At 45.3% G+C, this 144,179-nt stretch overlaps 4 protein-coding genes and 1 non-coding gene across 6 annotated transcripts; all 5 read right to left on the bottom strand.

Moving 5' to 3' along the window:
• Positions 1–52,462: 52,462 nt before the first annotated feature.
• Positions 52,463–52,569, bottom strand: LOC120677131. The gene has a single exon (XR_005676194.1). It is a non-coding gene; the product is annotated as a small nucleolar RNA R71 (small nucleolar RNA).
• Positions 52,570–64,986: 12,417 nt separating this feature from the next.
• LOC120672203 lies at positions 64,987–73,196 on the bottom strand. Of its 2 annotated transcripts, XR_005674004.1 has the most exons (10): positions 72,925–73,196; positions 71,952–72,299; positions 71,555–71,770; positions 70,417–71,063; positions 69,747–69,843; positions 69,548–69,601; positions 69,355–69,467; positions 67,094–67,284; positions 65,695–66,394; positions 64,987–65,425 (listed from the first exon to the last, which is right to left on the bottom strand). XR_005674004.1 is itself a non-coding variant. In XM_039952512.1 (9 exons), the coding sequence occupies exons 1-9, from the start codon at positions 73,108–73,110 to the stop codon at positions 65,757–65,759; spliced, it is 2,490 nt and encodes an 829-aa protein (XP_039808446.1). In that variant the 5' UTR covers positions 73,111–73,196; the 3' UTR covers positions 64,998–65,756. The 2 variants fall into 2 exon arrangements, 1 of the variants encoding a protein (XP_039808446.1); XM_039952512.1 differs by having other exon boundaries at positions 64,998–66,394.
• Positions 73,197–81,572: 8,376 nt separating this feature from the next.
• On the bottom strand, positions 81,573–83,985 carry LOC120675604 (transcription factor MYBS1-like). The gene is made up of 2 exons (XM_039956804.1): positions 82,600–83,985; positions 81,573–82,424 (listed from the first exon to the last, which is right to left on the bottom strand). The coding sequence occupies exons 1-2, from the start codon at positions 83,022–83,024 to the stop codon at positions 81,980–81,982; spliced, it is 870 nt and encodes a 289-aa protein (XP_039812738.1). The 5' UTR covers positions 83,025–83,985; the 3' UTR covers positions 81,573–81,979.
• A 3,324-nt stretch (positions 83,986–87,309) lies between these two features.
• On the bottom strand, positions 87,310–105,804 carry LOC120673227. Its single transcript, XM_039953988.1, has 11 exons — positions 105,263–105,804; positions 103,292–103,632; positions 99,488–99,562; positions 99,283–99,385; positions 98,354–98,442; positions 97,334–97,445; positions 96,735–96,788; positions 96,557–96,605; positions 95,568–95,668; positions 95,356–95,471; positions 87,310–87,944 (listed from the first exon to the last, which is right to left on the bottom strand). Exons 1-11 carry the CDS (start codon positions 105,674–105,676, stop codon positions 87,617–87,619), a joined length of 1,782 nt encoding a protein of 593 aa, XP_039809922.1. The 5' UTR covers positions 105,677–105,804; the 3' UTR covers positions 87,310–87,616.
• Positions 105,805–112,327: 6,523 nt separating this feature from the next.
• LOC120672254 lies at positions 112,328–121,384 on the bottom strand. The gene is made up of 9 exons (XM_039952572.1): positions 121,193–121,384; positions 116,860–117,033; positions 115,936–116,341; positions 115,545–115,810; positions 115,187–115,255; positions 115,054–115,110; positions 114,040–114,092; positions 113,887–113,962; positions 112,328–113,766 (listed from the first exon to the last, which is right to left on the bottom strand). The coding sequence occupies exons 1-9, from the start codon at positions 121,234–121,236 to the stop codon at positions 112,710–112,712; spliced, it is 2,202 nt and encodes a 733-aa protein (XP_039808506.1). The 5' UTR covers positions 121,237–121,384; the 3' UTR covers positions 112,328–112,709.
• Between the last annotated feature and the right edge of the window lie 22,795 nt (positions 121,385–144,179).

Below are 144,179 nucleotides of genomic sequence, written 5' to 3'. Positions count from 1 at the left end.
TCCAGGATGATGACAGGAAGATCTTTAAGGTCAATGGCCAAAGATTAAAAGTGTTCCTAGAACAGGAAATGCCGGAACTCGAAGAAGTAGACGTCTTCGAGTTATCCAAGATATATAAAAAAATCTCTTCTATGGTCTTCGCCAGACCCAAAACCGGCCTTATCATAGGGTAGAACCCTTATATACTCTATTCTTTCTTCCCTTTCTACCCCTGAAAACCACCCCAAGAATTGAGGCCTATGCATGATAAGAGAGCACCTGCCAGAAGATCGGGGCCCACACTTCAGAGTGTGGGGCTAGCCGGCCTTGTCAGGGCCGCCCGGCCTTTGTCCAGGCCGCCCGGCCTCTCCTGGACTCGTTCTGGAGAGCCATTGCACGGTAACACTCCTCATCGGGTGAACGTTCCACTTCTGAAGGAGCTGCATCAATCGGAGTTGATTTAAGCCGGGAGGCCTCTCCCTCCTTGCCACTCCACTCCTTTCCTCCAATCCCAGACTTCGCCCACAAATTCTTGAGCCAAAATCACGTCCATGGCATCGCAATCCTCGTCAAGAACTCCACAATCTGCAGCCACGGACAGCTCCACCCCATCTGCTCCCACCAAATTCGTCCAGAGCCAAAGTTCAGATTTTAGCCTGCGGATCATCGAGCCAGTCCCCATAGCTGATACCCTCACGTCACCGCCAGGCCAGCGGGCCACTTCTCAGACCGGCCGACTGGCCTAGGGGAGGCCACCTGGCCTCCCCCTCGCGTCGGTCGTCTCCAGCTCGCGTGTCGTCACCCTCCAGAAGCCCTGCATCAAGGGGCAATGGGCGGCATGGTGTGCGTACTCCTAGACAGCTAACCATCGGGGTTCTTTCCCTGCAGAAGGCCATCGGGAAGCATCTCGTGCCGTCATCTTCCGGCGGCCACGTGATGCAAGTCGCTGCCCTCTAGGCAGTGATGCCCAAGTCCCCGGAGTACTCTCCGGCCAACCCAAGTCCACTACGTACCCGTGTGGTTGGACGGAAGGTCGGCCGCGGGAAGAAGCTGTGGCAGAACCGCCATAATTAATCCAGTTAAAGTGCTTTAACTATCATCTACACGCACTTCAATGGAGTAACCTCACAGTCTGTCGGGTAAAATCCCGATAATACCACTGTATTTCGGATCGAAACAACATACCTCACTTAAAGGTGAGCCCAGAGATTACAATAACCAAAATTTTATAAGACCAACTTCAAAAGTAAATGTTATTATAACTGAGTTTGAGAATTCAGATAGATTACCTCAGAAGTTTGAAAGTAGATAAGCTCTTCAGAGTTTATAAATAGCGGAAAGATAACGATAACTAGTGTCGATATATGACATCATAATAAAGCCCGTACATGACGTCAATCTCACCAAACATTCCAAGAGTTACCTAAAAACAATGTTAAAAGTAAGACTGAGTATACTAATACTCAGCAAGGCTGACCCGTCTTAAGGGTATATAACATCCCTTTAACTAGACATGCAAGGCTTGTGAAGGCTCTGGAGTTTATTTGTTGAAAAGCAATAAAGAGTAGGTCCTTAATTTCAAGTTTTAGCTTTTAGGTTCTAGTTGGATTAGCTAGTCTAGGTTTGCACCTATCTATACAAGCATGGTAGAGAAATTATTTGCATTCAACAATATTAAGTATCACCTTTGTTTTACTTCTTACTCTATGTGGCAAAGAGATTAAGCAGTCTCAATATCAGTGAGAGGCGGAACAGTTCGAACCGAATTTCAATCCTTGCAAGGTAAAACCTAACACACACGCTTGGAGTACCGTTGAGTCACTCCCAAGCAACCGTTTGCCTTTCATTCCGGGTCATGGATCAGCGCCACTCTCCCCGACTATAGGGCACCACTCCTCGTCCCTCATAGTCATAGTTGTAGTGCTACTTAACATAATTTTTCCATCTCATTCATTTTATCCATCCTATTCCTAAGAGAGAGTGGAAGGAATGTCCACTTGTCGGGCCGATTGGTTACTAGGCTTGCCGCGTACCATATTTACGGCATGTGGCTAGTACTTTCAAATGTTTAACCAACACTACCACACACTGCGGCCTTATCAAGTTTTATCAACATAGACAGATTACCACCACGAAACTTGTATCCCAATCCGTCCATGGTCCTTATAGTGATTGCATAAAGTAAACAATCAACTCCTATAAAGCTCGCGAGTGACAAGCAATCACTCGACTTTTACCGGTCCTATTAGCATAGCATCTAGTCGAACTCTGTTTCTAGTGTTCAAACAATAGGAACCTAGAGTTATGCATCTAAGGTTTTCAATCAACTCCAATAACTTAAATGCACAAGTAAATAATAACCATAAGTTGTATAATTTAAAATAATAGGATTCTGCACCGGGGCTTGCCTTTAGTAGAGTCTATAAATTTAGTACACTTCAGCTCTTCCGAATCGAAGTTCGGGACTTCAGTTAATTCCGAATTATTGGTTGGACTTCACGTAGTTCACTCTTGGACTTCGAGTTCACGTTCAGGTCTTCGTTATCTTCCGTAATGTTGACTTGGACTTCAGAAGTATCCTTGTCTGGTTCTTGAATGAATTTGTATATTCTGTCGACTAGCGATATTATTTCTATATGCAATGCAATATTCGAAATTAGTGAAGTGCTTAAGTATAGCTTTCCTTCACTAAAAAGTTGTTATCCAATAAAGTAAACATTTAAGACCAAGCTTAAAAATGTTACTTTACTGGGCAATCATTTATAAAGTAAAAGGGGACACAAGGAATTGCATAAAATAACAGGACTAGCTATACTAAGTAGCATGGTTTGAAAACAAAAGAAAAGAAAGGATTCAGGAACATGGGGTGGGTTGAATTCAAATTTAGAATTTGAATTCGAAAGAAATCAACAACTAAGGTTCAAACATCAAACATTAACTCAAAATTCAAAAGGAAAGATCATGTATATGAATCAAGTTTAAACATGGAGCTTATTCTAGCAAACAAGCATAAATCTAAACCTAGTGCTAGACAAAGCTATTATTGCTGCAAAAATTACCATGGTTTACACATACTCAGTAAAAGCTAGGGTAACATTAGGGGAAATGGAGAGGGAGCCAGCGCGAACCTGTAGGTGGCTTCGGGGCAAGGGATGGTGGCCGGTGGCGGGCTATCCACGGCGGCCGGCGAGCGGCGGCGGCACTGTTCGCCGTCAAAGTAGTTCGGGCGAGGGGAAGTGGAGGGGGTCGGGCCGAAGAGATTCAGTGTGAGTAGAGGAAACTTTATGTGCTACCAAAAGGGAAAAGGGGAGGCCGGAGGGGCAAGCTCAGCGGTGAGCAGGAGCTCGGCGGCAATGGTGGCCGCCGTGCATGGGTTGTGTGTGTGTGAGTGAAACGTGGCTCTGCCTTTTATAGTCAAGGGAAGAGGGGATGAGTGAGCAGAAGGATAGATAGGCTTTGTCGAGGTCGAGGGCGTAATCCTACGGCGGTGGTAGTGCTCCAGTGGGTGGCCGCCAGCGTGGCGCGATATGGGCAGCGTGGCATGCGTCAAGGGTGCCAGACAGAGGCGGTTCGGTGGCGGCAGGGACTTCAGGGCGATGCGTGGGGCAGCAGGTCGGTGCTCCGAGGCGGCGTTCCCCTATTTTGGGCAGAGGCAGGAGGAGGAAGAAAGAAACCAGGGGTTGTTTTGTAATTTCTGAAATTCCAGGGGTCTAACTGAAAAATAAAATTTCCCGTTGATCTAGGGCTCAAATGAAAAAGTGTTCAACATGAAAGTTGTGTAACTTTTTAAGATCTACAACTTTCCTGTTGTGAAAATTTTCACTAGATCAAAGGAGTTTGAAATATTTTCAAATCCGTCAAATCTCTTGAATTGCAAAAGGATACAACTTAGTTTTAAAATTGCCAGAGTAGCCTTAGGCATAAATACATCCTTTTATGAGGGTAAAAGTGAAAAAGAAAATGTGCATTTTAATCCCTCACAAAATTTGAAATTTTGTCTTTTGCAAAACTATTTTATAAAAAGGACTTTGCATTTTTTTTAAAAAATACCCTTGCTCTGGAAATCAAGGTTTAAATTTTTAAATCATCACAAAAATTTTATTTTTGACCCCTAAAACCTGGAATGTCACAGAAGCTGCGCCCGCCGTTGAATCAGGAGGAGAGGGAGTCGATTGAGTCCAACCCAGGGTTGGTGCGGCGGTTCAGATTGCCACCACCAATCCGGGGTCCTCCGGAGATCCACGCCTACACGGACAGCGACGAGGAAGAGGAGGAGGAGGAGGAGGAGAAGGATGACATCACCGCACTCCGTGAGTAGCTCGCTGCTCTTAAACTCCGGCTGAACAACATGGATGAGCAGGTGGCGGAGTCCGAGATCGACCGGATGAATCTAGACAAAAAGGTGGATACACTGCGCAAGGCCATTTGTTCGAAGATCAAATGCCTTGCAAAGGCCACCGGGAATGAGGAGCTCTACCGAGCCCCCAACCAGAGGATCTAGGTCTAGTTAGGGAGGATAGAGTAAGTAAATTAGGAGTAGGTGCTGCTTTGTTTCCTTCATTTTGTTTCCTTTCTCCAGCACCTTAGTTTGATTTCATAAAAAATTTTGAATTGAATAAAAAATAGTTCCCTATGTCATGTATGTGGTTGGGACACACTTGTGTGCCAACCATACCCCTGTTCTCACATTCTACGAAGAACCGAGGAATCTACAACACACACAATGAATGGAGAGCACTAGGAAAATTTGAGCACATTTCGTTGCAAAAAAGACCGGGAGGCCAAATCGAGGCCGACCGGCATACCAATTCTGCAATTTACTACAACACCCAACGGATTTGTGGCACGCGCAGCACAACGGACACAATGCAACAGGCTGTTTGAATAACAGTGGAAGATTAGGCCACCCGGCCTAGATTTAGGTCGCCTTGTCCCACTGTCAGTGAAACGTCGAGATCTTTCTCGTGCTGGAGGTTTGCAACTCCTATAGCTCACTTCTCTAAATCAGTTCAAATGGTGCCTGGTTTAATACAAACTAAAATTTGAACAAAAAGTTAGAGAAAGATGAAATCATTTCATGAAAATCATGTGCCTAAGTTTTATTTCTCATGCAAGTATTTACATGCCTTTGGAACTTAACTTTGTTAGGATCATCAGATCTTTGATCCAAAGTCATGCTTGCTCTAATTCAAGGACTCAGAGGTATTTATTTTGAAAACAAAAACCATGGCAACTCCCTTATGCTCAAACACCACCAATGCCACATATATACATGAGAGTAGCCTCTATGGTTCCACATAGCTATCTTGTACATTTTGAGCTCGTTCAAACCTATTGCCTCTCAAGTTATGCTATGCACATTCCTTACTTTGATCATACACGTACACGACATTAATCACTGTCTGTCATGATCAATCATACAAAAGCTCGTCATCCCCCTGAAACAAAAAGAAAACAAGTAAAGTGAGTCATCATGCTCATGGATCCTTGTTCAAAAAAAAAGAAAGGGGAAGATGATAAGAGCAAGAGTATAGATGACAGACAAGTGTTGCTGTTCACACGTGCACATGATCAAAGTATTTGAACGGCATTTGCAACTTAGAAACACTTTGTTTGAGCTTGCAAAATAAATGGAAAAGCTGAGCACATACCCTTGTTATCGTACAAAAGAGAGAGGCTTTGCCTTGAGACAATCATACACCACGAGCATCCAAGAGTTCGCCTTATTTCGAAAATCTAAAAACCCTACAAGCTCAGAGAAGAAAGACCTGCATTAATTATTGGTGACAAGTTCTGAGGATCAATAGACAAAGGTGAAGATGTTAGCCACCTGGAATCCAAGGTATGCAAAAGAAAGCTAAGAAATAATTCTTATGCATAGTCTGAGTTCATAAAATTAGTCTTTGCTATTTTCTCGACCTTATTGCTCAGGGCGAGCAAAGTCTAGCTGTGGGGGTGTGTTGGCTAATTTCATGAAATATAGGCCTTAATCATGTCATAACCATTATTACTCACGAGTTCCACAAGTTTTGGTGTTTATTTGACTTCAGGAACATCATATCTAAAGTTGACCCAAAACGGACACTGTTTGGACCAAGAAGGCCTGAATCCAGCCTGCCGGCATACTTTCGGTGGAATCTTGGCATGAAACCTTACCAAAGTCACATAGAGGGAGAATTCAAGCTATTTCAATGAGTTGGATCCAGAAATACACAACTTGGACCCGGAAGGCTTGGACCCATATCCAAAAGAGAAGCCAACCTGGGCCATGGTCAAGTATGCAATATCCACCCTATCCAGGATTGATCCCTGGCCAGAGAGGAATGTGCCAGTGCAACGGAGGACCAAGAGATCGCCAGAGGCGGGCTGCTCAGCCCCAAGGAGGCCGCCCGGCCCAAGTCGAGGTCGATTGATCAAACCGCCTGAAGAACCGACGCCCAGAGGAGATCAGGACCGTCCCACGGAAAGGCGGTGTCACATGGGGGCAGGGTCAGGCCGGCCGGCCTAGGCCAGGCCGCCCGGCCCCACTCTACAGCCTCTGGTGTCCAGCTTTCACGTAAAAATCAAGCACCGTCTCCACTGTTGCTTACAACCGGCGCTACTTGAATTAACCGTCGAGAACCGACCTTGGCACACTATATATAGGACCCCCTCACCTCACTTGTAACACACACACCTTTGGAGCTTGAGTGCTTCATAATTTCAGTTTCATCCTTAGTAGAATAGGGAGAATGTGAGGTGAGAGCTTTGGCGGAAGCCAGGCTAAAGGGGCGGAGTCGAGTTCTCTCGACCTTACCCCATCTTGTACCCACCTCAGGGGAATCTTATAATCAAGTAAGTTTTCATTGTTTATCTTTAATTTCTCGCTTGTTTACTTTTTACTTAAGTTTCTTGCTTAGTTATTCTCTTTGATCTATGGGATCCCTTGTCTACGTGGATAGCAAGTTCTTTCCATTTGGGCTTTCTTCTTGCCTTAGCGCGAGGCGGAAGTCAGTAACTCGATAGTTTAGGTGTGGTGCTTAGGCTTGGTTAGTTACCTCGGGTTGTATTCCACCCCACGGTACTGCATTGGTAGGCGGCAAGTGGTGACAACCTTGTCCGTCCCTAGTAGTCCACCACGTTCGGGTGCTTTCATAGCAGTAATTGCCGAAGGAACGTTGGGCCCCCTCTCATCCCTTTCTGTGCCCTTCTCTTAGGCCGCCGAAGCAGATCAAGTTAGTAGCTTTCCAAGTTATCTTAGTAATTAGGATTCTATCTGAAGATAAGCCCTCTACTCTCGTACCTCTGCTCCTTGGTGGGTCTGGCTGAATCGCTCCAGACTACTAGTCGAAGCTTATCGTTCCTTGGATTCGATATCCCAGGCTTACTCACCTGGTGAAAGCTACAATCGGTCTCTGTGCGCTTGCATAGTAATTCGTTAGGCTAAGGAGTGCCAACACTTGTGCTCTTATTTGAAAGAAAAACTTGAAGGCTTTGAGTACCATACTGTCAATTATTTGCAAATGAAAATTTTAGGTTTAGAATTTAATCTTAAAAATACCAAAGACACTTATAAGACTCATTAGTCCGATACTCATCTTCTTGATCATGATTCTGATAGTTCAGATGATGAGGGCAGAGAGGTGTATGCCGCTGAATTTGTTTGGCCATCAAAGGCCAAACTGGGTTCGGTTCCATTTCTCAAGCAGATTCAAAATAATCGGCAAGAGGAGATGAGATTTACTTTTGATTTCTCTAAGTGTGATCGGAGTTTTGACGAATTGCTTAAAAACGAGAATTGAACATCCGATTATCACATGTTATACCATCACTCGAAGAGCTTAAATGACATGCATATTGTAAGTGGCATAATTATATATCTCATGTGACTAATGATTGTACTATTTTTCGCCGACAAGTATAATCGGCCATTAATAAATGACGATTGATACTTTCTAAGATGCAGATTGACAAGACTCCTTTCCCTATTCATACGCTGGAATTGAACAGTCCGATGGTGCTCATTCGATTAGTGATCCTAGGCCGATGGATGTCAATGACAACATTATGGCCAGAGAGGTTGTAAAGGAGAAGCCTTCTGATGGTGTACACACTCTGAAGATCACCGTTAGAGCTCCAAGGCTCGGGGGTCGTGGAAGCTCTCCATCAGGTAGTCGATCTGCTGCCCAGGCACGACCGGTCAGACCGGTTAGATCAGTCAGACCGATTCTTCCAGCCGGTCAGACCGGCCCAATGATCGTCCCCGAACTTTCAAGCCGAAGCGTCCAGAAGTGGGTACTTGGAAGATCAACGAGGCAAAGGTGCAAGGAAGAGCTACTAATCAGAAGCCCACCTTTGATCAGTTTCTGAACAAGTACACAAAGGCCGTTCAAAAAGATCGGCCGCTAAAAAAGAGACCGCGATCACCACTGCGCCAAGGCAGGCCATCATCCCCAAAGAGGGAATCCAATAGGCGCTAGGGTGAGGTTACTACACTGTTTCCTCCCCAAAAAATGTATGCTACCATGTCGTGGGCGCCTCCAGCGTCAAATGCTATAAATCCACACCTAGAGCCTTTTACTCCTGCTACATTTGTTTCCCATCATCTATCTTCTAACAAGTTGTTTGTAGGATGGCCACTCACTGTTTTGCTTAGACTGGAAGAGACAAGAGGGTACACCAAAAAAAATACTTGGAGGTTAGCCTTAATTAACTCCTATTGTGTTGTCGTCATTTGTATCATCTTGTAGCACTGACATTGTTTCAGTGGATAAACTCGATGTGTATGATGTTGAGAACATGCGCATTGGCTGGGTGAATTACGACTGTAAATAAGTCTCCATGTCTTAATTTAGCTTCCAGTTCTTCTAACTTTCGATTCCATCTTCTTGATAAATTGATTGTATGTGGGTCTTCTCTGGTTCGCAACCGGTTAACATTACAACCCCAAATCATTAGAATAAAACAAAGCCCTTTCATGAATAATGGGGAACATTGTTTCGCTACTTCTAGTAAGTTTGTTCCTTCTTTCGATCTGGAACAAAATTTTCAGCTATCTTTCTTCAAAATTTTGACTGACATACAGATACCTTTTCTTCTGTGATAGTCCTGACTTATTATTTCCATCTATTACGCTACACTCTACGGGAGGAGCTGAGATGTTGGCAGGAGCGGATCCAGCATGGTTAACATTACAACCTCAAACCATTGGAATATGACACAATGGAACAAGCATCAAGGAAATTCCGGGCACAAGTCATATGGATCATGATACGTATTGAAGTTATTCTCATGCTTACATATATTTTTGCTTTTGGTGGCCAATATACATAGCATACTAGCATATTAGGTGGTCTATAATATATATGTCCTTGACTTGCTTTGCTGCCTAGTACCTTACCAATAACTAATAAGCACATTATTAGCGATGATGTCTTGAGCTGAATTGATGAAACTCATACTTTTAAGATAAGAGAGAATCAAGAAGTAGCCTATGTATGAAACAGCCAGCATGAATAGGCATGCAAAATTTTGTGGTGCAGAAAGTCTGAGGTATTTCAGCTTGTTGTCTAAGCAAATTCCCATGGTTGGTGTGTATCAATATGTCGTACATAGGGGTGTTAATGCATCATAGCCCTAATGCTCTCTTCACAATCTAACTGGACTCTCATATATTTTTAGTTCTTATATATTTTTAGCTCAAAATATACAAGATAAGAGTCCAGGCCTTTTTTAGCCCGACCCTTAGATTATCAGAGGCTTAATTTCGAGGCCTTTACCATCCCTAGTCGTACATGAATCTGGTCACAGCACACTGGTTTTCATGTACCAATTTCCTCCAACATAGATCAACAATGAACTCCGCAGTTTTAAATTAGCTAAAACTTCCACACCATGCTTATTGAATATGTGTAACCATCATTTCACAAACTATTTTGATTATGCACTATACAACACCTAACAACCCACGCACATGGGCGTGCACCAATCACTAGTATTTTTACAGCGAGCCCCAGCCGGCCCTTACTCATCGAAAGGCGAAAACCAGATTAGGGCGTATCTGTGGGGATGCCACCATTCAATAATTACAGTCCAAAGCAGACGAACATGGTTCCATGTCTTCCATTTTCCCCTGTTCTTTTTCATCGCCAAGCACTGGGAGATGTTTGGGTTACAGTGCCTTCACAGTGAATAAGAGTGATCGTGGCAGTTTAAGTTTGTCCACGTTTACAACAATTGTGTTGTGCTCTACTAAATTTATTTATTCTTTTACAAACACACTCACATACAAGGACGTAGATTAACCCGTACAGGTACACACGCTATCGAAAATCTGTTCATAATAGTTCCAAAACAGAAAACAATTATAAAAGCAACCAAGACATGAAGTCATTTGGCCATGAGTTTATTCCAAGATGTTCTAAGCGCATTAATTCTTTTCCCATATCGATCAAGAAGTTACATTGTTTATTTCAATACATTGTTTATTTCAAGGAGCAGGGAGAATGCCTTCTTGTTGTAGCAGTATTGTTTGCATTTTTCCCTTGATGGAAATTAAAACAGTCTTTCTCGATATCCGAACAGCAGTAGATCCCAGGTTTCGTTTCCGGGCAGGGGCATAACAGGATCTCGCTGTTATCGATCTGATCAACGGTTTGACCTGCATTCGTATAGGGGCCATTAGTTGAACTCAGTTTCAGATTTGTCGCATTCTGTTTGACAATATAGCACAAGGGCATAACTGATACAAATCTAAGAAAACTCATGTAGAACTTGTCAGAGCCCAATGCAATAATGGCTTCTTCAAGACTGAATTCACCTGTTTGTCTACGATGTACGTACTTACAGTTTGAAGTAATCATGAAGCACCCGAGGTTGAGGATACAAAACACGAATTTTTTTATTTTTAATACAATTTTTAATCGAAATTACGTTTTAATACCCGGGATCTGAAGATTTACAAAACTAGGTTACAATCGTCCACTGAGTGGACAAAATATAGATTTCGTCTGCCGGTTTGACGAAATTTGGGGATATTGTCTACCTACCTGGTAGACGAAATCTATTTTTCGTCTACCCAACAGACGATTTTTGTGGAACCCTCGGTATTTCGTCGCACGTTTACAGTAAAAAATGGTAAAAAATAAATTTCGTCTACCCGATTGACAATTTCAAATTTCGTATTTTGGTTGGACGAATTTTTTAAATTTTCGTCTACCAGTTGGACGAAATCTCTTTATTAGGGCTCGTGACCTTCTTCGTCCTCCCCTGGTCGTCCTCTCTCTGTTCTCTCATCTCTCTCCCCTACTCCTGCTAATGGGGCGGGGCTTGATGGGTTTTTTGGGTGGGTTTTAATACGGGTACTATTGGATGGGTGGAAACGGGTAACACTATGAAATGGGTTGGGGCGGGTTGGGTTGACGACATAGACGGGTTGGGACGGGTTGGGGCGCTATGGTAGTAGATCGGCACGTAAGTCGCATATCATCTTCCATCGTGACTTCGGGTTGGGGCGGGTTGGGGCATTGGGCCGACGGGGTGGGTCGGGGCGGGTGGTAGTTAGAGCTCTTGAAATATGGGTAGGGGCGGATTTGGAGTGGGTTCAACCCCATTAGCAGGCGTACTCTCCCCTTCGGCGAGATCTGGGCGAGCGGCCGGCGCGGGAGTAGGCGAGTGGCCCATCCGAGCGGCAAGCAAGCTATTAGGAAGGGGGAATATCCCCGGTGCACTCAGTAAAGCACCGCGACATCAGGTAATCCCGGCAATTTACATTCCCTAAGGCATGTTAGTTTTAGATAGAACACGCGGCTACCGTGTTGCTCGTGCCACTGCACTTTGTTGTTTAAGTACCCGGTTAAGAGCAATGACCTCATGTGTCACTTACCGTAGTAGTACAGACATAATGGGGTGTTGCTTTGTAATCGTTATCTTAATGAAAACTGGGAATTTATGTTTCTTGCCTAATTTGTCGAGCTAGTTTCAACACATTGCTATACGACACATTACACATTACGTCTACACAGTTCCAAATAGAAAAAGAAATGATTTTTATATTAAATTATATATTCTAAAAATACATTCCAAATACGGAGCACACTTCAAAGGTGGTAAAAATTTTAATCTCCTAAATTTCATCCAACCAGCAAACAATATCTAAATTTCGTCCAACCAGCAGACAATATCTAAATTTCGTCCAACCAGCAGACAATATCTAGATTTTGTCATGCAAATCCATGCAAAGTTGACGAAATTTGCTGAAAATTGAATTTTTAAATTAATTTCGTCTATTGGGCAGACGAAATCTATTTTTGTCTTATGGTCAGACGAAATGAGTTTATTTCGTCTAACAGGCCGACAATATTTGCAAATTTCGTCTAACCGGCGGACGAAATATATATTTATTGTGCTCTAGTTTTGTAAATCTCCTGGGTATTAAAACATAATTTCGATTAAAAATTGTATTAAAAATAAAAAAATTGGTTTGTCTCCATCGTGTGCTTTTCTCATATTCCTGGCTTTGTATGTGCGTCTGACAACAGAGTTCGCAGGTGACTTAAGAGGTGTTGGGTTGATCATGTGAACATAAGTGTTAAAGATTATGTGAACACTAAGTGTGAAAGCATTAAGTGATTGTGAGCTTAAGGCGTCAAGACCAAGTTGTCATTGTTTCTTGACAAGACAAAGCCAAATTGGTTTAGGACCTTGATTGGAGGTCCTAGAAGCAACCCAACTTTTGGAAGGCTTATGTAAATGCACTAGAATAATTAAAGCCCGAATTTCCATTCAAAATAATCATTTTGAGCTCTCTCGCTCTATATATATAAATATATATATATATATAATAAACAGTGATTGAAATTTTACTGAAATTAACAAGCCCAAAATCTCATTTGTCTCGGCCCAGATGGTATATTAGTATGCAGTCCGTTACTTCAAAATAAAGAAATAACTTTGTTTTCCTTAATTAGGCCGCAACCACCCAAGCTGGGCCGATTTTGGCCCCGCCCGTTTTCCTTAATTAGGCGTCAAGACCAAGTTGTCATTGTTTCTTGACAAGACAAAGCCAAATTGGTTCGAAACAATGACAACGGGAAAACTTGATTAAAGAATTGCAATTACTAAAATTATTTTGATTAAATCTGAACCAATGGGAATTGAGTGCGGCTTGTATTTATCAATCTGACCAACGCGTTTGATAAATATTTGTCACAAAATTTTATTGTTCTTATCCATAATCTGAGCAATGCTTTTGTGGATGTAAATAATAAAATAAGGTTGTCTATATGAAATGATCGATGAGTCTTATCATCAAACATTTTGGTGTGCTTATTCAATGCAAAAACTAAAGTCATCTTAACTTTTGGGGTGCACCGTTCAAAGTTTCATACCCACAATAATGATCTATGACCATTTTTATGATTATTCCTTACGAGTAAGGATAAATGATATAAAGTGGGCATATTCTATTTATAAGCATCACATGATCAAGAAAGCCATGTTTTTGGAAATATATAGTTTGATGAGTCATCAAACAAATGAGGCCTCAGAAATGGGTAAAGACTTTTGATGACAATTTTCCTCGAAATTGAGCTGTGATGCATTCGTAAACGGAATGCATATTCTGTTTACTAATGGATGTGGCCTTAAATATTCAAAATCGGTCTCAATCAAAATGGAACCAACGTAAACTTTTGTATTGAGATCGGGAGTGTTAGTTGGACATTAAATAAAGGATGATTCGTGATTTTATTCTAACCAAAGGAGAGCCGCTCTTACTTTACATCGTCATAACAACACAGGTTTTGAGCGCGGCCCTGGTCGTGGAGCGTTCGGAGGAGGGACGTGTCCTGAAGGTCCAACGCCCTGTCTACTTCGTCAGCTAGGTGCTGGCCGATGAGAAAACACGTTACCCGCAGATCCAGAAGCTCCTAATTAACACTGTACTGATCGCCAAGAGGAAGTTGTGTCACTACTTCGAGTCACATCTTGTGACAGTAGTCACATCGTTCCCTCTCGGCAAGGTCGTGCAGAACCCGAATGCCACCGGGAGGATTGCGAAGTGGGCCCTTGAGTTGATGGGCCAGGGCATCACTTTCGCCACTCAAACGGTGATCAAGTCGTAATTGCTCGCTGATTTCGTTGCGGAGTGGACCGAGACGCAGATGCCGTCGGCTGCCATGGACATGGAGTATTGGACGATATACTTCGACGGCTCGGTGCTCAAGGCGGGCGCGGGTCCGGGGATCGTCTTCATCTCTCCCCTTGTCGTGCAAATGAGGTACTTAGGTCGACTCCATTTTCCCGCTTCGAATAATGTGGCCAAATACGAGGCCTTAGTTATTGGATTGCGTATCGCCATTGAGTTGGTTACACGACGCCTGGAGATCTGAGGGGACTCCCGCCTCGTCATTGATCAGGTCATGAAATAATCGAGTTGGCTCAACCACAAGATGACGGCTTATTGTCAAGAGGTGCGAAACCTCGAGCACAAGTTTGATGGTCACAAGCTCCATCACATCCCGCGGCGCCTAAACGAGGCAGCTGACAGTTTGGCAAAGATGGGCTTCCGGCTAAGAGCACGTGCCGGCCAACGTCTTTGCCAATGATCTTCACAAACCTTCGATTCGAGTCAACGAGGCGGACCAGAACAATGCCGAGCTAGCTCCGCCCGACTCGGGGGCTATCCCGTCACCGAGACAGGGTACCACACGGTAATGGAGATTGACGAGGGGTCGGGCGCTAGATCAGGACACGCACCCGACTGGCACGAGCCCTACCTCGAGTGCCTCCTCCGCGACACGCTCCCTCCCGACGAAACTGACACCTGGCGCCTAGCGCGCCGAGCCAAGTCCTTCTCCGCAATCGAAGGGGAATTGTATAAGAGGAGCCACACCAGAATCCTACAGCGCTGCATCCCCACCGAACAGGAAGGCAACTCTTGGAGGACATCCACAGCTGCATCTGCGGGCACCACGCTACCCCGAGGTCCCTGGTCGGGGATGCCTTCCGGCAAGGATTCTATTGCCCCTAGGTTGTGCGCACATGCGAGGGTTGCCAGTTCTTCGCTCGACAAACCCACCTGCCAGTGCAAGTGCTCCAGAGAATCCCCATCATGTGGCCATTCGCAGTATGGGGGCTTGACCTAGTGGGGCCGCTCAAAAGAGCACCCGATGGATACACACATTTGCTTGTTGTATTCTTCGATTCGCTTGCATGAAGATCAATCGGGCATGCTTGGTGGATCACTCGTTGGAGCAACAGGGTAACAGTTGTAAGTTTTTAATCCTCGCTGATTAGAAGTCTTGATGGTGAGTCGAGTGTTCCACAAATTGAACTTATCATACCTATTAGAAGATCGGGCCAGTGCTACATCACCCCACACAGGTGATATGTGCGATGTAATTATGAAAAAACATGTGTATCACAAATAGATCTCCTTATGCTTTGTGATACTAAGTTAGCAATTTATATAGTACATTGATAGCTAGGTAGCTAGCTAGGGAGTTTATATAGTACATCGATCAGGAAGTTAGCAAATTAGCAATTAATATACATTTATATACAAAAAACTATAGCTAGTAGAGTCTAGATAGGCTCTCGCTATGCTAGTCAAAACAAAGGAATGGAAAAAAATGGAGAAAATTCAAAGTAGTAGTCAAATGCACGCTGATGAGATGTGTTTCGATGTAGATCGAGCTTGCAATGGATTCTTTCTTCATCGTCTTCCAATAATCCACGGCCGATGGCCGATGTGCTGTCATTCAGAGAGAGGTCAAGAGGGGATGGATGAACCAGCAGTGCTGGCACTGGCAGTAGCGAGCTAGTCGTGCCAGCAGAGGAGCATGACGATGCATCTGTGGATGATGTAGAGCCTGGCCTTGTGCTCCCTCACCACCTTGCTGAGCCCTCCTCCTCCTCCTGATCCCCTCTGCTTCTTCATCATCTAGGTCTCCCTCAATCTCTCTCTGGCTCTCAATCAAGATAGAGAGAGAAAAGGTGAAAGATGTGTAGTGAGAAACTATCCCGGAGCTAGGTAGAGCAAGAGGAGCACGCTTGGGTTCCTATGGAAAAGAATTGAAGCTGGGTCTCCCCTTATATAGAGGTATAGCTTACTACTACCATCGGGCAGTGCTTGTGATATGCCCATTGTGACGGAACTATCAAATTAAAACTCCAAATTAAGCGTAATGGCCGTCATTTGAACACATCGGGCGCATTAACTTAATGGATTAATTTGGCGATCCTTTCTCAACCCACGGCCCAATCGAAACAACACCGGAAGTCCCACGCGAAGGCGGGCGCAGATGGTACAAGCACGACGAATACTTGAAAATACAACAACGCGACAATAATAGAAATAACCATCACTTTTACAAAAGAGTTCAACTACAATAGTTTTACAAACCTTGTTCAAATACAAACATAAATTACAAGTGTTACAACTATCAACTAGAATTTACACCCAAACAATGACTACACTACACCGCTGCCCACTCACAGCCTAACACCACCGGTCAGACCGGTTAGCCACACCGGTCAGACCGGCCGAGGACTACCAGCCAGACCGGTCCAGCAGACCGGTCAGACCGGTCACAACAAAACAGAGAGGCTGCACACTCAGCCCGCCAACGCCCTATTCTAGGGGTCTCACTCATCCACCTTCCACCCCTCTGCACTGCGGCAGATGAACTTGGCACAGCAGGGCAGAAGTCAACGTCCTGGGCTCCTGAAATAATTTGGGTAGCAACAAATCCTGAGCAACTAATACTCAACAAGACTTACCCGACCAGTGGGTATAACTTAGCCCACATATCTAGACATGCAAGACTTTTGGCTGGTGGTTATTTTGCAGAAAAGCGACTAAAGTAATTCCTTACTTTCAGTATTTTAGCCACAGATTCTATACAAATTAACTCTATTCTAATATTTGCATGAACCAACTATAGCAAATATGGTGGTGAAATCAACAATAATTCAAGGTGTTCATCATCATATGTATATAAATATACTCATCATAACACTACGATGCGACGCAGTGATCAAGGTGCTCATATCCGAGAGCGACTGATGACGAATCGATTCGATTTAACCTTGCAAGGTGGACCTAACCAACACGGCATGCAAAAGCCCCATCGGACCCCACGCACCAACCTTTCCCCTCCCCGCCTCGAACTACAGGAACCAGTCCAACAACATATAGTCAGCCGAGCCCTACGTGAGACCACCAAAAGTAAATATATCGACCCCTTTCTCCGCGGCCACTCGACTCTCCCTAGGAGTTGGGTGCGGGTTCCTGTACTTTCGAAGCAAAGAAGTACTCGGCTTACCGGTTTCGACTACCTCCTACTCCCGGTATGCAGTTAGTACAATTCAAACATGATCAGCAGGGCCAACAACGGTACGGTCCTTAACCGACTCAGACGGGACTAAGACACCCTGGAACCGTGTCCTGCTGCCATACCTACATATCCTCATCATTCCCGTCCGGTCTCAATTCTCCATTCATTACATATCAAATTCAACAACTCATATACTGAAATATTAATATATCTTGTATCTCGCGAGTAACCGGAAATTACTCGACTTCTAATCATCCTATTTCTCGCGAGTGGCCAGAGATCACTCGTCTTCTACCGAGAACCATTAAGCATAGCACTTCTATCGTCCTATACATACTAGTATAACTCAAGGGAACCTAGGAATCATGGAACTAGGGTTCCAAATAATTCCTAAATCTAATGCACATGTAATAGAGACATATTTAGGTGTCATAAATTTGAAATAATAGGATGTGCACCGGGGCTTGCCTTGCGTCTGCTGCTCAACACCAGGGTCCACTGGGCTCTGGGCCTGGTTCTCATGCCTCTCCTCCTGCTGGGCCTGCTCTAATGGCTCCGGGGGCTCCGCAACCACCTCGTATATCACCTCATTCGCTGCGGCTGCTACACGTATGCATATGCATATGATATGAGAGAATGCATGCATGACTTGCAAAAATTATAAGAAATCAACAACCAAATTAATTTATATCCAATTGTGCCAACTAACCCTAATTGAACCCTCTCAGCCCTGCTAGCACCGGTCAGGCCGGTCTGGCCTGTGTGCGACTCGAGACTAAAAATCCAGAGTATCTGGATGTATTCTCGGAGTATCCGGACTCCCAAGTCCGTAGAACCCGGACCTAAACCCGGAATGTCCAGACTACCACAAACCCGGAGTATCCGAACACATGGCCGGACTGTCCGGACCCCTACCGGTCAGACCGGTCCCTCCGACCGGTCAGACCGGTCCAACCCAGACCAAAAGCTGGAATCCTTGGCACGGCGAAAATCGCCCACAAATCCTTAAACCCTTCTAGGCACTAGTCCAGGTATACCTTTAGAGATTTTTGACTAGAGGAAATCACCTAAAACTATCTAGAAAAGGAGATCGGCTAACATAAGCGTTTATACTTTGAGTGAGCTTCTTTGTGCACAAGAACTTGAATCCCAGGCACCCCAGGGAGGGAATCGTGGAGAGGAACACATCCCACGCCGATTTGATCTCTTTCCCGGCCTTAATCAAGTTGGGGTGAGGATTTGGGACTCTAGGGCTTGGGGAGAGAGGTGAGCTCGGGGAAGGTGAGTGAGAGAGCTGGGGAGGATGAGTGAGTTGTTGGGAGAGAGAAAAGAGTAGTTGAAATGATGTGGGCCCAAGAAAAAAAACAGTTGGCCCAGCGTCCACCGGTCAGACCGGTCGCCCCTACCGGTCAGACCGGTCGAGCCCGACTGACAAAAAGATTGCTAATTTATGGTTTATTATTTAGGTTCAAAACTAATGACCTTAATTAGTTTAATTGCAGTGCATTAATAGCTGAGTGTTACACCCGTGCCATGCCAGCTGAGCTGAGTGAGAGGTCGCTTGTTCCAGCCAGAGCGTCAGTCGTGTGTGCACGCGACACGAGAGGAGACTCGAAAGAAGAAGAGAGAGAGGGCCGGGGGGAGAGAGAACGCGTGGTCCCCTCCACTCTCCGTCTCCCCCCAAGCAGGCGTCGGAACGTGGACGCGGGCCCACCACCCACACGGGCACCTGCAGGCCCCACAGCAACCGCGCTAGTACTCGCTTTGAGGTTTGGACGGATTGGATTCCCTCTGCCTCGGACCCGACCTCCTCTCTTGTCACTTCGTCGGCTCGCGCCAACCAACCCCGCCGGAGCCGAACCCCCACGCACCTCCCTCCGGGGCCTCTGCACGGTGGCGCACGCGGCTTGGCGTTCGGTTGGGTCGGGTGGCGCGCTGGGCGCAGATTGATTGCCTGCGCTGCGACTGCGAGCGCGGCGCAATGATCGACGAGATCGATGGATCGTCCGGCACTCCGGCGCGGTTGGTGCCCTCCTCCGGGACCCCTCCCCTCACTCACCAGCCGCTCGTGCACCCAACCAATCACATGTCTCCGCGCGCGTGCACACACACGAATGCATCTCTTGTCTGATTCGATCGGATATCACTGTTTATTTGATTTGGCAATCATATCGGGCACGGAAAGATAGGCACGCACGGGTCGACGATGCATATGCGATGAATGGACCAACCGGGCCAGGGTCGATGTTGTGCGTGACATGTGAAGCTAGATACAGAGGCTAGGCGTGCCAGTGCAAGAAAAGGTAGGCAGCAGGCATGCGTCGACGCCATTATTCAGTGTGGTGGTGGCATGGTAGGAGTCGGGAGATTCTCCCCGGCCGGCCTGTTCCGGTCTAGGTGCGCCGGTCTAGGTGGCGACGGCTCATCCATCGTCGTCACTCATCTGATCCATTCCGGCCAGCACAGCACTACATCAGCAGCCAGGTTCATTCTAATTCAAGAATGAAATTTGAAGGTTACCATGCAGAGGATTATTTACACGTACCTTAATTATCTCTACCATCATCAAAAACTCCAAGAAGCTTTGTAAAAACACTCTTCGTACTTGCACTGGCGCTCTCAGGCTTGCTCCAACAGAGCCCTGTAAAGCGCCCCCCACCCCATGTAGGGGGAGCTTTGGGGGGAAATCCGATCCAACGGTTCCTCCAAAGCTCCCCCTGTATACGGGGGGAGTTGAAACTCCCCCTATGTATAGGGTGAGTTCCAACTCCCCCTATATCTCTAATCACACCGTTTCTTCGCGATATTAATCTTGTTTGAGTCCCGTAACATGATGATAATGTGAATTATGACAGTACAAATACTGTATGATTTTTTTAAATTCAAAAACAATAAATAAATAGTTAGTTAATGAGTGATAGTATATAGAGGGAATAGATATGGGGGGAATGGTTGGAGAGAAGGAGTTATAGGGGGAGGAATCTTTTGGAGGGAGGTAGTAAAATATAGTAAATAGTATGTTTGGGGGGAGTTGGATGGGGGGAATGGTTGGAGATAGCCTCGCTGAAACAAAGTTACAAAACACAACAAGCGGGTACTTGCGCAACAGCGGGGTGATGAGGTGACGAGGCGTGCGGCCAAGCAAAACATGAGATCTCGATGGGACGCCGACGACGTACGACGATCCCCATGAGCCTGACTCGTCTACGAGATGCGTGCTGCGCGCACGCACAGTGGCCTACGAGGCTACGAGCCGAGGGGCAGCAGGCACGCATGCCATGCCCGGCCCTGTGACTGTGACTGTGAGGCCGGCCATGCAATTATTGCTTTGTTTTCGGTCGTGGTACGCGCAAGGGGACGGGCTACAGTGCGCGGGCAACGCATCAGCCGGTACGTACGCGTGCACGCACACGTGCGGCCGGTGCTCAGTACGTTGGCAGGCACCTAGCAGCTGCACATGCCAGCTGCATTCATACATGACAGACGGACCTATCTATCACATGCCCATCGTCTTGGACAAAATCGAAACTCCACTCCCATTTCCTATGTTTTCATTTGTATCGTCGATCCTGTTTGGTTTTGTATTAGGGCTAACTTGAAGGGTTAATCCTTTATCTATAAAGCGGCTAATTTAATAGATATTTTGCAGAAAGATGATTCTGAAACAATAATGCTCAACTCCCTCCGTCCTGAAAAAAAAATACAATTCTAGCTTATATACGTAGACAAACGTTTGTCTAGATACATAACTAGAATTGCATTTATTTTAGAATAGAAGTAGTATGTATATGTGTGCTCCATGAGAGGACGTAGATAGCTAGAGCAAGATTCAGCGCCAGCCAAACACAGCACCCACATGTGACTGACCCGGCCTTTTCCCGTCAATAGTGACAATACTAAGCAACATGGGAAGGGAGCTCAAAAATCGGGGCTAATAATTTTGCAAATAGTACTATCCATCCCATGTTATAACAAGTCATCATCGTCTAACCTAGATTCCAGAGGCAGGCGGATGGAGTATATATAGTAGAGTCACATGCATGGGCAACGGATGGTATTACTCTAATAAGTAATCTCGTTTGCATGTTGAACAAATACCGTGCACTACTACAGAATAGGCCTTTGTTCCAAGCCATTTGTCCCGGCAGCCTTTGGGCCCGGGACAATAGGTGGCTTTTGTCCCGGGTCCAACGGCTAACCGGGCCAGCGGGGGGACAGGGACCTTTTGTCCCGGTTGGAGGCACCAACCGGGACAAAAGGGGGGCCTTTTGTCCCGGTTGGTGGCTCCAACCGGGACAAAAGGCCCGCGCAACCTTTTGTCCCGGTTGATGACTCCACCCGAGACTAAAGGGGACTTTTTATCCCGGGTGAAGTCTCCACCCGGGACAAAAGGTGCGTCCAGCACTTATTATTATCTCCATCGCTCACCTGCTCTCTCTCATCAGTCTCTTTCTCTTCTCCCTCCAGATATCTCCGCCTAGCCTGCTTCCTCTCTGAGATCCATCCCCTTCGGCGCCCTTCCTCCCTCCCTCTCCCTCATCCCCTTCCTCCCTCCCCCCTTAGCTTTTGCGGGCACTGCCGGCCGGCGAGCCGCCGCTCGAGCGCGGGCCACTACGTCGCCGCGCGAGCGCGGGCCAGTGCATCGCCGGGCGGGCGCAGGCGGGGCTAGCGGCGCGGGCAAGTGCTCGGCGAGCCGCGGGAGAAGCGGCCAGGCCCAGCGGCCCCGGCGCGGCCGGTTCGGCCGGCTCCAGCAGGAGGCAAGGCCCGGATCTGACCGGCTCCAGCGAGAGGCGCGGCCAGCTAGCCCCGGCGACGTGGTCTGTCCCGGCGGGGGCACTCGGCGCAACTGCTTCAAGGTCCCGGTGGGGGCACTCGGCGGGCAGGAGGCGGGCAAGCACGTCCCAGGCGCCGGCGGGGGACACAGCGAACCGCCGCCGCCGCCGCGTGCTTCTTTTTTATTTTTTTTTCGTTTGTGATTTTGATGTTGAATCTATATGTGATGTGAATCAAATCAATGTCATATGTTGTGAATTAATCTCATGTATTGTGGATTAGATCTTGTGCTTTCTTACTTGTGTGAATTAGATCTTGATATGTGATGTGTAATGTATTGTGGATTAGATCTGGATTTCGATATTGTAGTTTTGGTCCAATTTTTGGATTTGTAGAAGTTGGCTCCTCGGGAGCTGGCGAGCTGAATTTTTTTTGTTTCGAAAAATTACATTTATCCCGGTTGAAAAAAGGCCGGGACAAAAGCCATAGGCACATTTGTCCCGGATGAGCAATCCCGGTTGGAAAACCGGGACTAAAAGCAATTTGCACCCGGGACAAATGTGCCTTTCTGTAGTAGTGGTGGCAAGTGAAATCTTATTATGATTCTATTCATCAAAACTTACAAAGAATAAGCTTTTATTAGCGAAATGAGTTGTCCATAAATTGATACACAATGTTAATAAGCAGAAAATTGAACGCAGCTAATTTACGTCCAGTCTAATGGTAAACCATCCATACGGCCTCGAAACAATTCGGAACATTGGCATCACACTAGGATGTGTACATGCATGTGAGGGGCAAGGAGATAGAGAAGGAAAAAAGAGGAATGATCGATGTATGTGAGGGGAGAAAACGAATGGATAGTTGTGTGCATGTGCATAATTGCAAAACAAAAATACTACAGTTTTAAAATCGAGCATCAAACTTAAAATGCGGTTACACCATTGTATTTGTTTCAATAAGAGCTTGAAAACAAGATCTCACAACACTATATTTCAATGATATATTTTTTAGCGAGAAAATACTTTTTAGTCTATTATAATTTGCATATAATTTTTGCAAAAGTTACTTGTGCCTTTACAAATTGTTGCTTCACATATCTGAGTCAGTTAAGTAGATATTGGTGTTGATATTGTAAAGATAGATTCTTTGCTTGATTATTGGGTTAAAAACTTTATTGGGTAGGTAAATATTTATTGCATAATCAATAATAGGAAACGTTTAGCAGATTAGTTGAGCATTTAACTAACTTATTTTGGTATTCCATTGCACATAAAGCAATTTATGTATCTTTGAAAATATATATACAAGCGGGTTCTTATTTTGAAGGTCTCTTCAAAAGAAATATAAGTGTGCAATCAAATTTGAATTTGATGGTTGTTTGAAAACTACAACTTTTTTAAGTTCTGAAATTGCTTGCATGTGCCATTCTAGTTGAGCGGATGCCATCAAATGAATGAAAAATGAAAGGATCCAGGATGAGCATACAGTACGCAGCAAGATCGATGAAAATGTGCATACATATGGACAAATTACGGCTGGATGCTGAGAAGTTATTACAAAAAATTATTAGCTTATATTGCCCATGTAACATTGATTGATCATTTCATCCTGATGATTAAACTCCTCTCTCTTCCTTCATAATTACCTTGCCATGTGATCACAAGTGCTGACTTGGCACTGTATTTAATGCGCATGAAACATCTATGAAACTTGCACTAGAATTAGCCTATAAAAAAATAGCAATAATGCCTACCTCCAACAGCAATACAGGACCTCTCACTACTAGAACCCCCCCTTTAGGTACGTTTTGTTTGTAACACCACTTAAAAGCGCTTCTACACTGGGTTGTACACATGCATATTGATACGGTTTTAGAAACGCAGCAACATGAGACGATATTTATTACACTTTCAATGTCACAAGGTATGTAAAGTGTTTTTTGACAAACTTTGAAAATCATCTCAATTTAACACAGTGTTACACACGCTTTTAATCGTTGCTATCATCTAGATACATTGTAAAGTGCAACAAATAATTGTCTATATGGACCTAAAGACGCTTCTTGACATGATACTTAAAATGTATCAAATTGATACATTGATAGACATGCTTTCAATTGTGTACATGGTACACATGATTTTAAGTGTATCAAAAAACATTTCATAGGCCTGTAAATATGCTATTTGGGGTGATACAAAAGATATTGTATATGACTCACAATTGAAATTACTTTATTAGCGCAGTGGTTTGGATGTTTGGTTTGGAAACTAGGGGTCACTAGTTCGATTCCCAGCCCCAACTATTTATTTTTACATTCTATTTGATTTTTCTTCTTCTTGCTAGCCTTCTACATGATAGTGTCAACTATTTATTTTTACATTCTATTTGATTTTTCTTCTTCTTGCTAGCCTTCTACATGATAGTGTCTACATTTTTTAACATGTAGTTAAGTGTTACTATACTGTGTAACAATACCAATAGACACGATTTACATATGTCTATAAAATGTATCATTGTGTGTACACATGAATCTAGTGTGTCTATGAAACATCTTTCCTTATATTGACACGCTTAATGAATTCATCTCTACGAATCCTGACACGGTGCATACGAAGACGCTTCTAACACGCTTTATGAAAAACGTGCCTACATGACTATAGATACAAAATAAAGTATGTCTAACTCTAAATATAACATAGCTATAGGGGGCTATTCTAGTAGTGTCTACAGCCTGATCATTCAAGCTTTTGCCCACATCTCCTCATGCACTCCATAGTCCATAGGTCAATATCGAAGTGTGAACCAAAGAAAACAATTAATAATAGCTACGTAGACGCTGATCTGAGCTGCCGACAGTTGTTGATCGTCAGAGATGGCAGCAAAGATCGTAGACCTGGCCAAATTTGATTTCTTATATACGCATACACGTTCAGCGCGCATGGGATAATAATTATTCACGCCACGCTTGTATATATATTGCCCATCTATGCGGTGCGTTTTATATATATACATCTTGTTTGGGAGAGAATCTAGTGTACATACCGTAGTACCCGTAGGTAATACGATTGTGAACGACGAAGCATGTTGGAGACCTGACAGCGTTGCGGTTTCGTGGTACGTTCCGCTCCTTGAATTGCATGCATGCTGCACTGGCCACAACAAAGCATGGCCACTTGCTCACTCCATCGACCTCAGCTCCTGGAAAAGCGCGCTGCTCGTACGAGGCTATACGTTTGTGTCATGTAGTGTCCAGTGTTCACTTTCACCAAAGCTATCTTTTGCTATGCAAAGCAAAGTTATCTTTTGCAAATTTTCACAAATTAAAGTTTTCGTGCGTGCGTGCGAATTTTGACAAATTAAATGTCATGCTCTCAAGAGAGAGAAAATAGAGTACAACATTAGCTACATTCTTATCATATCCTTCATGTCGGAGCAAAGCTACTTTAGAGATCGGGGGAAGCGGTGGCCGATCTATGGCCATGCTCAGTTGTCTGCCTTTGAACCCTTGGGATGATGTTATGAAACTAAAGTCGACATACACACAACTAGGATTTTTCAACTGTCCAAGCTGAGGTGAAGCAAGCTAAGCTAAAGTTCTGTTTTAGATGCTTTACTAAAGGTCATGCTACTGCAGAATTGCCAAGCGGTAGTTTTTTTGTGAGATTTGTGAGAGCTCAAAGCATGTGAAGCAAAAGTTCAGCATTTGGTGCGGTGGGTACGACATGCGCTTGATGGGAATGATATTTTTCATATTCCTCACGCTCCTGTCAAGAGCAACAATGATAAAAGGACTACAAAAAATCTATATGGATGGAGGAGTTTTGACTGTGGAACAGCTCACTAAGGCACTACAGCTCAGCATTCCGTGCCCAAGTGGGATGTCCGGAAGAACTCTTTCTTTGTGAAACTCCCAATGGTCAATGATTTGCAGCGCATCATTATTGCTGGGGTCTATTTCTCAAACAAAAAAGATACATCTTAACTTTGAGTCGTGGACTGAGGAAGATGAGGAACTGTTAATCCCCAAGGTATGGTTTTATATCTACAGGGTTCCTGAAAAGTTGAGGGAACTACCGGTGGTTTGGGCACTTGGGTCCATGATAGGTGCACCCCAGCTGGTTGATATGACAACAACAAAATAGACTGATTATGCAAGGGTTTTAGTGTCATTCCTTGAGTCAAAAAAATTGCGGGCAAAGCTGAGTATTGTTGTTGGTGACTGCTAGTTCGAATTCCCGGTTCAGGTCGACTCCATAATCCCAGGGGTGGAATCTCTTGTTGAGACAGCTAAAGAGCCCGGGGATAAGGATGGCAATACAGGTGATGATGATATGATGAGTGGAGATGAGGTGGGGATCATGAAGATCACAAGGAAGGGAATGGAGCAGTTGATAATGTGACCTTTGAATCCATGGCAGATGATATCTTGGATAGGGTGGTGTTGGCGGTCGATTTCGATGAATTTTACCACCAACATTCCTTCGGATTTCATACTTTTAGGACCATTTTGTTATGATTTTCACTAACATTAACAAGTTCCATGAGTTTTGGTGAGTATTTGAATTCAGAAGCAACATGTATGAAAATGAGCCGAAATGGAGAGATTCCCAGGCCGGCCGGCCTACCCCTGTGGAATTCCATCGTGTAGCTTTGTGAAACATGACCCTGAGCACATGATCAAGCCTATCCAAAGGTGCTTCAGGAAAAATTCACAAGTTAAGATCGAAAGGCTTGAACCAAGTCAAGATGGGCCCAATTCCAGTGACAAACCAAAGAATCAAGACCCAAACCGACTTGAGGAACAATGTGCATCTCGTGTCCGACGTGCCAGAGCAACGGAGGCCCGAAACGAGCCAGAGCCAGGCCGGCCGGCCTAGGTGAGGCCGGCCGGCCTCTAACTATCAGCATTGAAGCCAAGCAACTGTCACCGACTTCAGGAGGGAATCAGGAGCGTCCATGATAAGGCGGTGGGAGATCAGAGGCACCCCAGGCCGGCCAGTCTAGGGGAGGCCGGCCGGCCCCACTTGTCGGCCTCTGACGCTCCCCCTTGGTGTGGAAGTTAAGCGTAACTGTCCTACCTGCGTGCAACTGATGCTAAGCCCAATACCGACCCTGAAGCAATATAAATAGAGCTCAAACCCCTCTCTTGTAACACACACCATCCATTAGAGAAGAGAGTTCCCTTGTTACACTCTTGTGTTAGAATAGAAAGAGAGTGAGGTGAGGGCTCTGGTGAAAGCCGAGATAAAGGAGCGGACTCGAGTTTTCTCGGTCTTACTCCACCTTTTGTATCCACCTTGGAGGAATATACTTTGAGTAAGTTTCTTGTCTCAACTTCAGTTTCTCTCTAGCTTTATTTTCTGTCTTAGTTACTTGTGTAGTTACTTTCTTTGATCTGCGGGATCCTGACTCTGCGTAAGTAGCAAGTTCTACTTATTTGAGGTTGATTTCTATCTAAGTACATGGTAGGAGCAAGTAGCTCGAGAGCTGTGGGCATGGTGCCCAGGGTTGGTAGTTATCTCAGGTTGTGTTCCACCCCACGGAACCGTTGTGGTAGGCGGTAGGTGGTAACAGCCCTATCCGTCCCTCGTAGTCCACCACGTTTGGGTGTTCTCATAGCAGTAGTTGCAGGTTGCCATTGGACTCCCCTCTTATCCCTTTCTGAAGTCCTTCCTCTTCCAGCCGCCGAAGCAGATCAAGTCAGTAGTTAGCTTGTCAACTAGACAGAGTAGTAGGTTATCTGGAGTTAGGCCCTCTTTCCTTTTGCCTTCTCGCTGGTTGTGTCCAGTTGAAGATCTCTAAGTTTGGTCGAAGCTTTACCGTTCCTTGGATTCGATATCCCAGGTATACTTCCTGGTGAAAGCTACAATCAGTCTCTGTGTGCTTGCGGAGTAATTCGTTAGGCTAAGGAGTGCCAACAAACTTTCTGGCGCCGTTGCCGGGGAACTGTAGCAACACTAGACTTAGAGTTAATCAGCCGTACGACTTTCCGTTCATCCACATGGAGTTTTCTCCTAGTTATCTGGCAGTTCCATCTCGCAAGTATTTGGAATCGCCACCAACTTGCCACCCCATCTTATCCGATGGATACGAGATCCATCCCAGTCTCGTAGCCATGGTTTGCACACAGTCCTTCTTTGGCAGAAAGGACGAGTGTCCCTATGCTCACTTGCAAATCCTCGAAGAGAATTGCTCTCTTCTGATTATACCCGGTATGACCCAGCACACCTTACGGTGGAAGCTATTCCCATTCTCTCTGACAGGGGAAGCCAGGATTTGGTACAACCAGATGGCAAGGAGAGTCGGAGGAGACTGGAACAGTTGAAGGATGAATTCTGCTTGTTCTTCTATCTTTTCTCCAAAGTGATTCCTCATCGAAAATAACTGCTATCATTCGAGCAAGGCGATGAATCACTTGGAGTATCCTAGGCTAGATTCATGCATTTAGTAGAATCCGGGCCACCACATCAGATGCCGGAGGAGATACTTATGCAACACTTCATCTATGGCCTTAAACCGGAAAGTGCACATTTCATGAATGTGGCTTCCGAGGGATCCGTCATGTACAAGACAATGGATGAAGTCAGGACTCTCCTAGAGAAAGTTCTGAATAGCACTGACTATACCGGTATCTACGATGATTCACCAGAGCCGATAGAGCAGCCCAACGAGATACAACAGCTTCAAATCCTTTCAGCTGCATCCTCTCCACCTCCACCATACATAGAGGAAATCACCAAACCACCAAAGTCCCCAGATCATGAGCCCCTCATTGAATTCATGCCTAAGTTCATACCCGATCTCTTTACCGAGGAAGAGTACTTGGAACTCGGTAATGTTGCAAGCATGCCGAAGGAGCATAAGTGTATATGCTCAAGATCTGAGGCATTCATCCCCAAAGCTTCATCGCAGATAGATGGTCTTTCTGCGATCATAAGCAAGGAGTAGACAGAGTAAGATGAGGCCAGCAGTAGCATCATCCAGATCTACTGCAATCCTAGAGTGCTCCTTTGCACTATTGGGGACGCTGAACCACAAGAAACTTATTACGACCCGAAGGTCATGGTGAACGTGATGTCCAAGACCTTGGCAGATCACGTCTCATATGAGCCCCTGACCTTCTCGCGTAAGCAGCTGAAGTGGATCGACGACTAGATAGTGGAAAGTAAGGGAATACTTCATGCTATGTCCCTGAAAATGAGGCGTAACAAGATCTTCCTAGACTTCCACATCTTCTATGTCCCGAAAGGTGAAGAGTTTGTCCTGATAGGTCAGCCAATAGAGCCCCTTGTCAACCCGAATGGAGATCGAGCAACGCTCAAGGTCAAGGTTGGCAAAGAAAGAGTTTCGGTCAGTCTAGTCCGTTCATGCAACACCATTGCTGAGGCTAGACTGGAGCAAGACCCATTGGAGGAAGCAGTGAACATCAGCCAAGAAGAGCAAACTCCGCCCACTCTTGAGGAAGATGTTTCACACTTCACCCAGGGAACAGATCCGGATGGAAAGAGTCAGCTCAATGAAGAGGAGATACCGCAACCTCCTCTCCCTGAGCTAAAGCTGCTACAACAACAGAGCCACGCCGGTTGTCATCAGTGACAAGCTGACAGAGAGTGAAACTCGATGGCTCATTGCAGTCTTATAGAAATATCGGTCCGTCATTGGATATTCTCTCCAAGACTTGAAGGGGATTAGCCCCAACTTATGCACCCATCGTATCCCAATGGAGCCAAAACATAAACCATCACGAGAGCATCAACGACGGCTTAACGATGCGATGAGGGAGGTAGTCAAGAAAGAGGTTCTTAAGCTACTACACGCGAGTATCATATACCCCTTGAAAGACAGTGAGTAGGTCAGCCCAGTTCATGTAGTCCCAAAGAAGGGAGGTAGGACGGTTGTCCGAAATGAGAGAAACGAGCTTATACCTCAGCGGACAGTGACCGGATGGAGGATGTGTATCGACTACCGGATGCTCAACAAGGCTACTCGGAAGGATCACTTCCCTCTTCCATTCATCGATGAGATGCTTGAACGGTTGGCAAAACTCTCATACTTTTACTACCTCGATGGTTACTCTGGTTATCATCAGATCCCTATTCATCCTAATGACCAGAGAAAGACTACCTTCACCTGCCCCAATGGTACGTTCGCCTACAGGCGAATGTCATTTGGTCTATGCAACGCACTAGCTTCATTCCAGAGGTACATGATGGCGATCTTCTCAGACCTGATTGAGCACATTATGGAAGTATTCATGGATGATTTCTCAGTCTATGGCAAAGACTTCGATCAATGCCTTGAGAATCTAGAAAAAGTTCTCAAGAGGTGCCAAGAGACACATTTAGTTCTCAACTGGGAAAAGTGTCACTTCATGGTTAGGGAAAGAATTGTTCTCGGGCATAGAGTGTCTGAGTGAGGGATAGAAGTGGATCGGGCAAAAATCGATGTTATCGAATAGTTACCACCCCCGACAAATGTCAACGGAGTCCGAAGTTTCTTGGGTCATGCTGGCTTCTACAGGAGGTTCATTAAGGACTTCTCCCGTATAGCTAGGCCCTTGACGAACTTGTTGGCAAAAGATGCCCTGTTCAACTTCAACGATGAATGCCTCGTAGCGTTCTACACCCTAAAGAAGGCACTCGTGTCCACGCCCATCATTCAGCCTCCCGATTGGAAACTTCCTTTCGAGATTATGTGCGATGCAAGCGACTATGCTGTAGGCGCAGTGCTTGGTCAATGTAGAGATAAGCAACACTATGCTATATCCTACGCCAGTAAGACATTTACCGGACCTCAACTCAACTATGCCACAACAGAAAAGGAACTCCTGGCTGCAGTATTCGCCATGGATAAGTTCAGATCCTACTTGGTTAGTGCAAAGGTGATTGTATAGATGGACCATGCAGCACTAAAGTACCTCTTAACCAAGAAGGATGCCAAGCCACGACTCATCCGTTGGATTGTGCTCCTCCAAGAGTTTGATTTGGAAATAAGAGATAAGAAAGGAGCAGATAATTGCATGGTAGATCATCTCTCAAGGATGCAAGTACAAGGATCGGATCTGCCGATCAATGATTGTTTGAGAGATGACACTCTCCTGAAGGTCACTTCATCCAGTCCATGGTATAACTTGGTGAATTTCATGGTGACTGGATATATACCTCTAGGGGAAGACAAGAAGAAAGTGATACACCTCAGCAGATTCCATTTATGGGATGACCCATATCTATTCAAGGTCTGCGCTGATGGTTTACTCCACCGTTGCATTCCGTTATGTGAGACCCGCAAGATGCTGGAGCGTTGTCACTCCTCACCTTATAGAGGACATTACAGAGCCTTCCGAACCCACGCGAAAGTTTAGCAAAGTGGATTCTTTTGGCCAAACATGTACGGAGACGCGAAAGAATTCGTGCAGTGTTGCCCAAAATGCCAAAAGCATGGGAATATCAATTCCCGAGATGCAATGCCACTAAAGAGCAATCTGCAAGTGGACATTTTCGATGTTTGTGGAGTCGACTTCATGGGTCATTTCTCAATGTCGGAATAGTGCGAGTACATCTTGGTGGTAGTGGACTATGTGTCCAAGTGGGTTGAAGCACTTCCTTGTGTTGCGGTCGATTCAAAGAGCTCCAAGAAAATGTTTCAGGAAACCATATTTCCTCGTTTTGGAGTTCCAAGAGTCGTGATCAGCGATGGAGGCTCACACTTCATCGACAAAACCTTCAGCAAGTGCCTCAGCGATCTTGGAGTAGACCACCAGGTTGTCACACAATACCATCCCCAAACAAGTGGTCAGGTAGAGACGTCCAATAAACAAATCAAGAACATATTGTAGAAGACAGTCAACACCATAGGGAAATGGTGGAAAAGCAAGTTGCTCGAGGCACTATGGGCTTATCGGATGGCTTTTAAAACGCCGATAGGTATGACACCGTCTCAACTGGTTTACGGCAAGACCTGCCATTTGCCAGTTGAACTCGAATATAAGTCCCATTAGGCAATCAAGAGGTGGAACATGGATCTCCAATCAACCGAAATCAAATGACAAATCCAACTCGCTGAATAGGATGAATGGAGGGAGAAGACCTACCACAGCTCCAAACTCTACAAGGAACGTACAAAAAGATGGCATGACAAGCGTATCAAGATCAAACATTTCAAAGCGGGAGATAAGGTACTCATTTTCAACTCTCGCGTACGTTTGTTTGGTCATGGTAAGCTTAGAAGCAAGTGGGAAGGCCCCTTTTTAGTGCTTAACGCCGCTGACCACGGCGCTATAACCCTCCAGGACGATGACCGGAATGTTTTTGTTGGAAATATACCCTAGAGGCAATCATATTTTCTTGTATTCATGATTAATAAAGTATTCCTTGAATATTCATGGATGAAAACTTGTATTGATTAATGCTTATGTGAAGTATTTGTGAAACTCTTTACTTGTATGAATATTCTAAAGTGTTCCTAGTCGGAGTTCATGTCAGGACACGCATGAATATTAGACTAGCACATGTATTAGTTGATTGACTACGTTTCACAAGTCATGGACATGGGGATGTCAAACTAGTAATGTGGGCGCATGTGAGACATGAGATTGAACTGACCCAACATGAGATGATGACTTCTCATTACACAATATGTACGCTGTGTCCTAAGACCTGAGATCATCGTATGTACTCAAGATGTGAACCGACTTACTTAGGAGCCATCAAACGCTGCACCGTAACTGGGTAGTTATAAAGGTGGCTTTCGGGTCTGTCAAGAAGCATGCTGTGAGACATAGTCGGTCAAGACGGGATTTGCCCCTCTCTACAAGAGAGAGATATCTCTGGGCCCCTCGAGTAATTCAGATCAGAAAATGCAAGGCCATGCTAGGGTTAAGAGTTAACCAAGGATTCCGAATCACAGGATCGAGAAAGAGTGGTCGGCTTCAAGCTAGACCAAATATCATGAGGCAAAGGGAACAGCATGTATAAGATTGTGACGGCTCGATAGATATGATTTGCACATGCTTAGGAGTTGACACGTCTTGCTAGAGACCGCTATCAACTATTAACCAGTAGGAGTACTGGGCCATGTCTATTCACGCGTGAGCCCATAGGGTCACACACTTAAGGGCCAGAAGCCTAATGAGGATGAGATCCAAATTAGACTGGGCTTTGATGCACCAATGGGCCTAGAGAGGCCCATAGGGTTAGACTTGTGGTGGGGGCTTAGAGCAGCCCCCCTGAAGGGGGCGCCCAAGGTGGGGCCCACTAGGGCCCATCTAGGGGCACCCACCAGGGCTATAAAAGGAGGGGAGGAGGGGGCGCCTCATCCAGTGCAGCCCTAGCCGCCGCTCAGTTGGCGCCCTCCTCCCTATCTCTATTGTTCTTCCTCCCACGCATCAAGCTGTAGTTTGTTCTCGTAGATCTATAAATCCGGAGTGCGATGCTTCTTCCCGTACGTGTGGACTTCGTGGAGGTACTGCGCTTGCTGCACAAGGACGAGCCATTCGTAAAGAGCTTCATGCAACTGCACTGCCGGCTTCCATCTGCACTACACCGACGAACTACAGAAGTTCTGCAACTGCGCGTCTAGTGGTAATCCCGTGATCTAAAACTGCAGTAATCCTGGTTTATGCGGTAGAAATTTTTTTATTTTTGCTATGTGACACCCTAGGTGTCTGTACAGTAGTTGTGTAGCTATTTTATGCATCATGTGCTTGTTTTGCTTGAAAAAGGATCTTTTGTAATTATAAAGGTTATATGTGTGATTATGATTTTATGCAAGGTCCTTTCTACAGTTATATTTGAATAGGTTGTGGAATTATAGCTTTTGTGGAGGGTGTTTTTGCAAAATTCAGTGCATTTATTGCTTGGCAGCAAATTTTGCTTTTAAGTCTAAATTTAAAGTGAAATTACCTTGAAAAAGACAAAATGCCTGGAATTCAAAATCCCTCTTATGTTTTAAAAATTAGCTCTTAAATCTTTGATCAAATAAATTTTTGCACAACATCAAAGTTGTAGATCTTGAAAAATGGAACAACTTTCATGTTGGGCACTTTTTCATTTGAGCTTTAGTTTAAAAGTTATCGCTGGTTTACATTCAGGTCCTTGTATTTTCGGAAATTGCAAACAAGTCCCCTTTCTCCTTTCTCATGCCTGCTCCCCTGCTTCCCGCGCCGCTGAACCGCGCCGCGCCGCCCACCGCGCTGGGTCGCCCCCGGCCAAATCCAACTTCGCCTCCGCTTCACGTGGCGGCCTCACGAGCTCCTGGACCCACCTCCCCACGCGCTGGAGCCCCCCCCCCCCCCCGCCGTGCCACGCGCGCCGCCGAGCCCAGAAGCGTCCGCGCCGCCGCCACCTCGCCGTCGCGGTGGAGAGCCCGCTGCAGAAGCTGCCGCCCTCTTCTAGCGAGCGCCCGAGCCCTACAATTACCCCAGAAACCGATTCTTCTCGCTCCTTTGCTCTCTCCTCGCTCCCACGCCTCGGAACGCCGCCGCCGCTCCACCCCGAACGCCGGCAAGCTTGACGCCGCCACGGAGCCGCCTCACCGCCGCTCCTCTGCCCGCGCTAACCCCCTAGCAAGCTTCGCTGTGAGCCCGCGCAACTCCCAGACCACTTCCCCTCGCCCAACCCTCACCGGAGCACCCCACCGACGAGTTTCCTCCGCCGCCGATCCGCCTGCTCCGTCAAGCCGCCGCCTCCGAGCCCCTCCCCGCACCCCTAGACCACCCAGAGGTGCGCCTTGAACCCGTGAAACTCCCACACCCCTTCACCCTCGCCGCCGGTGAGCCCCTCACCGGGAAATGGCCGGTCAAACCTCACGCTCCCCCTCTGACCCGACCAAGGGACTTCGGTTTTGAATTCGAGAAAACCCAGGGGGTTCTTTGAATAGCCATAGACTCAGTTGAATAGTGCTCTAAGGACTTCTTTGTCATTTCTAGCTGCAAACTTTGAAATTCAATAGAAATTCATAGAAAATTCGTAAATTAGCAAATCTTAATGTTTTGGAATCCTCTTGCATAGATCTATGCAGTAGAATCATAATATGTTCGGCTTTTGTTGAAAGTTTTTGCTGTATAAATGGTTTTGTGTCACTAGGTAAATAATTACTAAATATTTTATCTTTTTCTTATCTGATGATTGAAAGCTTGTATTGCTCTGAAATTCTTAGGATAGTTTACACATGTGACACTAGTTTTGTTATAAAAATTTCGTGATCAGTTCTTATGTGTAGCTATTTCTTTATTTTTAATACTTGTTTAATAAACTTTATTTATGGTAAATAGTTTCTATTCCTAATAAATCATGAAAATATTTCTTCATGTTCTTGTTGAGTATCTTAGCTTGTCCAGGAAGTTTGAGCCTAAGTTCATGACTAGATCAGGAGCTAAAAATAAATCTTTCTAATCTGTTGTCTATTTTGTTTATTTTCTCATAATTATTTCTCTATAGATAAAATCATGAAAAATTCACAGTAGCTAAATAACCCTGTATAGGTCTTCTGTTAAATTTTGAGCTTCTGTTTTGCTACGGTTTAGCCTATGTAATCAATCTTGTTCTAGGTGTGATCTGAATGATTGATTTGTTATGAATAAATGGATACATATTTTGGCATGATTTTTACAGGGTAGCTTAATCTGTTCATGTTCTGTTTAGGGTATTTTTTTCTAAATTTATTACTGTTTTTGCTCTGAGTTGTTTATTTATTAGCAAACCATAGTTTACTTACTTTAGGAAACAACTCCCACTATTTTATGAAGTTAGTAAACTTCATTTGTGCTGTTGATCATGATGCCTTGTGTAGTTAGAAATGTTGAGTTACTACTCTATAAACGATTGCCCATGTGTGTATTTGTTTTGTTTGCTTAGCTTCACCACATCGTAAGTGTGTTTTAATTTCATCTCTTGCATTACATATAGATACGTCTGCTTTATCGGACGAGACGTACGAGCTGATCCCGGAGTCTGACAGAGGTGATCTCGAAGCTCAAGCGAACACTGCCATACTAACTGAAGCCCCGGACCAAAGTTCGGAAGAGCCTAGAGCTGAAATAGTTAGCGACTACCGAGAAGGCAAGCCCCGGACATAACCTATATTTCAAATTATTATCACTTATTGTTTTATTTACTTGTGCATTTACAGTTCTTAGGATTTGAATTTAAACCCTAGATGCATGATCCTAGGAACCTATGTACTGAACACTAGACTTGAGTTCGACTACTTGCTAAGCTTATAGGACCGGTAAAAGTCGAGTGATTGCCTGTCACTCGCGAGCTTTATAGGAATTGTTTGTTTACTTTCTGTTATCAATGTAAGGATGACAGATGGGGATTGTGTTTGATATCATGACCTTATGTGAGACCCCGTCTGTGTCAATGAACTTGTTAAGGTCGCGGTGTGTGGTAGCGGTGGTTAAGTTTTTGAAAGTACTAGCCACATGCCGTAAATATGGTACGCGGCAAGCCTAGTAGCTGATTGGACTGGGGAGTGGATGTACTCCCACTCTCTCTTAGGGATAGGTTTTATTTTATGTTGCGCAACACTACGACTTCTAGGGACAAGGTTCGGCCTTGGAACCCTATAGTCGGGGAGAGTGGCACTATCCACAAGCCGGAAAGAAAGGTCAACGGTTGTTTGGAAACGACCCGACGGTGTTCCAAACATGTGTGTTAGGTTTGTCTGGCCAGGTTGAATTTCGATTCAAAATCGTCCGCCTCTCACGATGAAATGAGACTGCTTGATCCATTTGCCACACAGAGTAATAAGAGCAACAATATTATTTATCAATCTTGATGTTTGCTTAGTTTTCTACCATGATTGAATAGTAGTTGCTTACATAGAATGGTTAATCAACTAGAATCTTGAAAGCTAAAATATGAAGTAAGGACCTACTCTTTATTGCTTTTCAGCAAAAGGAAACCAGAGCCTCACAAACCCTGCATAGTCTAGCTACAGTGGGTTTAGTATACCCGTTCGCGGTTAAGTCTTGCTGAGTATTAGAGTACTCAGCCTTGCTGTTGAAACCCTTTTTCAGGTATGAGTTTCGAGGAACAGATCGCTAGCTTGACCTATCCTTGCTCATTGCCTCCTGGCTGGTCCGTAGAGTGGGATACGTCTTCGGCCGGCAATGACTTTGACGAGTGATACCATGCTTGGGATAGCCTGGTATACTTTTGCGACGTGTTGTAGCCGTCGTGTTGTATCTTCCGCTGTTTAAACCCTGAAGCTTTAGACTTGTGGCTTGTATAACTGTTTTACCAAAGTTGGTTTTGTAATAATGGTTTGAACTAGTTTGTAATCATTATTATGCCTGTGTTGTAAAATTTGTGGTTGTAACATCTCTGGACTCGCCTTCGTGCGGGGTATGCTTGTTCGATCCGAAAACCAGTGGTTGTATCGGGACGTTACCCGACAGACCAAGAATTGTTCTATTTGAAGTGCGTTTGAGCTAGTGTTGCCTTTTTGGTGATGCCCTGCGCACTTGAGCCGGGATAATTCAGGTGGTTCTGCCACATGCTACCCCATATTCCTACAGTTTTCAAGGCCAATGGCCAGAGATTAAAAATATTCCTCGAGCCCGAAATACCGGAGCTCGAAGAAGTAGATGTCTACGAGCTTTCTGAGCTAGAATAATCATCTACGGTCGTCGCCGTACCTAAAACGTGCCTTATCTTAGGTTAGATCTCTCTCTTTTCTCCTCCCCCTATTCTTTCTTTCCTTTTCTGGACCAATGCACCCAGATACCTGAAAGAGGAAAGAATGAGGAGGAACTTCCAGAAGACCGGAGCCCACACCTGACAAGGTGGGGCCGGCCGGCCTCTCCTAGGCCGGCCAGCCTGGCTCCAAGCCCATTCGGCCTCATCCTCTCGTGCAACGTTCGTCTCAGTGCAAACGTCCCGCTGCTGGCTGTTTGGAGCACGATGAGTTGATTTAAATCAAAAGGCTCCCCTTCCTCCATCAATCCAAAGCCTTCCACCAGATTCCGTCCTGGTCATCTTCCTCCTCTCTGAGATCTTTGCCATGGCCTCGCAATCTTCCCCAAAAACACCCAAGTCCGAGACCATGGACACATTCACTCAAAGAGCACCCTCCAAGTCCAATCAAACCCACGCATCGTCAAGTAGTGTTAGGATCCTGGAGCCCGTAGAGATTGCCACATTCTTGCCATCGCTGCCGGCTGGCCAGGGGCGCCAACCCCAGGCCGGCCGGCCGGCCTATGGGAGGCGGGCCGGCCGGTCGTCCCCCGGTTCAGTGGAGAGCTCCGTTCAGGGCCATGGATCAGGGGCCATTGTGCGCTCTTACGTGCACAGCCTGACACGACCTACCACAGGGGTTATTTCCCCTAGGAAGGTTGTGACAAAGTGCACGGGAATGTCGTCGGAAGGGGCACGTATCGTGCAAGTTGCTGCACTCCAGATGGTGCAGCAGGACTTGTCCATGTACTCCCCGGAGTACTCTCCCGCCAGTCCTAGCCCACCACGCCACCGCGTGGCTGGAGCGAAGGTTGGCAGGGGGAAGGTACTCACCCCTCCACTGGATCGTAGCTGGACAGATCTCCCTCCAGGTTCGGTGCGCCGCCACATCCGGCCGCCACCAATACGTGGACCGCCAGAGATCCACGCCTAGATTGACTTCGACGACGATGACGAAGACAAGGAGGAGCCTAATGTTGGCGGTCGATATCGGTGATTTTCGCCACCAACGCTCCGCCTGATTTTATGAATCAAAGGTCATATTCATGCCAAAATCACTTATATTAATAAGTTCCATGAGTTTTGGTGAGTATTTGAATGCAAGAACAACATGTACAAAATTTGGCAAAAATGGGAGAAAACCCAGGCCGGCCGGCCTATCCACCTGGCACTTCAGGCTCATCTTTGGCCAGAGTGCTCATGAGTACAAATATGAGCAAACCCAATGAGGTTTTATACAAAATGCACAAACAAAGACCGAAAGGCTTGAGCCATGACAAGTTGGGTCCACCTGCAGTGACCAAACTCAGAACCAAGTCCAAAAACGACTTGAGGAGGAAAATACAAGCGTTGATTGACACGTCGGTGGAACAGAGGGCTGAGAGGGGGGCCGGCCGGCCTGATCTTGTTGCGCCACGCGTGCAACCTTTGAGAAGAGGTTACCACTGACATGTGTGCAGCCCTCAAGTGGAGGTTACAACCACCATGCATGTGTGGACAGCATTGCTTACAAGTCAAGCCAACCATAGCTTAGCTTACAAGCTAAGCAACCTTGGCCTTGCTTACAAGCTAAGAAACCCACCTTGGAGGCCTATAAAAGGGAGCCCCACTCCTCATTTCAACACACACCATTTGGAGAAGAGAAGAGTCCAAGCAAGATGTAGTCCACTTAGTAGAATAGGGACAGTGTGAGGTGAGAGTCTTGGCAAAAGCCAATGTAAAGGAGCGGTGCCGAGTTCTCTCGTTCTTACTCCACTTTGTAAGCCACCTCGGAGGAATGGAATATCTTCGGAGTGAAGTTCCTCGTCTCTCGTCGGTATCTCGCTAGTCTTTCTCTTTACTTCAGTTACTTGTTTACTTTCTATCTTTGATCTGCGGGATCCCTAGTCTGCGTAAGTAGCAAGTTCTACTTATTTGAGAGTGCTTTCTGTCTTGCCGGTAGGCATGAGTACGTAACTCGATAGTGTTAGGTGTGGTGCGTAGATTTGGTTAGTTACATAGGGTTGTGTTCTACCCCACGGAACCGTTGTCGTAGTTGGCAGGTGGTGACAGCCCTGTCCGTCCTTTGTAGTCCACCACGTTCGGGTGTTTTCATAGTAGTAGTGCAGGTTGCCGTTGGACTCCCCTCTCACCCTTTTTTAAAGTCCTTCCTTTTCCAGCCGCCGAAGCAGATCAAGATAGTTTAGTTGCAAGTCTTCTGGGTAATGAGTTGGCTAACCGATGTTAGACCCTCTACCCACTTACCTCTCTTCCCCTGGTGGGTCCGGTTGAACTAGTTCTAGGTTTGGTCGAAGCTTTACCATTCCTTGGATTCGATATCCCAGGTATACTCCCTGGTGAAAGCTACATCAGTCTCTGTGCGCTTGCGGAGTAATTCGTATAGGCTAAGGAGTGCCAACAAGCTTTCTGGCGCCGTTGCCGGGGAATGGTAGCAACACAAGTCTAGAATTCGTTCAGCTGTACACCTTTCTGCCCATCCACATGGAGTTATTCTCCTAGTTATCCGGCAATTCCATCCCGCGAGTATTTGAAACGGCCACCATCTTACCATCCCCCCTTTATCTGATGGTTACGAGATCAGTCCCAGTCTCGTAATTCATGGTTCGTGCAAAGTCCTTCTCTATGAGAAACGACAAGAATACCTGTTGGAATTCAACCATACCCGGTTCAAACCAAAACACCTTACGGTGAAGCTCTCCCCGTTCTCTCTGATGGGCGAAGCAAAAATTTGGTACGACCAGATGGCAGGGAGAGTTGGAGGAGATTGGATCAAGTTGAAGGATGAATTTTGCTTCCCTACTACCAAAGAGTTCGCACTTGGAATAGCATGGGAAAAATCTTTGCTAACGGCAAAATCCGGGAAGATGCTAAAGCAACACCTCGTTGGTTTTCGGAGCCCCTTTTTCCACTCAAACCAACTGATCACCCTATTAGCTGCATCCTCTCACCTCCACCACATATTGTGGAAACTACCGAACCAACCAAGTCCACAGATTATGAGCAATTCATTGATGATATGCCAATGCTCATCATGACCTCGATCATATTTCAAACATGCCGAAGGAGCATAAGTGCATATGCTCAAGATCTGAGGCATTCATTCCAGATGCTACATCACAGATTGAGGGTCTTACTATGATCACTAGCAAGGAATGGATAGAGGAGCGGAATTCAATTCCTGAAAACTCCTCTGCACTATTGGGGACGCTGCGCCACAAGAGAACTTCTACGATCCGAAGGAAATCGTGTCCTTCTCCCGTAAGCACCCGAAGTGGATCGATGGCCAGATGATGGAGAGTAAGGAGATTTTCCATGTTATGTCCTTGGAGATGGGATGTAACAAGATCTTTTTGGATTTCCACATCTTTGATATCCCCGAAGGTGATAAGTTCTCTTGATCGGTCAGCCAATAGAGTCACTTGTCAACCCCAATACCGAGCTACTCTTCACAGCTTGAGTTTGACAAAGATAAGATCCCAGTCAGTCTAGTCTGTTCAGGCAATACAAAATACTAGACCGGAGAAAGACCCAATGGAGAAGCCAATAAACATCTCTGAAGAAGATGCCGTTCAATTCACCTAGGAAACAGATCCGGGCGGCCACTTCAAGCTCAACGAAGAAGAAAAACCGCAACATCTTCTTCTTGAGCTGAAACTGCTGCCTCCTAGGCTGAAGAACACCTTCCTCCAACAACAACAGTAGCATGCCAGTCTTCATCAGCGATAAGCTGACAGAGGGTGAGACTTGGCTGCTCGTTGCAGTTCTAGAGAAGTACCGGTCCGTCATCGGGTATTCTCTCCAGGACTAGAAAGGGGATCAGCCCCGACTTGTGCACCCATCGCATTTTTATGGAACCGAACCATAAGTCATCCTGAGAGCACCAGTGATGGCTGAACAATGCGATGAGGAAGGTAGTGAACCAAGAGGTATTGATACTACTGCACGCGGGGGTCATCAACCCCGTGTAAGATAGTGTTTTGGTCAGCCTAGTTCAAGTGGTCCCAAAGAAGGGAGCAATCACCTCTGCGAGTAGAGTGCTCATATGCCAGAGGAAAGTCATCAAGGACGTGAATCGATAGTCAACAAGACTATCCGAAATGACCACTATCCTCTCCCCTTCTTTGACGAGATGCTTGAACGGCTGGCTAAGCACTCATTCTTCCAATACCTTGACGGATATTCTGGTCATCACCAAATTTGTATGACCAAGTAAGACTACCTTCACCTGCCCTATGGCACATTCGCCTACCGGTGAATGTCGTTGGTTTTTGCAACGCACCTGTTTTACTTCAGAGGTGTAAGATGGCGACTTTCTCTGACCAAATCGAGAGCATCATGAAGGGTTTCATGGATGACTTCTCAGTCCTTGGCAAAGATTACCTTGACAATTCAGACAAAGTTCTCAAGAATTGCCAAGAAACACACTTCGACCTTAATTGGGAGAAGTGTCTTTTTATGGTCAGAGAAAAGGTTGTCCTCGGACATTGAGTGCCATGAGGCACTCGTTTCTTCACCCATCATGCATCCTCCCGATTGGAAATTTCCTTTCGAGACCACGTGCGATGTAAATGACTACGCCGTCGGAGCAGTGCCGGGTCAATGCATGGATAATCAGCGTTATGCCAAATCTTATGCAAGTAAGACATTGACTGGATCTTAGTTATGTAACAACGGAGAAGGAACTTCGGGCATTGGTATTTGCCTTAAGTTCAGCTCCTACTTGGTTGGTGCTATGGTGATAGTATACACGAATCATGCTACACTAAAGTACCTGTTGATCAAGAAGGAAGCCAAGCCACGACTCATCCGTTGGATTCTGCTCCTACAAGAATTCGATCTAGAAATCAGAGATAAGGAAGGAGCAGAAAATTGTGTGGCTACTCATCTCTCAAGAATTCAAGAAACCGATTGACTTCTCGAGAGATGATACTCTTTTGGAGATCACTATATCCAGTCCAAGGTATTAGAACTAGGTGAATTTTATGGAGACTGAATATATATCTCTAGATGAAGACAAGAAAAAGTTATATTCACCTCAGCAAATACCACCCTTGGGAGAAACCCTATCCATTCAAAGTCTGTGCTATTGGTTTACTCCAACCGCTGCATCCCGCAATGTGAGACCCACGAGATTCTTGAGCGTGCTACTCCTTACCATAAGGATGACACTATGAAGTATTCTGTATCTATGCTTAGGTTTGGTAGAATGCATAATTCTAGCCAACCAAGTTTTGAGATGCTAAAGAATCTGTGCGGTGCCCAAGATGTCAGATGCTACGCCACTGAAGAGCAACCTTCAGTTGGAAGTAATCGACATATGGGGAGTTCACTTTGTGTGTCTTCCCCTATGTCAGAGGAAGTGCATCTTGGAGGCCATGGACTATTTGTCCAAATGGATGAAGCACTTCCTATGTTGCGGCCGACTCGAAGAATTCAAAGAAGATGATTCAGGAAATCACATTTCCTTGCTTTGAATTTCCAAGAGTCATGTTTGGTAGTGAAGGCTCACACTTCACAAGACAAGACCTACAGTAAGTGTCTCAGCGAATTAAGAGTAAAACCACTGGGCTGCTACTCCATACCATCCCTATACCAATGGCTAGGCAGAAACATCTAACAAGAAGATTAGAAACATTCTGCAAAAGATAGTTAATATTCCATGGGGAAAGGATGGAATAGCATGATACCCGAGGTACTCTGGGCATATTGAACAACCATCAAGACAACGATAGGACAGACACCGCACCAACTGATCTATGGCAAAACTTGCCATATACCAGTTGACCTTGAGTTCAGATCCCACGGGGCAATTAAGATGTGAAAAATGAATCTCCAATCAGCAGGGGTTAAAAGGGAAATCCAATGGGCTGAATTGGATGAATGGAGGAAGAAGGTTTACCACAGCTCCAAGCTCAACAAGGAGTGGATGAAAAGATGACACGATAAGCGGATCAAGATCAAGCACTTTGAAATGGGAAAATAAGGTATTCTTCTCTATTTCCCGCCTTCGTTTGCTCGGTCTGGTAAGCTTAGAAGTAAGTGGAAAGGGCCTTGTCTAGTGAACCCTCCAGGACAATGATGGGAATATCTTCCATCATTGAAAGATGTTCCTCGAGCCCGAACTACCGGAACTCAAAGAAATAGACGTCTATGAGTTATCCAATCTAGAGCCCCCATCAATGGTCATCGCCAAACCTTAAATGTGCCTTACCCTAGTCTAGGATAATTGGCGCCAGTTTATTTGTGTGCCAACCGACCCCCCCTATTCTAATATCTTCATCAAGTGTGCAGATGAACATCATGAACAATATTGAGACGAACTCCATGGCAAAGTTGAGCAAAATTTGATGCAACTCAACATCAGGTAGCCAGCCCAAACCTGTGCCTAACCAAAACATCGACATAACAACTCGTCACGGAGGTTTACGACCCCATCCTTCTTTTCCTTCTAGATTTCATTCAAATTAGTTCTAAATGAAATAAAATTAAAATTTGAATGAAACTCTTGGAAGAGAACTCATGACTTCCAAAGGTGCCTAAGATTTATTGACCCTTATGATAGGATCACTTGAACTTTTGTTTATTGACCCTCATGATATAATGAAATGAGAGACATGTTCTTTCTAATTCAAAGTCTTGGAGTGTTTTTTTTAAATAGCTAAAAAAAGAGGCAACTCTCATTCACTTTCAACAATACAAAGTCCTATCTAGAGCCATACATGAATAGAATTAAACCCACACAGCTATCTTTTGACATTTTGAGCTTGATCGAACATCGTTGCCTTTCAAGAAATGTCATGATCATCGAGTACTTTAGTCATACACTGTGCACATTCATTAATAAAGTCTATCAAAAGTGGTTCACCAAAAGCTCTCCATCCCCCTGAAAAAAAGAGTGAGCAACAATCTTACTCGAGCAAAAAAAAAAAAAGAGGACAAAGGGGAAAGATGGAGAAGCCAAAGCCAAACACCACTCAAAGGGGCATTCATCCCTCACATGCACATGCACAAGACCAAGTTCTAAAGATGACATGATCTCTCAAAGACAAGATCTTTGATCTTGCAAAATAAATGAGGAAGATATGCAAGTTTATCCCTATCTTGAGCCACACAAAAGCCTATTTAAATGTAGGAGAGGTTTCCTCTAAAAACCTTAGTAAGATTCAAACACAAAATGAGAGACTAAGAGTGAGTTAAAAGAGATGAGAGCATGCCTCCTGTTTTGAAAATCTTGCAAAACCTCCAAGTACAAAGAAAAGGAAGTGAATCATGTTCTCCATCGAGTTGTTCTGGGGATCAATATTCGAAGGAGAAGGTGTTAGCCACCCGGAATCCAAGGTATGAGGAAAGTTTAGAAATAAATCTTATGCATTATTTGAGTTCATGAAACCAGGTTCGCTCTTTTTCAACCTTATTGCTCGGGGCGAGCAAAGTCTGGCTGTGGGGGTCTGTTGGCGGTCGATATCGGTGATTTTCACCGCCAATGCTCCGCCTGATTTCATGAAACAAAGGTCATATTCATGCCAAATTCACTTATATTAACAAGTTCCATGAGTTTTTGTGAGTATTTGAACGCAGGAACAACATGTACAAAATTTAGCCAAAATGGGAGAAAACCCAGGCTGGCCGGCCTAGGCTAGGCCGGCCGGCCTATCCACCTGGCACTTCAGGCTCATCTTTGGCCAGAGAGCTCATGAGTGCAAATACGAGCAAACCCAATGAGGTTTTATACAAAATGCACAAACCAAGACCGAAAAGCTTGAGCCATGACAAGTTGGGTCCACCTGCAGTGACCAAACTCAGAACCGAGTCCTAAACCGACTTGAGGAGGAAAATACAAGCATTGATTGACACGTCGGTGGAACGGAGGGCTGAGAGGGGAGGCCGGCCGGCCTGATCTTGTTGCGCCATGCGTGCAGCCTTCGAGAAAAGGTTACCACTGACATGCGTGCAGCCCTCAAGTGGAGGTTACAACTGCCATGCATGCGTGGACAGCTTTGCTTACAAGTCAAGCCAACCATAGCTTAGCTTACAAGCTAAGCAACCTTGGCCTTGCTTACAAGCTAAGAAACCCACCTTGGAGGCCTATAAAAGGGAGCCCCCACCCCTCATTTCAACACACACCATTTGGAGAAGAGAAGAGTCCAAGCAAGATGTAGTCCACTTAGTAGAATAGGGAGAATGTGAGGTGAGAGTCTTGGCGAAAACCAAAGTAAAGGAGCGGTGCCGAGTTCTCTTGGCCTTACTCCACTTTGTAAGCCACCTCGGAGGAATGGAATATGTTCTGAGTGAATTTACTCGTCTCTCGTCGGTATCTCACTAGTCTTTCTCTTTACTTCAGTTACATGTTTACTTTCTGTCTTTGATCTGCGGGATCCCTAGTCTGCGTAAGTAGCAAGTTCTACTTATTTGAGAGTTCTTTCTGTCTTGCCGGTAGGCAGGAGTACGTAACTTGATAGTGTTAGGCGTGGTGCCTAGACTTGGTTAGTTACATAGGGTTGTGTTCCACCCCACGGAACCGTTGTGGTAGTTGGCAGGTGGTGACAGCCCTGTCCGTCCTTTGTAGTCCACCACGTTCGGGTGTTTTCATAACAGTAGTTCAGATTGCCGTTGGACTCCCCTCTCACCCTTTTCTAAAGTCCTTCCTCTTCCAGCCGCCGAAGCAGATCAAGATAGTTTAGTTGCAAGTCTTCTTGGTAATGAGTTGGCTAACCGATGTTAGACCCTCTACCCACTTACCTCTCTTCCCCTGGTGGGTCCGGTTGAACTAGTTCTAGGTTTGGTCGAAGCTTTACCATTCCTTGGATTCGATATCCCAGGTATACTCCCTGGTGAAAGCTACATCGATCTCTGTACGCTCGCGGAGTAATTTGTATAGGCTAAGGAGTGCCAACACCTAACGACATCGTTTCGCTCCACGAGCAGCTCGCCGCTCTTCGGCTACGCCTCAATAATATGGATGAGCATGTGGCCGAAACGGAGATCGATAGGATGGAATTAGGGGATAAGGTCGACACCCTCCGCAAGGCTGTTTGTTCCAAGATCAAACACCTTGCGAAGGCGACCGGGAATGAGGATCTCTACAGATCCCCGGATCCGAAGTAGGTTCTAGGTCTAGATTAGTCCTAGGTCTAGGTTGGGTGCTTTATTTCCTCTTCTTTGATTTGTTTAGTTTGTAATCGGTAGCATCCCCATCTTTTAATTTGAATAAAATAAAAACCAAGTTTATTCATCCTTGTGTTTATGTGGTTGGTGCACATGTGTGTGCCAACCACACCCCTACTCTGATGTTTTGTCTAGTGCGCAGCAAATTCGAATGAGAAAGGTGAATCCAACATTCCAGAGAAATTCGAACAAGATCCAAAAGAAAATCAAGCCGGGCGGCCTAAACCAGGCCGGCCGTCCTGTGATTTTCGCAAATTCACCGAGGCAACGTCCCTAGAGCAGCACATACTGAGCCTGCACCACTGCAAAAAGATCACGGAGAATGGCCATAGGTGTAGGCCGGCCAGCCTCTCCTATGCCGGCCGGTCCCACCTGTCGGCCACTCTCCGATTCCCTTCGCGTGCTGACGGTTTGGTACTTCTACTCCCTGATCCTTCCTGGTTCCATTCAAATTCAATCAAAATCATCATGATTAAATTCAAATAAAACCCTTGAATGAAATGGTTAGGAAGAGTTGAAGTCTTTTCACGATAATGGTTCTGCTAAGTTTTATTTCTTATGCAAGTACCGAAGTACCTCTGGAACTCATGTTTAGGATCGCTTGATCGCTTGCTTATTGCTCTCTATGATAAAATAACATGAAGACAAGCTAGCTCTTGACTCAAAGTCTTGGAAGTTTTTATTTCAAAAACACGAAACTAGGCAAGATCTTATGCTCAACTTTGCCAATACCCATTCCAGAGCCATACATACAAATTCAAACCCATAGCTATCTTCCGCATTGTGAGCTTGCTCAAACTTAGTGCCTCCAAGGATGTTTAGATTGATTCATCTTCTTGGGTTGTTCATGTACATGTCCATCATTCCAAAGTCCTTGTGATAATGGTTGCAAAACAGTGCTGCATCCCCCTGAAAAAGAAAGAAAAACATGAATGGCATTCATGCCCATCAAAAAAAGAGAGAGAAAGAAGGAAGGAGAATGTGTACCATTGAGGACATATATCTTCACTCTCACTTGCACTTGACCCACGTGATGAGCATCTGGACTACTAGGAGACACTAGGTTTGATCTAGCAATATAAATGTTGTAGGTATGCGACACCCTTTACCAAGCTCCACATATTTCGATACACTTCTAAAGAGCCGATGAGGTTTTGAACAAAAATCGAGTGAATGAGCGAATTGAGCAAAAGAGTATACCTTGAATTTAATTAAAAACAAAAATCTTCTAAGTACTACAAAGAAGGGGCTGGTCATGATCCTCATTAATTTATTCTGGAGATCAATAGGTGAACGTAAAGGTGATAGCCACCCAGAATCCGAGGTATGAAAGGAAAGCTCCAAAATAACTCTTATGCATACCCGAGTTCGTGAACCCTGGACTTTGCTTGATTCTCAGGATCTATATCGACTCCTTTTGCTCGGGACGAGCAAAGTCTAGGTGTGGGGGTGTGTTGGTGGTCGATTTCGATGAATTTTACCACCAACATTCCTTTGGATTTCATACTTTTAGGACCATTTTGTTATGATTTTCACTAACATTAACAAGTTCCATGAGTTTTGGTGAGTATTTGAATTCAGGAACAACATGTATGAAAATGAGCTGAAATGGGGAGATTCCCAGGCCGGCCGGCCTACCCCTGTGGAATTCCATCGTGTAGCTTTGTAAACATGACCCTGAGCACATGATCAAGCCTACCCAAAGGTGCTTCAGGCAAAATTCACAAGTTAAGATCGAAAGGCTTGAACCAAGTCAAGATGGGCCCAATTCCAGTGACAAACCAAAGAATCAAGACCCAAACCAACTTGAGGAACAATGTGCATCTCGTGTCCAATGTGCCAGAGCAACGGAGGCTCGAAACGAGCCAGAGCCAGGTCGACCAGCCAAGGTGAGGCCGTTCGGCCTCTAACTATCAGCGTTGAAGCCAAGCAACTGTCATCGACTTCAGGAGGGAATCAGGAGCGTCCACAAGAAACGGTGGGAGATCAGAGGCACCCCCAGGCTAGCCGGCCTAGGGGAGGCCTGCCAGCCCCACTTGTCGGCCTCTGACGCTCCCCCTTGGCGTGGAAGTTAAGCGTAACCATCCTACCTGCGTGCAACTGACGCCAAGCCCAATACCAACCCTGAAGCAATATAAATAGAGCTCAAACCCCTCTCTTGTAACACACACCATCCATTAGAGAAGAGAGTTCCCTTGTTACACTCTTGTGTTAGAATAGGAAGAGAGTGAGGTGAGGGCTCTGGTGAAAGCCGAACTAAAGGAGCGGACTCGAGTTTTCTCGGTCTTACTCCACCTTTTGTATCCACCTCGAAGGAATATATTTTGAGTAAGTTCCTTGTCTCAACTTTAGTTTCTCTCTAGCTTTACTTTCTGTCTTAGTTACTTGTCTAGTTACTTTCTTTGATCTACGGGGTCCTGAGTCTACGTAAGTAGCAAGTTCTACTTATTTGAGGTCGATTTCTATTTAAGTACACAGTAGGAGCAAGTAGCTTGAGAGCTGTGGGCGTGCTGCCCAGGCTTGGTAGTTATCTCAGGTTGTGTTCCACCCCACAGAACCGTTATGGTAGGCGGTAGGTGGTGACAGCCCTATCCGTCCCTCGTAGTCCACCACGTTTGGGTGTTTTCATAGCAGTAGTTGCAGGTTGCCGATGGATTCCCATCTCATCCCTTTCTGAAGTCCTTCCTCTTCCAACCGCCGAAGCAGATCAAGTCAGTAGTTAGCTCGTCAACTAGATAGAGTAGTAGGTTATCTGGAGTTAGGCCCTCTTTCCTTTTGCCTTCTTCTCGCTGGTTGTGTCCGGTTGAAGATCTCTAAGTTTGGTCGAAGCTTTACCATTCCTTGGATTCGATATCCTAGGTATACTCCCTGGTGAAAGCTACAATCGGTCTCTGTGCGCTTGCGAAGTAATTCGTTATGCTAAGAAGTGCCAACAGGTGGCCGGGCAGCTCTTTGATGAGATAGCAGAAAAAGTCTTAGTGGAAGCCAACGTGCCCCTTGTTCGGGTCACCCTCGAAGCCTTCATCGCACCGGACACATTTGCACTGGCGATGATGGAAGTGGGGGTGGCCGAGGATGCTGGTGATGCTAGTGCACTGCTGGTGATGCTGTGGAAGACTCTATGTCCGGTGTCGCGGTGTCAGCCAAGCATGCGGCCGCGGGTAGTCTATCGGTGGCCTCGGGTGTTACTCAGCTGCCTGGAGTTGGCTCGGCTTGTCTTGCCCCGAAGACGAAGGCAACGCCAGTGCTGAGATCACCGGTGGTTTCGTCTCTGGATGCAGCAGCAACCCCCTCACGACGCTCCAGAAAGAGGAGGGCCAGTGCGCTGGATGAGTGTTGACGGTCGTTAAGTGCGAAATATGACCGTCAAATATACCCATTTAAGAAGAAAAACTATACCTCTTACTCGCATATTTGTATCACTAACCTAGCTCCACAGTTATTTTCGAGAATTTATGATTTCAGGAGAACAAGTCCAGAATAAGAAGAAAACACGAAGAATACGCAGACGAAGTCACAGAAGATCGCGTTCTGCATCACTCATACAAAAGAGGCCCACCTGACAGACCAAACCGACCAACTGGACCCCGGCACCGACATACCACATCAGGACCCACAGGGCAGACACACGAAGAAAGACGGTGGCCACGGGCGCCAAGGTTGGGCCGGCCGAACCCATGGTTCCGCCGAACCTGCCCTGGCTCCCGTCCAGGTGCATTTTGGCGGGAAGTCTGATCTGATCCTCCTGAAGGCGGTTATGAATGTTTCCATGTATAAACTTGGCGTGAACCGACCTCAAGGGGCTATAAAAGGGGCCTCCCTCCACACACTCAACACACGCCACTTGGAAGCCTCTCTCTCTCTCTCTCTCTACACTCCTTTGTGACTTGTACTCCTTAGGGTAGTGGAGCTAGGCTAGTACTTCATCTCTTTAGCGAATCCAGTCGTCCTCGGGGTCGGCAAGCAATCCTCGGCCTCTGGTATGGCTTTGTATTCCGACTTTCTTTATGCTATTCATTCAGAGTTTGTTCTTGGTTATCTTGCTATGTTCGTAGCTTGCTTAGCCTTGATTTGTGCTTTATCAAGTTATAGTAGTTGCATGCTTAGACTCGATGATCTGGGTAAGGATATCGGTTTGTTGTGCTTTCGGGCTTGCCTTAGCATCTTACCTGTCCATCCGAAGGGTGGGGGACCCGGGGGTGCTAGGGTAGTGACCTCATATGCGGGCATGGTGCCCGGGTATGCGGGATCCTTCAGATATGACAGTGCTCCACGGTGTGACTGGGGTAGACCGCAGGTGGTGACAGCCCTGTCGGTCCGCCGGGAAGCTGCTTCTCGGTTAGCGTACTCCCCGACGTTCGGGTACGGTGTAGGAGTTCATGCAAAGATGAAACAGGACTGGATGTTCTCCAGTGTGGGTCATTCTCCCCCATGTCCCTAATTTCCCGGTACCTGTAGTTCTAAACAATGTGACTAACATAACTAATCTACTAACATGAATAGTATACTAGGAATCTTTGCCTATGCTCCCACTAACCTTAGGATTGCTTGTTTATTCTTTATTCATGAGAGTTGGCTGTTCTGTGTGTGTCACATTACCCGTGATTATCCTTTATTTATCACTTACCCCTGTATAGTTAGTGGTCTTCATCTTTCTCATACGTGTCATGGTTATGCAACTAAGTAAATACACTTTACACAACCTAGCCATCCCTTGGGAAAATATAAATAACGATACCCTGAATATTTCCTGGTGAAATGCTACAACGGTATATCCGTGCGCTTGCGAATCCTTCTGTAAACGTTAAGACATACCACATGGCTTCTTCGAGGCGCCGTTGCTAGGAACTAACCACTCCTAGTGGCGACGCTAAGAAATGCCAACAAGCATTTCTGGCGTCGTTGCCGGGGATGGCACTAGGTGTAAAGTTATTTACTAAAGTACATAAACATGGCAATATAAGTAAGAGGTAGCTACTGCTTATACAGGCTAATGTGTTTATCTTTTTATTTTCTCCTAATTGGATGAAAATAGGGTAGTGTATGTCTGGTTTCTCCTTGCCGACAAATTTTGTTGAAAATCCCAAGAAGCTCATGAGAAGGGTCCGACCTCGCATCGTTCCTCCTCCGGTCTCGTAGTCGACAAGCGAACCAGCTTTCCAAACACCATCAACTGAACTCAAGGCTGAGAAGACTCTCCGCGACTTCTCCGCCCCCTCAGCTGCCAATGTGGCAACTAGACCCAACGTTGATGTTGGGGACGTGAACTTTGATATGAAGTCCAGCCTCATAAACATGGTGCAGGCTAGCCCATTCTGTGGCAAGCCGAATGAGGACGCTAACGCCCATCTCCAGAATTTTCTGGAGTTATGCAAGACCATACCTATACATGGCGTTACGGCTGACGCCATCAGGCTCCGTCTGTTTCCTTTCTCCCTCCTGGGGCAAGCAAAACAATGGTTTTATCAGAATAAGGAAACCGTTAGCATGTGGGACAAGTGTTCCACGGCATTCCTCGCTAAGTTCTTCCCGTTGGGCAAAACCAATACCCTGCGTGGAAGAATTTCAAGTTTCCAGCAAACAGGGATGGAATCTATTCCAGAAGCTTGGGAAAGATTGCAAGAGTACATACTCGACTGTCCTCATCATGGGATGGATGAGTGGCACGTGCTCCAAAGCTTCTACAACGGGCTAACAACAACATCCAGAGCCCATCTCGATGCTGCTGCTGGAGGAGCCTATCTCGATCTCACCATCGCCAAAGGCCACGGCCTTAATTGAGAAGATGGTCTCCAACCAAGGCTGGAACGAGGAGCGTTCCCAGCCCAGAACCAAGGGCGGAATGCATACCGTCAAGGAGATGGATATGCTCGCCGCTAAGCGGGGCCTCCTACTGAAGAAATTTGATGAAGGGAGCCGACCACAGATGCCTGTTCTCGTCCGTGCTACAAACTCGTACTTTACGTGCGAGGTTTGTGGTGACAGTAGACACTCGGGGAATGACTGCCCCGAGACCCGAGAAGACGCAGCCTACATCAACAACAACAACACCGGGTTCCGTCCACAAGGAGGCCAGGGGTGGGGTCAGACACGCCCACCATTCCAAGGAGGAGGTAACAACTTTAACTCAAATGTCAATTCAAATTTCAACTCGAACCAACCCTCCTTGAGAGACATAGTTTTTGGACAAGCTAAAATAAATGAATATTTAAACAAAAAGCTTGCTGCCAACGATAAAATTCTGGAAAGCATACATGCTAAAGTTGAAACTCTTTCTTCTGCTCATAAAAATCAACTAAGTTTCAACAAAATGATAGAAACTCAACTGGCTCAATTAGCTGCTGTTGCTCCTGTCTCTGAGAACAGGAAGATCCCGGGGCAACCCGAATCTCCCGTTGAAACTGCAAATATGGTGTCTACCGGGTGGGGCAACCCTCCCCGGCAAACTTCTCGGACTAACCATGCAGGCAGGTACAATCCCCTAAGAAATGACACTTGGGATGGCCTAGTGGCAGCAATTCAAGAAGATCCAAGGGTCCCCATGATCAGCTGCTCAATCTTTGATTAATACTATGAGCATGCACTCTGCGACCTAGGGGCCTGTGTCAACATTATGCCCATGGTAATTTACGAGAAACTCTTATACCCTGCTCTCTCCCCAACATACATATGTGTGCAGCTCGCAGACTCTACAATCTGGTATCCTGAAGGGATAGCCAAGAATGTTTTGGTCCGCGTAGGAGACTCCTTCGTCCTTGCAGACTTTGTAGTAATGGACATAGAAGGTGACCTAGGAATCAAGCTCATCCTTGGGCTACCATTCCTAAGGGCCGCCAGAGTAAGGATTGACGTGGGAAGAGGAGAAATCCACTTCCGCGCTGGGAAGGAGGACATGTTCTTCAAAATCAAACAGAGGGAAGTGCAGTGCATCCTGAACCGACAGGATGACGAAGGGCAGGCAATTTGGGATGCACCAGAATCCCCACTACCAGGACCTACGACCACACGATCAAAGAAAAGACGTGCAAAGAAGGTGTGGCGTAAGGTCGCAAGCTCATCCTCGTCCAATTCTCCAGGACGAGCCGAGCAGTGGTAATCACAGCAGGAGAAAGGTCCCGCTCATCAGACACTAAACGACGAGCCCTTGCCGAAGGTAAATCGGTAAGTATCTCACATTCACCCTCCATCATTTTGCTTTTCTCGACTTTTTCGATTTTTCCCACTACATATTTGAATTGTCAAAACATCATTGCATGCTAGAAACATTTCTAGCACTTTTCTATTTTTCACAAAAATCCAAAAATATTTCCGAGCATGAAAATCCCTTGAAAAATAAATTTGAACATCTTTTCGAAGCAAAGTTTGGCCGGCACCAAAGTTTTAAAAGTTTTTGACCGTTAGAAGGGCAGTGGGCCCTGGCTATCAGCAGGGTGGCCCACCTAGGGTTCGGCCGAACCCTAAGGTCGGCCGGCCCCCTGCCAACGGCTAGTGGGTCCAGCCTTTTCCAATGGTCACTAGCCGTTATGCCTGGCTTCTCCCAACAGTGCCTGGCCATTCTCTCTTTAAATAGAGTCCGAGGGGTGAGTTTTGAGCTCTCACACTCAACTCTCATTCACTCACTCCCTCTCAAACTCTCTCATACTTTGCTCTCAGGTTTTCATTGGATTTTTGCTCAAGATTTGATTTCAAGAGACCTCTCTCTCTCATTTCTTTGCTGGAAGAAAGAAAGAACAACTCGCGGGAAAGAACTTTCATTTTGGTTTCAATAACGTAACCCGTTTCGAGTTGCACTTCTTTTCGTTCCATCATGAAAGGCATAGGGCGGAAGGTTTCCGGCGCATTCAAGAAGATGACGGGTGGGAGTTCATCCCATTCTCAGGGTGGCTCAAGCTCGTATACACCCGAACCTACACCTACACCAAGCACGATGTACTACGAAGAAGAAGAACAATATGAAGAGATGCAAGCCGATCCGCAAGCCGAGGTCATAGAGATTGATGCGGAAGATGCACCATACCTTGACTTGCGAGATGATCGTGAACGACAAGGCTATGCCATCCTCAAGAACAGAAGCATCGTCCACACCCGAGCATTCGATCCGGACCTCCTCATCAAAATAGGTATGTACGAAGACTTCTCTAACGTTTGGCATGAAATTGGATGGGATAACTTCGTTCCCGTTGAGGAGTATGGTTCTCGACTCCTCACCATCCAATTTCTTTGCACTCTTCGGGAGGTGGAAAATGGGGTTTATTTTTGACTTTTCGAAAGAATATTTACTTTCTTGGAAAACTTTTGCCGGCCACCTCAATTTCAACAAACGCTGGCCGATTTCTCTCGACCAAGCTTGCCGAGATTTTAATCATCATGAGTTTTGGGGCCGGATTTCGGGTCAAGTTGTCCATGGCAAGTTTGCACCTTGGTGCAGCGATATTCATAATCCAACTCTTCAGTTGATGCACAAGTGGTTGACCATCACTCTCTTTCCAAGAGATGATGTCCGACCCGTGCGCAACGATGAGTTGCTCATTCTTTATGCCATGGTCAACAAGATCAACATCTCCCCCGTGCAAGCTTTGGTTAAGCAATGGCTTTCGAATTTCAAGATGACGGGTCCTATTGAGTGCACTTATTTAATTACTCGTATCGCTACACGCATCGGTGCCTTAGAGGGGAATTTTATTCCTTTCATTGAGGGCGACCGTGCATATATCGACGAGGACTATTTGATCCAAGGTCACACAGTTAAGAAAGACCCGAATGACTCTTTGATTTTCTTTTACATGGGCTATACAAATGAGATTCTGCTGCCCAATGCAGAATTCCATTTGTATAATTGTCATTCGCTAACCATCCCTCTCGTTCCCCGAGAAGGGGGTCGTAGGCATAGATCTTCTGGTTTGCCTGGCAGGATGACAAGAAGCAGGACTAGAAGGGAAGCAGAGCCGACACCACCGCCTCAGCAGCCACATCACTCATATCAGCATGAGGCCGGTGGTTCGTCATGGCACAGTGCTAGCACTGAGGAGTGGACACGGCAGGCACCAGGCCGCCGGTCCACCAGTTCCAGCTCCGGTGGAGCCCCAAACCTCATAAGACGGTCATCTTCATCCCGAGGTTTCGGTGCCATCACCCAGCAGCTAGGTGAGCTGCGGGTGCAGGGCGACAACATACAAGAGACGCTGAACCAACACATCGATAGTACCCAAGCATGGTAGCGTCACACTGGCGAAAGACTCCATGACATGGAGCAATCACAGTTACAGCGACAGGAGGAGTGGAGGGCATACTGCCGCTGGACGGGTTTCAACCCCGACTAGCCGTAGTGAGCCTGAAGCTAGCTTGGGGGAGGACCCCCATGAGAGGTAACTTGTATCATTTCTCTTTACTGCTTTCATAACTTTGCATGAAACCCATAAAAATTTTCAAAATCAGAAAATCCATAAAAATTTGCATAACTAAAAACAAATAAAAATTTGCAAAACTTAGAAAACACCAAAAATATTTTTCTTTAATATGTGTAGTAAGCATGGTGTAAGTTTTTCTTGTTGAGATGATGAATAGTTACTCTCTTAATTTCCTTCATATGCTTAGTTACAACTTTATGTTCTACCTAGTTTTGGGTTTGGTGGTTTAAAAATATTCAAACCTTAAACTTGAAACTTGTGGGTAGCGAAAAGCATGATCCAAATCTAAGTTGTTGTGAACTATGATATAGTTAAATAGAGTTGATGTGATCTTCTTTTATGTGATACTTGACATCCGGAGTATTTAATTTTGAAAACACAAAAATAATAATAAAAGTTCATCAATGATATGAAATTCCTATCCAAAGCCATATGTTGATTTTCATTGCAAAACCTTCCACATATGCAGCTTGATGTCTCATTGAGTTTTGTCAAATTGGTCTGACCCTTAGTGAAATTCATTTCATACTCCCATGATCAAGATCACGTACACATTTCCACCACATGCTATGCTTCTACACTAAGAAGTAAGCAAAATTTCATCCACCCACAAAATAAAACTCCATGTCCATGTATGACACCTCTCTCTCAAAAATACATCAAAGATATGAGGCTATGCAAAAAGAAAATAAAAGATGCATACCCAAAGAAGGTATGCCATATGCTTCGGCATGTCAAAAAAAAAAGAAAGAAGAAAAGATAGCCCCTTATCCAAAACGAAAGAAAAAGAGAGAGATGGTGCATACAAAGGAGTTCATACACCATCCACCAAAAATATCCACACACTTGCACATCTTGATCAAGGTTTATGACTTGTTTCTCCTTTGGATCCGGTCTTTGACTTAGCAAAATATGAGAAGCAGGTATGCCTTCAAATCCTCCATACCTACAACTCTAAATAAACAGCCATTAGAGATAGGTTGAGGAAGAAAGGCAGAATAAAAAGCCTTGGTAAGGAATCATACACATTGAGCGATCTGAGAGATCATCCGAGGAACTTTATAAATTTCTTTTGAAAAACCCTACAAAACCTCCAGATTGACAGTTGAGCTGAAGAGAAAGAAATATGAGCACTCTACGATACCGTTCTGACTCTCAATCGCCAAAGATGAGGTAAACCTAAAAGCTCCACATGAATAAGGTAAGAGGTAAGAACAAAAGGCCAACTTATTCAAAATCAAGGTAAGAAGCATTTTGTTGTGCCTAAGTATAAGTTGGAAATTCAACATTGTAGCAACTCCTGATCAACAACGAGCGCCTTGTTTTGCTGAGGGACGAGCAAAAGGCCAGCTTGAGGGTGTTGTTGACGGTCGTTAAGTGCGAAATATGACCGTCAACTATACTCATTTAAGAAGGAAAACTATACCTCTTACTCGCATATTTGTATCACTAACCTAGCTCCACAGTTGTTTTGTCCAAAATAAGAAGAAAACCCGAAGAATATGCAGACGAAGTCACAGAAGATCACGTTCTGCATCACTCATACAAAAGAGGCCTCTCTCCACACACTCAACACACACAACTTGGAAGCCTCTCTCTCTCTCTACACTCTCTTGTGACTTGTACTCCTTAGGGTAGTTGAGCTAGGCTAGTACTTCATCTCTTTAGCGAATCCAGTCGTTCTCGGGGTCGGCGAGCAATCCTCGGCCTCTGGTATGGCTTTGTATTCCGACTTTCTTTATGCTATTCATTCAGAGTTCGTTCTTGGTTATCTTGCTATCTTCGTAGCTTGCTTAGCCTTGATCTATGCTTTATCAAGTTATAGTACTTGCATGCTTAGACTAGATGATCTGGGTAAGGATATTGGTTCGTTGTGCTTTCGGGCTTGCCTTAGTATCTTATCTGTCCATCCGAAGGGTGGGGGACCCGGGGGTGCTAGGGTAGTGACCTTATATGCGAGCATGGTGCCCGGGTATGCAGGATCCTTCGGATATATGACGGTGCTCCATGGTGTGACTGGGGTAGACCGCAGGTGGTGACAGCCCTGTCGGTCCGCCGGGAAGCTGCTTCTCGGTTAGCGTACTCCCCGATGTTCGGGTACGGTGTAGGAGTTCATGCAAAGATGAAACGGGACTGGATGTTCTCCAGTGCGGGTCATTCTCCCCGATGTCCCTAATTTCTCAGCACCTGTAGTTCTAAGCAATGTGGCTAACGTAACTTATCTGCTAACATAAATAGTATACTAGGAATCTTTGCCTATGCTCCCACTAACCTTAGGATTGCTTGTTTATTCTTTATTCATATTACCCCTGATTATCCTTTATTTATCACTTACCCTAGTATAGTCAGTGGTCTTCATCTTGCTCATACGTGTCATGGTTATGCAACTAAGTAAATACACTTTACACAACCTAGCCATTCCTTGGGAAAATATAAATAACGATACCCTGAATACTTCCAGGTGAAATGCTACAACGGTATATCCGTGCGCTTGCGGATCTTTCTGTAAATGTTAAGACATACCACATGGCATCTTCGAGGCGCCGTTGCTAGGAACTAACCACTCCTAGTGGCGACGCTAAGAAATGCCAATAATGAGCACTTTGTGGAACGCGCGGAGCGTTTGGTGGCAGAGCGCAACCTCGAGACACCAAAAGGTACTAAGTCCCATTCTTCCTTTTTAAGTTTATCTGATGATCACATAGTAGCCAATGTTTCCAAGCTGGGAGTGATGTTGGGTGGCAATGACTCTTGGTTAGACATGCGGTCCAGTAAATTAAGGTTTTCGAACATGGTAGTTCAGCCATCTATACAGTTCCCAAAAATAAAATAAAAAAGAGAGATAGAAGCATGTGTTGATGATGGTTTTGAAAACCTCATGCTAAATAATTTAAACAGTAATCTGTTGGAGGATGTGTTGACTGAGAGAAATTGTCACCAAGCTGATATTTGCCCTATGGATTCAGCAAAAATATCCAAATTCAACAAATCCAAATCAAAATTGTCCCAAAAATGAAAAAAAAGGGATGAAGTCGACAAGAAACCCCAAAGGTGATAAATGAAAGAAATCTTTTGGAATAGCAGAGGTCTTTGTGACTTGGCTAAATTCATATTCTTGTCGGACACCTCTAGAGCGCAAAATCTTGATTTTATTGCTCTTTTATAAACTTGCAGAATGACCTTTACAAATTTCGAGCTGAATAATCTGTGTGGAGGTAAATAGTTCCTATGGAGCTGGGTCGATCCCAAGGGCCAATCTGGTGGTATTCTTCTGGGAATAAACCCTTCAGTCTTTGATATAGGATGTATCTCACAAGGTGATTATCATAACAAGTTCCCTATGCGAAACAAATCAGACAGTTTTCAATGGAACATAATTGCAGTTTATGGAGAAACTCAAGTAGAGCATAAGCAAAAAATTTTAACTGAATTGGTCCAGTGCTATCAAAAAGAATCTCTCACACTGGTCATAGGGGGTATTTCAATATAATGAATGATGATAATAATGATCGCTATGATGATTGGTGGCCATAATTGTTTAACACGGTCATAAATAGTCTAGACCTCAAAGAGCTTGAATTAACTGGTCGAAAATACACATGGGCTAACTCCTTCCTGGACTTACCTTTGAGAGGTTGGACAAGGTTCTAGTCTCCACTGATTGGGAGCTGATATTCCCAAGGGCCACAGTTCAAGCCCTTTCAAGAGAGATTTCTTCCGATCATACACCATTTTTACTCTCCTTTGGTATATCACCAAGTTCATCCCAACCTTTGTTCAGATTCGAATTGGATTGGCTAACATGTGATGACTTCTGAGACATAGTGATAGATTCGTGGTGACAAAGTTGCAGCAGAATCTCTCCCCTTGAGAAATGGCAAAATAAAATTAGACGGCTTCGCCAATTTCTTAGGTGTTGGACCAAAAACAAAAGCAGGCATTACAAGAAGGAGAAAAAAGAACTCAATCTCCAAGTTAGATGTGCTTGACAAAAAATCAGAAACTCAAGCACTACAATGGTGGGAGATTGATATGGAACAAACTTTAAAGTCACGACTAATTCAACTCCTCCGAGAGGAAGAGATTAAGTGGTATCAAAGAGGAAAACTTCGAAGCTCTTGCATGGTGATATGAACACTAAATACTTTCACCTTGTAGCAAATGGAAAGCATAGGAAAAACCCAAATATTCTAGCTAGAGGATGGAGATAAAATAATTCAGGGAGACGAAGAATTAAAAAAACACATTATATATTACTATCATGGACTATTTGGCCCTTCGGACCCAAGTTTCCTTTCCTTGGATGAGAGCCGAAGGGATGATATTCCACAGGTAACAGATATTGAAAAAGATAAACTACAAGCTATGTTTTTTATGTAGAAGTTCGGGCGGCAATATTCCAGATGAAACATAATAAGGCGCCTGGCCCAGCTTTTTGGTACACCATCAAAGATAACCTTATGCCAATATTTATGGATTTCCATAACGAAAGTTTGCCGCTTCATAGCTTGAATTTTTGGAATTATAACACTCCTTTCGAAAAAAATCTTACAAATACAACAATATAGACCCATTTTTCTCCTTAATATAATCTTCAATATATTCACAAAAGTGGCCGTAAACAGACTGACCCAAGTGGCTGACAATGTGATCCGCAGTCTGCTTTCATGCCAGGACGACACATACTAGAAGGAGTAGTAGTTTTACATGAAACGTTAGTAGTAGTTTTACAAGAAACGTTGGATGAACTTCATAGATCCATGGCTAACAGAGTCATTTTGAAATTGGACGTCGAAAAGGCCCATGATAATGTCAAGTGGAGCTTCTTGCAATAAACACTTAGAATAAAAAGATTTCCATAAAAATGGTGCTCATGGATACAATCATTTGTATCAAAAGGGAGTGTGGGGGTAAAAGTAAATGATGATATTGGAAATTTTTTCCAACCTAAAAAGGGTTTGAGACAAGGTGATTCATTATCGCCTTTGCTGTTCAATTTAGTTGTGGACATGTTGGCAATTTTGATTGCAAGGGCGAGAGAAGATCAGGCCTTATCCCCTATCTAATTGATGACGGTCTATCAGTCTTGCAGTGTGCAGATGATACGATTATTTATGGATGATAGTATTGAGGAGGCCAAGAATATGAAGCTCATTCTTAGTACTTTTGAGCAACTGTCCGATCTCAAAATCAATTACCATAAAAGTGAATTGTATTGTTTTGGCGATGCGAAACAGGAGCAGGATAACTACATGGGTATTTTCAGATGTCAAGTGGCTGAAACTCCCTTCACTTATTTAGGTATATACCGCTTCATCATAAGCGAATCAGTAACAAAGAACGGAAAGTAATAGAGGATAGATTTGTGCAGCAGCTAAGCACGTGGAAAAGCAAATTGCTCCATGGAGGCAGGCTTACATTAATTAACTCAGTGCTGAGTAATCTATCTGTATATATGCTTTCCTTCTTTGAGATTCCAAAAGAAGTCCTTAAGAAACTTAATTTTTTTAGGTCAAGGTTCTTTTGACAAGAGGATGGACACAAGAGAAAATACAGACTCTCAAAATGGAGTATTCTATGTAGGCCTAGGGACCCAGGTGGCCTAGGTATTATGAATTTGGAGATCCAAAACAAATGCCTCTTAAGCAAATGGCTATGTAAGCTTACTAACAAAGATGGCATTTGGGAGCAACTCCTTCGTAACAAATAGCTTGGCTCCAAATCTCTCACATAGGTCACGAGAAGACCTGGGGACTCCCAATTCTGGGCAGACCTAATGAAGGTGAAAGATGACTTCATGCAATGGATGTCATTCAAAATTCAAAACGGTGAACAGACAAGGTTATGGGAGGACAATTGGTTGGGGAACACCAGCTTAAAGCTCCAATACCTAAACTTGTACAACTTGGCCTACCACAAACACGATATTTTTCATAAAGTACTAAATACAACCCCGCTGAATGTCTCTTTTAGGAGGAACTTACAGGGGAATAACTTAAGAGATTGTCTGCAGGTAGTATCCAAAGTTGTCCATGTGGAACCCATGCAAGGGCATGGCATTTGCATTTGGACCTTACAACAAAATGGTTTGTTCTTTGTGCACTTCATGTATTTAGAACTCATGGATGACAGTATCGTACCAATTAATAGACCGTTGTGGAAACTAAAGATTCCCCTCAAAGTAAAGGTTCTCATTTGGGCGCTGCACCTTAGTGTTATTTTATCTAAAGATAACTTAGCTAAACGAAACTGGCAAGGAACTCAGGAATGTTGTTTCTGTTCAAGTAATGAAACAATTGCACATCTGTTCTTTGATTGTCATGTAGCTAGATTACTTTGGCGTATAATTCACATCACGTTTGGAATAAAAAGACCTAGTAACATTGTTCACATGTTTGGGATCTGGTTGAGTGGGATGCAGTGGGCACACAAAAAATTGGTTTATGCAGGTTCATGTGCTCTTTTGTTGGGCTATTTGGCTGAGCAAAAGTGGTACTGTTTTCTATAAGTCTCAAAAACAAACTCATTTACGGATCCTTTTCAGGGTGACATACCTAGCCAAAATGTGGATGCCACTGCAAAAGGAGGACAGGGATACTATATCAACAGCTTGTCGGGCTATGGAGTTAACTGCAATGGAAATCTTCGTAAAGAATGGGTGGCATTTTAGTAATAGGCAGTGCTTGTAATCTGTTTCCCATTTGCTCTGTGAACTGTGACTTGTAATATTGACCGGATATATCATTTTGCATGGTTTTAAATAGCGGGCTATGGCAAATAGTGGCGTCTTTTTTCCTGAGGCTAAGGGGCTATTGCGGACTATGACAAATAGCAGTTTACTACTAAATCATAAAAAATACAAGTAATATATGCACAAAAACATAGTAATTAGTGAATTTCATGAACATAAATATGTTTCTAGGGCTACGGAAACATTACTTAAGTTGACAATATAATAAAATTCATACAATCAAATATTCAGTTGTTCAAAAGATCAAAACTGTAGCACTGAGCTAAGGATAAAGCTATAGCGACACTAAAGCTACACCATTTAGCGCAGCTATAGCCCAATTTAACATCTATAGCTGCCATAGCGGTGCAAATAGAAATAGCGTAGTAGGAACCCTCTAAAAAGACTATAGCGCGGGCTATAGCTCTGCTATTTAGAACCATGTCATTTCCACATAGAGGCTGGGATATTCATATTGCTTTATCTAAAAAATATCGCTGCCACGCTACAGACAATTGTACTTATTTTTGTATTGATGAAATATATATATCGTATCAACATGTAAATTGTTTCAATAGATAGGAAATTGCCTAGTTTAAATTTCAGGGCGAATATATTTCCAGGTAAACATGCATGATGTTCTCTAGTATCAACAAAATGTTTTCCAATTAATAAAAAATATTCCATCTTGATGATACAAAAATGATTTCAGCTTACACGAAAAAGCTTATTCAAGAAACATGTGATTTATTCTATAAACTGAGACTTACTTGCGCCAAAGAAAAATCTAATAAGTCACATTAGGATGTTCATCCGGACAGTTCGGTCCGGATCCAAAGAGACGATCCGATGGTTGGAAATGTAGGATTATAGCACCTGAGCTGAGCTTAGCTTTTATTACGTCAATGTATATTCTGTACTGTTTATATTTCTCTAAAGAAACTACCGCGAATCCTCTCAGCAGAACTGGCTGTTGGAGGTCGCTAACAAGGATTGTAATGTTGAGCCTTATTAATGAAGCTCTCTGATTTGCCCTCAAAAAATAGTTGAAAGAAGAAGAGACTGGGTGAAGTCAAATGAAAGGCTGGCATTCCGAGCTCAATAATTGCAGGCCTGCACGTGTGGGTCGGTCGGAAGTTGTTGAGGTGGTGTGGCGCCAGTGAAGAGCGTGATCGGGACCACGCCCACACGCCTGCACATCGAGATCGCGCAAGAACAGCTAAGGGTTTCGTACAAACCCTGTAGCATCGCCATGGCCACTGCTCCAATATAATCAATCTTGCCAGCTCCAGGCTGCAGACAAACAATAATCATGCGCAGCAGCAGCACTACAAACTGAGCTCTCAATTCCTGTGGTGTACTAGCTATAGTGCTGTACAAATCATGTTCATACGAAGACCTCAAATGTGTAAGCTCCAATCACAAATGCAAGTCCTCAGTGACATGCACACAGTTTATAGGGCAGGAGTTGATGAACAATTTATATAAAAATTAATCAAATACAAAACAAAAAAGTTGTTGTAAAAACGTTTCTCATAATAAAGATCCACTAATACCCTAAAAAATAATAACAAACTAACAGCAAACCTTACATAATGTTATCCTATCATTTTTATTTGCTGATGATCAAAGTTTAAAAGGTTTATATAACGGACAAAACACTAAAGGTTTCTTATCGGATGAAATATTTAATTCGGATAGTACATTATTTCATATTATGTGGAAGATTTTTTTTACAAGTAGCTAGGTCACAGCAAGCACATTGATTGAAGGCGACCATCCATCCTTGTTGGAAAAAATCAATGTCAAGATAATGTGAGACTGAGACAGGCTTTACATCAGTAACGAGGTCACGTTTGATGCCCCTCAGTCTCAGACCCACACCAGCAAGCAAGCAACGTATGAACACGTCCTCTGCTCCGTGAGATGGTATCTACGACAAAAATAGCCTCAACAAATGATGTATCTCATGTAATTTACTATTGTTACAGAAATACGCTACAATGGTCGGGAATGTTCAGTAACACGTTTTTTGTTTTGTTTTTTTACAGAGCAGTAGTAATCTAGAGCTAAAGTGTAAAACTTCTGCAGGGTCACACAACCAGCAAACTTATACTGTGCCAAAAAGGTTCACGGTTCTAACTTTTCCCATCACATATCAGCAAAAAAAATGATATCACAGATCAGGCCCCGGTGAGCTTCGTTACTGTCAATCTGTCATTTCAACTGGCCACTGAAAAAGAAAAAGAAAAAACTGGCCACAGAAAAGCTGAGTTTTGCTAATAGTTGCTACCTGTTTTCATGTCAAGTTCAACATCTATATGGTGATTGTGAGCTGGCACAGTTCGGCTGCAACCTAGTATAGTAAACTAGCTGCAAAAGAAAATAATGTTTAGTAAAGGATCTCGATATTGTTGGTGTTTCATTCAGCAACAGAATAAACTGTCCAAACTGCTTGAAAGACGCAACTTGCACTGCTTATGCACTGGGTTTTTCAATCAAATGATCAACTAAGATCTGTCTATCCACCATGGTATAAGTGATGCAGTGACTAAACGGCCATCCTTAGTGTTTAATAATGTCTATATTCTTGCACAAGTATTTGAAATAAAGCTATCATGACATAGATCAAAATCATATACCTGTGCACACACCAGGTGCGGCTTAAGATATCTTTTTTACAAGGTCATTTGCTTCCAGAATGTCACACAGGCAATGTTCTCAGCAACTTAAGAGCTTTAGTCCCGTGTGGGCCTTCAGCAACAACAATCCGTTTCAACAGAGGCACCGCTCCAGCAGCAATTATTGCTGGGTGGTTTTCTGGATCCATGCTTAGATTATACAAGATAGCTAAGGCAGCTTCCAATGCATCTTCATCGCCCTCTTCAAGCATTTTCACCAGTGGAAATATGCCCCCAGAATCAGCCATTGCTCTTGTGTATTCCAGCACACCACTCGATATTATCTTGTTTAGCTCCATTACAGCACTTCTTTTATTTTCAAAAGAAAATGAGGTCAGCATTTGCTCAACTAGCCTCGGAATAGTCTGATAAATAGTTATCTCCATATCTACACTACAAACACCATGATCGCCTGATGAGCCAGCTCTTGATTCTAGCTTAACAAGGCATGCTGCAAGCCAATCCTTTGACTGGAGGGGAAAACTGGATTTGAGCATTCTTCTTAGCAGGGAAGTAAATTTCTCACTATTTATGCTGCGGGTGAAAATATCAAAGTTCAATAACTTTGTCAGTAACCTCGCAGCTGCAGACACAGCCTGACTGACTTCTTCAGTGACTACACTAGTAAGGTTATCAAAGTCTTCAGAATCAGCTCTGGTCCCTGTAGACAGTTGAAGGAAAAAAAATTCAGAGATGCCCAGTGGAAGGAAAAAAAAATCAGAGATGCACTTTAATTCAGTATAACACCATTTTGACAGCAAACTGTGGTGTATGAGTATGACAATGCTACTAAATAATATTTTCTTATTGAAGAAAATTCAACAGAAACTGCTTCACTAGCATCATTATTGGCTAACATTTTTCTATAGATGCCAAGGAAATTTACAGCACAACTTGCCATGTCATGTTTCATTGCCTATTACACCACACTAATGAACAGCATGCAAACAACCCACAAAATAAGACCATCATGCCAAAGCATGCAAAAATGTTGATGTTCATGGACCAAAAATGAAAATATCGCAATATGGGATGGTTGACAGCAAAATAAAATTCACTTTTCTAATTAGTATACTACAAGGTTTTATACAGATCAAAGAGGCCTATACAAATCTTGATGTTTTCTGGCAGTTCATTTCTTTGGTGATGACAACACAAATAGGTTATTTTAGACTTTGAATAAAAAAGTTATTGTAAAATATTCATGGTATGTACAGAATTCAGAAAGTCAGATCCCTGCAGTATCATAAAGCTCATCAGTGCATACTAACTCTTTTCTAACAGTACTTGAACATAACTAATCCAGGCAAAAGATTAATGTATTCATCTGTACTATGCAAAACTGAATCAAACAAGATACCATGAATAACCCCGATTTCAAGAATAGCCTCGATTACGGAACCAGTGCAAGTAGCTGTCATTGCAGTGGCATGTTGCTCCGAAGCTGCTAAATGCTCCAGTACACAACAGACTTTTGCTTGCAGACTTGGGGATGCTTCCTTCAGAACTTTGGTCAAGCGTGAAATAGCATCAAAATCCAAGATCATCTCACTGAAAACATGAAAAGCATCACATCACCAAAATATTGCAAAAGGTACCGAAAAACGATGTGCAACATTTTTCCTTTTACATGCTTTCCGCAATGTAATAAGTCCATTTTACCACCTAACCTACTAACAAAGTTCAAACATTCACCCTCGACCAAAGAAAAAGAAGATTAACATAACACCCTCCAATAATAAAAACTAGATTGAAACCATGAAATGATTGTGAGGCCTCCGTTAATCAAAACCAGATCGAATAACCATGAATGATGGTTTTATGTAAGGCTTTTGCCCTTTTGGCTATTCATATGGATTAACAATACCATGCCGAGAAAAGAAAACCAATCATGTCAGCATATCTTGGCATGCCACCTGATATTACTCCCTCTCTTTTCCCCTTTGGGATCTCAAGGATACATCAGACAGGGTACATGCCAACTCAACCTTACTGCCTACCCCATTAGCATCTCCTCCCTACAAGCCTGTGACATACCAATGTGTCAGCCTAGTGTGCTCAAAAGAGAAGCACAGCAACCAGAAATGGCAGTGTAGAACCAACTAGCCGCATCAACTATGTCTATGGATCCGTGTGTCCAAAAGATGTGTGGCAGCTGAAAATGTATGTGGAATCACTGTGTAGCAGCAGAAATGTTTACCAAGAATTGTAACATACATAGGTAGACAAAATGGTACCTGCAAGGAACATGTTCCAGTGGCATGTGCAAACAAGGGACAGAGGTGACAGATTTGTGTGTCTCAGAAAAGAAATTAAGATAAAAATTAGGTAGCAAGCGGGGAACAAGTTGCCATAGGCAGAAGGCTCCTCATGGGCCGGATCTATCCAGAAATGCAAGCAGCTCATTGAGGAGACACAAGCGAAATGAAACTGTGAACTGTAGCTTCATAATGTTATCGTGCCATAATTCCAGCAAACGTGCACTCTAAAGCCATGGAAAGCATTCAAGTCCACGGCGGTCATAGCAGTGGTAACAAGAGAGGTACTAGCGTGAACTCAGAGCATATGCCCTGATGGATGGTTGATGCCATCATGCATGATGACAAAGAAAAAGGAGAAAAGAGGTGAAGTGGCAAAATATGCTGATTTGGCAAGCGTCTTGCTACCACGGCAATATTAATGTGATGTCAGTGGCCAGTGGGGCAGCAAAATGCCAATGAAATTACCACCAGAGGGCTCTTTAATTTTGTTTTGGTAGTAAAGCATGTGTAAAATTGGTGCATCTAGAGTTATAGATGAATCTAGATTTTGGCCATAGGTGACATGGGTAAACTGGATCAATTTTTTTTCCCGGATGTGCAGGAAACTGGACCAATTCTTCCTGGAAATTAGTCACCCTAAAGAGAATTATTTGCTCCAGTGATCAGTGTGAGATCACAAGACATAAAAAAAATGATAAAGACAAACTGCAATGATCACAAGACTATAGAAGGAAGTTTAAGGAGTCATTGTACTGCTCTTCTGTATCACCGATTCATTAATTCAATCTATCGATAACCTATTCCAAAGTAATCACATCAAATCATGATTAAAATACAAAGTAACATATTTCCTTGGTCCCTATAAGCCACTTATTGTGATATAAATGTATGTATCTCCCCTTCAAAGCTGAAAATCGTTTCCTTCATATCCAAAATTTCTTGTCCCTACATAATTGTTATTTTAGGAAGAAACTCTTGTCCCTGGATAATTATACCATATATTGAGTTCCACCATGTGTTGAGTGATTCGAAGGACTAAAATAGTTTTATGAATAATAATCAATTTAGACATGTCCCTAACACTTGAGCTCAATTATTAGAAGTAATATGTCCTAACACAATAGGATAGTTTTGTTATTGCAGACCTAACATGTATGCATAAGACATAAGATCTGATGGTATTCGTATGAACTATACAAATTCAAGAAGAAATTAAATAGGTAATCTTACACCAATTTCTAATATGCATGTGTAAACTTAAAAAGGTACTAGCTTAATTGAGAGTAGGAACTAAAGATTTTCTATGAACTTATAAAGTGAAAAAAAATGTCAGGAGTGTAGCCACAAGGCTGTGATGAACCTGGCCATCTCTTGGTTTACAAATGTATGGGAAATGACACTGTTTCCAGTAGCTGTATCACCTTGAGTACTCTTCTCAGCACTGGTTACATCCTCATGAGCATAGCTCTCCGGCTAACAAATTGAGTGTATTAGGCTGCAGTGTTTCAATAAGCACCATAAATACTGCTGATGTGCAAAGAAGCCTAACTCACCGCAGCCACCATGCTAATCCCCATGTCAAACATTTGAGAAAGTACATAAATCATCTGCATGGAAACTGTAAAGTTAGAACCCTAGCCATGATAATGTAACACTGAAAAGGTCATGTTGCTTTCTTCTTCTATCAATACAATGATACGCAGCTCTCCTACGTGTTCGAGAAAAAAAAAAGGTCGTGTTGATGCCCAATACCTTCTCTAGTTGTTTCACTGGGGTATTTGGATCCTTCACTGTATTTATAAGCAGTTCAAGTCCACCATCTGCTTTGATCTTCTGACATATGGTGGCACTAAAAAAGGACAGCAAGGAACATAAAATAGTAAAAAACGAAGCCAGCAACTAACAAAAAACATACTAAACATGGTTGAATAGCAACCCCCACTATATTTATAATATAGGTTATTCATCATAAAAGCATTTTTTGGCTGTATACTATCACATGCAAAAATACTTCACCACTATCCATGTACGAAACAGTATGCACTATCATTTGTTAGTATAGAACCAATATTACAGATAGCTAGGTTTTATTTTCCGTTTCATCAGCTAGCCTGAACAAATATTAGCACAAGTGCATTCAAAGCAAATGAGTGGATGCAAACATTCATTAGCCAAATGAGTGGATGCAAACAGACAGAAATGTATCTTTGGTTTCTAGCTAGATACCTACATAATTAGAATGTGAAACTCAAAAAGATGATTCATAATTTAACATGATAAGTTCATAACCTAGAGAAATGTATTACTGTGTTATAACTTACAGCACCCAAAACAGAGTTTAATTACCATCTATATTTATACTAAACAATGTTATGAGGCATGATTCACTTGATTAAACAAGAAAAAATGGATAATAATATACCTGACACTTAATTTTTCCAATGCATAAGCAGCAGCTTCTCTAACAGACACATCATCGTGTTTCAGCAACTCAAGTAGAGGTTTAACAGCCCCAGCTTCCTTGAATGAGGTGCGCATATGTTCATTTATTGATGCATCACCTATCGCTCTAGCAGCTTTTTTAATTGCAGATATATCTTCAAGACCAAGAATTAAAACTAACCGTGCAACACCATCAACCCATGGCAAAATGGTATAGAGGTCACTCTTTTCAGATCCAGATTGCTCATTTCCTTCATCATCCAACTCAATAGCTCCAACACGTGCAAGAAATTGCTGATTAGAACGCCCTATCATAGCATTAATTTTAGCTTTGTCTGGTTTTGTATCCTTCTCATTGACACTCAAGCCAAGGAGTAGTTCAGTAGCACCGTATTTAGAGGGGCGAGAACTCCGTTGAATCTCAGAGCCATCAGGAAAAGTGGGCCACGAATGAGGGAGAGGTTTAAAAGCTTTATATGCAGCTGAGCCAACCAAAGGAACCCGAACAAGACCCTCCTCCATTATAAGGCTGTGGTAATGATCATCACGGGCTAGCAGAATCAGCGAACTTCGAGCTTCCTTTCTAATAATCTTATAGTCATCTTCTTTGGTTTGCAAAAGATGAACCTATAAAAAGAACCATAATGATGATTGTGAATGAATTTCAGGAAGTACATAACATCAGGTAAAAAATACACTATGTAGTCTGCCAAAACAGTCCTAGACAATCAATCCAATAGCAGAAGTTAAGAATTAGGCACATTTTAAAATATGGCTTAAATACTTAGATATTGCTAAAGTTCTGAGCAGCATATCATCAGATGTTCAGAAGCCACACATCATGGTGCTGCCACTGAAATGGCATATTAGGACCTCATTTACTCCAAGAGATTGACTATATATGTGACACTATAAGTGTACCAACCCTTATCATGGCTAATACTCAATTTTAACATTATAGAAACAGTATAAATTGCAATTATTTGCACTATATATGTGACACTATAAGTGTACCAACCCTTATCATGGCTAATACTCAATTTGAACATTATAGCAACAGTATAAATTGCAATTATTTGCACTGGGTCTTTGCTAACGTGGAACACAATACAACTTACCAATTTTGGAATCACTCCTGCTTCTACCAGAGCTCCATGATTAGACGGACTTAAAGCTAAATTTGATATGATACCACCAGCAGCTTCTTTAACTTTTATATCTTCTTCATCTAGGTATCTAACAATCTTTGTCAGGACATCACTCCTTAGAATCTTGTATCTCCAGTTTTCATCAATAGAAAAGTTCCAAATGGTACACAAACACTGCTCCATCATCTGCAAGAGAACAGTATGTGTGCATAATACATTAGGTAATTCAGTACTCTCCCAACATGTAGCCTGGCTATCAACTATTTACCACGCATGCCAAACATGGTAAGAGTCAGCTACACCATTTTACAGCAAACATGCAGGGAGAAGAGAACCTTGGAGTGGTGGTGATTGTATTTGCAGTTACCTCAGGGCTTATTGTAGATTTACACAGAAGACTCATGACTTCTTCCATTGCTCCACTCTCAATGGCCATCTTCCTGTATATTTGAACTGACGTTATGTTACGCAGAAGACCAGCAGCTGCTTCACGGGCTCGAGTGGACTCTGACTTCAGGAGGCTAATGATGAGGACAATGCAACCAGGGAATTGCATTATCTCATCAATGCTCTTCCGGCCGCCAAGGGAGTATTGATAAAGTGTGCAAACAGCATGCTCCCTATCACGAGCGTCATTGTCCAAACCAAGCAATCGAACAAAGAGACCAAGGTATGCAGATCCAGAACTCGTAGTACCAGTAGAGTAATCAACATCCTAACAAAATCAAGCAATGTATTGAGACAACAACAACGCTAAAAGAAATTGCTACTCAAGAAAGTTCATGCTGAATTCACTATCAAAACTGCTAACAAACATGAGATTTAAAAAGGGGAAAGTCCATATGATTTCACAAATTTGTTAGTTGGGTTTCATCACATTCTCAAAATTTCTGGAACACTCCATTTCTTGCTCAAATGGAGCAACGAAATGTAGTCTTCTCTATATGAATATTAAGCTGATGGATAAGCATCTAGCATGGAGACACCGAACCAACCCTAGCCATCATTGTAGAATAAATATCCTCATCAACATTCACAGCCTCAAAAATGAATTCAGAATGGAATCAAGTATGCAGACATGAAGTATTATGAACATTAGAGTTCAGAATAGACAAACATGCAGTTTTTTTATCCAAGACCATCAGGTTGGTTAAATTCTTCTTCCAGCTGGAGTTTTTATTTGTTTATTTATCTGCTTCTGCCAGGAGATGGACACTACCGTAGTAACCCAATGTTCCTCACCAATTAAGCAATTACCACAGCCCAAAATGGCAAAATCATGAGGCCGGAGTTTGAGCAAACACCTCGAGGGCGTGTGAGGAGGGCCGCCGAAAGCTTACCTGTCCCGAAGGACCATCGCCGGCGGCGAACGCGCCTGCTAGGAGCCGGCGGCGGGCGCCACACGAGGCCTTGGCGGGAGTAGCAGGGAGGAGGCGGTGGCACCGGAGGTGGAAGCGACGGCCAAGGTGTTGGTGGCGCGGCAGATGGGAGAGAGCAGGGGATGCGGCGGCGACCGCCGGCAACATGGCGAAGGAGGAAGGACAAAGAGTTCGGGAAACAGAACACTGAGCTCCGCCGCCCTCCGCGGCGTCGTGTCGTGGGTGGCGATAGGATTCCGAGAGCCTTCCAGAACAACAAACATTTCTCCATGCTTCTAGAATACGTTCGAAATGGCCCGGAACTCCAATCTTGCGGCCCAAGTACGGCCCATATCTAGGCACATACCACGACCAGTCGACCATGAATCGGACTGATAAATTAGTGTTAAATAATTTTTTTAGATGAATTAGACTTAAATACATGGTATAACAATGGAAAAGGTATTGCAAGTTCCAAGCCAAAAACTATTGGCCTCCCCAAAAGGACAGGAGCCATGGGCTTTGGGTTTTTGTGTGATCTGAACCAGACGCAAACCTAGATGTTCTGTTGTTGTAGTAACCTCCTTGACACCTAAGAGGAGGAACTCTCTATCAATTGTTCTGATTGTTCCCACTTCCCATGAACCCCCCCCCCCCCCCCACACACACACAATCTTAACATGCCGCTATCCATAGCACATTGGACGGACTTGCCGACAGACCTGCTCAGCCGCCTACCTCCTCGACTTCAGATGCTACATTGGCGAGAGTGGCACCTGCGTGGTATGGCGCCATGTGCTCATGCCATCGCCACTGGCGCACCTTATCGTTGCTGGTGACGGTGAGTGGGGGCGCTGCTACCCCACCTTCGCTGCTTCCCTCCCAGCGTGGAGGTCCTTCGACCCCTCACCCTTCATATCCTACAATAGTCCCTGCGTCGACTCCAATGCGCTTGGATTACTCTCTATCACCTCCTACCTCGTGCATCGTGCATGTCCTGCGTCTCCCTAAGTGTCATCGTCGCCAACTTTCCATGGTAAATTGTCTAAGAGTTCTCTCTTCTCCAAACTCTTGGATGCATTATATGGTGGGCATCTAACCTTCAGCAATTAAATCACCATTTGCTTCTTCAGTAATTCAATCGCCATTTGCTCGAGTGGAGGCGGAGCTTTAGATGTATCTTACCTGTTTATGATGACACATTCACCTGAATGTGGAGGAGAGTGTTGAAATGAAAAAGCCATGATTGAGCCCTTGTTGACAGTTGAGAATGCCATGTCCAACCATGGCATTGCCTTTGCTCCGTCTTATGATATCGTGTCTGCGGTCACTAGTGCTAACTGCTAAGAACTTGTGATCTATAATGTTTGCACCAAGTCTGGAGGAATACAAGCTGCATAGTTACTCTTAAGCTGCCTGGAGGTGTCCGGGTCATCGTCGCACCCTAGAGAACGAGATATTTGTTCTCAGATACCATCCCTAGCGCCAGCCTTTGCCGGGAATTGGGAGCTACTCCTTTTTTATTGGGAGGAACAATGCGATGCCAATGTATGCAGAGGGTGTGCCGGGAATTGGGACCAATTGCGTGCATTGGATTGGTGGGAATGGTACCACCACCAGCAGCAGCAACAACAACAAATAGAGGAAGAAGGAATACTCGACAACAGCAAAAGAATGGTATTCTGGATAAGCTTTGTAGTGTGAGGCAGTTTGTTTGGATATTACTTAATATGTCTAAGTTGCATACTTGCATCTGTAACTGGTCACTGGCCAATCCAAACTAGATGTTGCTATGATTTTGATTTGTGACAAGTCCAGATTTTTGTAGCAAAAGAAATTATGGTTGGCCAAATCATCCAAATGACTAGGTCCATCTTAAAAGACGTCATATAAGGAAATTTTGGTGATTTATTAACATTCATGTTATAGCGAGCAGTTGTGTTTTGCCTTCCCCATTGTTTAGAGAAATCATTTGAAATCGGGCATCAGTTGACATAGAAAAGCAATTATGTAATAGATCACAATTTATCAAATGCCATGTTAGAAGCAACAGCGAGAAAACGACAAAGAACATCGAAATCAAACCACAGAAGACACGAGGATTTAACGTGGAAAACTCCTCCAATGCGAAGGGTAAAAACTACGGGCGCTAGCCAGCAAGAACTTCACTATATCGGGTGTGTGTACAACGCCTAGCGGCGGCTTACAAGAGGAACAATGAACTGTGGAGCAAACCCTAATCAAGGGCGGCCCAGCCTTCGGCTTTATCGGGCCTCCGCTCTGCTCCGTCGGAAGTTGGCCTTTTTCTTGTACAATTAATTTGGATCACAATATAACATGGCACCAAATTCTCGGTGATGCCAAAACACTTCCCTCCCAGCCCATAGCATCCACCTTGTAAATCAACTGAAAAATCTTGGCTCATGATCCCTGAGATGAACTTAAGATTATCAAGAAAGTACACCAACTGCCATGTCAACTCGATCATGGGATCCACATAGTGGTTTCATAACTAAATGTTGTAAGGACATGGACCCATTAGGCCGTAGTTTGTAATTTTAGTGTTTGAGTGACAACATAGTCATGGGACTACTATGTGTGTTAAAAATAAATATTTGAGGGTTTTATAGGTTCCAAAGATGAAACTGAATGAAAATCTCCAAAGCTGGGACAATGAGAGGAATGAATTGAAAGTGTCCCATGCATATTTATATTTTGACTGATTAAATTGGTTATATTTAAATAGAATATTGTAGAGTAACTTACAAGCTTTCCATAGAGTCCAAGATCATCAAAATAAGAGTTCAGAGTAGAAAATTATGATCATAATACGAAAAAGTTTATCTGTGTGAGCGACTGGTTAAACCGACCATAGGTTGAAGTGATGCTTTTAACCTGTACCCAAAATATGATCTAATGAGATGGATTTCTGGATAATCTTGTAGAGCATCTTCTATGCTTTTCATAGAGTACAAGATCATCGAAATCAGAGTTCGAAGTAGAGAGTTATGACCAAAATACGAACAACCATGAAGCCGATTCTTGCAAGTGACTGGTTAAATCGATGCTATACACAAGAGCATTGGTGCATTGGTGTAAGGATCGATGGACCAAGAGGGGGGTGAATTGGGCTTTTTTCAATTTCTAAAACGAAGTAAAGCAACCTTAACCTATGCAATACTAGTAAGGCACCAATTCACCAACCGGATAACTAAGCTACCTACACAAGCTAAGAGAGATAAAACGAGAAGTAAAGCCTAGCAAGGTAGAGCTAAGTTATGATCTCTAAGTCAAGCACATGAATAAATTGCATGCAAAAAAATGCTTGAATAAAGAGAGTGGACAAGAGGACGACCGGATTTTTTCCCGTGGTATCGATGTGTTGGCACACACCCCTAATCCACGTTGTGACACTCACAAAGAGTCTTGTCACCTCCCAAGTCACCGAGACGAGGGCGCTCACTAAGAGTCTCCGTTCACCATCCCGGTGTGGTGGAGATCAAGCCACGTACAATCTTCTTCTCCGGGCTCCCACAATCCTTGGCAAGCTCCGCGAGAAACACCTCGATCACCAAGATCGCCTAGGTGATGCCAATCACCAAGAGTAACAAGCTAAGGCCTTCACTTGAGCAAGAACCGATCACCAAGAACGGATGCACACAAGCTTCTCTCTACTCAAGTCCTTAATCTTGCTTCTTGATTGATTGAATGCACAAGTATGTGAATGATGAAGCTCAAGGTGGCTCTTGACTAAGGTATAAGTGTTTGGATGTTGCCTGGTGTCAAGAGTAGCAAAATGACCCATTGGAGGGGTATATATAGGCAGCTCACACGAATAGAGCCGTTGGAGAAAAGCTGCCAGAAAACTGCGTAGCGCCGGTTAATCCGACGTCCCTCCAACAGTCATCGTCGGTTTAACCGGTGAATGTAAACTGCCCCTTCTGAAAACTAGCCGTTATGACTTGGGCAGATTAACCGATGTATCATCGGTTTAACCGGTGAGTGTAGTTGTCCACTGATCAACTGAAAAACCAAGTCTCTGGACAACTGCACCGACGTTAACTCAAACCTATCGTCGGTTTAACCGGTGAGGACAACTTCTGAATTCCTTTGAAAAACCATCTCACTGGTCAATTGCACCGACGTCTTGATTCAAACATCGTCGGTTTAACCGGTGTATAGAACTTGAAATACCCTGGAAAAACCAACTCTGGACTAATGCACCGACGTTAAATTCAAACCCGTCGGTTTAACCGGTGTATTGAATTGTCCAGACTCTGCTGACTTCGTTTAACCGACGTATAGAAAATTGAGAGCGTCGGTTAAACCGGTGTATAGACTTTTTCTGATTTTGTCTTTTCTGATTTGAGTCTTGAATGAAATCCAAATATTCTTGAGATATAAGTTGAGAACCACTTATTTGAACTTCTAGAAACCTGAGTGACCGTAGTGTGCATCCATTTTTAAATGACCATGTCCATGCTCAAGTTACTTAGCCTTAACCCCTCTTAATAGTGCGATCACTACAAAACTATAAAACCTATACTAACCTAAGTGTCCTTCTCAACTTTGTGACACTTAGGGCTAGAAAGATCCTTAGCCTTGACATATATAAGTTGAATACCGAGATCGTCTTTTTGAATAACCAAAATTGAGGGGCCTCTTTTGACATATGACCAAATGAGCGATAATGATCTATTAAGCTGCACAAACTCATTAGTCACAATAATGGTTGTCATTAATCACCAAAACATACCTTGAGGGCCTAGATGCTTACAATTGGTAGTGGCATTGTCTAGAGAGCATGTCAAGCAGCAGCTAATGAAAATAGTCAACCGGTTAAATCGACGCTATGGAAAAATAATGGGTTGGTGCATTAGGAAGAAGCTGAGGCTATCGCAGAGAAGATGCACTACAGTTGAAACGATGGGCGTCGGCGCATACTGTCTGTGCATCCACATCAGCAGAAGGCGACTACCAGAAGCACAACGGCTAGCTTGGACTATATGCGACCGGTTAAATTGACCCAAGTGATTGGTTGAACTGACACTCTGTGCAGTTTTGGGATAACGACCGGCAACGACTACTTTGAGTTGTTGGGCTATTTATACGCCTCACCCCAGGTCATTTGAGGTTGATGGAATTGAGATAAGTCACATATATCCTGAAGAACACCTTCAAGACACAAGAGTGCAAATAGGTCACATCCTTAGGTTTAGCACAAACTTTGTAAGTGTTAGTGCTAGGATTGACTCTTAAGAGAGTGTGGGAGTAAGGTGTTGCTACCTTGTGCACTAGTTCTATAGTGAACCAAACTTATATTATATCTTGGTGTGTGTTGGCCTCTTGGAGCTTTGGTGGCTCGCCAGTAAGCCTTCGACCCTCCGGCTTGGTGCGGAGCGGCGTTGATGGCTTTGCGCGCGGGACGTGGAGACACCCATCCTTCGTGGAGAAGCTCCTTAGTGGAAAGCGGGATTAAGGTGATCGGGGAACTTGGCGTGAGCCTTAGTGGCAAGTTAAGGGGTTCCCCGAAGAGACTTGGTGGTCGAGAACCAATATTCTTAGTGAGTGCTTCAACAATGTGGGCTAGTGTTGGCTCAGTGTCTACCGATACCATGGGATATATCCTCGCATCAAGAGTTCACTTCCTCTCATCTCTTCTTTACATTTCCGCAACTCTTACTTGCAACTTGTGTGCCTTTACTTTCTTAGAGTATCATCATTTTTCTTGAACACGTAGGAGAGCTGGGTATCAATATATTAAGAAGATAAGGGTGCAAATGAACCCAAAGTTATAGCACACGTTTTTGGTTTGAAAAAAAAAACTTTACAAAAGCCCCCAAAAACTAACAGAAATAGATAACTATTCTCTCAAGCACCGAGACCTAAACTAGACCAAGGCCCCAACTGCTCTTGTGAGGGCACGAGGGCGAGGAGATGAGAGATTCGTCGAGCCCCGGCTAAGTTCCATGACGCAGCTCCTCTCTAATTATATTGTAGACTGCATTCAAGTCAGGTGGAGCACCATCGAACAGCAACGATTGCGATGTTCCAAACTAATGATAGAATTTAGCCCATTTTTGACCTGACCTAAAACTCTCTCACTCACCTTTTCCCACCAAACATCAAAGGAAGTTTCATCAGGTTGTGGGGCTAGAGTCTGCAAGCCCACACTTTTGTAGCAGCCTGAACCAGACTTGCCGGGTGAAGACATAGCAAACGAGCAGGTGATCAATTGTTTCATCCATCTGATGACAAAGAGGGCAGCACTCAGGATTTGGTAGAACTTTTATGGCAAGTCGGGCGGCTGTCCAACATCTGTTGTGAGCAGCCAGCCACTTGAAGAATTTGCACTTGCCCGGAGTCCAACTTTTCCATGTCCTTTCCCATGGCCTAAAGTGAGTGGACCCAATAAACATAGTCTCGTAAGCAGATTTTGCTGCGTACTTTCCTGTTGCCTAGAACTTCCATATATGAAGGTCCTAGACATCTGGCTGCAGCCATACCTCTGAGAGGAGCTCTCGTAAACCAATATATTCAGATAGAACAGCTACCGAAAGCTCCCCCCTTATATTTGAAACCCATTGTCCATTAGTGAGAGGTTCATTGACTGTTCTCTTCTTGGCCCGGCTGGCTATTGCTCCATACAGGTGTGGAACCGATTGATCTAACCTCTGGCCATGCAGCCATCTATCAGTCCATAACAAGGTGTTTTTGCCATTTCCAACTTCTAAAGTAACTGCCACCAAGAACAGGGCCTTGACTAAAGGATGGACTTGGATTTGGAATGATGCCCATGGTTTTTGTGGCTCAGTTTTTTGCAACCAAAGCCATCTCATCCTGAGGGCCTAGCCCAAATGTTGCAGATTGGAGATGTCAAGCCCGCCCAATTCAATTGGTCGCGTAACTTTAGGCCAAGCAACCAGGCAATGGCCTCCTTTTGCTTCTTTCCTACCTTTCCAAATAAAAGCTCTCATGATCTTATCGATAGCTTTGAGTGCCGAGGGTGGGAGGTCCATTGCCATGACCAAATAAATCAGTCTATTTGTTGCAAAACTTGTTTTGGGATAAGAATTTCACATTAGAAGAACCGTAGTTGCACATCGAGATAGTATATTTTAGTTTATGTTTTGTGTTCTATTTAGAGCCATAGGTTAAGATTTTAAATTGTCTAATTCACCCCCTCTCTCTTTTAGGCGACAAGCACCGATTCCTTTCAGATGTACCGATATCTTAAAAAAACATTAACTTTTCAATTCGGTCAGCTGAATTACTTTGTTTGAACATTGCCATCATTTTTGGTGAACTTCCACACAGACACACATATATAGGCACAAGTGAATCTTATCATAGTACGCCTTCTACTCTAGAATGATAAGAGAGGGTTTCAGAAAAAGAAAAGGAACTTTTAATCCATCTCAACTGAATCTCAACCCATATCATCAGTGAAACTGAAACAACCCAAGTTTAATCTCAAACCAAACACTGTTTGAAAACAGTGGCTGCTGAAGGGAACTTGAGATGCCCGGGAAAAGAAGTAAATGTAATGTGTGTTTTCCCCTTCTCCTCCTTTCTCGAAAGATACAGTAGAGACAGGTAGTAGGAGCGGCGAATCCATCCAGGGCCGATTACGGCGGCTCCCCTCTTCTCCGGCGTCACCTCCGGCGCCGGCGAAGCAGGGGAGTGGGGAATCGGCTGCCAGTTGTGCTTACTTCCTAGGTAGTAGTAGATCTAGGGTAGTTTAGGTTTGGTCCGTGGCGACGTGGTCGCATGTGATCTTTTGCTCCTCGGTGGTGACAGTGGTCTGGCTAGCGACGAGGAGGTCTTTCCTCCGTCGTTGCGGCATGGATGCAGGTGCTGCTGTCTGGAGGGTGGTGATGTATCCCGGCATCGGTTGCAAGGTGAGGGCAGCGGCACTTCAGTGGATTTTGGTCCTCCGGCTCTTCCTCAACCTCGTCGTCCTCTGCTCCGAGGTCGGCGATGAGCTTATGGGGTTCGTCCTCGTCAGATTTGGAGTCCGTGCCGGTGCTTCAGATCTTGTCAAGGTTTGTACAGGAACGTGCCGTCGGCCAGTGGTGGCAGCGGCCCAGGTTCTTCGTTCTTCGCCTTTGTTTGAGTTGATGCTTGCCTTCTTCGTTTTGTTGCTGCTGTGGATTGAAGTGGATGGGTGTGCGGAGGCGTGGGGAGCGCCAGATCGGGGAGGTCCGACGGCTGCTGTTCTTTCAACGGAGATCCTTTGCAGCTTCCCAATTTCTTGTCCGATCTTCGATCTGGGGGACAGTGGATGGAGGTTGGCTGCTTCGATGTGCAGAGCTGCGAGCGGCAGGGCGGCGTCTCCTCGGTGCGACGTTGACAAAGAACAGTAGTGCCAGCAGTAGGGACTTGCTTGTATTTGTTTTATCTTATGAGGTCCTTTCTGCAAAAAAAAAGGGTGTAATGTCCCGTCTTTATCCTTTTAATATAGGGTCAGTTGGATCCATGCCACTCCAATTTCTTGAAATTGGATCTCATGTTGAAAATCATGCCATTGAGTGGCATGATTTTCAACATGACACCCAATTTCACGGAGTTGTGGTTGCATGAATCGAATTTTGCCTTTAATATATGTGGCATCCTTCTCGCAAAAAAAGTAAATGTAATGTGGCGATCAATATATCTTTCTGCACAAATGAGATATATGCAATCAATTTACATCCACAAAATGGAATCCATCAATCCCCAGTTGCAACTCTGCACAAATGATAGATCAATGCACCCTGGAAGGCTTCTGCTAATTACACGTTTCTGGAGCCTCCCTGGGTGTGATTATAAGTAGCTCTTGCAACAGTCAGCAGATACTTATTATTCGCCTGCCTGCCCTGCACTCTCTCAAGTCATCTATGTTACATCAATGGGAGATCAGGGAAGGATGGGTGGATTGCTTTGGCTACACAAGATAAACAGAAATCAAGAAAGAACAAACGCAAACAATTGCAGCTTTGCAGATGTGCAAAAGCCCGAGCAAGAAGAAGCGCATCGAGATCGTGCAGGTAAGGGATCATTGGTGCATCTTGGCCGGTGGCGCCGGGTAGCCCACCGGCACGACGTATGGCGAGTGACCCGGCGGGAACATGACGGGCGTGCCGACGGCCGCGGGCGCCACCATGTGCCCGGCGACGGGGTGGCCCATGGGCGCGTGCCCGTACATGCCCATCGGCGGCCCCGGGTGGTGGTGCTTCATGCCCGTGGGCCCCATCGGCATCGCGCCCGCGGCGGCGGGGCTGCCCGTGATCGGGGCGCCGGCCGCCGCGACCTCGCCCGCGGTGACGCTGGTGATGTCGTGGATGCTGGAGCGGCGCCGGTCGCGGTTCATGGAGTTGAGGCGGATGAAGTACTTCTGCGCGTGGCTCGCCACCTGCGTCGGCGTCCGCGAGATGACGAAGTTGCGCGAGATGCTCCGCCAGTCGCCCTTGCCGAACTTGTCCAGCCCCAGCAAGAATAACCTGCGGCACCGTATCATTACCAGTCCAGATTAGCAGCCATGAACGTCACCAGCAGCAGCATGTGCTAGTTACGAATCATTCTGTGCGAATCTTCGAGTCTGCTTGCTTCATACCCAGAGATGACATAAAAGATGCAAGCTTTGAATTCAAGAACTCCAGGACATGCTCTACGAACCTGTGCTCTTCCTCCGTCCACGGGATGCCCTTGCGCCGCTCCTGCTCCGCCTTGGAGCAGCTCTTGCCCACGTCGACGCCGCTCTTCCGCTCCTCGCGCCGGTGCCCCCCTCCGCCGCCGCCGTCCTTTGGCGTGGACGCAGCACCGGCGGCGCTGTCGGGCGTCGCGGCGGAGGACTCCTCCCCGGCGTAGCGCGGGAGCGGGACGCGGCCGGCCTCTATGGAGGCCACGTCCTCCAACAGCGCCTCGTAGTGCCGCCGCACCTCCTCCGCCGTCCGAGCCGGCACGCTCGCGGCGAGCGCCGTGAACCAGCCGTCGTCAGGCGGCCCGTCGGCGGGCGGCGCCGCGGCGGCCGCGACCGCGTTCTCGAACGCCTTGTCCTCCTCCCTGGTCCACGCCGCCGAGGTCGTCGCCAGAGTGGTCATCGTGGGACGTCTTGTCGGCCTCGTGGCGTGCGTGCTGCTGCGACGATATGGCTGCGGTGGTAGTGGCGGAGCAGCGCACGTTTGCGGCGGTGGCGGCGGCGGCGGCGACCGGCGGCGCGGTACGATTAGTAGTAGTAATTAACTAGCGCACGGACAGAGCCTTATCCACAAGGGTGCTGCTGCGTGTAGGGATATATACTGCTGGTTAGTAATCGTTTTGCGGCTGGGTTTAGGGGCAAGATGGCCGTCAAAATTATTTTTATCCTGTGAATTTTGGGCCCAAAAGAAAGGTATACTTTTCCGTTCTTTCAGACGGAGGAGAAATTCATGCTTTTAGGAGCACAAAATAAAGTACAGCTTTGTTCCATATCCTGAAGAAAGCTGCTTTGGCCTTTATTGTGTTTAGTTTCTCAAAAGATTATTCTTGAGGTTTTAAGATAAAATAAATTGTGCACGGTGTTCTTTGCTTAATATTTCAGTCTTCATCCACATTGATCATCTCACGAAGTGTAAATATATAGAAAATTATAGAGCATGTAACGTGGGCATCCGGATTGCTTAGCTATCATAATATGAAGACAAAATGCCACTACCACTCCATCCTATGAACTGCAAAATATAATGAAAATGGTAGGAATTTACAAGTAATAACATCCTTAGTTCCCTCGAGGAAAGAAACAAGCTTATTCTAGTCGTAGTACCAGTGGTAGCAGAAGCTAAGCTAGTTAGAAAAGCTAAGGCATAAAATCAACAGCATCACCGACAGCCCTAAATGGCCTCAAAAAAGAAGCAAACAATAATGGAAAATACAGTAGTAAAAAAATTAAAAAAAAAGGACGACACCAGCATCAGCAAAGGCACTTTGAGAGGGATACAGACGCAAGGTTCCAGTCCGGCGTCCCTGTCACCCGATGTTGGGTGTGTGCCGGTACATTTGAAAAGAAAAGGGGCGGGGGAGAAAGAGAGGAGGGAGGGAATCAAATGATCATTGTCTGAATAGGAACTTAGGAAGCAAGCGGCTCCAAGGCCCTCCCTTTGGGGTCATCTGCGCTGTGTGTGAGGCGCTGGGATTTGGGCCTGGATACGCTGACAGCTTCGCCTCCGTCCTCTCTCTGCTCGCTCGCCACTGGGACTGAAGGTGAAAGGTCCCCTGGCGCAGATTCCTTGGCATGCTGAGATGAGTTTCAACCGCTTGATTTGGACTCCGGAACCGTGTTGTTCGCGGACAAATATGGCAATGTCATGCCGCCCATCATTAGTTGGACTACTAAGAGTTTAAACAAAAGGCGAGAGAGATATTTTCAGAGTTTTTACCGTTGGCCAACTTCGCAACGGGAAGAATCAAATTTATGCTAATTGCTACCCATTTTCTAGGTGCATAGTTTAGCAAAACATATGCAGCTAGAAATACCAAAACAATTTGTAATTTGGAACGGTGGGAGTAGATTTGAACTGCTAACTTATTTATAAGTGTCAACTGAGGCAAAGAATCAAATTCATACTGATTGCTCTAGACTAGCCAAACAGCAAACATAACCGTGATACGTGTTAGGCACACACATATGGTTTAGGGTGTGTTTAGTTGGTGAAAAAATTTGGATTTTCGGTGAGACTTATTAGGCACACACACCTATGGTTTAGGGTGTGTTTAGTTGGTGAAAAAGTTTAGATTTTGATACTGTAGCATATTTCATTGTTACTTGATAAATAATATCTAATTATAGATAAATTAGGTTTAAAAGATTCATATCGTGCTAATTAGTTAGACTGTGTAATTAGTTATTTTTTCAATTATATTTAATTTTTTATGCATATGTCTAAAGATTTAATGTGACGAGTACTGTAGGAAATTTTTTGATAACTAAACAGATGATTGGAGAGAGGAGGATGGGTAGTAGCGGACTAGCAGGTTGGTGGATGGCAGGCGGGGTGGCGGCAAACGTGGGCGATTCTCCATTTCTCATTCGGCGAGGGACGCCATCCGCAAGCGCGCGCCATGATTGGCCCCTCAGCCCCTCCCTTTTTGGACGCTTGCGTCTGGTTGCCAAGCCCATCCACCGCCGGTCCCACCCCCCCCCCCCCCCCCCCCCCCACCTCGCGCCGCGTTGCTCTCCGACATGAACCCGGCTAGGGATGAAAACCGTCCGGAACTATCGGGAAAACCCTTTAACCATTTCTGCAACCATATTTTTTTGTCGGGAACGGGAACGAGAACGCCGGACGGGAATACGAAACCGATATTACGAGATATCGGGAGCAGAATAATTCAATCGGGAATAAGCCGGTTACGATCGGGAATCGAAAACTCAAAACGGAAACACCACCACATGTTACTATTTCAAACATTTAGCTCAACAAAGTAATTACAACCGTGTATAACTTATACATGAAAAAAATAAAAATGAATTGTATAAGAAGATAAAAAAGGAAAAGAAAAGAAATAAAATTGATGAAACCTGCTGCTCTGTTCTCTGTGTTCCTTCGTCACTTCGTGAATGCTTGGGCCATCGTGGGCCGCGTCCTTAGTTAGCCCCTTGCTTGGAGGGCGGCGGCAATCCAGCAAGCCAGGGGGCAGCAAGCCAGCAACGCAAGAGCTTTAGTACCACCTCGCGAAACTGACATAGAAAGGTATCTGCTAGTGCACTATAAAACAGGACCGAAAGGCGGGGGACAAGTAGCGAATGTGTTCCACGCTCCTCAGTTGATGGGCTGGACTAAAATATTTAGGAGCTTTCCTTGTTGGGTCTGAGAAAAAAACAAAAACAGGATTCTTGATGGGAATTTCCCGTATTAATACGGGATCCGTGGAATCGGTCAGGAAAGTGCCTCACCTGAATTCGATCCCGCTCCCGTCCGTTTTCCTGTAACTTTTTTCTGTTTCTATTTTTCTCCGGAAATACGATATATGATCGGTATATACGGTGTCGGTGGATATGAAATGTTCCCATTCCTGTTTTCATCCCTTCCTGCCTCGCCGGCCGCCCAGGCAGCAGCCACCAGCCGGCCGCGCCCGGTAAAAGTCTCCTCGCCCAGGCTGTGCCAGGCAACGGAAGGAGCTAGCTCGCCCGTTTACTTTATACTGCCCGCGTTGTCCGGCCGACATCCCAGTCGAGCTTCGACTACTTCTTTGATCTGCTGTCCACATATTGCGATGTTTTTTTCCCTTTCCTTCGGTTTCCTTTCGCTACACCGAGCGACTAGCTACTATTGACACAAAAGCATTCGTTATTTCTTCTGAGAATTTATCATCCCTGTAATCCGAAAACAGAAATGAGTTTAACTCACTTTTTTTTAGAAAAGCACTGTGCGATATATTAATAAAAGTGAAAGCGTATATGGGTACGTAATTCTTTTATTAAAGATACTATGCATTAAGAGTTTGTTACATCAAGCCCCTGGAGGAATGAATCCACCGGACTTTGATCTTCCATTCTCCCTTAACAAAGATCCTAGATCTTACAACGGACTATCAATACCCAGTTGCTGCTTTAGTTTATAAAAACTTGCAAGCACATATGAAGTGATGCTGCTGTGACCCACACTATATCATGGATATTGAAATTTCAGATATAATCATGGCATTTTTTTTGTCTCTAGAAATTCTCAGATTCTCCCCCACATCTTGGAAATGACATCTATGGTAAGGAATTACCGTCCAATCAAGGCATCTTGTTTTCTTCTGTCAGGTAACTCCCACCATTGTTCTTAAATTTGTCGGTTGTGTTTAAACTTTTGCTTCTTGTTGATAAAACATTTGCCCAAACAAGTTCTCAGAAAAGAAATAAAAATAAAAAGCCCTATGTTCTCCGGTCTCCTCCCTCCGCTCCTCTACATTACTGGGCATGAAGGCATAAGACCTGAACTTTGGTAGCGAAGTAGCTCGTCACTTCGTTGCAAGGAAAATCAAAGGGGGTATATTTGTAACCAGGAGGAAATGATATTCTACATTATCATCGCCATGATCTTGCAACAAACTATAGTTTAATGCTTACTATATTTTTTCAGCCTAACAAGTTAATTGAACAGCTTGCAAGTGGCCCGTTAGCTCACAAGAACCGGTTAGGGTTGCTACGGTGGCACCGGCATCGGCATGTCACGGTTGATACATGAACATAGACTAGCTAAGACCTAAGGTACCGAGACGACTCCTAATGAGCAGAAAAGACATGAATAAACTTCTTAACAAAGTTCCAGACAGTTCAGAGTATACTCATTTTAATACGAGACGCTGCGATCTGGAGTATTCTTAGCTACAAAGAATACTGACTATTCTAGCAAAACGATGTGATAAATAGATTGCTTGTTCTCATTTCGAATATAGAAGATTTTAGCATCTTTCAATAAAGATTAGCTACAATAATCTGGAGACCTAATAGCTACAATAATGTGAAGACCTCCGGAAGAGTTGATATACAGTTCTAAACAAATCCAGAACTACTCATTTTATCAACGTGAATTGAGCATGTGGATAATATATTTCAAGCACCAACTTACTGCATCACTTCCCACCAACCCTGTCAGTTTTATCTCTCTGGCATTTTTTGCAGCTGATGACAAGGACACAAATAAGTGAAAAACATATCCGACCATGTTCACAGGAAGTTTCTCTGCACAGCCCCAGATGCGAAACGGGAAGACAGTCCTTGTGACATGTTCTCCGCATCTAACTCAACCTTTTGCCTCCCAGCGGTGAGATCCTTCTCACGGTCCCATGGCTTCCAAGGGTGGTTTCCCTCCCAATCTTCTTTCTCGTGCTGCTTTTGTTTCTTTTTCTCCTTTTTGCTCTCTCTGTGCTTCTGCACAAGAGACACTGATCTTTTAGAGGTATTGTATTTATCTACGATTGAAACATCCAGGTTTTTGCTCTTCACGTCATCTCCTTCTGCAATCGCCTTTGTTTTATTGTAGGCTTCTAAATAGCTGCATCAGACAGTAATCCATTAGCCCATGTATATACATATATAAAGAAGTAATGAGGACGATAAGTACTAACTTCAAAAAAATGGAAATGTCAGCAATATAGTGCTACCATTTCATGCCTTAATAGCAAAGGAAACAAAAGACTTAGGGTGTGTTTGGATCTCTCATGCAGCTTACTTTGCCAGGCTATCGATTACCTAGCTCATCCGAGCAATGCCTTGGCAAGCGAGATGGCAATTGTAAAATAGATGGCAATTGTTCTAGGGAAAAAAGTAGCCAATCATATCTGGTTTACATCAAGTTTGTGACATCCAAGTATCTATGCTATTACATTTCCATCTTACTAAGAGAGTAAGAGCAAAATACATTATCTCATTATCCATGCCATTAAATTTCTATAAGTTGTGAGCCATTGATGAGTTTATAACTAAAAGCATGCCTGTAATATGTTAGAACCATATGCGTATTCTAATATGCTATTGGTTCAAACTATATGTAACACGGGCTATAATACATACAAAATTTCAAATTTTCGACCTTGCTTACTCGGTTACAATGGTCAAATAAAATTTTGCTTTACAAAAGGGTGATTCAATTTCTTTACTCAGATCGATGCATCTCATGACTCATGAGTTAGTTATTAAAATTATTTTCTAGAATTTAGGCCAATCATAATGGGAGACTTCATTTTGTGTCTCCAAGAATCCCACATGGTACATGTATTTGGTTGATGGTTGAAATGGTGCACTACAATGTACTAACACATACAAATTTTCAAATTTTCGACCTTGCTTACTCGATTACAATGGTCAAATAAAATTTTGCTTTACAAAAGGATGATTCAATTTCTTTACTCAGATCGATGCATCTCATGACTCATGGGTTAGTTATTAAAATTATTTTCTAGAATTTAGGCCAATCATAATGGGAGGCTTCATTTTGTGTTTCCAAGAATCCCACATGGTACATGTATTTGGTTGATGGTTGAAATGGTGCACTACAATGTATAATTTAATTTTGTTGTTTCATATATAACACATGCAAGAGGGTAAATGTGTTCGAAAGAGTGCCCATGTGGTCTCATCAAGATGAAATCCCTCTTTTCTCTCTTCATTATGTCTTTCCACAACATCACAAATGCTGACATGGAAATTGGAAATGAAACTCCATTGGGAATATCCTAGAAGAACTACTAGTGTGTATACTGACACAACAATGTGCAATAATTGTGTGAGATAATTATCTAAGCACAACAATGTTCCACATGAGCTCGTAACGTGAGTACCTGGTGTTAGCTGCCAGGGGAAAACTCTTCATAGTTCAAATTTCCAACAACACTTTACCTAGTTCCAGAGGATGAACCAGTCCAAAAAAATAAAAGTGCCAGCCTACACAGGTTATTCAGAGACTGCAACCAGCAAAGCCACTATTTTCGCATCGTGCTTGCGTACAGACGCAAGTCCAGCACACCCAAATAAGCACCCAGTACCTATTTACTGCATTCATTTGCCTGGTAGTTCACAAGTTTTCATCCTTCTAAGAGCAAATGAGATTTAGACAGCTTCTATATGGTGTAAAAGCATCTCTCATTGATTTATTTTTTGCAGCACCCAGACTTAAGAATTTGAATATTTCTTTGTGTGGTGGTTCTACATGTTGGTTGCAACACACATATCAAACTATGCTATATGGGTTCTTTTGTCCTGTACTATGCAGATGATGACAATTAATTCCACCGCACTAGCAGGTACGAAGAATTCTAAACAAGCGATCACAGTCAGAACTAAATAATATCATAATTGTTGGAGTATATTGAGCCCATGTATAGAGACCTATCTAGAGGCCCATGTATAGGATCTATATATCCCACCCTTCTAGGATTTGGAGGAATACATCTATTATTCTCTCCCACATGGTATCATTTGCCTAGGGTTTCCTCTCTCCTCTCCTCTCCCTCCCTCCCAGAGCAGCCGCCGCCAGCGCCGGCGCCATGGCCGGCCGCCAGCGCCGGCGCCATGGCCGGCCGCCAGCGCCACCCTCCCTCTCCTCCTTCCCTCCTCTGCAGCCGCCGCCCCTGTTCTGGGCGCGTGGTCGCCGGCCGCCGCCTCCACCCGGGCCGCCGCCTCTGCTCCACCGGCCGTCGCCACCTCTGCCACGATGGTCGTCCTCGATCCCGTACCGGATACCGCCGACACTGCCTCCCTGCCCGGCCCTGCCGCCGCGGGCGCGCGGGGGGCTCGGGCCCGGCCGCCTGGCCCCACCTCCCTGACCCAGCCGCCACCCCTGCTGCGGGCGCTGGGGGCGCGGGGGGTGCAGGGGGCCAGCACTGCAGGCGTCCTCTGCCGCTGCCGCTGCCCAGGCCGCCCCAGATGCTCAGGCCGCCGCCGCCGCCCATCGCGCCGCCATCGCAGCCGGCAAGCAGCCCTTTCCCGCCGACGCCGCCTTCCCGGAGATCCTCCACGCGCCGACCACGCCCGCTCCCGCGTGGTCTGGCCTCGGGATGGTGCCCGGGGATGTGCCGCTCGCCACCGCCGCCTTCCGTGGGCAGCAGGCCGACGCCGCTCTCGCCGCGGCCCTCCTCGCCGCCAAGTCGGAGGCTTCGGCGGCCTAGGAGCGGGTCCGAGTGGCTGCCCTCGCTTGGGAGCGCGAGCGCGCCACGGCCGATGCTCTCGCTCTCCGAGTTGCCGAGGCGGAGCACTTCCTCCGCGCCTCCTCCGGCCGGCCCGTCGTCCCCGAGCCCGGCGCCTCTTCCTCCCACCAGGCCCCGCCCGCTGGATTTGGAGCCCGGTACGACCCGACCGACCCCATGGTCGCTCAGCTCCACCTCCAGGCAGCCGGCGTCCAGAACATCAGGGCCTTGGTCACCGTCCTCCTCGACCCGACGTCCTCCTCCTACGAACGCTGGCGGGATCATGTCCTGCTCGCCCTCCGCCGCTACGCCCTCGACGACCACGTCCTCGTCGACTCGCCGATCGAGGCGCGGGACGTGGCGTGGCTGCGCCTCGACAGCGTCGCCATGTCCTGGATCTTCGGGACCATCTCCCTAGATCTTCAGGACCTCGTCAGGACCCACGGCGGCACCGCGCGGCAGGCCTGGGTGGCGCTCGAGGGGCAGTTCCTCGGCAACGCCGAGTACCGCGCCCTCCAGCTCGACGCTACCTTCCGCACCTTCGTGCAGGGGACCTCTCCGTCGGTAAGTACTACCGGCGGATGAAGAGCATGGCAGATGCTCTTCACGACCTCGGGGATCAGGTGTCCGATCGGGTCTTGGTGCTCAATGTCCTGCGGGGCCTGAGCAGCACCTACGACCACCCGAAGAGCTGGATCGCCCGCCAGAGGCCCTTCCCCACCTTCCTGCAGGTCCGGGACGACCTCGCCCTCGAGATCAACAGGGGTCTCGCGCCCGGATCGTCCTCGCCCACCCCTGCCGCGCTCGTTGCTGCTCCACCGGCCTCCTCCGCTGCTCCTACCACCTCCCTCCTTGGTGCTGCTCCCACCGGGCAGATCGGAGGAGGGGAGGGCCGTGGACGTCGCCGGCGGGGGGGGGGGGGGGGTGGGGACGTGGTGGTGGTGGTGGCACTGGTGGCCCTGCTTCTGGGGGTACCTGTACCGGTGGGGGCGTCGGGGCGCGCCGACTCCGGCTCCCGCTCCTGCCCCTGGAGGTACGCCCTGGCCATCCTTCAGCAACCCATGGTCAGGACGCATCTCGATGTGGCCGTTCTAGGGTCCGGGAAGGGGGCCTCGTCCTCAGCTCTAGCCGGCGGCCATGTTCACTGGCATTGCTCCACTCTTCGCGCCGTCCTGGACCCCGCCCGCTCAGCCCAGCTAGCAGCCGACCTGGCCTGGGGGGTGGGACTAGGCCGCTCTGGCGCAGTCCTTCAGCACCATGGGACTGACGCCGCCGGCCAGCACCGAGTGGATCGCCGACTCGGGTGCCTTGTTCCACACCACTCTTGATGCTGGTATCCTCTCTTCTGTCCGACCCCCACACCCCTCTTATCCTTCTTCTATCATTGTTGGTGATGGGTCTTGCCTTCCTGTCACCGCCATGGGTTCTGCTCCTCGTCTTCCTAATGTTCTTGTTGCTTCTCAAATGGTTCACAACCTTCTTTCTATTCGCCAGTTTACTACTGACAACTCCTGTTCTATCGAATTTGATTCCTCTGGTCTTACTGTGAAGAATTCGGCTTCCCGGCGTCCGTTCCTCTGATGTGACAGCCCGGGGCCCCTTTACAATCTTCGGCTTCCTGCTTCCGCTGCCTCGCCTTCGGCTTCTTCGTCTACTGCTTTTGCCGTGACGCCTTCTTCCACCACCTGGCACCGCCGGCTTGGTCACCCCGGCCGCGATGTTTTGGCTCAGCTCAGCCGTCGTACCGATGTTCCATGTACTAGGGCTCCTGCTGAGCACCTCTGTCATGCGTGCCAGTTAGGTCGTCATGTTAGACTTCCGTTTTCTTATTCTTCGCATGCTGCGCATGCTTTTGATCTGATTCACTGTGACTTGTGGACATCTCCTGTACTCAGCATGTCTGACTATAAATATTATCTGGTCATTGTTGATGATTTTTCTCATTACTCTTGGACTTTCCCTTTGCGCGACAAGTCTGAGATCTTCCCCACCCTCCTCCACTTCTTTGCTTGGGTGTCCGCTCAGTTCGGCCTCACCATTAAGGCTGTCCAGTGTGACAACGGGCGGGAGTTCGATAACTCCACCTCCCGGTCCTTCTTCCTGTCTCGGGGTGTTCAGCTGCGTATGTCTTGTCCGTATACCTCTCAGAACGGCAAGGCTGAGCGGATGATTCGCACGACAAACGACGTCGTGCGCACCCTTCTGATCCAGGCTTCTCTGCCCCCGCGCTTCTGGACTGAGAGCCTCCACACCGCCACCTACCTGCTCAACCACCTTCCGTCCACTGCTTCTCCTGCTCCCACTCCACACCACTCTCTTCGGTACCCCTCCTCGCTACGACCACCTTCGGGTCTTCGGGTGTGCGTTACCGTAACACCTCCGCCACAACTTCTCATAAGCTGGCGCCCCGCTCGACTCGTTGTGTGTTACTCGGGTACTCCCCTGACCACAAGGGGTACCGATGATGCTTTGACCTCACCTCTCGCCGCGTTCTGATCTCCCGACACGTCGTCTTTGACGAGTCGGATTTCCCTTACTCCACCTCCTCCACACCTTCTCCTGACCCCGCGCTGGAGTCTTTGTTTCCGACTGACCCGGTGGTTCAGCCACCGTTACCTGTCTGTCCTTTTCCTGCAGGTTTTCCAGGCACACCGGCACCGCTTCCGGTGATCCCTGCTGCGCCGAGCGCGGCACTGGTGCCCGCAGTCGCGCCACGCGCGGCCCCCGGACCTCCGGTCGTGCCGCGCACGGACCCGGTGTCTTCCTCTGCCCCTGCGCGGTACGCTCAGCCGGTGCAGGTGTACCGGCGTCGTTCGGCGTCGACACCGGCGCCGCCTCCTACTCCGGAGGCTCCTACGACGCCGCCACCGGAGCCGCCGCCGCCGGCTCCCTCTCGAGCCGAGCCGGAGGTGTACCACCCGCCAGTCATCCATCGGGATCCTCGGCATATCCATCCCATGGTGAGTCGGCGGATGGCATCTCAGGCCGCGACTCTCTCCGCCACCGAGGGAGAACCGCGGGTCTCCGGTACCCTCCCCTGTCCGCGACGCCTTGGCGGATCCTCACTGGCATCGCGCGATGGAAGAGGAGTACGCGGCTCTTCTTGCCAACCAGACGTGGGACCTCGTGCCGCGTCCGTCTGGTTGCAATGTGGTGACTGGCAAGTGGATCTGGACGCATAAGCGTCGGGCTGATGGCACATTGGAGCGCTACAAGGCTCGCTGGGTTCTCCGGGGGTTCACTCAGCGGCCTGGTGTGGACTATGATGAGACCTTCAGCCCAGTCGTGAAGCCCGCTACGGTGCGCACGGTCCTCTCGCTTGCGCTCTCGCGCTCCTGGCCTGTGCACTAGCTGGACGTGAAGAATGTGTTTCTTCACGGCACTCTCTCAGAGACTGTCTACTGCTCTCAGCCAGTGGGATTTGTGAACTCGAGTCGTCCGGATATGGTCTGCCGGCTCAACAAGTCTCTCTATGGACTGAAGCAGGCTCCTCGGGCTTGGTACTCTCAGTTCGCCACGTTTTTGCTAACATTAGGGTTCACCGAGGCCAAGTCCGACACGTCTCTCTTCGTCTACCACCATGGGGATGAGGCTGCATATCTGCTGCTCTATGTCGATGACATTGTGCTCACAACCTCCAGTCAGCAGTTGCTTCAGAGTCATTTCCTCTCTGCAGCAGGAGTTCGCTATGAAGGATCTCGGTCAGCTCCACCACTTCTTGGGCGTCACTGTTGAGCCTCGCCCGTCTGGTCTTCTCCTTCAGCAGCGGCAGTACGCACTTGATATTCTGGAGCGGGCTGGGATGACTGATTGCAAGCCCTGCTCCACTCCTGTCGACACTCAGGCGAAGCTGTCTGCTGATCTGGGTGATCCGGTGGCTGATCCTACTGCCTACCGGAGTCTGGCCGGCGCTTTGCAGTACCTCACCTTCACCAGGCAGGACCTCACCTACGCTGTTCAGCAGGTCTGTCTCCATATGCATGATCCCCGGGAGTCGCACCTTGCTGCGCTAAAGCGTCTCCTCCGGTACGTCCGTGGCACTGTGGACCTCGGCCTGGTGCTTCACCGCTCGTCCTCTGCTAAGCTGGTGGTCTACGCCGTCTTCCTGGGCGGCAACCTGGTCTCCTGGTCATCCAAGCGGTAGCCGGTTGTCTCCCGCTCCAGTGCCGAGGCGGAGTACCGGGCTGTCGCTAACGGCGTGGCGGAGGCGTCCTGGCTACGACAGCTCTTGGCGGAGCTCCACAGCCCGCTCGCCAAGAGCACGCTCGTCTACTGCGACAACGTCAGCGCCGTGTATCTCTCCACCAACCCCGTCCAGCATCAGTGAACGAAGCACGTGGAGGTCGACCTACACTTCGTGCACGACAGAGTCGCAATCGGCGATGTTCGGGTACTTCATGTCCCGACTACCTCCTAGTTTGCTGACATCTTCACCAAGGGGCTGCCCTACTCGACCTTCTCGGAGTTTCGATCCAGCCTCAACGTAGCCAGTGGTTAGTTGTGGCTGCGGGGGGTATTTGCCCTTTGTACTCTATTTGTACTCTCTTCGTGTCCAGTCTTGAACACCGCTGCGTCGGTAGTTCAAACTGTGGGGGGTGTTAGCTTTCTTGTTGTCCAGTCTTGAACACCGCTGCGCCGGTAGTTTAGACTGCGGGGGGTGTTGGAGTATATTGAGGCCATGTATAGAGACCCATCTAGAGGCCCATGTATAGGATCTATATATCCCACCCTTCTAGGGTTTGGAGAAATACATCTATTATTCTCTCCCACAATAATACTGACCTTTGTTGTGCTTTCTGTGCTCTATCAAGAGGAGTATCAGTCCAGACACTTGTGTCTCCTCGTCCTTCTTTACCATTCATACTAAATGATGTAGTAGAGTGCATAGGCACTCCTGCCTATGTGAAGAAAAATAATTTGTTTATACATGTAATGTAAGATAAACAATTGGTGAATTGAAAAACAATTGAAAAATTATTATTTTTATCATTTACTTTTCTCTCAGGTGGCAACGTGGTCATCCATTCATCTCTCTTAGGTGCCTGTGCCTCCTTAGGACCTGCTAAAAGTTCCTCATCACCAGCAAGTGATATACCTGCAAGCAAAAAGATGCAATATGTCATCACATTTACCCCTGTTGTTCAATGTCTTCATAATTACCATTGCCAGCTGTGCCAAATTTGAACAAACTAATCGACAAATCAGAAGTCAATAGATCCATGTGCACGCACGAACTCTCATAAAAAACAGATTGCAACATCTTATGCTGGGTAAAGTGCATTACTGCACAGGCTGTAGGCCATCAATCACTGCAGGTATCAAGTGAAGGGACTACCAAGTAGAACATCTAAAGTTTACAGTACTACAGTAAACATCATAAAGTATGTGCATAGGAAGGTAGTATGTTAAATCTCCTAATCTTACAGTCCAAGCTTGTGTAGAAGCCAAAGTCAATTCAACAATGTTGATTTGAAAGCTAATATGTATTTAGAGATTGAAGTCACTTTTATTATTATGTTGCTTAATTTGATAATATGTGTGTTGTTTGCCAAAGTGAACCGTTACCAGGACTACACAGCAAAGCGATTGTACCTTTGCCATTCAAAGTCCAAACGTTGATTGAAATTTGGAAAAAATAGCATCATGTTAATTCCACAAAACTACAACTATTCGCGACATCGTAACAAGGAACTACATTGTCTAGTGACTGACTATTCAAGAAAACCACACTACTTCGGTCTCCAATAACAAGGAACCATGATTAAAAAAATGATCATGGGCCCTCTTTTAAGATGGGGCCCAAAGTTGTAGTTTTATGAAATGGTCCCTATATGTTGCAGTTGTTAGAATGTCACACAGTAGAAAGTTTTGCAAAACTAACTCTCTTTTTTTTTGCTACATTGCTACAATACATAGCATCAAATTTTGTCAAAATTAATTTTTCAGAATATTTTGTTGTGGATATAATATCAAAACAACTTACCTTGTAATCGTCTCCATTCGGCAGCTTCACGCATTGCTTTAAGCTCAATCTAAACAGTACAGGAATGCAATAATCAGCATAAAATACTTATCTTTTTAGCATCACTAATCATGCAACTAAGAGCAGTGGTGCCAGATGGTATCTTGAATAAACATTCTACAGAACAGCAGAATTTTACCTCAAATTGTTCCATCTCCTCTTTCTTCTTTATCTTCTCATCGATTGCACCTCTCTGCAAAGAAAAAATACAAATAACTAGAATTTAAGCTAGAAGAAGGGGTGGAAAGTTTATTAATCAACAAGTGTGACATGAACTATCGACTAAACACAAGTAGAAGCAAGCTTCATGACACAAAGATGAACTCTACTCATAATACTCCATCCATCCACTTTTGATAGCTATATTGAGCTCGACACAATGACCAAGAAAAATAACCTTACTTATTATATAATAAATGCAACAGACTTTTTTGTTGGTCCTCTAATATTTTAACTAGGGACTCCTCGTTACTAGTGCTATTTATTGACATAGCCCATGCCAATTGCAAATATATATAGCATTTTTGAACATTTGAGTTTTTGAAATATAGCTATCAAAAGTGGAAGGAGGGAGTAATATCTTATTTAGTTACCACAGTATAAATGCACCATTTTCTCCATAATACCCAAAAAAAGGTTATTTTCTTACTTGGAAAGATTCTGTAAGTGAAACTTTGACAGAATGATGAACCTAGTTTCAGCTTATGAAAAGAGTGAACTTTTTTTCAGTTCATATACCTTATCAGGGTCTTGTAAGTCTTTGAAGGCATTGTTCAGTTTCACAAACGCCTCCTGTGCTGAAGGATGAGGACATTTGTCTGGATGCACTAAAAGAGACAACTTCCAATACCTACAGTGTAAGATAGGAGGATTTATCACTCGAGCAGAAAAAAGATAAACATAATTACTGTGGCATTGTGTGACAAGTTTCAACATTGTTATTAACATGGAGCCACAATTTTCATGGGCACAATAGTGAAAAGATGCAACAATTTTTTGTCATCTGTGTCAAAACTAGTCCCAACAACCCTTCTTAATGCAATGACACTCAATTCTGTGTGATAATCCCAACAACCTACAGAATAAATACTAAATGAACACCTCAAGGCATTATTAATCATGAATTATGTTACCACACCAAATTATATTGAGGTAATACGAAGAATTAGATGAACATGTTCGTAGATAACATTGTTCCAAAACCGGCTGTTTAATCAGCAGTTAACACTATGCACCACGCCCTACCGGAGGCCTAGCACCTACAGATTTTTGAATAACTGATAGAAATCAATGAGAAAACGGTTTCAGAAACAATCTAAGCACAACAGATCTTGATAAGTTTGTGTCAGGGTAAAATTTTAATCTACATCAGACAAACACCTAGCAAAACTATTATGAGGTCAAAACAGTAGAGAAGACAAATCGGAGGTGAAACATCAATAGAATAAAATGTTTGATTCCAACTGTTTCGGCGTTTCCATATTGTTATGTTGAACATAGTAGTTCATTAGGTCTTCAATAGTTCAAATTTTTTGAAATAGTGCTGCCAAGAATTAATAAGTTTACTATTTCATGAATCTCATATCTATCAACAGGCTTTAAAATTTTAGCTTGCTCTGCATTATGACATGCAATATGAGTGTCCACAAATACCACTCCACTCCAAGATAAGACGACTTAACCATTTTGATGAGAACATTTTTATCATCAAAGCATGTTAGTATCAACTGCGAAAATGAAGAGTATACAAGTCGCTACCTTTTCTTCATGTTATCAGCTGACATCTTCCAATTTACCCCCAGAACATCATATGGTGAATTTGTATCAGCAGCTAATATTCGAGTAACCTTTAAACAAACAACCAAAAAGGAAGGTCAACAAATTGACTTGAGCACATTAAAAAAAACAGATATGTAGTTGCAATCATCATGTCATGCAGTTTGAGTATAAGAAACGGCTTCGAGAATAAACAAATGGAAAGTTTCCCATTCAACAAAAGATGCCCAATGGCAAAGAAGAATTATACAAAGTATTTCATGACTGCTTATAAGCATAACAATCACTTCTTTGTATGGATGCTCAGAGAGAGAGAGAGAGAGAAACAGGATTCAGATAATAACCATATGTAAATCAAAATGTTTATTTTAAGACGCAGACACAAACTAGGATAAAGGAAGATCACGTTCTAAACAATCAAAGGAGTGTTCGAGGGTAATGTGGGATCCTAATCCCAACAGGCCCTAAAAGCCATTTAGAATGTTGATCAGATTTATAAGCAAACTGACTAACAAATATTGCTGCATGGTTTGAGCCAGGTACTAAATATTAAAATATATCTGACATTATCCAGAATAACAGCTAACCCCATAAGTAGCAGAGAGTTGCTGATTGCAAGGTAAATAAACAAAGTACAGAATTGCTGAGGACAGAAATTTTCTACTATACTGTTTTTAGCACGTAATGGAAAGGATTAGCGAAGACAACATACAGAACTGATGCAAAATTACAAATAAGATGAATTGAGATATGTGCACAGAAAAAGCATGCAACAATGAAGCAAAAAGTAATCTAGACCCAATTTTGAAAACGTTTGATTTGACTTCAAAAGTATAGGTACTTGGTCCTGCATTGCTCCAAACTTATCAAGAGTAAACAAACAAATCATGACTGACAATGTAACAATTTACCTCTTCAAATCGCTCAGCTTCATTTGCAGATGCAGCTTCTGCAACTACTGCAGGTGGTGGGGGCCCTATGAGCAAATCATCATCAGCTTCCAGTTCAGCATCCCTAGAGAAGGAACATTAAAGATATGCTCAATGAGAATTGAGAAATCATTGGTTAACACATAACTCTTCTAAATATATCAGACTGCAAAGAATAAATCATTACCGGCACCTAAGAGCCTCTGTCATTTCAGCTGCTGCAGCCAGTAACTCACGAGATGGCATTGCAGGGCCAATTATCCTGGGCATAGAAAAACATTATATTGGGTTAAGTTGGGTTTTAATAAGATAAAAAAAGAATCTTATTGTGTAAGGCAACAACATGAAAAGGAAATGAGCTTTCCATAATAACATTCCACCACATAAGACAGCACAATGCCAAACATACTAATAAAAAACATTGCAACTCAGAATTATTATGTCAAGAGAAAAGAAAACAGTCACAGGCATCTCGACTGCATGCAGAGAAGAACTGATAGCCACCACCACACTATACCTATAATGAAATGAACCCTTCAATGCCCTTTGTACTGACTTACTGATACCTATAATCATTGGCAACGGTATGGACATGAGACATCATTCTAGTGCTAAAATGAAATATGACAAATCAAGCTACTACATGAGTGCTTGTCACTGTTGCTTGCAGGAATGCCAATATAAAATCAAAACCTATAGGCACTGATTATTGAAAGCAGAATTGGAGAAGCAAAACTGGATTGATTGATAGAGAGTACAAGGGGTACAATATATAGGCAAGGAAACCCTAGGGATGGTTTATAGAATCAGCACCAATCAAGGGATCCTTGCCTATCCTATCAACAAATCCATAAAACCTAGCCGCGGCAATAGGCCGGGCGCACAGCCCACATGGGCCAGCCCTACAGGGCTGATATTCCTGTCTAACATGCCCCCGCAGTCTGATCGTCAGCCACTGCACACGTTCAGACTGGACCGAAACTCCGTAAAGACCGAAGAAGGAAGTCCCTTGGTGAAGATGTCGGCGTACTGAGAGGAAGTCGGCACGTGCAAAACATGAACATCTCCAATAGCAACTCGTTCCCGGACGAAGTGAAGATCAATCTCAATGTGTTTGGTATGCTGATGCTGAACTGGGTTGGAGGACATGTAGACTGCGCTGATGTTGTCACAATAGACCAACGTGGCACGGCGCAGAGGAGCATGGAGCTCCTGTAGAAGCTGGTGCAACCATGATGCTTCGGCAACACCATTCGCCACAACTCGATACCCGGCTTCAACACTGGATCTGGACACGGTGGTCTGACGCTTGGAGGACCAGGAGATGAGACTATCACCGAGGAACACAGCATAGCCCGAGGTGGACTTGCACGTATCAGGACAGCCAGCCCAATCAGCGTCAGTGTAGACCACAAGATCAGTAGCAGAAGACGGTCGTAGCAGAAGTCCCAAGTGAAGAGTGCCCTTGACGTAGCGGAGAATGCGCTTCAGAGCAGTCAGACGAGGTTCCCGAGGATCATGCATATGAAGGCAAACCTGCTGGACGGCGTAAGCAATGTCTGGCTGAGTGAAGGTCAAGTACTGGAGAGCACCAGCAAGACTCCGAAACTCAGAGGCATCAACAACTGGGGCGCCATCTGCAGCAGAGACCTTGGGGTTCGTATCCACTAGAGTCAAACAAGGCTTGCAATCCGCCATATGAGCACGAGCTAGGATGTCAACCATGTACTGCTGTTGAGAAAGAAATAGGCCATCATCACGGTGCTGAACCTGCATACCGAGGAAGTAGTGCAGGTCCCAAGATCCTTCATGGAGAACTCGTGCTGAAGAGCAGAGATGATCCGACCAAGGAGCTCAGTAGAGGAGGCGGTGAGGATGATATTGTCGACATAGAGCAGCAGGTAGGCAACTTCAGAATCACGCTTGTAGACGAACAACGACGTGTCTGACTTGGCTTCAGGGAACCCCACAGACAGAAGATAGGTGGCAAACCGGCTGTACCAGGCACGGGGGCTTGCTTCAATCCATAGAGGGACTTGTTGAGCTGACAAACAAAGTCCGGATGAGCAGAGTCCTCGAAACCAACAGGCTGCATAGAGTAGACTGTCTCGATCAAAGTGCCGTGCAGGAAAGCATTCTTCACATCGAGCTGGTGGATGGGCCAGCGACTGGAGAGAGCCAGGGAGAGCACAGTCCGAACAGTAGCAGGCTTCACAACTGGGCGGAATGTCTCAGAATAATCCACGCCCGGTCGCTGAGTGAACCCACGAAGAACCCAGCGGGCCTTGTACCGCTCAAGAGACCCGTCGGCGTTGAACTTGTGCTTGAAGACCCACTTGCCGGTGACCACATTGGCGCACTGGGGGCGCGGCACGAGATCCCAAGTGTGGTTCTTCATAAGAGCAGCATGTTCCTCTTCCATAGCTGCGCACCAGTTGGGGTCGGCAAATGCGCTACAGAAGGTCTTGGGCACTGGAGACAGCTCGTCTCCTTGTTGAGGAACTGGGACTCAACAGCAAGCCGGCGACGCAGGCGGTGGAGTCGCGCGCGGAGATGGAGGCAGCCAGGTCGTTGGTGATGGTGCCGAAGATCCACGACTTGACGACGCAATCCATGCGCTGCCAGTCAGGGAAGGAGGGCGTCGGGTCGTTCTGCAAGACATGATCCTGCAAAGAGTACTTCCCGACGGTGAGAAGAAACTGGTCGCGCCACCGGTTGTAGTTGCCGGCGGAGAGGTCGAGAACAACCGGGATCAGAGATCGGATGTTCTGAACGGCGACCACCTGGGAGTGGAAGTTGGCGAGCGCGGCAGCTTCATGGAGGAGTGCCTGACGAAGATCGCAGTGGTTGGGGACCTCCACGTCGCGATCAGAGAGGGCTGGGTCCTCATCAGAGAAGTCGTCGCCAGAGTCGGTGTCGCCAGCAGTCGCGCGCTCCCTTTCGGCGCAAGCCAAGGCGTCGCGCTCGCGGGCCGCAGAGGCGCGCTCTAGGGCTGCGCGGCGCGCCTCCTTCTTGGCCACGCGGAGGCGCGCGGCGGCGGCGGCGTGGGCCGCCACGGCGGCCGCGTCGGGGGCAGAGGCAGCAGGGACCGCTGTGGCGGCCTTTGCGGCGGCGGCGGTTTTCGCGGCGGCGGCTGCGGCTGCGGCAGTCGGGGAGGCCGCGGCGGCAGCCTTTATGGCGGCGGCGGTCGGTCGGGGAAGAGCTGTCCATCGCGAGATGCGGGAGCGGCGGCGCGGCCAAGGAAGGCGCGCAGGGGTAGGGCGCGGCCGGAGGGGCGCGCCGGGGAGGGTGAGCGCGGCCGGTGAGGGCGCGCAGGGCGCAGCCAGGGGAGGCGCGTGTGGGCGGAAGCGAATTAGGTCACGGACCGTGATGGACTCGTGATACCATGAAAGCAGAATTGGAGAGACAAAACGGGATTGATTGATAGAGAGTACAAGGGGTACAATATATAGGCAAGGAAACCCTAGGGATGGTTTATAGAATCAGCACCAATCAAGGGATCCTTGCCTATCCTATCAACAAATCCATAAAACCTAGCCGCAGCAACAGGCCGGGCGCACAGCCCAGATGGGCCGGCCCTACAGGGCTAATACTCCTGTCTAACAATTATAAAGGATGATAAAATAGTCATTTATCTGTCTGAAACAAAAGAAGCTGGCAACCATAGATGGTTCTTGACTAAAAGATGCTCTTGCTATTTGTTTTTATTAAGCTAATAGTGTTTGAACACCAGCATTGAGAATATACGCAAGCTGCGGGATAACCTGACATTATAGTCAAGCTAACACTAGCATTCAGTTCTTTAAACACATATACACTATTGTTAGCCTAAACTAAATGAATGGTGGACACATCCACTGAAACTGTTTAACCAATCAATATATTAATCTAAGTACATAGCCAAGAATACTTGTAGAATATTAACAGGTATGTAGTGAAAATTGAATGGAAATAATTTGCAGCAAGATAACATGTGACCCACAAGTGTTACCTTCTTTTAGGAGGTTCATCTTCCACCCCAAAAATTTTTGGCCCTTCAGCCATAGTATCATCTTTATCTTTATTTTGCACATCAAAGTTAGATGATGGTAATTCTTCTCTATCAGGTGATACTGACTTCACATTTTTGTCGTCTGTAAGTTCAGAACTTGCTAATAATAATGGTCCAACAATATCAAGTGTAGGAACATTTTTTGGGGGCAGCAAGTAAGCCCCAGTTGCACTTTCTTTCAGTCTCAGAGATCTGAAAAGCTTCTTCAAGCGCTTCACCAATGGCTTGTCGGAGATTCCAGAAATGTCAATGCCTTCACCAGTGTCTATCATTTGGAGAAGCTGAAAGTTAAGCAAATGTCATGAGAAATCTTAGAACACAAAGTTACTCTCGAAAGTGCATTTGGGACAGAAACACAAGTTAAATACATTCAGACCAAAAGAAAAAGGTACAATATTACTGCACAATACACTTCAGTAATGTACTTTTGGACAAATGAAGCCACCACGGAAGTAAGGCCCTGTTTGGGACCACGTATCAGAAAAGCGTGGCGCGTATAAGCGGTAAGCGGCTCAAGAGCTCGCTTCTCGCGTTTTTGGGGCTGCACGTTGTATCTTCCGCTTATTCAGCTGCCGGCGGCCGGGGAACGCGCGTTAGACTATAGTTTGGCGGGATTAAATTGCTTATTTGGCTGAGAATCCAAGCAAACGCGGAAACAAACAAGGCCTAAAGAGTGTAAAGATTATTGCTAGAATAATGTCAGTAGTTTTATTTTTAATGTAATTATGTAATCCTAAAAACTTGAACAGAGTTAAGTAGCTTTATTCACATTATATCCGAAGTTAGAAACCCAATAATTTTGGACAAATGAAGCCACTACAAAAAAATAAAGAGTGTAAAGATTATTGCTAGAATAATGGTATCATTTCACATAACCTATTTTATACAGGTCTTACATATCATGATATTATGTAACTTTAATCTTTTTATACCAATTAGACGCCTAAAAAGGGTAGTATAAATACAATGGCTGCAGAACTTTCAAAGATAAAGCTCGATGGAAGATAAAAATATGCGCAACTTGGACATGCAAATTTATCACAAGGAAAAAATATATCTCCACAAGCCAACAGTTGTTGATTTTCAGCATGATAACTGCTAATAGAAATGGACAAAGTTCAAAGAAGTCCAACAGTGAAAGTTGGCCCTCATAATTAAGGAGACAAAAGGGTTAATTAACCTGGATTAAGTTTACGATTAAAAAAACTTGGATTAAGTTTACTTCCATAGTTCACCTGTACCAGTGGTAACTCCAAGATGTTGATTTTCATTACATCTTGCTTGTGCATTCATAAACAAGCAGCGTATGAACACTGCAACTTTGTGCAACTCTAGATACTATAGTTCCTGAAACAGTACCAGTAGTAGTTGGGTTCATATGTATAAATATGCATCACCGTATGTCCGTATCGAATAAAGAGTGCCCACAGTTGTGTACTAGACCCCATGTAATCTACGTGAGTTAGGCAGTTAGCCCCAGAGAGGGAGTTAGGCAGTTAGCCCCAGAGAGTGAATTGTGCTCACTGCTTGCTTGTGCATTCGAGAGGGCCTGAGTTTTGTGAGTTTGCTCTGGTTCTGGGTGTAACTTGTGTGTATGTTTACTGGTGAGGATTGAGAGGCAATATTTCCAACAGAAATCAGTTCAGACTCAATATCTCTCCTATTCCCCTGAAAGTTCATGCATGCTTTCACACAGAACAACCCACCCACCCTAACTGAACATAATCACAAACCATATCCTTACAGATAGTATTGTAGGTTATCTATAGCAGAGTAGCTGAATATGAATTTTTCTTGCACTTCAATTGTGCAGGTCTAGCCTTCGACGGTCGCCCATCTATCCTATATAATGTAAACTGTCTCTGCACAATTTTATTATAAAAAGGAGACGACAATGATAAGAAACACTACCTGACGGAGCTCTCCGGCGACAGCGGGGAATTCCCCGAGGATATCTCGGACGATCTCGCGCGCCTCCTCCGCAGCCGCCGCTCTATCCTCTTCCTCCTCCTCGGACCCCGAGCCGGAGGACCCTTCATCGCCCCCGCGCCGCCTACGCTCCTCGTCCCGCCTTCTCCGACGCCGCCGCCTGCGCTCCTCGTCGCGGGAGCTCCGCGACCGGCCACTGTTCTTGCGGCTGTGGCGGTGGCGGTGCGACGAGGAGGAGGACCTATTCCGCTTGCTGCTGCGGCTGCGGCGCTCGGGGCTGCTGCTCGGGGAGGAGGCGGAGGAAGGCGAATCGGATGAATCGGAGTCCGAGGAGGGGGATGCGTCGCAGGATCTCTTACGGCTGCGGCGCCTGGTCTCCTTCGCGTCTCTTCCCATCTCTTTTTCCTTCTCGTTCCTTTTCTCGGGTGGGATGCTGGGAACCGATTCAGGGAGGAAGCGCAAGGTGCGCGAATTTGAGACCAAAACGGTGGGGATCCCGGCGGTGAGTGAGGCGGTCGGTGGTAGGGTTGAAAACAAAGACGAGAATTTTCGATTACTGGGAACCGTTTTCGAGGTTTTATCAAGATTTTGATGTAAATGAAAATGAAAACGGCTACCGAAAATACAGAAACGAAAATGGTATTTTTATCCGAAACTGAAAGCGAAAATAATTTCAACCTCTACAGACCGTTTTCGAAAATTACCGTATTTATGCGGTAATTTACTGCCGGTATTACCATATTTTAGGGATCCTACCGTATTTAAAGCACAGTCCAACACATATTTTCTCGCCCTAATAGCTCGCAGGCTTCCCTACTGGCCCAGCCTTTCAGGTTAACTCTAGCCTCAAAATCCCTCACTCCCCACTCTCTGACCCAGTGAGGCAGTGACCCCCGTGAGGTTGGTTCTTCTCATTCCATTATTGGCTATTGGTTTTGTACTTTGGTATGATAATATTAGTACTAATATATTTTTATATTTGTAAGATGAATTTTCAGAACTGGTCAATGATGATTATGTGGCAGGTGATGATGATAACATGCCTGAGGTTCAGCTGTAGGCATAGGCAGCCTGCGGCCCTGCACTAGTACTATTCTTAATGGCATGCTAGTATATGTTTAAGTCTCTATTTGAATCCGATGTTGTATCGAAGAGTTATGATTTTTCAAATATTCAGCCGAAATAAAATAGAAAAGGAAAAACAAAACCGCGGTAACTGTAGCAAATCCGGGTTTACTGTAGCAAATCGCGGGCGCACAGTGCCATGCAAGCCATGCAAAACCGGACTGGACCTGGGGTGAACGGGTTCGCAAGTTCGAGGGGCTAGATGTCCGGTTTCTAAGTTTATTGAACTATTTGACACAGCACTACAAGTTCATGTACCCACAGTGTATTTTACTCTATTAAATAATCTATTTGCAATACTTTTTTCGCAGATAAATGCAATTTTGTGAGCTGAATTTAATGAGTCTAATAATTCATAATTAGGAACAGTAATGCTACAGTAATTAACGAGAGAGAAGAGGGAGAAGAAGAAATCGGGTCCCATGTAAGATTTGGTTTCAACACAAAATACAATACACTATACAATATTAAGTTTGCATTTGAGAAATTGTACTTCTTCACGATAGATGGAGAAGTGTGACAGGTGGAGAGGAGAGAGAAAATTCATTAGAGACCCGCACTAAGAAATCACGGGTTGTGGAGTGTTGTTTCTAATAGCAACTCCAGCATACCCTTTAAACAGCCCCTAATCCCAAGTTTAAAGGGCTAAATAAAAAAAATGCAATCAAGCAGACCCTCTAATTTACCCTCTATTTTAGGGAGGCCTTCAAAATTCCTCCTCCACCATCCATTCCTAGGGGGTCTCTAAGGAGCCCTCTATTATATATTGGAATTGAGGGGTATTGCTGGAGTTGAAACAAATTTAGAAGCCCTTTTGAAGCGTTCCCTCATAAGAGAAGACTTAAATATGATACAATATCAGTCCCAGGAGACTGATAACATATTTATTACATCAGATGGTACATCACCGTACAACTCTATGCGGTAATGGGCAGTGAAGCGCCACTATCGCGAGGACAACAACTACAACCCTAACAATAACGTGTAGCACGAAGAAGTCATCAGAGTCTTGCGCCATACGGAGCTCCTGCGGGTGACCCTATCCACAAGCAAGGCACGGAACCCTTACTCAATGTCCTCGGGAACAAAGTCTGGATCTTCCTCTATAAAAATTAAGTAAGGGGTGAGTACAAACGTACTCAGCAAGTCCAACCACACCCACAGAGAGGGTATAAACAGAATACATGCACAGGATGGATCAAGGATAAGGCTAGGGTTTTATTTGTGGAAAGCTAATTTTTCATGCATGGGTTTATTTGATAGAAAAGGATTTTCCAAAGCGATTATCTTGTACCGAGTACACGTAGAGTTGATCCACACAGGATCCCAGATTATAAGTTGCTACCGGACTCCCCGTTCGCCGTAGCACACGGCACAGCTGCCGGACACTTTCCAAAATAACTCATGCCAACCCATCCATTCTCAGAAGAAATACTAGTTGTGTGACCAAACCATGACTCGCCTAGTACCGTAGGCATGGCTATTCGAATAGATTTTATACTCTGCAGAGGTGTGCAACTTTACCCACAAGCGGGATACCACAGCACGATCACCGTAGTGTCGGTGCTGATCCCAACAAAGCCATTACCCACCTTAGCTAGACCTGACTAGCCACCACGGGATCCACCAAGGAGCCATTGACCTATTTCCGAGGTTTAACCGGGGCATAAGTCACACAGAGATTATCCCTTCTCCTTAGTCACCCGTTGCTCTCAGCTCTCCTGATGGCTATCAGACTAACTAGTAGGGTTTATGCTAAGCTGTTGCCACATACAACGGTCGAGTGGTTTGCACGATGGTAGAGTTAGGCAAGATGACACATCAACTCGGTCCTTAATTGTGACAAGATGGATATCTCCCAACCCTGCTCAACCACACAGGTACGAGCACACCTTTTGGCAATTCACACAGAAGTGCCATCCATCTTGTCCTTCTTTTGGTTTCCAAAAATTTCCACATTCTCCCTTCCCACACACTCACACATTTTTCTTTTATAAAACAAATTGTACCACATTCAAGGTCCTAAGCGTTCTAGCAGCGATTAACATCCAAATAGAACATATCATATTTAGATGTTAATCTAGGTGGTCAAGGAATGGTCATAACAAATCAAGGGGTGGCTATCCAACCGAGTTTTAGCAGCAAAACAACATGCAGTTTTGAAAATAGACCAATAGGTTGTGTTTATAAAACTGGGGCAAAATATGCATCAAAGGATGAGATTGAACTTGCCGTTCTCAAAGCCTTCCGGGAAGTCCTGATCGAGGTACTGTCCTTCGGGTTCGGGGTCGTGGAACTGGTCCTCGCACACTTGCTCGCGGCACTGCTCGTCGACGGGTTCTCCCTCGTTCACACCGTGATCTACGACGCACACAAGCAAGCACACAATAAAGAAAAAGAAATAAAGGTTTTATCATTGAGCTCGAATCCGGAACATTTAAGATATAGATATAGGAGTAATATTTTTGGGCAGTTTTCTAATGGCACGGCTAAAATTATGTTAGAAATGGCGTGGTAAAGTTTCAGGTCAATCAGAGAATATATGTCGCATGAAATGATAGGTTAAAGTATTGGTTAGGGCTAAACCGGGGTCTTGGGGCCTATTTGTAATTATTTTTGTCAAGGAAAGGGCTTGTTTGGAATTTCTAGAAATATCCGGGGTTCACTAGAAATGTGCAGGGGTCTAGGTGTAATTATTTTGTATAGTGGAAGGGTCTTTTCTTAAATAGAAAGAACCGGGAGGGCTTTTTTTGGAAAAGAACATAGAGAGAGAGGAAAAAAAATGCAATATTAGGACTGCAAACATTGACCACTCGTGAATTTGCCACTTCCAGTGAATGACACGGTGGGACCATCTGTGCCTATGAAATGTGGGGCCAATGGCAAAACTGCAAAGGCCAATGTTTGCGGTCCTATTTTTGCAAATTTCTCGAGAAAGAGGGGGAGGACTCTTAAAGAAATAGGGAGAAGGGAAGGGGGTTAAGGACAAAACGCCCTTTCTTCTCCCTCCTCCCTCTCGTGGAACAGAGGAGGGGCGCGGGGTCGCTGACGGCGCCTGGGCCGGCGGCCTCGGGGTGCGACGGCGGCCATGGGGAGGGGAAAAGGGAGAGGGAGTCGCGGTGGGTCGATTCCCCCACTTAATTTGGGCGGAGGTGGCCTGTGGAGGCGCGGCCATGGTGGCGGGCGGCGGCCGGCTCTGGTGTTTGCGGTGGCGGCACTGCGGGGCTCGTCGGCGGCCGGAGTTAGGGGAGAAAGGAAGAGAGAGGTGAGGAGGTCCTATTCCCCTCCTTACCTTGAGCAGAGACGGTGCGAGGAGGCGCCTCCGCGGTGGCCGATGAGAGGCGGCGGCTATGGCTCTGAGTGGGGGAGCTGGTGAGGGGGCTAGCGGCGGCGGTGAGGTTCGTGGTGGTGGCGGAGCGCGACGTGAAGGCCTATTTATAGGCGGGGAGAGGCGGTGGAGGAGGGGCCGCGGTGGTGGCCAGTAAGCGAGCTCGACGGGGCGGCTTTAATGGCGTGGGGGCGAGTTGGGCGTCGTGGAATGGCGCGAGCGTCGAGGGCGACGGTATGCAGGGGTAGACGGTGGCGCGTAGCGGGGGAGGCGCGGCCAGGGGAGGAGGGGCGCCGTGCGGCCGGCGGCAATAGCGGCGGCGCTGTGCTCTGCTCGCGCGAGTAGTGCGACTACGGCGGCGTAGGTGGGGTGGTGGCAAGCGGCCGGTGGTGTTGTTGTGCCGATCGACGGGCGGCGCGGCAAGCATTGGGGTCGCGTGGAACGCGTGGGCACAGGAGCAATGTGAGTACGGCGGCGCAGGTGGGGTGGTGGCAAGCGGCCGGTGGTGTTGTTGTGCCGATCGCGACGGACGGCGCGGCGAGCATCGGGGTCGCGTGGAACGCGTGGGCACAGGGCGTGCGTGCGGCAGTGCGTGGGGGCACAGGGAGAGGCCGGCGGCAATGGCAGGGCGGGGCGGGGCGTCGCCGAGCAGCGTGTGGGAGAGCGCGGCAGTGAGGAGAGGGATGAAGGAGGGAGACGGAGGGAAAAAGGAAAAAAAGAAAAGGGAAAAGAAAAAGAAAGAGAGAGGGAGAGAAAGAGAGAGGGAGAGAAAGAGAAAGAGATGTGATGGTGGAATTCGCGGCGGCGACCGCGGGCCGGACGAGCACGCGCTGGTCGGCGACACGCAGCGCGTTGCGCGGAACGAGGAAGAGAAAGAGATGTGACGGCGATTGAATTCGGATGTCAGGACAGCAAAAATTGCCGAGAAGGATTTGAGCTCAGCGACGAAAAGATTTTGAAAAACATTTTTAGCGAGTAATTTATACGGGTGAATTTTCGGGATGTTACACCTTTAAAAATAGAGGCAGCCCCATTTAACATTTAGAGGGTCTGATTTAGGAGCTATTGCTGGAGATACTCTAAAGGGAGTATAGGGGTATCTTGCTTATGTGGCAGTATAGACATCATCTATGGACACCAAGAGTTGGGATTGCCTTATCCAAGCAGGACTGCCTCGGGGGGAGGGCAGGTAGTGCAACCGCCAGGGGCCCATAGAGCTTAGGCGCCCAAGATCATATAGATAATTGGTACATGTAATTTTCTATTTGGATGACTTTTTCTAAAGACAACTGTAATATTGATTTGAATGATTCTTTTTCTCTAAAATAAAAGTGTTGCAAGTACCTTTGTCAGAAATATTGATGTCATGAACTGAGATTCTTCAGTTTGTTAAAGTTGCGTATTGCTATTCGAATATCTCCATTGTATATAAAATTCTCTTAACTATTATAGTGATAATTAAAAATTATTTAAGATCTACTATGTTACAAGAAAGATTATTTAAGATCAACTATTTTACAAGAAAGATTGAATGGCTTGATTATGTGTAGCATTAAGAAGGATATTTTGGATGATATTAATCTTGATACAATTCTTGAAGATTTTGCATAAAAAATGCCCGAAGGCGGTTTTTACAAGGCGCAAAAGCTTTATGTTTTTATTTGAGGTAATCATAATAGTTATTTTTTTATTACATTATTGTTATGTTTTATGAGCCATACATAGATTGCAAAGTAATTTTTATTATTCATACTATATACTATAATTTTGATACTAAAAATTAATTCAACAGATCCTTATCTTCTTATTTAGCCAAGTGCCCTGACCCCCCCCCCCCCCCCCGCCCCATGTTTGGATTAAAAGGATTCTCAAGGGAATTGTACATGTTTCAATTCCTTTTGAGAGAATTCTTGTATGAACTACTAGTGGATCAAGTTCTCTTGTTTTACAAATGTTACTTTCTTTTTATCATTCCGACCTTCCGTTGCTATTAACATAGTATAGTTCTTTCACCTTGTTAGGCACTTCAAAAGAAAAGGTTTGTGTTGAAACTAAGCTACATCGTTGGATGAAGATCAATTTATTGCACTGTTAGAAGACAACATGATGTGGTAAATTTTGGATACACAAAATGTATGGAGTTAAGCAGCTTAGACATAAAACCTTCATGCATTTCCCTTTGTGCTTCATCCCACCCCTGCGTTTTCAATTCCTGTGTTCCACTTCCAAACATGTCCTCATTGGCTGGTTCAGAGATATTTCCTCAATGAGCAGGGTCTTTCCCTGAACCCTTGCTTCAAACGTACAATGTTTAATACAGGCAATTTAAATCCGAACATCATATGAGACACATATCTATACACAAACGCGCGGATATGACACACGTACCGAAAGGTGCACAGTAGTCACACCTCAGACGCTTACAAATTAAGACCGCAGCACTTGCATGTATGAACTTGAGGCTCAGAATGTGAATCTTTGCAACATGGAGCAGATGTTATCAACTCTAGCGTCATACTTTAAAGATTTGGTCCCCTAGTTATTAGGCTCTCTTCCGGCTCTTCGCGTCCATGATTCAACGCATGCAGGGCTGTTATTTCAAGACTTCAACATTCTTGGAACGGTTTTGTGTGATCGATTGCCACAAAATAGCATTCAGAACATCCGGACAATTCTCGAAAGAAAAGTCTCAAAACTACAGAGCACTCGCCAAGTACAACAATCTGCTCCTTAGCCATGTTCTTTTTCTCGGTATCCTTTAAAAACAGCAGTACAGCAACAGCACTAAAGAGGCTATGCATGTTTAGCTCTACTGTTTCCTACAGGGATACAAAAAATTGATCCCCATGAACACAACCACTAGAAGCAGAAAACCATTCATCCCCAGATCTTCCACACGATGTAGAAGGTATAGAGATGGGTCGAGTATCCTATTCACAAACTTACATACAACATACCCTCAACCTGCACTGCACATCAGGCACATCGAGATAATTCATCCGCTTCCTCCTTGGCTCTACACTCCACGTTCTCCTCGATTTCTGACTGAACTTTCTTCGGCTTCCTGAGGCGCAAACTAGTCTGCTTGATGTGGGCTTTACCTGGATCAGTTACTAAAAGTAGGCGGGACATAACATAGGACAAAAGCTCCTCCCTATGCGAGAATGTGAAATCCAAGTGAGCATACTCAAATTCATTATATGAGACCTCCACTCCAGATTTCCGCATCAGCTTGTAGTGCTTCTTTACCATGGATGGTGAGATAACTCTGTCCCTCTGCCCAGCGACCAAATCCATAGGGATGTCAATGAGAGCATAGTGTGCTCCCAGGTCCAATGGCTCTGGGGTTCCATACGCTTCAATATTTGCTGCAGGGCTGCCATAGTCATACATTTGGAACTTCTTTGCCCTCTTTATCTGGGCAAGGTGAAGTGCCACATGAAATGATACACCAGGCATGTCATCCATGTTGTAGTGGGGCAGACCGAGTACTCCCACCCAATTTGAACTGTCACCACCAACAACATAACCCATAAGGGTTTGGACGAGTCCACCCAAAGCTGGATAGTTATGGAAATCCCTAGCTAATTTGTTCAGAAGCATCCTAAAGAATCGAGTTGGTATGTAAAGGCCAGGTATTATCGGTGCAAGTATTGGACCAACAAACAGAATGAGCTTCTCCACCATACTGAACACCACATTCGAATCCTCATGGAAACCTGCAGGAGATAGCAGGACTAGTCTCGACAACCTATGGGGCTTCTGTGCGATCCTTGACGTCACCACATACATCAACATAACTGCACCTCCCAAGCTGTGGCATACAGCACAAAGCTTGTAAGGTTGATCTTCTGCACTGTCTTCCTGCGAAGTGTGTACTTCCAATTTTTTTATCTTATCATTTTGATCTTCTGTCTCCTGTCCTGATAAAGGCTGACTTGTGCCAAGTTCTGAAATTTTAATCTTGTGGATTTCCTCAATTATTGCAGGCATATCTTTTGTTCCATGCTCGTTAACAGAATACTTCCAGTATCTGATAAAGGTTCAGGAATGATGAACGTGCACAATTAACAAAAATAACTATTCACATAATAGATTGATTTCCTGATTGTGATAAAACCAGATACACACGGAAGGCCTACTTAGTACTTACTTGTAAGAAGAAATACTTTTATCTATATGCTCTCTTGAGACCAAGCCTCGAAGATTTCCAAGAAAAACATCATAACCTACATACAGAAAAAAAATACATATGAGCACTTACTGCACAGCACAATAATGCACTACATCTAGTTTTATTTCTGACCTTGATCATAAGCTGCAAATGCTGGCGAGCCAACAACACCATTAGACACCCAACTGCACGGCAGATGAGGCTCAAATAGCATTAAGAAGAATATCATATGCATCAGATAAACTGCTTCCAATAAAGCGTGAACAGGTTTAACTAAATTCTTTTCCTAATGGCCCCAAATTACCCAATCATCACAGCAACCCTTTTTTATTAGGACCCCATATTCAGTAGCATAAAAAAAATTTAACTATAAAAGTAGTCTTAGCATTACGATGTTCTGATTGTCAGTAGGAAAAACACTTGACACGAAAATTCAGTTATAAACAAAAGTTTAGAATAGCGAACATGAAAAAAAAAGATCATTGATGCCCATGTCTAACTTTAACAAATTCATGTTATGAAACCAAACATCCGGATCTACATCACAGAGTAAGTGATAAAAAAGAACTATTTTACAGGTATAACTCTTGGTTAAGAATAGTTATCAAAATACTAGTTTCTGCATTGGAAATCACTATTGATTAACAATGATATAATACCAGTGTCAGCTTACAGATCAGAAGTGCTGCATGGTAATCCTTGGGGATGTTTTAAGACAAGGGTGGAGGCATGCAACACAACACTCTTGATTAATCAATGTGCTGATTTCAACTAAAAAATCTACTCACTGCCGAATATCTTTAGGTATGTGCCACTCACAATGGAAAAACATGGAGACAACTGTATTATCAGCTCATTTCTGTAGATGATCTTGCAATTTGTTTAAATTACCACACTGTCCCCAAAAGGTTCAAACAACTCAAACCAAGTACAACTTTCTTTTTTGAAAGACTTGATGATGCTTGTGAAGTGGCAAAACTGTTCAGATTGTAAAGACGCAAACGAAGGATACAACGAAAATCAGAAAAAGATAAATAAAACTAATGAAGAAAATATGACTTCATAAAGCATGATTGGCGATTGGCGAATGCCCTAAGCTGTATGGAATGTCAAAACATCGCCAATAGTGTTTCGGTCAGTACTCACCCCATAGACGAGTCCAGTATTCCATGTTGTAACAAGACAACCTTCCGTGAATCACGCCTAAAAAGGTAATGTATCAAATTTCTAACCACAAACAACATGAAAGACAACAACATGAGATAGTTATGGTTTTCACCTTGGAATTCTCTCCAATAATAGAACATACCCATCTGAAGTAACAACCTTTATAGCCTCAAATGGATAACTGAAAAAAAAGGCCAACAAAATTGAAAGATATCAATCACTGATGCATATAATAGCCAATGAGAAATAAGTTAGACTAAAGAAACACCTGAGTTCTTTATATTCGACGAAGTTAGCTATATCAATTACCTACTATATGACAACAGTGCTATATGTAGCATATTTAAGTGCATATACAGGAAATAACCTACAGCTGTACCAGAAGCCACAGTATACAGGTCAATGATGCTATTGCTATCCCAAATCTCGGCTTTAACATTTGCACAAATAAAAGGGGCAGAGGTGCTCACCCAAGCTCAGTAATAACATCCTCACATGTTCGGGAATCTGTATTCAAAGAATGACGATACACAGTTTTCCTCTCAGTTGGAATTGGATTATCACTGCCAACATTAGCTGTTGGTACATCAACAACAGGACTATTGTCACGGCCGCTTCCATGAATCCAGCAAAATAACTTCTGCCACACTTCTGTAGGAGAGAGAATATAATGTGCTCCTTTGTGAACAATGTCAAAGACTGATTCAATGAAAATCTCAATTGCCAGATGGAGATCCTATGTGAAAAGAAGTAACCAAGTAGGTTGATAAATACTAGATGTGTGTAGGAGAATTTGAACAAGGGTTCAATCATCATAACTTGCCAAGTAAATAAACTGACAACCAGAAATTCAAATACTACCTCAAAAACTCCACGCCTCCTATCAGTTGTGCGTTGGAGAAACTGATCCCTTATATGAAACGATCTTTTTCCAGGACTATTTCTTGAAAGATGAGGGCTTTCTGCACTTTTAGCAAATGATCTTACAATCCGATACTTGATGGCATTGAACAGTATAAGTAACAAAGATATGAAGAATTTCAATGGCCAAAGAATCCAGGAAACTGCATATATGATATGCCTCCTCAATCGGCGATCACGTCTACTGAAGCTGCTCGCATGTGATAGTCGTGAACTTTGGGATAATGGAGAGGGAGGGCAGACAAACTCTTCATTATCATCATCTCCAGTGATAGAATCAGCAACTGATTCAGTATCAGAATCAACAGAAAGTTCATGGATGAACTGATTAAATGAAGAGACCCCACTGAGCTCAAAAATAATGAAGTCATCAGAAAAGAGTAAAACTCTGTTCCCAAAGAAAAGAGGAATACACATACTACATTGCAATAGTTAAAGTAAACAGGAATATGCATAATGCGGTATATATCACAAGGCTAAAAAGTTGGTATTCATAGTTCTCATAGAAATTAAGACAAAATGGACCACATCATTTACAATTACATGACAAAGAATCTACCGAGCAACCCAAGACACCAAACATAGGTCTCAATGGGCAGACACACTGCTTCATATAGTTGTTATAAAATATACGTAATAGAAAGTAACAGGTTATGGGGATTCAAATTGCTCATACAGAAATTAAGATTACAGAACAGGTACGGATTCAATCAATACTTGCTATTTTCCTACAATCCTACCGAGTTCTGAGAATTGCATGTTCCTCATCATCCCAGCCAAATAGGAGTACATCATAACATCTTATATCAACAATCATAAATTTCCAATATAATTTAAGTCATATATGGAGAGTGTTAACATTACCTTTCCATCCAACGAGGGAGACGTGGCCCACGAAGAGCTGGCTTAAGTTCCCAGCCACTGATCCCTTCTAAAATGTTGCCTTTTCCAGGTAATAGAGTCAATAAGAGTGCTGATATTCCATTTATGAACCTTGCGATGTTGTTCAGTGACTCGTATGTGAATGTCTTCACAGATCTGCTCATTTTAAGCACCAGAAGTAAAATACTGCATGCTGTATGTACTGAAGGGCTAAGAAAAAGATAAACTAAATGGCACTTTGTTCCTTATATTAAGAACTGTATACAAATGAAACCAAGAATTTCTGAAGCCTCAAAGTACCATGGAGCACATATGTCAAATCCAGATTAGAGGCTTAAGCAGAATTCTGCAGCAGGGCCAAAACAAGTCAACTTAACTGACACTTTTCCATTCGTGGTCTAAAAAGCAGCTCAGGTAGGCCTTAGTGAGAGCACCAAGATGCAGTTCTGGGAAGATCTAGATAGCATGGTTAGTACCGTGCCTACCAGTGAGAAACTCTTCATAGGAGGAGATCTCAACGGCCATGTGGGTGCGACTAATGTAGGGTTCGAGCGAGTGCACGGGGGTTTTGGGTATGGTAGCAGGAGTCAAGAGGGGGAGGATGTGTTGAACTTCGCGTTAGCCTACGACTTGTTGATAGCGAATACCGTGTTTAAGAAGAGGGAATCCCATCTTGTGAAATTTCGTAGTGGACAACACTCGAGCCAGATCGACTTTATCCTTGCTAGGAGGGAGGATAGACGTGATTGCTTAGATTGTAAGGTGATACCTGGGGAGTGTGTTGTCCCTCAACACAAGCTTGTGGTGGCGGACTTTCGTCTTCGGGTACGTGTCCATCGGGACAAACGTGCCAAGATTGCGAGAACAAAATGGTGGAAGCTTAGAGGAGAAGCGGCACAAGCGTTTAAGGAAAGGATGCTAGGTGAGGAGCCTTGGAAAGAAGGAGAAGACACAGATGACATGTGGCTAAAGATGACAACATGTGTTCGGAAGGTGGCCTCAGATGTGTTTGGCGTGAGTAGGGGAGGCAAACAGGAGGGGAAAGACACCTGGTGGTGGAATGACGAGGTGCAAACGGCTATTAAGGAGAAGGAGTGTTTCAAGCGTCTCCACCTTGACAAGAGTGCAGTCAACATCGAGGGCTATAAATTAGCGAAGAGGGTTGCAAAGCGAGCTGTGAATGTAGCAAAGGGTAAGGCGTATGATGACCTGTATCAGCGGCTAGGCACGAAAGAAGAGGAGAAGGACATTTATAGGATGGCTAGGATCCACGAGCGAAAGACAAGGGACATCAACCAAATCAAATGCATTAAGGATGGGACAGATCGACTGCTAGTGAAGGATGAGGAGATCATGGATAGATGGAGATAGTACTTCGACAAGTTGTTTAATGGGGAGAGTGAGGCCCCTACCCTTGAGTTAGATGACTCTTTTGACGATACCAACAGACGTTTTGTGAGGAGAATTCAGGAGGTAGAGATCGGGGAGGCTTTGAAGAGGATGAAGGGAGGTAAATCGATGGGCCCTGATGGTATCCCCATTGAGGTGTGGAGATGCCTAGGAGATAGAGCAATAGTATGGTTAACTAATCTTTTTAATCTCATTTTTCGGTCAAACAAGATGCCGGAAGAATGGAGGAGAAGTATATTAGTACCTATCTTCAAAAACAAGGGTGATGTTCAAAGTTGTACTAACTACCGTGGGATTAAGCTGATGAGTCATACGATGAAGCTTTGGGAGAGGGTTATCGAGCATCGCCTAAGAAGAGTGACAAGTGTGACCCAAAACCAATTTGGGTTCATGCCTGAAAGGTCAACCATGGAGGCAATTTTCTTAATACGACAATTGATGGAGAGATATAGGGAACAGAAGAAGGACTTGCACATGGTCTTCATTGACCTTGAGAAGGCATATGACAAAATACCGAGAAATGTCATGTGGTGGGCCTTGGAGAAGCACAAAGTCCCAACTAAGTACATTACCCTCATTAAGAATATGTACAAGGATGCGACGACGTTTGTCCGGACATGTGATGGCAACACCACTGACTTTCCTATTAACATAGGCCTACACCAGGGGTCAGCATTGAGCTCTTATTTATTTGCTTTAGTGATGGATGAGGTCACAAGGGATATACAAGGTGAGATCCCTTGGTGTATGCTCTTTGCTGATGATGTGGTGCTAGTTGGCGAGAGTAGGGCAGGGGTTAATAGGAAGTTAGAGCTGTGGAGACGCACGTTAGAGTCGAAAGGGTTCAGACTTAGTAGGACCAAGACCGAGTACATGATTTGCGATTTCAGCGCGACTAGGCATGAGGGGGGAGACGTTAGTCTAGATGGACAAGTGGTGGTCCAGAAGGATACTTTTCGGTATTTAGGATCGGTGCTACAAAAGGATGGCGACATTGATGAAGATGTTAGGCATAGAATTTCAGCTGGCTGGTTGAAATGGCGGCAAGCTTCTGACATCCTTTGTGACAAGAGGGTGCCACAAAAGCTAAAAGGCAAATTCTATAGGACAACAATTCGTCCGGCGATGCTATACGGTGCTGAATCTTGGCCTACAAAAAGGCGACATGTCCAGCAACTGAGTGTAGCAGAGATGCGGATGTTGCGGTGGTTTTGCGGGCACACAAGGAGGGATAGAGTCCGGAACGAAGTTATTCGAGATAGGGTCGGAGTGACACCAATTGAGGAGAAACTTACCCAGCATCGGCTGAGATGGTTTGGACATGTCCAACGAAGGCCTCCTAAGGCGCCGGTGCGTAATGGGGTTCTTGAGCGGGTCGACAATGTAAAGAGGGGTAGAGGTAGACCTAAACTGACGTGGGATGAGTCGGTTAAGAGAGACCTTAAGGATTGGAATATCTCTAAACAGATAGCTTTGGATAGGAGCGCTTGGAGACTAGCTATCAATGTGCCTGAACCTTAAACTTATTTCTTTCGGGTTTCATCTCTAGCCTACCCCAACTTGCTTGGGAAAAAAGGCTATGTTGTTGTTGTTGTTGTTGGTCTAAAAAGCAGCATGCAGATGAATCCAAGATTTTTTATGAAATCAGTTAGTTTAGTTCGAGTTCCTGGAATTGTCCCACAGCGACACAAATAAGATGTATGGGACGGGAGCCCTTTGCAACAAAAATTTTCAAGTCAGAAAGCATAGTTCTCGACAAAAAAGTCAAATAAGTATTTGGTTCATTAAAGTCATATGTTAAAATCCACGAGTTCATCAAATGTCAGAGATTCTTATAGTCCCACCTTACACTTCATCATCAGCTTTGCAAAGGAGATTCAAAGAGAATATAACTACCCCCTTTATAAATATCAGATAAACTAGTATTTAGAAAAGTCCACCCGGTAGCCTGGATGGACGGCTGGTTATGCATACTAGAACCCCCTCCCCAAGTCCCCAGTTACTAGTATTGCAAAAAATGGTAGCTGACAGGTTCAATGGACTGATATAACTGCATGAGTTACCATATACAAGACTCTATGGTAGCTTGAAGTGGGATGCGCAAAAAAAAGGGTATGCTTGGTCTATTAGTGCTAACCATCCATGTCATGACTTTATCTTTTGATCCTTCCACAAGCCATTGTTTAGGATTACTACTATATACATCAGATAGAACTATAGAAGCATTGCATGCTCATGCTTTATGTTCTCATGGATTGAGTGCTTGCCTCTACAATTCTAGGCTTGTGCTAGGGCACACTTGCATTCATCCTGGTGGGTTAATCTACCAGTGCAATCTCAGGTGGGCAAAACTACTTTCATATTAGTGGGCAAATATATTAAAAGTTCAGAATCCTTGCACAAAAAAACATCATCATTTATTTAGAATTAGATGTGGCAACCATGCCCTGTTTTTTTTAATTATTTAGACCAACCATGCCCTGATTTTGTGCATCCTCAAGCTACTTCTGTTAGGAAATATTCAGACACCAGCTTCATAATCAGGAGTTGCGACAATCACATGCTATCCTTAAAGTACGCATTCTCATCAACGCTAATCCTACCACAACCGTGTCTTCACGCAATCATCACTAGGGAGGCTAACATCGTACAAGATCTCCAAAGATAAACGTTAACCCAACTCGAAATTCGTCACTAGCAACACGCAGCTCGTCGCCCCGAATCCCTTCAGCAAACAACGCAACCCTCAACCCAACCGGACCATCCCGTCCGGGACACACGAACCCTCGAGCTCGACGACTCCCCGCGCCCTGACGAACCATTCGCTAGCGCATCACGCCACCAGCACAGGAACGCACATCCAGCGAAATCGCGGAGGCGGGATGGGGGGAGGCTGGATGCTTACTCCTTGGTGACGGCGATGACGTTGTCGACGAACTCCTGCAGCATTGCTGACCGCGGATTGGCGCGGCGAGCCGCGGATTGGAGGCAGCCACCACCAGCTCCTTCTGGAAACCACGCAGAGGCGACGGGAGGGAAGAGGCGACGAATCCAGAGGGCGGAAAAGAGAGAGATTGGGAAGAGGACGAAAAGGACACAGGCAGTTGCCCCCTATTTTAGTACAGTACATGGTTTTTCCGTGTCAATTCTTTTGGAGTAATTATTTTTTTATGGCTGAGAAATATAATTATTGGGGCGGAATTACCTGGTCCATGTATCAGTCGCGCGATTGGGCGAAAGGTCCTGTTTGGACATGACATGCGGACCATGCGGGGAGAAGTTAGCCCACATGTCGGCTACTGTTTCGAGGTCATCGGCAGGGATAATCCCTTTTATCTAGGCGGGTCATTTTGGACCGTAAGCGGTGAGGCTGATGTGCACTCTGAGGGCCAGTTTGGGAAGGAGGGTATTAGGACAAGGTGCAAATAGCTGCTGTTTTCTTGGCACAAACAGACAGTTGAACAGACAACTTGTACAATAAATTATCTGTTTAGCTGTCTGTAGAGTGATTAATTTTTTTTACACACAAACTTATGGTGATCTAGTGCATAATTGATTTTTGTAGCCATTTTGTTGCATACATAAGAGAATGCATAATACATTCAAATATTTTGTATGACTTTTAAAATAATCATGTATATTATACACACACATTCAAATATTCATGATCGCCGAGTTTCTCTAACACCTCTAGTGTTAAACAAATAGAATTAGGCTAATTAACTTCTAATCTTGAGAATTAGCATTTTATGATGGCAACCTTTACTTTTTGATTTTATTCCCAACCAAAACATTCACTAACTACGTGAACAAATGGCATGAATGTGTAAAGATATTCTTATAGAATCTAGAACAGTTGGATTTGTCATTTTAACAGTTTTCTATGATTTATTATAATTTTTCAAAGTTCACAACAATTAATTCTAAAACAATAACGAAAAAGAAAAAAAACACTTTCACAACTAGAACCCTGAAACTATTTAATCTTCATAAGCAAAACCTTTTCTAATGAATAGGTCCTCAGATCTATCAAGGAACCCCCCAAAACTTTTCTACCTTTAGACTTGAACCCAAATCTTTTATCAAACACCCCCTACACTTTTTTCTCCTTCACCAACCAACTCCACCTTCTTCTTCCTTCGATCAGCAACGACGCTAGCGCCAGATCGGGCCTGGAGCAGCGCCGGCGAACCCTCCCGGCATGGGCGGACTAGCCTAGGGGCAACCCCTCCTCCCCGCGCACCATCTCTCCCACTTCTCCCCCTCCGAACACTACCCTAGCGACGTGGCTACGGCGGCAACGGATGGCCAATGAAGATGGTGTATAGCGGCAGCTCTCGAGTGACAGTTTTTATGGGTAAAAGGGTTGAGGAGACTCAGTACAATGAGGGGGTTCGACTTTGGTTGTCGAGACAGGATGGAAACTTAGTAGTGGGGCAGAACGACGGCCATGGCGGCACCAGAAATAGCTGGGCGCATGTCCGAATCTTTGGCGGCAATTGAATCCTCCTCCGCGCGCACGGGATCCATGCCTCCGCCGTCTCCTCGCAGCGTGTCGTACAACAGAAGCCTCCATGTCTCTTGGCCTGGGAGCATGTGCCGTGTCTCGTAGACGAACGAGACGCTGGCTCGGGTGTAGTCGCGGGTCGAAGGGGGCTTCTTGCAAAATTATGGTCCATGTCGACGGATCTCGATAGCCCGTTGTATGTGCCCTTAATCCCCGGGGTATCGCTCCCTAGCGGGACCCGGGGGTGGACAGGTGCGCTCTCCCCGTCAGGGTTTAAAATTTCGGCGGCATACCGCTGAAATTTCGGTGTTTTTTTCGTTTTCGGTCCGCACCGGCTTTTGGTATACCGGTGTTTTCCGGTATTTTTCGTTTTGAATTTCAAAAATTTAAAAAAATTTATAAATAACCATAAAAAATTGGGAAAAAATATGATAAAAATTTAGGGGGTTTTATTAGCTAATATTACTTAAAATCATTCAAATCTAAATTGATTTGGTAGGTAAAATTGATAATTTGGGTTCGTACCCGTTACAGACCCGCTGGTTTTCCACGCGCGGGCACCGGTTTTCTGGGACCGGGCACCTTATCATATAGAAATGCTTGAGTGCTAGGCTGCTAGCTATTTTTAGTTTATAGGCTTACGTGAATGGCTAGCGTATTAACTTACACTATACTTCTTTGCATTATTGTAGTGTGTTTCATTTTTTATTTCTCATTGTGTGCATTATTGTAGTGTGTTTCATTTTTTATTTCTCATTGTGTGCTGGAGTTTCTTATATGTTGTGTATTATAATCTATCAATATAGACATAACTAGGGTAAACTCCGCCAAAATTTTCATTTTTTTTTCATAAATACATAATTTTCCCATCATTTTCCAACCATTTCCATCAATTTCCGGTGAAATGCACCGGAATACCGGTATAATACACCGAAATTTCGGCCGGTAAACCGGAATTCCGAAATTTTAAATTTGAAATCCCTTTCCGGTCGGAATTACCGGAAAACCACGAAATTTCGGCCGGTTTACCGTTTTCGCTGCACACCGAAATTTTGTTTCAAAACGAAAAGGTTAACCCTGCTCCCCGTAGGGGGTGCCATCCCGGGCAGCATTTGACGCTCTCTTTGTCGATCGGACCCCTGCGATTTTTTTTCAACGAACGGACCCCCTGCGAGGCTGCGATGAACATGCACGTAGTACAAAATTAGACACTGCGATGACCATGCACGTAGTACAAAAGCAGACAGAATCCCACGAACTGACAAGTTTCAGACAAATCCATTGGTCCTGCGGGATAAAAAAAGATAAAAAAAAGAACCTGGTCCTACATAGTCCTCAAGTTGTTGATATTCGAGTCAGCAGAGCTCAGTGCGCAACATCACATGCAACGCAAAAGGCTATCCATTTCGGATACAAGTGTAATAATGTTCATTCAGCAGCACATTATATATGTGCAAAGACTCCACTTCAACACAAGTGACTCTGATGGTCTCTCATAAGTTGCCCACTGAAGACAACAACACCCAACTATTGTTTGATTTACTGTACAGCACAGATGCAGATGCGACCACCTTCAACTGGCAGATAATCTCACAGATGAATTACCTAGAAAACAGATGAAAAGATGTATTAATTCAGCTGATCAAGGATTGCATTCCTTGACACTACAAGCAGCAGCTAATCTCCAGCACATCAGAACTAACTCGTAGGTTCTTTATAGAACAAACATGCAGCTAGTTGATTGCTAGACATGGTTGCCTTTTTGTCAATAGACAATTAGCAGGTGCTTTACAGGAAGCCAGGCTACGTCAACAGTAAGGCCTACTCTAGCTATGAGTCACCTAACTATGTTGTAAATTCAAGTTATTAATGTTTGAAATCAGAAGTCATCTCTTCTTCTGTTACAAATCATGGTTATAGAAAAAATCGATAATACTATTCGAAGCTCATGACAAGTCAATAAGAAACAACTCTACACAAGAATTTGCACGCCTATGGATAGAATTGTTTCAGGTAGCTTGTCTAATAAATTTATAAACGCCATGCAGAACAAAAGTGGAACCAAGATCTCCAATCTGTACCAGGGTGCATAGGTAAGAAGATGAAAATCACCTTTGTCTAGATTATAGAGTAGCTCCTCTGGCCTGATAGTTGAGAGCTAACAATTTGGCTTGCAACTAACAAGCAAGGAATCTCCACTATGCAGGACATGAAGTAAAGAAAATGGCTACATTTTATAACTAGCACAAGGCAGCGAGCAGCAAGTTCAATGTAAGCAACACAACAGTAGGAAGCACTCCAATCAATAAAAATAAGCATCAAGAGCATCGTACCTAGGTATGGCTTGGAGCAATGCTGCCACCATGGCCAAAGCTAGGTCTGCTACCCTGAACAAACAAAAACAATAATTATGCAGTTTTAGTCAAAGTAAACAAGAATACATTTTCTAAATAAGCAGAGCCAGTTATCAGCATGTTAGATATACCTGAGAAATTCTTTTCTTCAACCAAATAAGCCTGACATTTGGGTTTTTGGTGCTCACAAAGATTTGCCTATTTATTTCAGATTGGAATAGCTCATTGCAATCTGCCTCTGCTCATCAGTTAGTTCTTCTATGGCGTCCACAATGTCAATGCACTTCTGAACAAAATAGTCATCTTCACGTTTCTTCTTCTCATTGAGCTCATTCATAGTTTTTTCAATCTGGTCTTTCCTGAAATCAATGTAGTCTCCAAGTCTTGCTGCCATTTGACTTTGCTTACGTTTCTTGCCACTGAAACCTTCAACATCCTCTGAAGTTTGATTTGTAGCAGCAGATTGAACTTTAGTGCTCTCGATGTGCCATCAAGACCAGAATTGAATGGAATTTCTACTAGGTGCTGTGTTATGGGTGCTTTGCTCTAAGATACTTCTCTGAGGTATAGGTTCAACTCGCTGCTCAGTTCTCTGAGGTGTAGGTTCAACTCGCTGCTCAACTATAAAATTTAAATCCCCAGTGGCAATACTTCCTATTACAAGTGAGTTATTTAACAAGTGAATAGATAGAAGTGAATTACTCAACTGTTAGCTAGATAAAAGTATTACCTTCATACAATGGTTCCAAGCTATTAAATAAAGAAAAAGCCTTCTTGCGGAACTTGCTGACTTTAGGATTATCCTATTTGAACACAATAAAATATATAATTAGTAGTTAGGAATCAGAATAGACACCTCAAGATTCCAAATCAAATCGATTGTTGATTAGTACTTACTTCTATCAACTTTGCCCAAATTTTTGGTTCAGCATTGATCATACCCAAAGTGTCATTCCAGCCAACACCACTATTAGTTCTTGCTTGTCGTATTATCTTAGTCCCCTTTAGCTCTTTCTCCTTTTCTTGTACTCGTTGCTTGGTGAATTGTGCATGAGGAAACCTTTCATTGAATTTGTTGGTAATGCTCCTCCAACCTTCTGCTATCCACCCATTCTGTCCCTTCAACATGGGGATGTTGACAAGCACCTGGATTGTTTCCACAAGTCCTTTCTCATAAGTGTAGCTCCACGTAGCTCTTGAACTTTCTGCTGACATGACTATTAGAAATAAAGGATGTATTAGCATTAGAAATATAAAACATTAGGAGCACTATATGTATTAGCCATACAAAATGGAGTAATTAAGCCAACTAATTATTGTACTGAGCCCATTACATAGAGTATATATTACATGCCATAGAGTAAAACATAGAGTACATATTACATGCCATAGAGTAAAACATAGAGCACATTACATAGACCACACATAAGCATCAACTAATTATTGTACTGAGCCCACATCTGAAGAGAAATTTGGCCTCGTAGGGTGTTTCCATCATTTGATTCTGGTTCATTGGGGTAGTCTTCATCCCCATCTGGCAGGTCAACATAGTCCTCTGGGTTGATATTATTTGGTTGGTGATCCAACCACCCTTCATCCCCATTATATCCTCTAATGATATTGTGAAAGACAGCCGCTAATGCTGGAATTTTAATTTGATTATCAATTGGATGGAAGGTCCCCACTTTGAGAATTTGAAATTGTTTATTCAGCACACCAAAAGCTCTTTCAATATGATTACGGAGTTGAGCATGCCGGTGGTTGAACAGCTCTTTATAGTTTGCATATGATCTATGCCTCCTAAACTCGCTAAGGTGGTATCTAACACCTCGGTACAGAGCAATAAATGAGGGTGTGTTTGCATATCCACCATCAACAAGGTATAACTTCCCCACTGGCACGTGAAAGCCCTTACTACGAGCAGATCAAAGGACTCCCACATCAAATGCTGATCCCTCCCAACTACATGAGATGAAAGTAAATTTCAAATCAATGTCACAGGAACACATCACATTCTGTGACAATGTTCCTGTTGGTATTTCTTAACGATCACAGATAAGATCAGCAAGCGCACGGAAAATACCATTGTATCACTTCACCGGGAGAGTATTCAGGGTATCGTAATTTCACATTGAACGGAGGTGTAACGATCTTCTGGGTAGTGTAACCCAGAAGAAAAAGAAGTAGGAGAGCTTCGGGTAGTGTGGTTTATCTAAGGATAAGGATCAAGGCAAGGTAAACTTAGGCTCGTCACTCATTTACTTCAGGCACCAGTCTGACGCAGGTACTGTTAGGGACCTTCGGCTTGTAGCTCCACGCAGTACTCGGACAGGGGGGAGTGCACTAACCACGAAGCAGCTTCGTAGCGGATTGACGGGCCTGTCACCACCCGCGGTCTACCCCGCAATACTGTGGAGCACGAGGCAAACAAAGGCAATCTAGGGCCTAAGCACCACGCCTAAGCCTTCGACTACTACTCTAGCGTTGCGCAGGGTTACCCGTCTTTATCAAGGGCCCTCTACCAGAGTATCCGTTACAAAAATGGACGATGAACCTGTAAACGAATGAATGACATAAGAATACTGAACCAAGAACTTACCAAAAGATGAACTTCGGATACTTCCTCAAATGACTCGTATCCATCGAAGTACAAGACGAAGAGAGGCCGACACATCCAGCTCTTCTCCGATCCTCCACCTCGCACGCTCCCTACTCTAATGATACAAGTGGAGTCCTACTCCTCCTCCTCCTCCTTGTGTATATGAATGAAAAGAGTGGAATGAGTTCAATGCCTTGAGAGGGTGTGTGGAGGCCCTTTTATAGTGTGGAGAGGTCGGTTCTCGGGTGAGATAAGGGCAGGAACGCTAATAACCGATGTTGGGATGGCGGTGGCAACCTTCCTTCCAAAGCTGAGGGGGGACGGGAACCCGTCCAGGTTCGGCCGGCCCCACACTGCCGCCTCTGGCCACCGCCTTTGGATGGGTGACTGGTAGGTGGGCCCTCCTCAGCATACGTCGGTGCCTGGGTTTTGTTCGTCCGTTTGCTCTGTCTTGTGGGCCCTCTTTGCAAGTGTGATGCATGATTGTATTTTCTGTGTACTTGTGTTGCGTCTTTTGTACGTTTTTGTCTTATTCCGCATATGGGTGCCTACAATCCTAGATTAACCAAAACTCGTGGAAATGGTTAGAAATAAGCCTTATATCTACATTTGGTAATTGAATGTTATGAAAGGATGCAGGAGTTGACGGTTTTATTTTTGACTTAAGGACCGTCAACATATGCGAACCTGCAATACTTGAAAAATTCTTCGCACAAGTTAACCCTGTCGGAACTTCCGACCCAGTGAAGGAAGTTCCGACCCCACAATAGAGTTTGAACAAAATTCAAAAACCAATATGAAATTGAAAAACCTGTTTGAATAAAACATTGACCAATGTGTTTGTGGACAACCCTGCAATAATCTCGTGAACTAGAACAACTCAAGAGAGTAGATCGGGACAAGTTAAACTCTAGGTCAACAAGAACAATATATGAACAAGTAAAGCAAGTGACACAAAGTTTGTTCCCAAAGTTCACTCCCACAAAAGGAAGCTATGTCTCCATTGAGGAGCACACAAAGAGCCGGGTTGCCCTATAACCCTCTTCCTCACCCAATCAACCACTTAGGAGGATTGAGTACTTACTAGCACTTGTCCACAAAGGATGGGGTAATACATACTTCTCGGGGCAGTCACACAAGAGAGGGCGCTCCATGGGCGACGCCGAACCATCTAGGAGCAAGCTCCAAGAGTAACAACCGCGAATTGAGTCGTTGGAGATGCTTCTAGTGCTTCGAAAAGAACTTGGTTGCTCACACAAGTCAAGAACTCAAGCTCACACTCAAATCTAGATCACACCCAACCCCTAGCTTGGATTCACTCAAGGATTAGTGTTGGCATTTCTTAGCGTCGCCACTAGGAGTGGTTAGTTCCTAGCAACGGTGCCTCGAAGATGCCGTGTGGTATGTCTTAACATTTACAGAAGGATCCGCAAGCGCACGGATATACCATTGTAGCATCTCACCCGGAAGTATTCAGGGTATCGTTATTTATATTTTCCCAAGGGTTGGCTAGGTTGTGTAAAGTGTATTTACTCGTATGAGCAAGATGAAGACCACTGACTGTACAGGGGTAAGTGATAAATGAAGGATAATCAGGGGTAATGTGACACACACAGAACAACCAACTCTCATGAATAAAGAATAAACAAGCAATCCTAAGGTTAGTGGGAGCATAGGCAAAGATTCCTATTGTACTAATCATGTTAGCGGATAAGTTATGTTAGCTGCGTTGCTTAGAGCTGCAGGTGCCGGGAAATTAGGGACATCGGGGAGAATGACCCGCACTGGAGAACATCCAGTCCCGTTTCATCTTTGCATGAACTCCTACACCGTACCCGAATGTCGGGGAGTACGCTAACCGAGAAGCACCTTCCCGGCGGACCGACAGGGCTGTCACCACTTGCGGTCTACCCCAGTCACACCGTGGAGCACCGTCATATCCGAAGGATCCCGCATACCCGGGCACCATGCCCACATATGAGGTCACTACCCTAGCACCCCGGGCCCCCACCCTTCGAATGGATAGGTAAGATGTTAAGGCAAGCCCAAAAGCACAACGAACCGATATCCTTACCCAGATCATTTGGTCTAAGCATGCAACTACTATAACTTGATAAAGCACAGATCAAGGCTAAACAAGCTACGAACATAGCAAGATAACCAAGAACGAACTCTGAATGATTAACATAAAGAAAGTCAGAATACAAAGCCATACCAGAGGCCAAGGATTGCTCGCCGACCCCGAGGACGACTGGATTCGCTAAGAGATGAAGTACTAGCCTAGCTCCACTACCATAAGGAGTACAAGTCACAAGAGAGTGTAGAGAGAGAGGCTTCCAAGTGGTGTGTGTGAGAGAGTGGTGGGAGGCCCCTTTTATAGTGCTTGAGGTCGGTTCTCGCCAAAACATGGAAACATGGTCAATCGCCTTTAGGAGGATAAGATTGAGCTTCCCGCCAAAACTCAGCCTGTTTGGCTGCCAGGCGGGGTCGGCCGACCCCCCTTGGTGCCAATTCCCACCGACCTTTGCTGGTTCACTACTCTGTGGGTCCTGATGTTAGATGGTCGGTGCCGGGGCTTGGTTGGTCGGTTTGGTCTGGTTTGTGGGCCCCCTTTGCTCATGTTACGCAGGACATGATCATCTGCGACTTCTGTCTGCGTATTCGTCGTGTTTTCGTCTTATTCCGGACTTGTGCTCCTGGAATTATAAATTCTCGAAAACAACTGTGGAGCTAGGTTAGTGATACAAATATGCGAGTAAGAGGTATAGTTTTTCTTCTTAAATGAGTATAGTTGACGGTCATATTTTGCACTTAATGACCGTCAACAATTAGCTCTTGGAGGGAACGAGGAGAAGTTTTGGAAGCTTGAGAGTGTTTAGAATGCATGGAGTCAGCAGCCCCAACTGAAAGAGGTGAAGGGGTATTTATAGGTAGCTCTCAAAAACTAGCTGTTGCTGGCAGTTTATGTGCTTGTCAGAACTTCAACACCAGGTCGGAACTTCTGACAAGTTAAATTAAATAACTAAAGCCGAGAGGGTTTTATCGGAAAACTAATGGGACCTCCGATATGAGGGGTCAGAACTTCTGACCCTAGGTCGGAACTTCTGACCCACTATTTTCTTGCTGGCCGAGGACCCTTTGTCGGAAAAACCACAACACTTCCGATGGGGGTCGGAACTTCCAACCCCTACTAAAAAAATCAGAGTTAAGTGCAAGTGATTGCATGGTGTCTTATCGGGTTATTAGCTTCCCATCTAGACACTTTGGCATCTCCAGACTATCTTTTCGTGTCCCTCCTAATAGTACGGTGCTTCCTATACTCAATTCAAAATAGAAATTAATAAAGATCTTCAATGAACCTCATGCATCGTCTCTGTAGCAAATATGGCATCGTTAATTGCTCTTTTCAATTTCAGTGATTTTAAATCCTGCTCATAACTCAATAAACGCATTAGCTCCTTAATTGTGTGTGTCATTATCATCAAAACCCACTTAGGGGGCAAAATGCACTTACATGTGTTCCACGGTGTAGAGGGGTAGGCGGCCGGTGGTGACAGCCCTATCCGTCCGCTGCGAAGCTGCTTCGTAGTTAGTGCACTCTCCCACGTTCGGGCTTGGTTAGTAGACCTGATACCGGATTCGCATGGCAAACCAGGTGAGTGCCGGTGCCCGAAGTAAATGTTTGGGAACCCAAGTCTATCTTTCCTTGAACCTATCCTTTAGAATAGAACCACACTACCCTAAGGCCCCTCTATCTCTTATCCTTCATTGGGCAATCTAGTTAGAAGACAGTTACACCTCCGTTCCCCGTGGAAATCAAGATACCCTGAATACCCCCAGTGAAGTGCTACATCGATATTTCCGTGCGCTTGCGGACTTCTCTGTAAGAGTTCAGAATTATCAATAGCCACCCCGTCTGCAAACATGGCCGCCGTATTCCAGGTATTCGAAACTCTGCAAGATACTCCTGAGATCGTGACAGCGCGTGTTCATCTCCACGTTGCTGCAGCCCAGACCCAACATCTACGTAGGACAAACTTGGCCTACTACGCCCAGTCGAGTAGCCACTCGGCACGACATGGCGAACACGGGGAGGAGGTCGATCAAAATGACCTCCGCCCCAACCTCAACCGACAAGATCTTCGTTTCCGCATCAACAACCGACACCGCGAATGTGACGCCACCGAGCGAGAGCGGCGTCGTCAATATGACGAGGAGTACGGCGCACCCGATGCCGACTATTAGAACCGTGGTCGACGGGGCAACAACTCGCCACGATGACCTGCACCCGACGTCATCGACCTCGAGCCCGGCAACGACCTCGACGGCTTCTCCACATTCTCCAACCGACTCCAGGCCATCCAGTGGCCCGCTACCTTCAAGCTGGTCGGCATCGTCATGTTCGACGGTGAGTTGGACCCCAAGACGTGGCTGTGCACCTATTCCATCATCTTCCGAGCTGCAAACGGTGACAACAACATCATGGTGGCCTACTTCCCGGGGATGATGAGCCGCCAGGCTCTCAATTGGCTCGAGGCGCTGCTTGCCGGCTCCATCAACACCTGGCAGGATCTCAGCAATGCCTTCGTCCAGTACTACCATGCCTCCTGCCCGGGTCCCAAAACCAGATGGGATCTGGGTAGTGTCACCCAGCAATCTGAAGAATCCCCTCGCGACTACATCAAGCGGTACTTTCCTAACTGTAATACGGTTATGGAGGTTGATGAAAGGGGCGTCATCCACCACTTCCACCAAGGCGTCCATAGCATCGACCTATGGAGGAAGATGTTCGAGAGCAACCCCAAGACTGTCTCCGACATGATGGCTGTCGTCAACAAGCACACCGACATGAAGGACGCTGAGCTAGCCCATCATGGGCACAAGAACCGACGAGACCCTATTGAACGTCCCGGCCAAAGGGACGATCGCCAAGAGTGTTGGCGCGACGATCGTCCACCACACCACGGCAAGAAGCATGATCGCACTGAGTCATCCAAGGGCTGGGACCGCAAGCGAGGCCCCGAGCCAGGAGGATTTGGACTGGCTACTGGACGGCATGTGCCCATGGCACATGGACGCGAACCACTCCGTCTGGAAGTGCAGCGCACTCTCCAATAGCGTGGTCAACGGCGACGACGCCAAACGACCCCGTTGCGATGACCGCGACAGGCCGAGTGGCGGAAGAAGGACCCTGGGGCGCCCACGCAGGCATAACTCGCTTAGGCGGTAGGATGAAGAACGGCTCGAAGATTCCCCATGGAACTTCTAATAAGAAGATCGGGTCGTTAACTTTATCTGCGGCGGCTCTGGCATGCCGACGTGTCGGCGTAGACTGAAGCTCAATGAACGAGAAGTCAACTCGGTGGGCACCCGGTAGAACCCCTGCGCTAGTCAGTGATGCCCATTACCTTCGATCGGTGCGCCCACTGAGTGCACCTCCCTAAGCCAGGTTCATACCCCCTTGTAGTCAGCCCGATGGTCAGCCAGGTCTGCTTGGCCAAGGTACTCTTCCATGGAGGAAGCGGCCTCGACATCATCTTCTCCAGCGCCTTGTAGAGCATGGGGTATGACATGACCTCCCTAGTCCCCTTGGACTAGGCCTTCTACGATATCATCCTTAGTGCCGAGTCAATTCTGGTCGGCCGGGTGACCCTTCCCATAACCTTCGGTACTTGGGACAACTATCATACCGAGCACATCAACTTCGAGGCCGCTGAATTCGAGACCTCCACCATGCCATCCTGGGAAGGCTAGCTCTCGCCAAGTGCATGGTGATCCCCAACCACACGTATCTTCTCCTAAAGATGCCGGCCCCCAAAGGATCCTCTTCGTGTATGAAAATCTACAGACATGCTACTCATGTGAGACGAAAAACATCAAGCTCTCCAATACCCTGCAACAATCCAAGAATACGGTTCTTGTTGCCTAGGCAGCAAAGAACCTACCAAAGGATCAGCAGCTGATCCCCGTAACTGATGCCACGCGACCAGACGAAGACCATCGTCCTCAGGGATGATGAGCCGCACAAAACCGCCGTTATCGGGGCCAGCTCGACTCGACATAGTAAGACGCGCTCACCTCTTTCCTCTGCGCCAATTGGGATATCTTCGCATGGAAGCCCTCTGACATGCCAGGTGTCCAGAGGGTGGAGGCTGAGCACTCCTTAGATCTCGACAAACCCTAAACCCTAAACCCTAAAGGCGAACCTGTCAAGTAACGGCTCCGCCGCTTCGCGCAAGATCGAAATGACGCGATTAGGGTACAAGTAACTTGGTTTCGAGCTGCCAGTTTCATCCGAGAAGTCACGCACCAGAATGGCCGGCAAACCTAGTCCTTGTATAAAAGAAAAACAGTGAATGGAGAATGTGTGTTGACTATACCGACCTCAACAAATACTACCCTAAGGATCCCTTTTCTCTACACCGCATCAGCCAGGTCATCGCCTCGACGGCCGGGTGCGTTCTACTATCTTTTTTTTTACGCAGGGTATCATCAAATAGCCCTAAAGAAGTTGGACGAAGAGAAGACATCCTTCATCACCCCCTTCGGGGCCTACTACTACAACACCATGACGTTCGGCCTCAAGAACGCAGGTGCCACTTACCAAAACATCATTCAGAGATGCCTCCAGGGGCAAATCGGGCGCAACGCCGAGACCTATGTCGATGACATCATTGTCAAGACAAAATACAATGACCAGTTCATTGCAGACCTCACTGAAACATTTGAAAATCTCAGGAAATTCAAATGGAAACATAACCCAACCAAGTGCGTATTCGGTGTCCCCTCAAGAAAACTACTCGGCTTCATAGTCAGGAGCTGGGGCATCGAGGCCAACCCCACAAAGGTCAATGCCATCAGGTACATGAAGCCTCCCAGGAGCAAAAAGGACATGATGAGGCTAACTAGATGCATGGCAGCCCTGAGCAGGTTCATCAGCCGGCTCGATGACAAGGGTCTACCTTTCTTCAAGCTTCCCAAGAAGTTAGACAAGTTCAAGTGGAACGAAGATGCCTCTAAGGCATTCTAGGAACTCAAAGATTTCCTGACAAAACCACCTGTCGGTGTTTACCGCCAAGCCTACTCAGGGATACCTGTAAGATTTGTAGGTAGGGATCGACTGCTCTGGAACTCGATGGTGCAAGGAACACAAAGATTTAGATAGGTTCGGGCCGCGAGTTGCGTAATACTGTGTGGTGGTTTGTATTGCCTTAGGTGTTGTTGATGTTTCGAAGGGGTACCTGCCCACCCTTATATATCCGGGGGGACATGTTTACATGGAAAGTCCTAGCCGAGTACAGTTGGAGTCCTACTACAGCATGATCGGGTAGTTTCCTTCGTATTGCGGCTAGCTCTACGCCTATCTGAGTAGTTACAAGAGAGGTAAGGTACATCCATGAACTATCCCTTACTCTAGAATATTCTATGCCTATAAGCAGTCCCGCTGCCCCGGGTCTGACAAGCCCCCGAGCTCTTCGTAGCCAAGTCCTGTAGGCATTGAGTACTTGGCTAGGCATCTTCGAGTACTTCAAGTAGTCAGAACGTCTTCTGGGACTTCCTTCAGATATGTCGAGTTGTCCTCCAAGTACTTCTGCTTGCTCCGAGGCGGTGAGGTGCTCAAGCCTTGAAATTTTGATCATATATGGTGCGCGAAGTACTCGCGCTCCATATGGAGTAGCCCTCGAGCCTTAGGTTGAATCGCAGAATGAGGCTGAGGGTCACTTCAGTCTTTTTGCTTCATTATTTTCCAAGAAAATTGAAAAATAAGTCTCTGATACACATATCCCGCAGCCCCTGAGTCTTGAATTTAAATCTCTCCATTTAGATTTAAGAATCAAAGAAAACTCGTAGAAGAATAAGTAATGAAAACTTCCCTGAAAGGGAAAGAATTTGTTGATCTCCCAAATATTCACAAAATTGCCACCAGAAACTTTATAAATCCGTCTGGTAACCATTGAGGGTTTTACCCTTTGAACTCCTGGCCGCCGTCAAATTCAGATCCACACTTGCCCGCTCCCAAGAAGGACAAATCCAAGGTTGAAGAAGAAGCAGTTGCCAATCTTGCAACGGGTTGGCACAAAAGCAAAATGTCCGAGTCAGCGGTGCAAGAACTGGAGAATTTGGGTCTCCTCCAAACTCAGGGCGTCATCCAATGGCGTGCAGGAGCAGGAGAAGATTACCCTATGGAAGGTACCCTCGAGACCGTTGTATTCCGTGATTTCGTGGAACGTGGCCTTGCACTTCCCGTGTCGGAATTTTTATATGCTCTTTTGGAATTCTGGGGAATCCAATTGCATCATCTAACTCCCTATTCCATTTTGTATCTTTCTATTTTTACTCATTTCTGTGAAGCATTCCTTGGCATTCTTCCCCACTTTCACCTTTTTCAACATTTCTTCATCCTTGTCCCCGTCGCAAATGCCAGCAAACCTGCCGTCATTGGCGGATGTGAACTGATACTCCGCCCTGAGACTCGGGACGAATACTTAGCATATGATCCAGCGGGAAAAGGACTCGAGTGGAAGAAATTCTAGTTTCATGTCGGGAACATTGAATCTCCTCTTCCAGAAAGAGTTCCTGGTGCCCCCAAGTCCAAGAAAACTAGACAAGTATTGGACCTGGTGGCCAACAAGTTGAGTGCCTCCTTAGAGTCATTGCACAGGTGAAAAACAAGGGAGTTACCGGAGATCATGTGGTTTTCTCCTTTGTGAGCCGTCGGATCCAACCACTTCAGCATCGACAACATCCATCTTTTAGATATGAAGGGATAGAAGATGCTACCAGAACGTCGCCAGAACCAATGGCGCATTCTGATGTAATCAGAAGATGTTGTAAAGTACTCGATAACTTTGACAAATCTTTGAAGCTCCCAACACTCTTCTGGGCCAAGAATCCTCCTGAAAATGCATGGGTAAGTGTTTGAAAAACACCGCCGAGTACTTGTAATTAAAGTTTTTATCTTCTGATGGACTCTTGCTTCTTTTGCAGAAAAATTATAAGTCATGGCATTGTATGCCTCCAACTTCAGTAGATGCTGCTTCTGATGATAGCAAGAAATGGAAGGCCGCTCCTAGAGCTTTGCTGCGGAGGAAGATACCTCGTGTTGATGCTGGCCAGTAAGAATCTGATATTCTTTAATTGTATCCTGTTTGCCTCAGCAGACTTATTTAAAATCTTGCTTGGCTAGGATCCAATATCTTCCAGTACAGGAGAAAAACCAGATCCAGGACTTCCGTAACTGGATGGAGAGTAGTCCAGAAGCAAGTACTCGATCCACCCCTGATTCTCCAGTAATTGGGTTAATCAAGAACTCGACCACTCCTTCCTTGAGTGTGGACGTACCTGGGACATCAAGGGAGCCGCCTCTTGAGGTACCCGCACCTACTCCTGCTGCTGCTGGTGAAGATACTTCAAACGCTGCTGGATGTGGCAGTGACAAAGCTGAAGGGTCAAAGAACCCAACTGTTCGACTAATGCGCTTTCAGTAGATGCCTCAATCTACCCAGGAAGAATTGGGTAAGGAGCTCTTTGATGATCCATTGTTGTCTGTGGTGAATATGAAGAAGCTCGCAGATTCCATGCAATGGTGTTTCAAATATACCAAGGTTAGCCTTCCTCTGTTGCCACTTGCATGCGTCGAGTAGTTTGGTGACATCTAACCAATCTTTCCTTGTATGATACAGGATGTTGCCAATCGGTCTTTCTTGAAGTCTCATGCTTTATATAAGACTGTCGACAACCGGAAAACCTTGGAGCAGCAAAATGCCTTGATTGCCAAACAACTAGATGAATCTCTTGCTGCTCGGAACAAGATGTATGAAGCAAACCGAAAGCATCATCTAGAAGTTTGTGACATGAAGCGGCAGATTAAGAGCTTCGAGGAAGAGAAATCAAAGCTCCAAGAAGAGAAGTCAAAGCTTCAAGAACAGTTGCAAATTTCTCAAGCTTGTGAGTATTTGATCTGTTGTCTTGATATTGCATTGTCAATAATAGTCACTGAATTATCCTTTCATCAGATTCTCCAGGTGATCATATTCGACTGGTGGCAGCAGCTCGGGTCATTGTGGGCATGGTTGATTCTGAAGAGGGGTCGTCGAATAAGAGGTCCTTGGTGGAGCGTTTAGAAGAGGCTCCCATGAAGATCTTTGATGTCATGACGGCTACCTCCAAAAATTACCTGATCCACATGATAGGAGTTGTCAAGTCTTACTTGCCTCAGTTTAATTTAGCTCCCATAGTTAAAGGAATAGCTCCCGATTGTTCTGATGAGAAATTCCAGGAGTATTGTAAAGAATCAGGAGTAATCGCTGAGGAAATTCTGAAGAACTTGGCAGAGTAACTTGCTTGTAAGAACTCCTTGTCTTTGTAAACATTGCTCTTATCCTGTTGGTGTGTCTTCAGAAGTATGATCTGATACCGTAGGATATGTACAAACTACTCGAGTAGTCGAGTAGAATGCTTGCATGGAGTAATCTTTATAGTTGATCAGTTAGGGTGAATCCCGTCGGATTACCCAGATAGAAAGACTGCAAAGATATCCATAAACTACTCGAGCAAGCGAGTAGGGTGTCCTGACCAAGGACTGGAGTAACTTCTAAGATAGATCTATTAGGATGAACCCCGTCGAGTTATGCAAGATGAAACCATCTTAAAAACCGTCGAGTTATTCAAGCTTGTGAATAGGGTGTCTAACTTGTAGACTGGAGTAACTACTAAGATTGACCTGTTAGGATGAACCCCGTTGGGTTACCCAAGATGGACAAAATGTAGTAGTATCCAAAACATACTCGAGCAAGCGAGTAGTTTTGCCTTTAAAGCAAGGCTGGAGTTCCTTATAGTTGACCTGTTAGGATGAACTCCGTCGAGTTACCCAAGATGGACAACTAATAAAGTTATCCATATACCTTCTCGAGCTAGGCGAGTAGGTTGTGCCCTTATGTCAAGGACAGGGATGTGGCTTGTGTAGTTATCCTGATGAAAAACTATGTAAGCTATCCTGAATAGGTTATCCAGGTCTGTATGAATATGTTGAGATTATCCTAGTTGGATGAACCTTTTTGTATAGGGTAGTGATGATGCTACTAGATTGAAAGCTGCCTTTAATGTAGTCGAAAAGCTAATGAAAACCTTTGCTTTATTAAAGAGATCATCTGACATCATTTGTTACTTTGATCAAGGATGAAATCTGCGCAAGTGCTCAATATTCCAGGAATTGGGTACCTCGTTGCCATCTGCATCAGAAATTCTGTATGATCCGGGTCTTGTAACCTTAGTTACGATGAAAGGACCCTCCCATCTGGAATTTAACTTGTGCAATCCTATTTCATTTTGAATCCTTCGTAATACCAGATCTCCAATGTTGAAAGATCTTTGCTGGACATTGCGATCATGATAGCATCTAACTCCTTGAAGATATCTAGCCGATTGGGTTAAAGCATTGATTCTAGCTTCTTTGACTGAATCTAACTCAAGTTGTCGAGCTTCATCTGCTTCTCCTTCTTGATAGGCTTCTACTCTTGGATATTTCCACATGATATCAGTGGGTAGTATAGCCTCTGACCCATAAGTGAGGAAGAAAAGAGACTGTCCAGTTGCTTTACTAGGCCGCGTTCGCAACCCCCAGACCACATGGGGTAGTTCTTGAATCCACTTGCCACCTTTCTTGGTGTTTGCGTCATAGAGTCTTTTCTTCAATCCGTCGAGTACTAAGCCATTGATGCGCTCTACTTGACCATTTGCTCGAGGGTGATCTACTGAAGCATATTTGACCTCAATGCAGGAGTTGTCATAGAAATCCCAAAAAGATTGTGATGTGAAGTTAGAGCCAAGATCCGTAATGATGGTGTGAGGAAATCCGAACCGATGAATGATATCAGAGATGAAATCCACTGCTCTATCGGATGAGATCTTGACAATGGGCTTGTACTCGATCCACTTGGTGAACTTGTCTACTGCTACCAGCACATGATTGAATCCTCCTGGAGCTACGGTTAATGGTCCGATCATGTCCAAACTTGAACAGGCAAACGACCATGATGGAGGGATTGTTATCAAGTTGTGTGCTGGAACGTGAGTCTTTTTGCCGAAGAATTGGCAGCCGGGGCATCGTCTGACAAGGTCTTCGGCGTCTGAAACAGCTGTTGGCCAGAAGAAACCTGACCTGTAAGCCTTGCCGACTAGTGTCCTTGATGCGGCGTGGTTACCGCAAACTCCTTCATGTATCTCTCTGAGGATGTCTTTGCCTTCTTCAAGGGTAACACACTTCATGAGGATGCCAGAAGCAGAGCACTTGTATAGGTTGTCGCCGACGAGGACGAAACCCTTGCTATGCCTGATGATGCGGATAACTTCAGCACTTTTAGGATCGACATGTGGTGGAAGCTTGAACTCTTTGATGAAGTCGATAAACTGGATCCGCCAATCTTCTTCGATCATTAGTACTTCTCTGACAGTGGCCAAGGCCTCCGCGTCATCGGTTTGTTGGCTTTGCATCTTGACTGATGGGTGATGAAGTTCATGAACGAAGACTCCAGGTGGGACAACTGCTCGAGTAGATCCAAGTTTGGAAAGGACTTCGGCTCCCACATTGTTGTCACGATCTACATGGTGGATTTCCAATCCTGAGAACTTATTTTCGAGCTTTATGATTTCCTCAACGTATGCGTCCATTGTATCTTTGTTGATGTCCCATTCTTTATTGACTTGCTGGACGACGAGTAGATAATCGCCGTAAACAAGTAGTAGCTTGATGCCGAGAGAAACTGCTAGTCGAAGGCCTTGTAGCAGTGCCTCATATTCAGCTTCATTGTTGGAGACCTTGAACAAGATTTGGAACACATACTTCAATTGCTCTCCCTTGGGGGAGATGAACAAAACTCCCGCGCCGCCTCCGTCGAGCTTGAGTGAGCCGTCGAAGTACATTACCTAATGCTCTGGAACGTTATGAGGCGCTGGAATTTGATTTTCCCACCATTCAGCTAAGAAGTCGACTAGTGCCTGTGACTTGATTGCTGTTCTTGGCTTGAAGTTGATTTCCAAGGCTCCAAGTTCAATTGCCCACTTTGAAATTCATCCAGTGGCATCCCGATTGTGGAGTATATCCCCCAATAGAAAGTCAGTTACTACCGAGATCTTGTACTCGTCGAAATAATGTCGAAGCTTTCTGGAGGTAATTAGGATTCCATATAGAAGTTTCTGGATTGATGGATATCTAACCTTCGATTCAGAGAGTACTTCGCTGATGAAGTAAACTAGTCTCTGAACGCCATAGGCGTGGCCTTCCTCCGGGCGTTCGACTACTAACGCCATACTGACTACATGAGTAGTCGCAGCGATGTAGAGGAGCAGTTCCTCGCTAGGTAGTGGAGCTGTTAGAATCGGCGGTGACTGGAGATGATGCTTGAGGTTCTCGAGTGCTTCCGCGGCTTCTGTAGTCCACTCGAATTTGTCTTGTCGCTTTAGGAGCTTGAAGAAGGGTAAGCCCCGTTTGCCAAGCCTGGACAAGAATCGATTCAGGGCTGCCATGCAGCCTGTAAGCTTCTGGACATCCTTGATAGTAGCTGGAGTGTCCATGGCCATGATGGCGTTGATCTTTTATGGATTGGCTTCAATTCCTCGGTTGCTGATGATGAATCCAAGTAGTTTTCCAGAAGGTACGCCAAAGACACACTTGGTTGGGTTGAGTTTCCAGCGAAATTTTTGGAGGCTGTTGAAGGTCTCTTCCAGGTCAATAATGAATTGATCCTGGGTCTTGGTCTTGACGACAACGTCGTCTACATAGGCTTCAACATTGCGATGTAACTGGTCAGCAAAGCACAACTATATCGCACGCTGGTAGGTGGCACCAACATTCTTCAACCCGAAAGACATGGTCTTGTAGGCATATGCCCCGTAAGGAGTGATGAAGGCCGTCTTGATTTGGTCTTCTTCTTTCAGGGCAATTTGATGATACCCTGAGTAGCAGTCGAGGAAGGAAAACAGGACACATCTTGCTGTAGAGTCGATTACTTAATCAATACATGGTAGCCTGAAAGGATCCTTTGGGCAATGCTTGTTTAGATCGGTGTAGTCGACGCACATCCTCCACTCATTGTTATTCTTCTTCTGGACGAGTACAGGGTTAGCCAACTACTCGGGATGGTAGACTTACTTGATAAACCCTGCTGCGAGTAGTTTTGCCAGCTCTTTCTTGATGGCTTCTCGCTTGTCCGGTGAGAAATACCGCAACCATTGTTTCTTTGGTGTGGCTTTAGGGTTGACCTTCAAGGCATGCTCGATCAACTCCTTGGGCACCCCTGGCATATCTGCTGTTTTCCATGCGAATACATCTCGGTTGGCCTTAAGGAAGTTGACGAGCTTGAATTCCTATTTGTTGCCCAAACCTGCTCTGATGATGGCGGTTTTAGAGTCGTCTCTCTTTTGTAGCTGGATAGTCTTGGTGCCCACGTCACCAGTTGGTTTAACCGATGACTGGCTTGGCTTCTTGGAATGCATCGACTCCTTGAGTGAGAGTTTCTTAGCAGCAGCAAGTATTTCGCTGATAGAGCTGGGGACCCGAATTGTGGCAGCATGATCTATTGCTTCCTTGTCGCATTCAAAGGACTTGAGGAGGTCTCGCGTAAGGAAAGTACTCCTGTATTGCCTGGCATCTTGAGGAGCTGGTACACGTAATGTGGTACTGCCATGAACTTGGCTAGCACTGGTCTTCCCAGGATAGCATGGTAGGAAGATTCGAAGTCGGCTACTTCGAATTTGATGTATTTTGTCCGGAAGTTCTATTCTGTACCGAATGTGACCGGAAGAGTAACCGAGCCAATTGGTGTAGAGGAATTCCCGGGGACGATGTCATAGAATGGAGCCTTGCTTGGAGTTAGTAGACTCATATAGTTGAGGCCCATCTTGGCTAATGTACTTGCGAAGATCAGGTTGAGCCCACTTCCGCCGTCGATGAGTACTCGAGTGAGCTTGGAGCCTTCGACGACTGGGTCGAGTACTAGCGGGAACTTTCTAGGTTCAGAGAAGCTGGTCCATTGATCTTCCCTGGAGAAGGTAATGGGTACCTCGCTATATTTCAGTGGCCTCTGAATTGCTAGTTCGACTGAAAGGATCTCTTTGAGTAGGAGCTTCTGGGCTCGCTTGGAGAAGCTGGGATCTCCTCCAAATATGACATTGATGACATTTTGTTGCTGTTAGAAACCATCAGGGTCTTTCTTGTCGTCTTCATCATCTTTGCCTTGTTTTTTCTTCGGAGCGTCTGCAAGTGCCGACTGGAAGGATTTGCGCAGGATCGTGCACTCCCACATAGAGTGGTTGCTCTTGGGGTGGATTGGACATCTCTTGTTGTGAAGAATCTTGTCGAACTAGTCCTGCGGCTTGTCACCTTTCTTACCACGTGGATTGTGATCCATAGTGCTGACTGTGTCGTCAGGCTTGCGTTTACGTGCAGGATCTCGCTGGTTACTGGGCCCTCCGTGGTCGGTGTGGCGCTTCCCATTGTTGTCGTTGTTATGGCATGGGAAGCGACTGCGTTCTTGTTCTTCTTCGTCTGCCCAGCGCTGCATCATGTCTCGTAGCTCCACTACCGTTTTGGGGCGATTACGCCCGAAGTCACGATATAGAGACTGGATGGTGATGCCGCTCTGGAAGTAGTCGATGACGTCATTGTCGGCGACGTTGGGGATGGTGGCTCTTGTGTCGAAGAAGCGCTTGACGTAGGATCTGATCGACTCGCCTTGCTCCTGCTTGCACATGGACAGGGTGTGTCGAGTCGCTACTCGGTGTAACGACCCCTGGAAGTTGTCGATGAAGGCCTTCTTGAGGTCATCCCATGAGTGTATGGACTCGCGCGCCAAGCTTTCGAGCCACGTGAGGGGTGCGGGCTCCAGAGCCATCGGGAATAGAGGACCTTGGTGTTTTTGTATCCCCCTGCAACACTAACAGCGGTCGAGTATAAACGTAACCATTGAGCAGGGTCTTGCATACCATCATACTTTTGGATGTTCGTAGGCTTGAAATCCTTTGGGTACTCGATGTTGTCGAAAACTCTGCTGAGGACTTGGAAGCGATCGGAGTTGTCTGCAAGCTGCAATCTCCGCCATGCGTTGATGATGTCCCGTGCATCCATTATAGAGTCGGCTACCTCTTCCCTGTTGTGCCCGTGGTTGTTGTTGTTGCGATTTGGCTGGGGCCCAGGAGCTTGGTTTGCTGTTGGTTGGCCACCCCTGTTGCTTGCAACTTCTTGATCCTCCTGGTTTCTTTGGTTTTGCTCCAACTGTTGTTGGCGATGATGGCCTCCAGGAGTACGACTTGCTTGAGGTTTGACTGTTGCAGTGGTCCTCGACCGTGTGCCATAGAGCGAGGACAACGGATTTTGTCTCTCGAGTTGTTCAACGGCGTTCTTGGCAAGGTGTATGACACGCTCTATCTCCGGGTT

Source organism: Panicum virgatum, chromosome 5N (genome assembly GCF_016808335.1).
Source record: "Panicum virgatum strain AP13 chromosome 5N, P.virgatum_v5, whole genome shotgun sequence".
Taxonomy (NCBI): domain Eukaryota; kingdom Viridiplantae; phylum Streptophyta; class Magnoliopsida; order Poales; family Poaceae; genus Panicum; species Panicum virgatum.
This window is presented reverse-complemented; position numbering and strand designations above follow the sequence as displayed.

What these genes read in the sequence shown, in the direction of transcription:
- LOC120675604 (XM_039956804.1), bottom strand. Translation starts at nt 83,024, where the DNA reads ATGACCACTCTGGCGACGACCTCGGCGGCGTGGACCAGGGAGGAGGAC. An exon ending in TGGACGGAGGAAGAGCACAG is followed by an intron (nt 82,425 to 82,599) that starts GTTCGTAGAGCA and finishes ACGGTGCCGCAG; the next exon opens with GTTATTCTTGCTGGGGCTGG.
- LOC120672203 (XM_039952512.1), bottom strand. Translation starts at nt 73,110, where the DNA reads ATGTTGCCGGCGGTCGCCGCCGCATCCCCTGCTCTCTCCCATCTGCCG. An exon ending in CAGGAGTGATTCCAAAATTG is followed by an intron (nt 71,064 to 71,554) that starts GTAAGTTGTATT and finishes TTCTTTTTATAG; the next exon opens with GTTCATCTTTTGCAAACCAA. An exon ending in GGATTAGCATGGTGGCTGCG is followed by an intron (nt 69,468 to 69,547) that starts GTGAGTTAGGCT and finishes TCAATTTGTTAG; the next exon opens with CCGGAGAGCTATGCTCATGA.
- LOC120672254 (XM_039952572.1), bottom strand. Translation starts at nt 121,236, where the DNA reads ATGCTGCAGGAGTTCGTCGACAACGTCATCGCCGTCACCAAGGA. An exon ending in CTCCCTCGTTGGATGGAAAG is followed by an intron (nt 116,342 to 116,859) that starts GTAATGTTAACA and finishes TTTTGAGCTCAG; the next exon opens with TGGGGTCTCTTCATTTAATC. An exon ending in TTATTGGAGAGAATTCCAAG is followed by an intron (nt 115,111 to 115,186) that starts GTGAAAACCATA and finishes TTACCTTTTTAG; the next exon opens with GCGTGATTCACGGAAGGTTG.
- LOC120673227 (XM_039953988.1), bottom strand. Translation starts at nt 105,676, where the DNA reads ATGGGAAGAGACGCGAAGGAGACCAGGCGCCGCAGCCGTAAGAGATCC. An exon ending in ACTTACAAGACCCTGATAAG is followed by an intron (nt 96,789 to 97,333) that starts GTATATGAACTG and finishes TTTTCTTTGCAG; the next exon opens with AGAGGTGCAATCGATGAGAA. An exon ending in GCACAGAAAGCACAACAAAG is followed by an intron (nt 87,945 to 95,355) that starts GTCAGTATTATT and finishes TGTCTGATGCAG; the next exon opens with CTATTTAGAAGCCTACAATA.